The sequence below is a fragment of the Mus caroli genome, unplaced genomic scaffold, assembly GCF_978045245.1.
Source record: "Mus caroli unplaced genomic scaffold, Mus_caroli_1 scaffold_1, whole genome shotgun sequence".
Taxonomy (NCBI): domain Eukaryota; kingdom Metazoa; phylum Chordata; class Mammalia; order Rodentia; family Muridae; genus Mus; species Mus caroli.
In genome coordinates this window covers 172,001,513-172,140,406 of record NW_028227256.1, presented here as the reverse complement: position 1 = coordinate 172,140,406, position 138,894 = coordinate 172,001,513, and the positions used below count along the sequence as shown (strand labels likewise).

Here is a 138,894-nt window from a genome sequence, read left to right as displayed (position 1 = left end):
CTGAAGTCAGACTGTCAGGTTTGGAGGTAAGTGACTATGTTTGCTGAGTCATCTCACCATCCTGGAGACTCTTGTTAAATAAAATATTTACATATAAACATACTGCATGATCTCACATATAGACACTTTTTAAAATATAAAATATAGAAACAGAGAGTGGTTATCAAAGAGAAACCGGAAAGGGAAAAGCTCTGAACAAGGTGTGCAAAATTGCACCACATAAGCTACTAAGACTGCAGACCTGATATATAGAAGAGAAGTACTATCAATACAATGACTACATGGACTAAAGGGGGACTTTTATAAATTCTATATTGTATGTTGAAAGTTTGCAGAGGGAACGGATTGATTTATGGTTCCCACATGTACCCATATAGACCTGTAGGCCCACAGAAGAGCATATATATTGCATATTATCACACACACAATCACAGGGGAAAAGTAGGAAAAATTTATCTCAAACAAAATCTTTCTATGGTTAGTTCAGTTTAAGGAAATAAAGCATGATTCAACAAACCTGAAATCCTAGCATATTGTCCTCCTGGAATCAGAAAGATCAAGAATGTGGCTGCCATTGGCTACACAGCAACATTTTGTTTAAAAATAAATTCTGAATATCCTTCATTTAGAAGATAACATTTTGGTTTTGTAAATGATAGGTAAATGTGTATTGTGGTCATATTTGGCCTAAAGAAGGTTTTATTTTTCCTTAAAACCAAAGGAAAACAGATGAATGTGTAGTGACTGACCCCTGACTTTGCCTAAAGAATAGGTCTATTAGAGTTGAGCCTCACGATTGGATTAACTATTGATGCTACCTTCTTTTCTTGCTAGAAGATGAACTAGAATGGGGGCAGCCATGATACATTGAAGGAGGAGATCCATCAACTGATGCTTTACTTCTTATTCCTTCCCCTCTAAAAAAAGAGCAATAGAGTCTGGAAGGAATCTACTCACTGTCTAACATAATCAGCCCCAAGTTTACTTATAATTAGCCACATTCCACCATCCAGGTAGTATTTTATAATAAGAAGATAAGTGGCACAGAAGCCAGGTGTGAGAGAAACAGAGGACAGATGGGATTCTGCACGCTTTGTTCATTAAACTCAATAAACCAACCATTTTTATGTTCCCACAATTGAGCTGATACACTCAAACAAATATGATAAGATGTTACCTTAAGATACCCTCAATTTCTCTATCATGTGTAAATAGGAGAACACACAAGTGTAAATCCTATGTAAACTCTAGCATATAACATAATAGGACTTTAACATATGGTCAATATAAAGTTGACAGGATAATTTCTTCACCTTATCTCTCTTCTATGGGTATTATTTATGTGTTCTGATTCTAGAGCAATCTTATACAGCAGCCTTACTCATAGTCATGAGTATCTTGTACAACACTGGAACAGAGCAATAAATTCCCTTTATATCCATATAACATTGAAGGACTTGGTATGCATGCTTGGCATAGCCATTGTCAAGCCTATCTAACATATTGTTGCTTCAGTTCCTGTGCACCAGCAGGAGTCAACACTTAGTCCCAGAGAACTAGTTGTTCGAGAGGACTGGGCCAAAAAAGAACTTCAGTTGAGAAGGCCAGGATCACCCTGGGGTAGGAATGGTGCATTTTATAGGCAATATGATGGAGACAAGCTTTTGCTGGGGCAATTTGGAATTAGTCTCAGAGAACCATCACTCTCCTCAAAGGAGACTTCATCACCTATACTGGGAATTTCATCAGACACTAGTGAACTTTCTTGCAATAGTTTTTTGTAGTGTCATTTAAAAATATCTAAGAATGTTATGGGAATAGTACCAAAAAGAAAAAAAAAACAAAACTTCCCTTATGCTGTAATTTTTTGCTGTGGTAAAAACATCTAATATGAAGTTTAGTTTTTAGTTGAAGTTTAAATCAGTGCTGTGAAGTCTATTCACAATGTTGTGTAAGCATCAAGCCCGTTTCCGTGACAATTTGTTCATTAAACGGAAACAGTGTACCTACTAAATGCTAGATCTCTCTTTCTTATTTTGACCCATTCACTTACAATCATTAGATTACTTTATCTTTTTTCTGTGTGTATTTTTCTATTCTTAGATTGCATATAAATGCACCCTAAATTATGTGCTTTTTGGGTGACTGGTTTCACTTAGCATATGGTCTTTAAGTGGTTTTGATTTTAGATATACGTTTTAATATATATCAGATTTCTTTTCTTTTTCAGGATAGCCTTGATTCCACTAAGTCTGTATACCACATTTCCAATTTTTTCTTTTCTTTATAACATATTTGTGTATTTTCATCCCAAATGCTGCCTCCCTCCAGGTCCCCCCTTCTCAGGGTTTCTTTCCCCTCTTCCCTCTCCTCTGAGAGTTTGCCTCCCCCAGGTAAGTCCTATATATACCAGGTGTCTATCCAGTCTTTCACCTGTTGATGGATATTTGGGTTGGTTTTTTAAGAAACAATTATTTATGTTTATGTGTATGTGTATATGGATGTGTGTGTGTGTGTATGTGTGTGTGTAAGAGAGAGAGAGAGAGAGAGAGACAGAGAGACAGAGAGACAGAGAGACAGAGAGATAGAATGACAGAGTTAGTTTTAGTTCTAGGAGGCTTTTTGTGTATTGTAGGTGTTTAATTCAGTGTCAAATATTAATGCTTATGGATATATGCATACAAATATATGTATGCACACATGTCTCAAAGTCATAGGATGTTTTATCATTCCTTCAGGGTCCTCGTATGATGTTTGAGAGGTTTTAATCTTGGTAAAGCCCAAAGTATCTCTTTTCTCTTTCATTGCCTGGACATTTGTTTCACATCCTGAAAATCACTGCCAAACATAGAGTGCTGAAATTTTTTCCTGTGTCCAATTTTAAGGGTCGCGCAGTTTTAGCTTACATTTGGGCCTTTGATGCATTTGGAGTCCGTTTTTAATATGACTATTTAGTCTGCTTTCCATTGATATAATTGGTAATCACGGACTGAATAATCTGTAAGAATAGAAGTTTATTCAACTTGTAGTTCTGAAGGCAAGAAGCCCAAGATCACAGAGTTGGCCTCTGGGAGTCTGGGTATGGAGAGAGCATCGTGTGGCAGGCAGAATGCTGGTTGAAAACATCCATGATTTTGTGTGCTATATGATTTTCACATAAAATCCGTGAATGTTACAATTTGACCACACTTGTTTTAGATGCTTCTCTTTCTGTTCTTTTCTCTCTAATCATCTGTCCTATGCTCCACACATTTCTGTCCATGTTTGAGCTACTAGAGAAAAATGAAGATGAGAGAGATCTATACTCCTGAATATTTCAGTATGCATTTCTTCAAAAGCAGGCCTAGTCTCTTGTACTATGCATTTCAATAGGAGTCATTCCTAAAGGGACAGAAATTGGTTACACAAATGAAAACTCAGTTATTGCAATGACTGTAGCCCTCTAAAGTTCAATACTACCCAATAAAATCTCACTTTAGTACTTAACTTCTCATATACAGAGAAATTAATTTCATCTAATTATCATTTGATTAATTTAACTTATCTCCTTGGAGAAACAATAGTGGATAAAGAGTTGAGAAATACATATAATCATGCCATAATAACCAAAATGAGGAAATTAGTGTTGTTGAAATGGCCTAATACAATGCAAATTTGTTTTTACACTTCACCAATTATTCCACTGTTATTGAATGAAATACAAAATAAAGCCCCCATCTCTTGTTTTGCATGCCATTGCCATGGCTCTTGTATGTTTTTCTTCATCCGGAACGTTTCTTCAGTCTTTCCCTTTATCTCACCACACTGATATTCGACAAGGATCTATTGACCAGTTTTTCCCCCCACAGAATGCCTCTTAATCTAAATTCATCAGATATGTCTCAGGAAAAGAATCAAGACCTGAGCCTTTGGCAAAAATTCTGACTTGAGAAGTGTACATTTTCTATTTCCATTCTAAGTGGAAAGCACTTTTCTAGGCACTGAAAGTTAGCTAAAAACATTCATGATGACAGATACATTAAGTTAACTGTGAGCATTGAAAAAGTTATATTAGATTACCGTGCTTGAGAATGTTATGATGTTGGAAAAATAAGAACCAGTTGACTCTCAGTCTCATCTTTAAAATTGAGGATGAGCATAGTGTGTGTATCCAAGAGTTACCATGAAAACTAATGCGTAATGCATGAAAATTCTCAGCCCAGAGCCTGGTGTTTATAAATATGTTATATCTCTTTTGTCTTTAATAAAATGGTAGTTAATTTTAAAATAGCACTTATTAAATGTGATGGAGCACCTGTCAAGTTAGCTGAGACTCTGTGTCTTAACACCAGCATTACAAAGAAAAAATCAAAAAAGAAGAAAAGGAAGAAGGGAGGCCAAGTTGGGACAATCCCTGTGCTAATAGACGCACTGCAAATGCTAAAAATTTTAAATGGTTATTATGCTTTAAAAACTAATGATCATCAACCTGGAATAAAGAATAGCCCTCTGTGGACATAATAGGGCATCTGAGTGTTCTGGGTTAGGCCAGCTTGGAAGGATGCTTCTTTCTACTATAATTAAGTCTGTGTACCTGGCTGAGCCTCAGATGAACTGGGAAGAGCTTATGGCATTAAGGGTCTGGTTAGACTCAGAGCAGATTTGCTGAGCAGCTAATGAAACTTAAGCTTCTTTCTCATTTGCTCAGACCTCTTGTAAGACACCATCATTTCTTGTTCCAGCTAAACATTCATTTTTCTGGTATTCAAAACCCAAATCCACTCCTTGTCAGCTGCCTTTACAAGAACCAAAGTCAAATTCTCTTCTGCCCATTTTTTTTTTTTTTTTTTTTTTTTTTTTTTTTTGGTTTTTCGAGACAGGGTTTCTCTGTATAGCCCTGGCTGTCTTGGAACTCACTTTGTAGACCAGGCTGGCCTCAAACTCAGAAATCCACCTGCCTCTGCCTCCCGAGTGCTGGGATTAAAGGCGTGTGCCACCACGCCCGGCTCTTCTGCCCATTTTACTTGAGAAAACAAAACAAAACAAAACAAAACAAAACAAAAAAAAACAAAACAAAAAAGCACTCTGGGTTTGGAATCTCATTTCAGGCCCTTGTCTCAGAATTCTTTGATGCGACATACAGCAAATAAAATGTTCTGGAATGAAGACAACGCCATTTAGAGTAACTCTTTTTACTATTTGTCCCTTCAGCTCAAACAAATTGCCTCTCCCATAATAAAAAGTTCTTTTAAGCCATTTTGTTTGGTTGAATGCAACCTGGGTCATTCTTTGGAGAGGGGGAAGTATGCCAAGATATTTCAAATTGTTATGCATGAAAAAAAAAAAAGACAGATTATGATGCCTCTCTGGAAACAGAGAAGAGACAGAGATGGCACCGAGATAAGTAAGGAAATGCCAGCCTATGGAGGTGTGTGGTAGAATGGGCGCTTGCAATAAAATCAGTGATCTCATAATTTGATGAAGAATTGACCAATGCTCATTTGGTCAAGTTTTTCAGGATGAGGCTTCCATATAAGATTCCTCCATCCTTTCTACACATTCTGCTTTTAAAACAAGGATGTGCATGGAAATGTTAATTTAATCATACCCTTTAGTTTATACAGTTAATGCACTCTAATAAAAATAAATAAGAAAACTGCAAGAACGGAAGCTATCCTGCTGACATTCTCCTGTAGCAATCAAGGGAAGTGGGCTGGGTTCCTCTTCTGCACTGATGCAAGATCAAGGAATGACAAACATCCCGGAAGCAGGGGCAGAGGAGAGGAAGGGGAATCACAAAATTAAGACAAAACTCAGGCATAAAAGCAAAAAGTTGTGGTGATTTTGTAAAAATTAGAAGAGAGCTTTAGATCACCCTGTCAGTCAAAGAAAAGCAGATTTCAGTCAGTTTTAAGGAATTACACGTGTATCAAAGCAAAGACTGACCCTGACGTCTGGAATAAAGCTGTGAGAGAATCCTAGGACACCGGACAACCAGTATTTGGCAAAGGTTGGGATAATCTTCCCTAGAATACTGGAGGACACATCAGTGACCAACAGCAGGAGATGTTTTGTAGTCTATCTCCCATGCCCTGCACCCCTCAATCCTCCACCCCCGACACCCTCTATCTCCCCCACCCCCTCGCACACACACTGCTGTCTTGTGTTTGCGTTAATCATTTTTGGGAATAAAAGACCATGCTAACAGCTGGGTGTCTTCCGTTCAGGTACCAGTTCTAAAAGAATTCTAAGTGGCTCTGGGAAGCAATTCATTTTAAATTCTCAACCCACAGACATTCAGAACACTGCCTCTCGATGTTGGCCAGCCTCTTAGGAATGGGCCCTTCATTTTCTTTTTTCTACAGGACACCATTTTTGCTTGGTTTCATTTTGCTTTCTGTAGGTGGACTGTTAGCTCTCAGTCATCAGTGGGTCCTTTTAATCGGATTTATGCCTTACGACCTGCATTTAATGCCCCCACTTCCATCACTGTTCATAAAGTCTCCTTTCTTATCCCTAAAAAGTGTCCTTGTTACTCTTGGTATGAAGTTTGTCCTCTCCCTTTTCATTCCCAGGTTTTTATCCTAATTAAGGCTTAATTAGATAGAGAGAGCTGGTTTTATATTACTGAGAATTTTCTTTTGTTTGTTTATATTGATAAGAAGAGGCAGGTGTTACATACTGGTAGTAAAAGATTACAAGCTTTGCAAATAGGGATCTAACTTTAATAGCATTATAAAAGAGCTTTTTTTTTTTTAGAAATACCCGTTCCCACCAATCTCTCTATCAATGCACTACACTTTGAGGACGATTTCTCTTACAAAAACTATCCAATTCTTTGTTTCCTTCTCACCAGTGGAAGTGGGGATGGGGATAACAAATGTGAGTAAGCATTGGAGAATACCCCAAACGAAGCTGATGCAAGCCAGAAGGCACAATGCTGGTATTTTCCCCCCCTGTAAGAACAAAACTTATAGGACTTGCTGATTAAACAATCATGTCCAATTCAGCTTCATAGTTAAGATAAAGTGGCTCCCATTATTTGAGAGAGCTGGTTTTATATTACTGAGAATTTTCTTTTGTTTGTTTATATTGATAAGAAGAGGCAGGTGTTACATACTGGTAGTAAAAGATTACAAGCTTTGCAAATAGGGATCTAACTTTAATAGCATTATAAAAGAGCTTTTTTTTTGTGATATTGCATGTTTTGTTTTAAAGTTTGGTTCTGTTTTCCAAAACAGAACTCTCTCCCTCCCTCCCTCTCTCCCTCCCCCCTCCATCTCTTCCCTTTTCCCCTTCTTTCCCTCTCCCCTCTCCCCCCTCCCCCCTTCCTCCATATCCACCCCCATCTTGTTTTTTCAAGATAGTGTTTCTCTGTGTATGCCTGGCAGTCCTGGAATTCACTCTATATACCTAGGATCGCTTTGAACTCAGAGACCTATCAACCTCTGTCTTCTGAGTGCTTGCCTCTTGAGTGCTAGGATTAGAGGCATGAATTGTGTTTCTTATGTAACTCCTGACCTAAGAAAAACTTCTAAACAAATGTTAGCAAACTTAATTGGAGTTGTTCTAAGCAAAAGCAATGAAAATTGGCATCTATTCAGCTGATCTTTGAAAATATCGTATCTTAGGGAAAGGTTTTGTTTTTTTCACCAGACAAAACTTCTGGACACTGGAGTCACTTAGAATAATTACTTTTGAGGCTCGGATGGTGCTTTGCTCAAAGCTTGTGTCAGCTATCCAGAACCTCAAAATGAGTCAATTTTATTTATAGAATACTCTAGCAGATATAATTTTGAGAAGGTTCTAACAAAGAGATTTATACTACATTTAGGTGGGGACTAAAGCTATTGATGTAGGACCTCTTACAAGACAGAAAAGAGAGTAAATACACTCAGAAAGAAAAGTGTGTGAACCTGAGGATAGAGATCAATGTATTCACATAGACAGCACATCCTGGACTTTCTGTGGAAGTAGGACCATCCATGCTCACAGATTTCAGCTTCTCACCCGTGGAACCATGAGAGAAAGCATTTCAAGCCATCAAACTGTGGTAACTTGTTATGATCAATTTAGAAAATGAGTCAATTTTCTTTATAGAATACTCTAGTAATAATTTTATATTTAAAGGAATTAAATAAAGCTGACTAAAGGGTCAAGGACTTCATTGATGATTTGAGGTTAGTTAGGGGTGGTTCCAGACATACTGGCTCTTTGGGAGTTTCTTCTTGGTTTACAAGGCATATGTGACAAGTTTAGATGAGACAATCTAATTGTGTCCCCAAGCTTTCCATACTATTTTCAGAACAAGTACAAGACATCAGATCATGTAAAATGTTCTGTGCACAGACTTCTGAGAAAGTCAGGGCCACAAGTTACTATCTATCTATATTTTTTTGAACAAGTTAACTTTGCCTAGTGAATCTGGCCCAGTGTATGCTTCTGTATTTCAACACTTCTCCAAATTCAGCTGGCTAGATTTCTCCTGATCTGAATAGCAAACAAAAATGCCAAGCCTTGAATGGTGGTGATCACCAGAAACTCCCTAGGGATAGCCATATCATAAAGTAATCTCATTTTTTTCTGCCTCGTCTGACTTTTAATTGAACAGTTATATGATTGTGTTTTGCCTTCTCTGATAACCTACGAACTACACTTCTGTTATAAATGTTTTAATGGCTGCCAATAGAATTTGTAACAGGTATGTATACTAGCCTAAGTCCACCTTCAAATGACACTATCCCATTTCACAGCCAGTGTTGTGACTGACAACTTAAATATTGATAATTTCTCTTTTCCATCTCGAGATATTGCTGTCACTTTTGCAGTAATGTGCTATAGCCTCCTAATATGTGTACTATTATTATGTTAAGTTGATCTTTTAGATTGTTCAAAAATAAGGAAAATTTGAATCTCAATTGATAACTCATAATTTCCATTATACCTGAAGAAATGTTTTTAAAATCACTTTCAAGGACAATCTCTTGTTCAGTGTGTGTGTGTGTGTGTATGATATGTATCATTTATGCACATGCATGGAAGTTATAAGCCCTTCTGTACTTCTGAGTCTGCACAGAGGTCAGAGCAGGGTATCTTTTGTCTAATTCTCTTTCTCCACCTTATCTCCTTGAGACAAAGGCTCTCACTGAACCTGGAGCTGAATGGGGTTTTTACATACAGGCTGGCCTGAAAGCTCAGATCTCCCTGTCTCTGTGGTCACAGACATGATGCTATTGTGCCCAGCTTTTACCTGAGTATTAGAACCAACCCCAGGTCCTCATGCTTCTCCTGCTTGCAGAGCAAGCACTCTTACTGAGCCATCTCGCAGTCCCCTGCACATTTGTTTTTTTTGTTTTGTTTTGTTTTTTGATTTATTTGTATCTTTATTTGACCAACATTTTATAGTTTTTACTTCACAGATATTTCATCTCTTTGTCTGAATTTGTTGCTAAGAGTTTTCTTATGTTTTTGAAACATCTATCAACTTCTAGAACAATCTTCACAGTGACAATTCAATTTTTTAAAAATTTTTTATTAGGTATCTTCCTCATTTACATTGTTTTAAGAAATGTTTACTTCTAGTCTTTAAAGTGTTGGAGTCTTGTTGTTGTTCTTTTGTTTGGGAGGGTTGTTGTTCTTGTTTTGCTTGTTTTTGTTTTTTGTTTGTTTGTTTCTTTGTTATAGGTAGGTGTCTTAGTCAGGGTTTCTATTCCTGCACAAACATCATGACCAAGAAGCAAATTGGGGAGGAAAGGGTTTATTCGGCTTACACTTCCATGCTGCTGTTCATCACCAAAGGAAGTCAGGACTGGAACTCAGACAGGTCAGGGAGCAGGAGCTGATACAGAGGCCATGGAGGGATGTTCTTTACTGGCTTGCCTCCCCTGGCTTGCTCAGCCTACTCTCTTATAGAACCCAAGACTACCAGCCCAGGGATGGTCCCACCCACAAGGGGCCTTTCCCCCTTGATCACTAATTGAGAAAATGCCTTACAGTTGGATCTCATGGAGGCATTTCCTCAACTGAAGCTCCTTTCTCTGTGATAACTCCAGCTGTGTCAAGTTGACACACAAAACCAGCCAGTACAATTGACCCCTTGTCAACTTGACACACAAACACATCACTAGTAAGCCTTAACCCTTACATTCTTATTCATCCCCAAGATCTAAATAACTTTAAAAGTCCCACAGTCTTTACATATTCTTAAAATTTCAATCTCTTTAAAATATCCATCTCTTTTAAAATCCAAAGTCTTTTTACAATTAAAAGTCTCTTAACTGTGGGCTCCACTAAAACAGTTTCTTCCTTCAAGAGGGAAAATATCAGGACACAGTCACAATCAAAGCAAAAATCAATCTCCAACTGTCCAAAGTCTGGGATCCAACTCACGATCTTCTGGGCTCCTCCAAGGGCTTGGGTCACTTCTCCAGCCATGCCCTTTGTAGCACACACGTCGTCCTCTGGGCTCCAGATGCCTGTACTCCACTGCTGCTGCTGCTCTTGGTGGTCATCTCATGGTACAGGCATCTCCAAAACACTGCATGACCCCTTCAGTCCTGGGCCTTCAATTACAACTGAGGCTGCACCTTCACCAATGGCCTTCCATGGCCTCTCACAGTGCTTAGCCTCAGCTGCTCTGCATGACCCCTTCATGCCTTAAAAACCAGTACCACCTGGGTGACCCTTACACATTACCAAGTCCCACTGCAGAAGGAGTACAACCTTGCCTATCTCTGGAACACAGCCTCTTTGTGCTTTCAGAAAACACTTCCCAGAAGATGTCACCTCAACGATGCTGGTCTCTTCTTAATCACCGCTAATTTCTTAGCTCCAGCTAACCAGCATCAATAGTCCCAGTAATGCAAAGTTTTTGCTTTAGTAGTTCTGGTATCTTGTTAATCACAGCTGATTCTTCAGTCCCAGCTAACCAGAACTACAAAATCTTCACAATCAAAACAGCAACGGCCCTGAAAAGAGTCTTTAATTTTCCCTCTGAAATTTCACAAACCAGACCTCCATCTTCTGCACTGTTCTCAACATTATCTTCCAAGCTCCTATACAACATCTGACAGAGCTCTTAACAACGAATGGATCTTCAAGCCCAAAGTTCCAAAGTCCTTCCACAGTCCTCCCCAAAACATGGTCAGGTTGTCACAGGAATACCCCACTCTGCTGGTACCAATTTGTCTTAGTCAGGGTTTCTATTCCTGCACAAACATCATGACCAAGAAGCAAATTGGGGAGGAAAGGGTTTATTCGGCTTACACTTCCATGCTGCTGTTCATCACCAAAGGAAGTCAGGACTGGAACTCAGACAGGTCAGGGAGCAGGAGCTGATACAGAGGCCATGGAGGGATGTTCTTTACTGGCTTGCCTCCCCTGGCTTGCTCAGCCTACTCTCTTATAGAACCCAAGACTACCAGCCCAGGGATGGTCCCACCCACAAGGGGCCTTTCCCCCTTGATCACTAATTGAGAAAATGCCTTACAGTTGGATCTCATGGAGGCATTTCCTCAACTGAAGCTCCTTTCTCTGTGATAACTCCACCTGTGTCAAGTTGACACACAAAACCAGCCAGTACAGTAGGTAACTTTCTTCTTTCAGAACTTAAGTATTTTTTCTGACTCTCTTCCTTATATGGTTCCTAACGAGGTCTATTTTAATATCATCTTCCTATATGGGCAAGGTGTTTTCCTTTGCTTTCACTCAAGATTTCTCTTTGTCTTTGAGGTCTTGCAGGTGGAATTACATGCTTGCCTAGTTGTAAACACTTTGGCAGTTGCTGTGCTTGGTGTTCTCTGAGGTTAGTGAATTATGTAGTTTGCAATGAACCTTGTGAAATTCCATTTTATTTCTTCAAATTTCCATTTTGATTTTTCTTCTCCTACTGGTTTTCCAACTATACATATGTTACACCTTTTGAAATTGGCCCACAGATCTCAAATGCTTGTCTTTCTTTCTCTCTCTTTTTGCTTTTGGTTTTTTTTTTTTCCTTTTGCATTTCCATGTGGAAATGTTAGTCTATTTCATGATTAATACTAACTGCTGCTTTTTCTAGTCACATACCGCCTATCCAATGAAATCAATAAGCATTCAGTTTCTACCTCTGGTTATATTCCTATCTATCCTAAAATCAGTAACCTGTAATCCATAATATATACATAGAGGACCTGATGCAGACTTTTCCAGGCCCTGTGCATGCTGCCCCAATCTCTGTGAATACTGCTCCAGTCTCTGAGTTCATATGAAATTTGCATATGCCGATTTAGAGGGCTTCCTTTCCTTGATTTCCTCCATTTCCCCTGGCTCTAACACTTTTTCCACCTCCTTTCCTGCAGGGTTCTGTTCAGGATACTTTAGTGGTCTGGGTATTTTATGCGTCCATGTAAATTGTAAGGTTTTTGTCTTTTAGTTTCTATTTTACTGGAGAATGTCATGGGATCTCAATGAATGGATAAATTACTTTTGATAGAACGTCATTTTCATTAGAACGTATTAAGTATACCACTCCTTGAGAATTAGGGATTTTCCAGATTCTAACATCTTCCTCGGTTTCTTTCATTGGAGATTTAAAGCTTTCACTGTATGAATCTCTACTTGGATATATTTATTCCTAAATGTTTTATTTAATTTTTTGAGTCATTTGGGAGTGGGATTCTTTCCATGATTTCTTTCTTATTGTGTTTGCTATTAGTATATAGACAGGTTTGAGTTAGTAATGAAAAAATTCTAGAGATGGGGATAGTAGAACACAGGTGTTATAAATGGGGAAAAGAAAAACGGGGACAGGAGATTTGCCTGAGGAGGAGGGTGGGAGGGTAAAATGAAGAGAGAGGAAATGAGGACTATATAGCATTATGAATGTTTGAAGAGCCATAAGAAAACCTACTATTTTCTAGCCTTTCTTAAATATACTTAATATACATACTTTTCTCTTTAATATTTTATCCCTTAAGAATTTTATACAATGTATTTTGAGCATATTCACTTACAACAAATTCTTCTCAAATACATTCTCATATCTTTATCACCATGTTCAACTAAACATTTTCTTACAAAGACATTTATTTATGTATTTAGTATATTATGTGTACCCTCATGACTTTATGTTCAATACATCAGTTCACATACCTACAGATGTGAGGTATGAGGGCATCATATCTCCTAGAACTGTAGTTATAGGCACGTGTAAGCTTCCTGATGTGTACTGGGATATGAACTTGAGTCCCCTATAAAACTACCACTGTTTTGTATTATTTAAGTAAATAAGTAGAGGAAACATTACATCCTATGAGTCTATAGCCAGCATCTAAGGAACTTGATCAACACAAATACAAGTTCTGTAAGTTTTCACTTACATGTGGAATTAAAAAAAAATGAATAGAAGCAGAGCAGTGGTTATCAGAGCCTGGGAAACAGAGTCATGGTAAAATGTTGGTCAATAATAATAGTAATTCTTCAGTTAGAAGAAACAGTTGAAAATATTTGAGAGCGTGGACACTTCAATGAGCTCATTTAATTCATATTATACATATCTATCATATCCTCATTTTGTATCCTATAAGTATATACAATTGTACCACACCAACATCCAATGAAAATGAAACTGAGCGATGGATACTCCCTATATTATCAGAATTAACCAAGGGTTTAAGATAAAATACACACAATGTAATATCTCCATTGCAAAGACTTTATAGAAAGAAGTGCCAGTTAAGAGGTAATTACAGAACCACATAGAAATATTTAGTACAGTTTAGGGGAGCCAAGAAAAGTTCTTGTGGCATGTAGTACTCCAACTGACAAGTATATGGAAGGAGGGAATGGATCAGAAGGGCATGTGCAGTGGGTCACTGTTCCATAACAAAGGGCTAACTTGAATGGAATCCCAGAAGGATATAGCAATGTTTGGAAAACAAAGTAGCCTGTGTAGTGTCTTAAGGAGAAATTAGCAGACTGTCTGTCATGCACAGGATGATGAGCTGGGGAAAGGGTCAACATGAATATAGAAGGCCAATGCCTCACAGTGTGCAGAGTCCAGTTTATTAAGACATATTGGTCATGTCAATAAATATGAACTTTATCCTACTTGACTGTGAGAAAAGACACAGGAAGCTTTCAACTGTGGAAATGACACAACACAGCTGGCATTTTGTAAATATCACTCTGGTAACAGTTGGAAAAAGAAGCTTAACCCCTGACATGAAGTGACTAGTTACTGAGCTGTCCCAGTAATCCAAGTAAGAGATGATGGAGCGATAAGATAGAAGAAAAGACAATGGAGAAAGAAATGTTTAGGAAGTGGAATTGCTAGGTCTCAGGACTATGGATAAGGGCTGAGAGGACTAAGTAACATTTAGTGACAAACTTGCATCAGCAAGCCTTCCCTGATTTAATCAAAATAGCTCAGGGTGACAGTATTTGGGAACTGAAATACAGCAGCAGCAATGAGGAAGACCTTCCTTTTTTTTTTTTTTATCACAATTTTATCTAGTGCTTTAATGCTCAAAAATAACTTTCAAGATATGAGCAATATTTAATTAATTTTAAGCTTCCTTTGAAAGTGAAGAAATGAGATTAGAGGTTTTCCTAAAGCTGCAATAAATTTACAACCAAAATGTCTAAATAAGCCTATGGTTTAGTGATGCCATGAAATGTGACCATTGCATTTTCGAGCTCTGAAGGAACCAAGACTCTTCATTTACAGGAAGGGCACTGGAGCTTTCTTATCCCGCTTAGGGGACCATTCCATCTGTACATAAAGAAATGAAATTTTCACTACGTGATGTTTCTTTCAAAACAGAAACTGTATAAGAGATCAGAAGATATTTTGAATTTGAGCATCGTATTCTGAAATGGTAACTATGTGTATTATATTCTTCATTTTTACAATTTATCATTTTGAAGGAGAAGACCTTCCTTAAATGAGAACAAGAGCTGTGACATTCTTAAGCCTTGCATAGAGATCTGGATAGCATCCCAATGTGGGGAGCAACCAGAAGAGTACAGAATATGCACCTACAGTGGGTTCTTTGCACCAAAGAAGGTTCTACACACACAAATAAAAGTTTAATTGAGGATGGAAGTGGAACAGAATAAAGGGATACTCCTCAGTTAGCATTCACTTCTGCTACAGTGGGTATGGATATTCTGGGGAGATCTGATGTTCCACAAGACAACTGTATCTTTGAACAAGGCAACAAATTGAAGCAGTTTATTTCTTCACAGCTCAACCCTAATCTTTAACAGTACCCTAGGGGGAACGAGGAATAGCACTGCTCTCACCGACAAGAGCATCCTAATGCTTAAGTAAACACCCTTCCTCCCATTGGATATTTCCTGTGACTGCATCTATAAAGGCTGGCTTTTGGATCCATGATAGTACTTTCATTTTATTTATGTCTATTCTTTTGCAGAAGAAAAATTTCCTCTAAATACAGTTATGATACTGGTCTAATTTTGTATTAATCTAAATGAATGAATGAATGAATGAATGATCTACCACCATCAGCCATGTTGTTATGCTTAGGTCCTGATGGGTAACAGGCCTATATGCTTGTGGGATTATGAAATTCATTATAGGGAAATAGGGGGACTCATAAAAGAAAGCTACTATTAAAAAGATTAGCTGCCATCAAAAGGGTGGAGAGGGGTAAACTTAAAATAATCTGAGGACTCTACAATCTTTTGTGTCATTAATACTGCTGATCCCTTTTTGAAGTACCATAGTGGGTTGGTTTTGGTTCCATAAAATGGGCGTGTATCCCAGTGTTGGAATGAAGATTAGAGACAATTTTCCTTTGTGCTGAAGAAGAAAGGAGTTAAGAGTTTGCAGACAAGGTGTAGTGGATGTGGGAAAGAAATGGATGAGGAAAAGATAGAGAGAAGCTGGGAAATAAAGGAGCCAATGAGACATTGAGAAATCTGTGCCATACATACAGCAGCCAGAACTCTGAACCTTGGGAATGGGAGAGTGGGTGGAGGAGCACCCTCATAGAGGCAAAGGGGATGGGGAAGAGGGAGGATGGGATGGGAGGCTTGTGGAGGGGTAACCAGGAAGGGGAATATCCCTTGAAATGTAAACTAATAAATGATTAATAATAATAATAATAATAATAATAATAACAACAATAATAAAAGAACATAGTAACAGCAGCTAGAGGCATGGAGACCAGTGTACATTCGGAGGTGAGAATTCCTAAAGAGTCTACTTCTTTAAATCACCAACTCTAACTTTTAGTCAAGTCTCATATGTGCCATATGAGAGAAACAAGACAGAAGAGATGTAGATAGATTGCACAACAACAACAAGAACACAAAATCATAAGCAGGGTATTATATGTGGCATCAGAAGCATCTCTAAATGGAACGCAGCAGGGACCAGAGGCAAGTGTAAGAGCACAGACCCCTGACAACTCAAAGGCGTCATAGAGCAGGACTGGGTTTTCCATTTTCTTTTGAAATGAGATTGAATTTATTGAAAGGAAGATTATCACAGTAAATACTCAGTTACACTAACTGTGCTTGGCTGCCCCTAACAAGTGGGAAATATTAACATATGTTAATGGAGTATGTTTGTACAAATATATGAACATTATGAATTAAATGAAAATGGCAAATAAAATGTGTTCTAAGTCTTACCTAGATAGCTGAATCTTCACAGAAGTAAAGCCACAATTATGTGTATAGTTATTGTTTTAATTTTGTCTTAAGTTTGCAGTATATAATAAATGACTAAAGTTACTGTTGTCTATGTCTAGATCCTTTTAATGGGAACCTATGTTTGGGTAAAAATAAAATAGATATGTATTTCTTAAATTATGTGTTTATTCCAAGAAATTTATATTTTCCTTCCCTTCAGAAAAATCAATAATTATGTTCTTTTAATCAATATTTTCATATAGTATTTATCTTATGGAGAGAAATGCCAAATGACAATTTTGCTTGAGTTACTGTGGTTTTTGTATAAATTTTGTTAATTTCAATTTGCAGAAAATTTGCTTTTCTCAGTCAGTAGAAATTACAACTGACAAGAAAATGTTTAGTGTAGTATTTATTGTTGGAAATGAAGTATAATTTTGGGTGTTATGTACAAACATTGTCACGAGGTCAATACCATCAATTATCTTTATCATGGTGTGTTATAAAATATTTTAGCTCCATGATATAGATTACAATAACATAACATAATTCTTTACTCTCTCCAGAAGTAATTATCCAGATTTAATGTTACTAAACCTCTCTAAAAATTTTAATTCTGGAATATTGTAAAGAAGCAGACACAAGTGAACTGTCCAGGTATCTCTCTGAGACAGTATCAGTATGTCTAAAGGAATTATAAGAGATTGCTACAGAGTTTAATGCTAGATTTTATATAGGAGTTCTTTTCTTTAGAAGTATGGCAGTGCTCTTTAAATGCCTTTCATTCTACAATTTCTTTTATTAATGTTTTACCACTTATGACAAGCTCCACATGAAATTTCTTTTTATTTAAGAGGAACATTATTTTTCTAAAACATTAAGCATTTTTTAAAATCCTGTTAAAGAACATTGATGTAAGCTTGTAGCATTTCTGAACTTTGGCTAACATGAGTGACAGTAAGCACCATTTCTTATTAGATGATGGAGACAGCATAGACGATAAATTAATCTAAAAATGATAATCAATATATTATTTAACCATCATGGCTCACCATTTATTTAATGAGCTAACTTTTCTTTTGTTTAGGCTAAATTTAATTAACATATAATTATTTTTATTTTTATTACTACTGTTGTTGTTGCACATGACAGTGGCTATTTGTTTTGTTGTTAGGAGTAAGATCTGCTTAGCATTTCCATCATGCATCTAGTGGAGGTTTTATGGCTGAATTTGATATGCCTTTTATCAAATTATTCTGTCTATGGTAGACCTCAGAAAATGTACATAACTTTGAATTGCTCCATAGACTGCCATAGGCACTAGTACAATCAGAGATATAAATTCCACTGACACTTCATTTATATTGTGGATCTTCTGAATTTGGGAGTAAAACTCCTACACTGGTACATTGTTTGGACTGAAATCCCAGTTTGCTAAATAATTGTATAATTTCAGAAAGGATATGGTAGCTATTTTTAATGTATTCATTCAATAACACTTGAGAGATTTAGTTTTCCTTAGTCAGAAATCTTTCTGACTTCTGCTAACGTGACTTTTTGAAGCATAAAAAATTAATATGGTATTTTCACATTGAAGATTTGAGTTAAATAATTCCCTATTACATTCTCGCTGTTTTGATTAGCAACTAAATTCTTATTTTAGCAAAGCATAGGAAGTTACAGAGATGTACTTGAATCTAATTAAGGTATAGTTTTAGTAAGAATATTTTTCTTGTTTATATGTATTATTTTTACAAACAACTAAGCCTTTAAAATTAAGTGTACATAATTCCTCTATCACAATTTTTCACAGGTCTTGTGGGTTCAAAGCATGCTTATTTGTATTGTTTATAGTTTTAAATAAAATTAATACTCTCTTTTTGTTATTTTTTAAAGGTGAACTCAAATTTCTTTTAAATTTTTAAAAATTTTATTTTATTTTATTTTAATTTAATTTTACATTTTATTGCATGTATAGCTGTACACCACATGAAGTAATGCCAATATAGGCCACAAGAGGGCAACAGAAGCTCTGGAACTGGAGTTACAGACAGCTGTGAGCTGCCATATTGGGCCTGGGAATTGAACTCAGGACCACTGGAAGAACAGCCAACACACTCAGGACTGAGTTATTTCTCCAGTTTTTTATTTCTCAAATTTCTTATCTTTACGAATGACAATCATGAATTCATCTTCATTACTTATATAGTTTTTAGAAACATTTTCTTTCAATGTATCAAAATTTGAATGCATTGTATTAAAATACAAATTAAAAGAACTATAAAATATTTGGTCAGCAGATTTTCTTTTGTATGCTTAAAAATGGCTATTTTTACTCCAAAATACTTAACTATTTATATTTCAATTACAGAACAAACAAAAGCCACCTTTAATAAATGTCACAGTTAAGTCAAAATTATTTTAAGCTAAAATTTTATTTTTACTATTTTAAAGAGTTACTAATATCACTTCAACTATTTTTAAAGTTCAATTACTTGGACAAATGAGACGGCTCTATAGGTTAAGGCACCTACCACCTTGCCCGAGAACCTGAGTTAATATTCAGAAACTACAAGGAAGGGAGGAACTCACTGCTGAAAGTTGTCCTCCGACCTCTCTCAAATTTCTGTGTTATAAACATTACAAAGTCAAAAACAATGTTAAAAAACATTGTATTGGTAGACTGGAGCACTGTTGCTCTTCTGAAGCACCCAGATTCAACCTGGAGCACTTCGGTGTAGGTTCACAACTGTCTGTAATTCCAGTTTTAGAGGATCTGATGTCCTCTTCTGGCTTTGAGGACCAGGTACTAATGTAATACACAGATGTGCATGCCTGTGGTTCATAGAAGTGTGTGCAGGTAAAACATACATGCATATATAATGGTAAGTAAATTTTAAAATAAAAAATAGTATTAAATTACTCATAATTGAATATTCAATGTGTATGTGTTTGTAAAGAAATAATGTTATCACTTAAAATGATATGTATTTTATATTGGCTACAAATAATTATACTTAACTTATTTATACTTAACTTAATTATACTTAACTTACTTAAATAGTTATACTTATAATTAATATGAGTTGTTTATGATTGCAAAGCAATCTCATCTGCCATGTGCAACCTGTGTGAGTCAGTGTGTCTCTGTGGAATCTCTAGTTGGAATACTAGGGGAGGCAAGGAAATGGACAGTTGACATTACTGGGAAATGACAATCTTCTCTAAAGGAATTAAGTGCAGTCATATTATTGTGAAGACAAATTTGGCAGGTTAATTAATTTGTTTTTTGCTCTTCAGAGCTTCTGCCATTCAAAATTCTCTTCATGCTGGGGAATATCCATCTCACAGAACCATAACCCACCAATTTGATTATACTTGTACACAATTGCCTTTTATTTTGAGAACAAGAACAGGGAATATAAAGAAGCCTGTCTCTGGAGGAGTGAAAGGTGTTATTAGAACAGATGTTAGGGTTTTGCCTCCTTAGGCCAGCACCACTAGATGCTGGATCCCAATGGCAAAGGCATATTTTATGTCCTTTACACATTCAGTTTTAGCTGTTTGTGTTGTGCAGATCCCTCTAAAGAGTAGGACTTATGGGAAGGTTACTTTGCACAATTTAAAGCATGTCCCTGACTCTAGCATTTATTTTTTATGTATCTGTATTGTTTAGGTATATTACTTCTTTTCTGGTCACTGTGAACAAATCTAACAAAAATGGAGCTTAAATTAAGGAAAGATTTGTTTGTTCATGGTCTTTGAAGGTTGAGTCCATCATAGTGAGGAGGGTGTGGTGGACCTGAGGAGTTCAAACTGTAGAAGACAGGAAGGCATATGCTAAGGTGCTGAGATAATTCGTAGATCTCAGCGACACATGCCTAGTGACCTACTTCCTTTACAGGCTCCACTTCTTACTTTATTTTCATTAACTCCTGTGAATACCATCATATTCTGCATCCATCAATGGACCAAAGGAACCATTATGTCAGAGCCCTCTGGATTTAATTATCTCTGGAATCCCTCCTACCCCCACCACCCCCCACAGACCATAGTTAGAAGGGTGCTCTTACTACTCTACAAACGATTTTGTAACTGAGCCAATTGACACACAAGGTTACCTACCATAGAACCTTTGCTGGTTTTAACTCAGCAGAGACCACTAACATTTATTAAGATCATCATGTATCTTGAATTTCATTCTTCTTAATGGGTATGGAAGCTGGTGGGTAATATTTTCTCTTCATTCCCTTCCATTTTTCGTGAACCTTGTTGTTAAAAAGCCTTCCATAATAACTGAAAGGCCCTTCTTTCAGTGCAATGGAATTCTCTGATTGACTCACCTAGATTCTTTACTCCTTCTCCTCCCGACAGAATGGGTCCCAGTACTGTGCTGAGCACATTGCACATGGTACATTTTCAGATTTGTCGTTGCCTAGAAACAATGACTAGTTTAGAAATGGACCTGGAGCCCAACATGGACAGAGTTTTCCAGGGATTGCATAGTTCCTGAGGTTTGTTTACTTTAAAATTGTCGATGCTGAAGACCATGGAGGCCTAGAGATGCCAGAGGCTGCTTTTGCCATTGACTGGAAAGTGCTTGAGGAGAGAACATCATCAGTTGGAATATAAGAGAAAGAGATTAAAGACACCTTATGATGATGTTGGAGTCACAGTACTGACCTCGCCTACTGTGAATTCCCGGACTCCATGAACAAGGGCATTCATTTAGTTTCATCATTTTTCCTATTACTTAGCCCAGGTTACATTTGTGGCATTCACAACAAAAGTACTGCAAACAATATACAGCCTCCCTACCTGTCTTCAGATTTTGTTCTTTTTGTTTTTCAGCTTAGTGTTCTGGCACAACTTCTCCAACCAAGTCCCCATGACAACACATAAAAGACTGAATAAAGATGGCAGTATTTTACTGTTACAAGACACACACACACACACGACCTTACTTGACTCCCCTGTCATTTGTCTCTTGGACTTGTGTACTGTTGTGATCATTGTTACACGTGAGGAAATATTAGTTCATAAAGTTCAGGTGCTTTGCCCAATATTAACAGCTAGAAAGCAGCTGTGGTGAGATTTTCATCCTGGACTGACTGACACCCAAACCTAACTTAGTTACACTGACCAAAGCCTCACTTAAGAAATGAAATTATTATTGGCTCTTGTTTTTAAGTGTTCTTGACTAAGTTTTCTCCCCACTGTCTGTATCTCCACGGCTGCTGAATTCTCTCAGCTACCCAACTGTACTTCCCCCTTCACAGCTCTCAGATGAGATTATTGATCTCCTTTAGTGTCTGAAAATCATTTTAATAATGAGAAATGTTCAGATTGGCATTTCAGACTTTTTGTGCTAAGTTTTAGATCTCTTCTTAGTCCCCCCGCCCCCAGCAGGAGGCATGAACAGAAGCATGGGGTGAGTTACACATGTGTGCTTACATGATGAAGTTACATGGTGGGTTACAGGATTATTTTGAGCCATTATTTACTTGTTCTTTTAATCACTATGTAAAAGTGAGTTGAGTTTGTGTTGAGTTATTTTTCTTTTCTTGAGGAAACTTCCTTAATTCTTTTAGTTCTTCTGGACAAATGTATTTCAGTTGGAGTGTTTAGCATGCTGTCATCTTTACCCATGTGAAATTCTGCCTCCCTATAAGGATTAGTGTGATATTCACTTGCAGAATGGGGAAAGTAGATAGCAAACAGACCAATGCTGTTCTGCTAGAGGAAAAATATATACGTTTATCAAGGCACTTATCAATGTATGGCAATTATTAATTTGCTTATCTCTCCTATTAGACTGTAATCTTCACAAGACAAGATACTCAATTTGTCTTATTCATTAAATTTTATTTTGAAAGCAAGCACAAGACACACAAGTTCACAAACTGATATTATGTAATAGTCTTTCAGGTCAGACTGCTTAGCGTCAAATTCTAGATTAGCCTCATGTAACCTTTATGATCTTAACATGCCACTCAATTCCATATTTCAGTCTACTTCTTTTAAATATGGACAACTTTTCACTTCTCAGTCAGATGGTCACTGTGGCAGTTAAATTATACAGACTGTAGAATGTATTTAGAATGCTGACCTGTGCATATGAAGTACACAAAACTTGCAATATTTGTATAGACATGAGTTCCTCAGTAAATACTTTTAAATGAATTGGTTGTAGGTTCCAGACCTTTCTTCTTTTTGATAAGTCATGCATACATAAACGTACACATAAACATACCACATACACACATATATATATGCTGATAATAATACCCAAACTTAACAAACAGTGCACCTAGGAAGTGACCAATGACACATGACACCAAAGCCACTTCCTTTTGTATGGATAACATACAAAATGCTGCAGACAGACCTCAGTCGGGTCCTTGATCCTCAGGAAAACTCAGGGTTCCGGTTACAGGCAAGCAAGGAATTTGTGCGGATGACAAACAGACAGGGACACAGAGACAGTGTGTATCTGTTAGGTGACACATCGGCAAGGTACAGTGTGCTTACCGGATGCTTAATGACTCTTACACAAAACAGAGGAATGCAAACATAAAGACTGGCAGGAGCTGGGAAATCAAACAACTGAGACAAAGTCAGCTTTATCTAAGGTCAGCTATATTCTTAGAAGCCAGGTATGAGGTCTTTACACTCCCAGGGCAAGGGCTTTCATGCCCAAGTCATAGTTCTAATTAGGGAGTTACACTCTAGCTAACCTTCTCATGAATAATGCAATATTCTAGTTCTTCCTTAAACCACAGCCCGATGTACTTCCTAAACTATTGTAAATTCCTGTATATGGGAGTGACTCGGCTTTTATTCTAAGTGATTGTGTGAGGGGACTTTCTACTAATAAGTAATATAGTCTGCCATACATAACTATAATAATATAATTCTAAACTTATATAATTCTAAACTTACTTTGCTAAGCTTGCCCTGAGATTTCTAACTCTATGTAGTAGATAATAATGCCTGATTTCTTTCACTATCTCTCTTATAATACTAGAGGCAATTCTGAATGTCACTGAATAGATAACATTCTTACTGAATTCCAAACCCAGGGTTGGCTTAAGGACTACCTAGAGCATTGGTGAAAGCAAAGTTCAATTTTGCTTAGGTATTTGGCAAGTCATTGATTGCTTGGAGACACTGTCTTAGTTAGGGTTTTACTGCTGTGAACAGACACCATGACCAACGTTAAGTCTTATAAAAACAACATTTAATTGGGGCTGGCTTATAGGTTCAGAGGTTTAGTTCATTATCATCAAGGTGGGAGCATGGCAGTATCCAGGCAGGCATAGTGCAGGAGGAGCTGAGAGTTCTATGTCTTCATCCAAAGGCTGCTAGTGGAAGACTGACTTCCAGGCAACTAGGGTGAGGATCTTATGCCCACACCCACAGTGACACACCCATTCCAACCAGCTCACACCTATTCCAACAAGGCCACACCTCCAGATGGTGCCACTCCCTGGTCCAAGGATATACATACTATCACAAACACCTATAATAAAACAATAGTGAAAGAATGCAGACAGATTCATACTCTGACTAATGCAAGGACAAAATTGGAGCATTCGTTTTCCAGGATGCCACGGTTCCAGGAGACTAAGTTTCCATGAACTTTTCACCTCAGGACTGCATCCAGGTTTCTAGGCCTGTCACGTGAGTCACTACTGGAGTGGATGTAGTAGATAGCATTCTCACGTAGGAGACCAGTGATACTGTACCTTGTACCCTTTGCATGGATAGCTTTCTCACTTAAGAGTCTAGTAATACTGTACCAGTTGTGCATACTGGAACCTGAGAGCTCTCTTATACACTTTACCAACTCATTAGGGAAATCTTAGGAGTATACATTGTAAATTCACCAGGTTGGAGTCAAGCATTTGCTAGCCTTGACTTCAAATTGAAGTACAGATCTGAGGGCAAACAGAAAAGACACTGCCTCCTCGATGACCCGGGATAGTAAAGAAAATAGCTCTGGAGTTGGAGATGAATGGGAAGAGAATAAAAGTTAAACGTAGGAAGCAGAATGGGGATAATCATACAGATTTACTTTTTGTACCAGCAAATGCCAAGCTGAAATAAAACCGTGCTTAAAATTATTCCCTCAGATAACATTCGCATCCAGAGAACCTTGTCCATTGCAGTAAAGTGACTTTGTCCTCTGCAACCACTGTGGGGAGAAGGGTAGAACTGAAAACATGAAGGGGCAGAAAGCCAGTCCCAGGATATTGCCTTTAGAAGAGTGACTCCCCTCTCCTTATGGAACAGCCCTAGAAATGTGTTCAGTGACAGAAGTGGCCATAGCACCTTCTGTCCTGAAGCTGCCCTGGGCATCTGCAACATCACATGTGTATGGAAATCAGGTAGTTTTACCAGCCCAGATGGACACCACCTGTCCCTGTGCCAGCATCCTAGACTTGAGGGCATGGAACAGTCACCAAAAGCTTCTGTCCTGGGCTGCCACCATGGGCCTGAGCCCTGTCACTGAGCAGCGTGCATCTCTGCATGCCTTTGAGTCTTCTCTCTTGGTGTGACATAGCCCAGCACCCAGGTGCTCAGGAGTAAGCATCACAGCTACCTCTCTGCCACATCCAAGGGGGCTTCTCGTCTAAACAGGAGTCGCGCTCTGCTTCCAAATAAATCCATCTTTGTAATCATGAAAAGGCATAATGAAGATTTGTTTAAAGAGCTGATTTATTGATTACTTAATTAATGAAAAGGTCACTTCTCAAATTAATTGTGGTTGCTGAATGAAAGATTATAGCCAAGGCCTAGTCTAGCCTACCCAAAGAAAAAGTTCTCCCATCTCTTAAAGTCAAAAGGCCTTGGGAAACTAGAACACAATTTACACAATGCCTGGAGCTGATGTATCCAGGATACATTTACAGACACTCTAAAGGCAGGAAAAAAATAATTGCAGTATATATGATCTTTATTGTTTTCCTAAAGTACATTTAAGAAATGCTCATTAAAAAATCCAAAGCATTTCTGGCTCTGATTCAGCCTTCAATAAACAGTACTGTTGCTTATGCTTTGATATTACTTTGAATTTAGCATCAGCCTATTTTATAACCCCTTCTCCAGGGTTCTACCTCTTTAGGGGCTCTGTGCCAGCAGCCTAAATTCCCGTCAAAGCACACATCTTATCTGAATCACACAGAAAGCCACTATCGTCCAGGAAAACAGTTTAAATAATTTTATCAGATTGGTTTCAGCCACTTACAAAAACCAAAGTAACAGCCATAGAATGTCAGCATGAGTTGAGTTTTTTCTGGATGCCAAAATGAAGCACACTTGAAGGGGTATTTTTTAACACACTCAGTGTGCTAAACTGAAAGCAGATAGGTCCATTAAAGGAACAGAGAAAACCAAACCCCGATACAGTGAAATTCATTCTTCTCTCAGAAGTGGCTACTGGATGTTGAGGAGGTAAGAGGTGTGATCATGGATATCCTGAGCCAAGACACAAGTGAGATGATGCACAGCAGAGCAGTGGGATTCCTCTGCTCTCCTGTCTCACCCTGGCTTAGAAAAACCAGGTAATTATTAGGATAATTACATGACATGGGCACTTAGACCAAAAACTGAGCTAACACTTCTAAGTCCTACAATCACAAAACAGTTTTCAGTTATTTTGTTTGTTTGTTTGTTTTTTGTTTGTTTGGTTTTTTGAGACAGGGTTTCTCTGTGTAGCCCTGGCTGTCCTGGAACTCACTTTGTAGACCAGGCTGGCCTTGAACTCAGAAATTCACCTACCTCTGCTTCCCAAGCGCTGGGATTAAAGGCATGCGCCACCACGCCCAGCTTTCAGTTCTTTTCTTTGTAAATCCTGTAGCCTTACTCAGGACACTTCAACTTCCGGGGCATATCTTTAACAGCATGGTGAAAAGTCTACACTCAAGAGTCAATGGTTTTCATATGTGCTGAAAGTTTGTGTATGTGATATCGTTCGTAGTTTTATGTCCTGAGCAACCAGGCAAGAAAAACACCTGGTACAAATTTTGAAGGTGTAGTTGTTGTGTGTCTTTCTTTTTCCCTGTTGCAGCCTCTGGTGATTTTCCCTCTGGGTCAGTAAGGAGCTGCATGAGGGCAGGATTATCATTTACATAAAGCACTGTTGCAGTTTATAAAGGATGCTGGTGTAGAAGAAGGCATCATGATCTGTTAGCATGGGCTCAGAGACCACAGTACTGGGATTTAGTAGACTATCCATTACTTCCCAGCTGTGTAACCTTGGATGATTATTGGCACTCTGGTATTGCCTACTAGTAAAAGGGTGTGCAGGAGGACCTACTACACAGGGTTCCTGTGGATACATGCATCATGCATTTAGACAGTAACACAGCCTGTAGCAAGCACTCAGAGCCAATTATCTATAACACTAATGACAATCATCACGTCCATTGATTTTCAAAAGCTAAACAGGCATTTGAAATGACCCTTCAGATGGGGCACCTGAAGGATAAGATTAGTCATGTCTATTATCAAAAGTCACTACATTAAGAGCCCTGTGCTGAGAAAGAACACTAGGAATTCTAATTTCAAAGTTATAGACCAGCCCACACAGTTACCCTTGCTGAGAAATTTTTGAGATGGGTTGGTGGGCCCATCCCTCCTCTGGGGGCCATTCTATCTACTGAATGTGGTCTCTTCCGGTTCTATATCCCCACTGTTGGGTATTTCGGCTAATGTGATCCCCATTGGGTTCTGGGAGCCTCTCGGTTTCCTGGCCTTGGGGACTGTCTAGTGGTCCCCACTGTGTCCCCACCCCTATGTATTTCTATTCAATTTCCTGGCCCTCTGGGCTTCTGTCCCATCTCCTCCCATACCTGGCCCTGCCCCACATTTTTCCTCTGCCTCCCCTCTCCAACCCAGGTCCCTCCCTCTACCTCCCCTGATTGTTGTGTCACCCATTCTAAGTGGCTAGGAAGCATCCACACTTTAGCCTTCTTTCTCGTTAAGCTTTATATGGTCTGTGAGTTGTGTCATGTGTATTCTGAGCTTTTGGGCTAATATCTGCTTCTCAGTGAATACATACCATGTATGTCCTTTTGGGTCTGGGTAACATCACTCAGGATGATATATTCTAGTTCCATCCATTTGCCTACAAGGTTGGTTAAGGGTTCATTTCTAAGATCTGAGTAGTGCTCCATTGTGTTAATGTATCACATTATCCTGGCAATTATAAATAAGTCTTCTATGAACATAGTGGAACATGTGTCCTTGTTATATGTTGGAACATCTTTGGGGTATATGCCCAGTAGTGGAATAGCTGGATCTTCAGGTACAACTATTTCCAATTTTCTGAGGAACAACCAAATTGATTTCCAGAGTACTTTTTCCAGCTTGCAATCCCACCAGCAATGGAGGAGTGTTCCTCTTTCTCCACATCCTCTCCAGCATTTGCTGTCACCTGAGTTTTTGATCTTAGCCAATCTGGCTGGTACAAGATGGAATCCAAGAGTTGTTTTGATTTGCATTTCCCTGATGACTAAGGATGTTCAGCATTTCTTTAGGTGCTTCTCAGCCATTTGAGAATTCTCTGTCTAGCTCTGTACCCCATTTTTAAATTGAGTTATTTGGTTTTCTGTAGTCTAAGTACTTGAGTTCTTTGTATATTTTGGATAGTAGCCCTCTACCAGATATAGGGTTTGTAAGGATCTTTACCCAATCTGCAGGTTGCAGTTTTTTTGACAGTTGCCTTAGCCTTACAGAAACTTTTCAGTTTCATGAGGTTCCATTTGTCAATTGTTGATCTCAGAGCCTGAGCCATTGGCATTCTGTTTAGGAAAATTTCCCCTTTACTGATGTGTTCAAGGCTCATTCGCACTTTAACTTTGTTGTTGTTGTTAAACGTTTTCTTTATTTACATTTCAAATGTTATCCCTTTTCCTGGTTTACCCTCGAAAAACCCCCATCCCATCCCTCATCTCCCTGCTCATCAACCCACCATTCTTGCTTCCCTGTCCTGGCATTCTCCTACACTGGGGTGTCAAACCTTCACAGGAACAAGGGCCTCTTCTCCTATTGATGTTCAACAAGCCCATTCTCTGCTAAATATGCAGCTGGAGCCATGAGTCCCTCCATGTGTACTCTTTAGTTGATGGTTTAGTTCCTGGGAGCTCTGGGGGTACTGGTTAGTTCATATTGTTTTTCCTCCTAGGGCTGCAAACCCCTTCAGCTACTTGGATCCTTTCTATAGCTCCTCCATTGGGGACCCCCATATTCAGTTCTATGAATGGCTGAGAGCACCCACCTCTGTATTTTTCAGGCACTGGCAGTGCCTCTCAGGAGACAGCTATATCAGGCTCCTGTAAGCAAGCACTTGTTGACATTCACAATAGTGTCTGGGTTTGGTGACTGTATATGGGATGGATCCCCAGGTGGGGCAGTCTCTGTTGGCCTTTCCTTCAGTCTCTGCTTCACACTTGGTCTTTGTATCTCCTCCCATGGGTATTTTGTTCTCCCTGAAGTATCCACACTTTGGTCTGCCTTCTTATCTTTACCAACCCTATATCCAACAGAAGGCTATTATCTAATATATACAAAGAACTCAAGAAGTTAGACTCCAGAGAAGCAAATAACCAAATAACCTTATTAAAAATGGGGTACAGAGCTAAACAATGAATTCTCAACTACGGAATACCGAATGGCTTAGAAGCACCTAAAGAAATGTTCAACATCCTTAGTCATTAGGGAAATACAAATCAAAACAGCCTTGAGATTCCACCTCCCACCAGTCAGAATGGCTAAGATCAAAAACTCAGGTAATAGCAGATACTGGGAGAATGTGGAGAAAGAGGAACACTCTTCCATTGTTGGTAGAATTGCAAGCTGGTACAAACACTCTGGAATCTGTCAGGCAGTTCCCCGGGAAATTGGATATAGCACTTTCTCTTCTATTAGATTCAGAGTATCTGGTTTTATGTGGAAGTTCTTGATCTACTTGAATTTGTGCTTTGTACAGGAGAAAAAAATGGATCAATTTGCATTCTTCTACATGCTGAATGATAGTTGAAACAGCACTATTTTTTGAAAGTGCTGTCATTTTTTTTTCACTGTCTGGTTTTAGCTCTTTTGTCAAAGATCAAGTGACCATAGCTGTGTGGGTTGATTTCTGGGACTTTAATTCTATTCCATTGATCTAGCTGTCTGTCTCTGTACCAATACCTTGCGGCTTTTATCACTATTGCTCTGTAGTATAGCTTGAGGTCAGGGATGGTGATTTTCCCAGAAGTCTTTTTATTGTTGAGAATAGTTTTCACTATCCTGAGATTTTTGATATTCCAGATGAATTTTAGAATTGCTCTTTCTATCTCTGTGATGAACTGAGTTGAAATTTTGATGGGGATTGCATTGAACTTGTAGATTGCTTTTGGCAAGATGAGCAATTTTACTATGTTAATACTGCCAATAGAACCATGAGCATGAGAAATCTTCTGAGAAACCCTGTCTCAGGAAAAAAAAAAAAAAAAAAGGAAATTTTTCTATCTTCTGAGGTCTTCTTCTGTAGAGGTAAATATTTAACCCAAAAAGGACCAGTCAATGAATTCACAACTCCATTAATTGGTATACAAGCTACATGCCAAGATTGGGCAGGTCTACCACTACACTATTCCCATCTATTAGATCCTATATGACTTGTGATTTCTCCAAGTCACGTTCTTCTGCTCCATCTTGTCGTCCTCCTCCATCTTCCCCCCCCCCCCGTCTTCCTTCTCTGTCTCCCCTCCCTCTCCTTCTCCCCTAAAATTTTCAGCTCTGCCTTACATCCTACTGTCAGATCATTGGCTTTAGCCTTTATTTGAAAAGTTAGGGTGGGGAGAAGGTTCATAAGGCACTTCTATACGTGATTCACTTCTTATCTGCAGCCCCTTCCAGGAGAGTAGAATTAACATCAAAATATAAGACCAGGGCTAACCACAACATTCTTCTTCTTCTTCTTTTTTTTTTTCCTTGAGAGACCTGAAGTTCTTGCCATATAGATCTTTCACTTGCTTGATTAGAGTTACACCAAAATATTTTATATTGTGACTATTCTGAAGGGTGTCATTTCCCTAATTTCTCATCCCATTTATCACTTGTGTAGAGGAAGGCTGCAGTTTTGTTTGAGTTAATTTTATACCCAGCCACTTTGCTGAAGTTGTTTATCAGGTGTAGGAGTTCTTTGGTAGAATTTTGGAGGTTGCTTATGTATACTATCATATCAGGCTCTGATAGAGGTACATTGATTCTTCCTTTCCAATTTGTATCCCATTGACCTCCTTTTGTTGTCTAATTGCTCTAGCTAAAACTTTGAGTACTATATTGAAAAAATGGGAAGAGAGGGCAGCCTTGTCTAGTCCCTGACTTTAGTGAGATTGCTTCAAGTTTCCCTCCATTTCATTTGATGTTGGTTGTGGTTTTGCTATATATTGCTTTTATTATATTTAGGTATGTGCCTTGAGCTCCTGATCTTTCTAAGACTTTTAATGGTAAGGGGTGTTGTATTTCTGTCCAAGACTCTATCAGCATCTAATGAGATTATCATGTGATTTTTTTTCTTTGAGTTTTTTAGATAGTGTATTAAGAAGATGGATCTCTATATATTGAACCATCCCTGCATTCCAGGGATGAAGCCTATTTGATCATTCTGAATGATCATTTTTTTTTTGATTAACATGTCTGCTTTTTTTTAATTTTTTATTTATTTTTAATTTATTTTTTCTTAGGTATTTTCCTCGTTTACATTTTCAATGCTATCCCAAAAGTCCCCCATACCCACCCCCCCAATCCCCTACCCACCCACTCCCCCTTTTTGGCCCTAGGGTTCCCCTGTACTGGGGCATATAAAGTTTGCAAGTCCAATGGCCTGTCTTTGCAGTAATGGCCGACTAGGCCATCTTTTGATACATATGCAGTTAGAGACAAGAGCTCCGGGGTACTGGTTAGTTCATATTGTTGTTCCACCTATAGGGTTGCAGTTCCCTTTAGCTCCTTGGGTAATTTCTCTAGCTCCTCCATTGGGGGCCCTGTGATCCATCCAATAGCTGACTGTGATCATCCACTTCTGTGTTTGCTAGGCCCCGGCATAGTCTCACAAGAGACAGCTATATCTGGGTCCTTTCAGCAAAATCTTGCTAGTGTATGCAATGGTGTCAGCGTTTGGAAGCTGATTATGGGATGGATCCCTGCATATGGCAATCACTAGATGGTCCATCCTTTTGTCACAGCTCCAAATTTTGTCTCTGTAACTCCTTCCATGGGTGTTTTGTTCCCATTTCTAAGAAGGGGCAACGTGTCCATACTTGGTCTTCGTTCTTCTTGAATTTAGCAAATTGTATCTTATATCTTGGGTATCCTAAGTTTCTGGGCTAATATCCACTTATCAGTGAGTACATATTGTGCGAGTTCCTTTGTGATTGGGTTACCTCACTCAGGATGATGCCCTCCAGGTCCATCAATTTTCCTAGGAATTTTATAAATTCATTCTTTTTAGTAGCTGAGTAGTACTCCATTGTGTATATGTACCACATTTTCTGTATCCATTCCTCTGTTGAGGGGCATCTGGGTTCTTTCCAGCTTCTGGCTATTATAAATAAGGCTGCTATGAACATAGTGGAGCATGTGTCCTTCTTACCGGTTGGGACATCTTCTGGATATATGCCCAGGAGAGGTATTGCGGGATCCTCCAGGTGTACTATGCCCAATTTTCTGAGGAACCACCAGACTGATTTCCAGAGTGGTTGTACAAGCTTGCAATTCCACCAACAATGGAGGAGTGTTCCTCTTTCTCCACATCCTTGCCAGCATCTGCTGTCACCTGAATTTTTGATTTTAGCCATTCTGACTGGAGTGAAGTGGAATCTCAGGGTTGTTTTGATTTGCATTTCCCTGATGATTAAGGATGTTGAACATTTTTTCAGGTGCTTCTCAGCCATTTGGTATTCCTCAGGTGAGAATTCTTTGTTCAGCTCTGAGCCCCATTTTTTAATGGGTTTATTTGATTTTCTGGAGTCCACCTTCTTGAGTTCTTTATATATATTGGATATTAGTCCCCTATCCGATTTGGGATAGGTAAAGCTGAATGATCATTTTGATGTGTTCTTGGATTCGGTTTGCTAGAATTTTATTGAGAATTTTTGATTCGATATTCATAAGGGAAATTAGTCTGAGTTTTCTCTTTCATTAATGCGTCTTTGGTTGGTTTAGGTATCAGTGATGCTATGACTTCATAGAATGAAATAGGTAGTGTTCCTTCTGTTTCTATATTGTGGAATAGTTTGAGAAGAATTGATATTAGGTCTTCTTCAAAAGTTTGATAGAACTCTGCACTAAAACTATGTGGCCCTGGGCTTTTCGTTTGTTTGTTTGTTTTGTTTGGGAAACTTTTAATGACTGCCTCAATTTCCTTATGGGTTATGGGACTGTTTAGTTTATCTGGTACTGATTTAACTTTGGTATCTGTTATCTGTCTAGAAAAATCATGAAATTCATCTAAATTTTTCCAGTTTTGTTGAGTATAAGCTTTGTAGTTGGATGGGATGATTTTTCATAATTTCCCCAGTTTGTGTTGTTATGTCTCCCATTTACTTTCTGATTTTCTTAATTTGGATACTGTGTTTGTGTCCTTTAGTTTGACTAAGTGTTTATCTATCTTGTAGATTTTCTCAAAAAAGCCAAATAAAACAAAACAAAACAACAAAACCCAGCACTTAGATTTGTTGTTTTTTTTTTTTGTTTAATTCTCTTTCTTTCTGTTTGTCTGACTTCCCCCCTGAATTTGATTATTTCCTATAGTCTATTCCTCTTGGGTGTGTTTGCTTTTTTTGTGTTCTAGACCTTTCAGATGCGCTGTTAAGTTTCTAGTGTAAGATCGCTTCAATTTCTTTATGAAAGAACTCAGTTCTAAGAATTTTCCTCTTAGCATTGCTTTCATTGTGTTCCATAAATTTGGGTATGATATGCCTTCATTTTCATTATATTCTAAAATATCTTTACTTTCTTTCTCCCTTCCTTCCTTCCTTCCTTCCTTCCTTCCTTCCTTCCTTCCTTCCTTCCTTCCAGTCATTCCTTAGTTCGTTCTTTCTTTCTTTCTTTCTTTCTTTCTTTCTTTCTTTCTTTCTTTCTTTCTTTCTTTCTTTCTTTCTTTCTTTCCTTCTTTCAGATATTAACATTGTGTAGAGACTTATTCAGTTTCCATGAGTATGTAGGCTTTCTGTTGTTTTTGTTGTTATTGAAGACCAGTCTTAGTTTTTGGTGATCTGATAAAATGCTTGGGATTATTTCAGTGTTCATGTATCTGTTGAGGCTTGTTTTGTATCTGATTATGTGGCGAAGGTACCATGAAGTGATTAGAAGGAGGAATATTCTTTTATTTTAGGGTGAAATGTTCCATAGATATCTGTTAAATACATTTGATTCATAATTTCTTTTAATTTTACTGTGTCTCTGTAGTTTGTTGTGAGAAAATTGATTTCTTGGTTTTTCTTAGGTGTAGTTTCCCTCCTTGTGTTGGAGTTTTCCTTCTATTATCCTCTGTTGGGCTAGATTAGTTTCAGCTTCCATGATCTGTCCACTTATGAGAGTCTGGTGTTGAGGTCTCCCACTATTATTGTAGGAGCACTGATGTGTCTTCTGTGGTTTATTAATGTTTCTTTTACAAATACTAATGTCTTTGCATTGGGGCATAGATGTTCAGAGTTAAGAGTTCACCTTGGTGGATTTTTCCTTTGCTGAGTATGTAGTTTCCTTCCCCGTCTCTTTTGATAACTTTTGATTGAAAGTTTATTTATTTGATATTAGAATGATTACTGCAGCTTGATTCTTGGGACCATTTGCTCGGAAAAATTTTTTCCCAGCCTTTTAGTCTGAGAAAGTGTCTGTCTTTGTAATTGATATGTGTTTTCTGTATATAACAAAATGATGGGTCCTGTTTACATATCCAGTCTGTCAGCCTATGTCTTTTTATTGGAGGAATTGAGCCCATTAATGTTGAGAGATATTAAAGAACAATGATGTTTGTTTTTTGTTATTTTTGTTGTTAGTGGTAGTATTAAGTTTGTGTGGTTTTCTTCTTTTGGGTTTGTTGTGAGAAGATTAATTTCTTGGTTTTTCTTAGGTGTAATTTCCCTCCTTGTGTTGGAGTTTTCCTTCTATTATCCTCTGTAGGACTGGATTAGTGAAAAGATACTGTTTAAATTTAGTTTTGTCATGGAATACCTTGGTTTTTCTGTATATGGTGATTGAGAGTTTTGATGAGTTTTAGGGTTTTAGTGCTGTTAACAGACACCATGACCAAGCAAGTCTTATAAAGAACATTTCATTGGGGATGACTTACAGGTTCCGAGGTTCAGGCTATTATCATCAAATTGCATGTATGGCAGCATCAAGGCAGGAATGGTTCAGGTAGAGCTGAGAGTTCTACATTTTCATCTGAAAGCTACTTGTGGAAGATGGACTTAAGCTAGGGAGAGGGTCTTAAACCCATACACACAGTGACATACCTACTCCAACAGGGTCACACCTTCTAAGAGTGCTATACCCTGGACTGAGAATATATAAAGCATCACAGCTGGGTACAGTAGCCTGGACTGGCATTTGTGTTCTTTTAAGGTCTGCATCAATGACATCTCTCCAAGATATTCTGGCTTTTAGAGTCTCTGTTGAGAAGTCTGATGGAATCCTGATAGGTCTGCCTTTATATGTTACTTGACCTTTTCCCCTTACCTCTTTTAATATTCTTTGTTCTGTGTATTAGTGATCAGAGTATTATGTGATGGGAGGACTTTCTTTTCTGGTCCAGTCTATTTGGTGTTCTGTGATTTTACTGTATATTTATAACCATCTCTTTCTTTAGGTTAGGGAAATTTTCTTTTATGATTTTGTAGAAGATGAATTCTGGCCCTTTGCATTGGGAATCTTCACTTTCTTCCACTCCTATTATTCTTAGATACAATGTTTTCATTGTGTCCTAAATTTCCTGGTTGTTTTGGGTTATGAGCTTTTTGCTCTTTGGAAAATTTCTTTGACTGCTGTGTCAATACCTTCTATGGAATCTTCTATACCTGAGATTCTCTTTTCTATCTCCTGTATTCTGTTAGTTATGCTTGCACCTGATCTCTTTCTTAGGTTTTCCTTCTATAGGATTGCCACCCTTTGTTATTTCTTTATTATTTCTATTTTCATTTTTAGATCCTGGATGTTTTTGTTCAATTTCTTCACCTGTTTGATTGTATTTTCCTGTATTTCTTTAAGAGATTTATGTGTTTCCTCTTTAAGGGCTTCTACCTGTTCACCTGTGTCCTTCTGTATTTCATTAATGGAGTTATTTATGTCCTCCTTAAGGTCATCTAACATCTTCATGAGATGGGATTTTAGGGCAGAATCTTGCTTTTCATGTGTGTTATGGTATCCAGGGCTTGCTGTGGTGGGAGATCTGGGTTCTGATGTTGCCAAATGGCATTATTTTCTGTTGCTTATATTCTTACACTTGCCTCTCACCATCTGGTTATCTCAAGTGTTAACTGGCCTTGCTGTCTCTGACTGGACTGTGTCCCCGCTGTGAGCCTGGTTATGATGTCTTTCCTTGAGTCAGGTGGTCTCTGCCAGCATAGTTATGATGGACCTCCTGGGAGCTGAGCTGTCTCTGGGATTAGGGGCTGGAGCACCTGATCTGATTCAGTGTGCAGTTGTGGGCTGGAAGGATGATGTGTCTCTGGCAGGGCAGATAGGTTCTGTGTCCACTGGGCCAGGGATGTCTCACCTGTGAGCCTAATTTTGACAGACCTCCTGGGAATCCATCTGTCTCTGGGTGTGCAAGTGGGTCTTAAGCACAGACTTTGCTCCAGGCCCAAGTTTCAGTATTTTAGGCTACTAGAAAAGGGGACAGAGGAGCACAAGGCAGGCGGGAGAATAGTGTATTCACCAGTACACAATGCCTACTGAAGGGGCAGGAAAGATAATAGTTTGATTATGGCTTCTAGAATTCTGTTTCTCCTGTGACATCAGTTTTTTTTATCATAAAGTCATATTTTAGGCATTATGTTTAACTTTTTATTGCCTTAATTATCACTTTTAAAATAGAAGTAATATTAGTAATCCTTAAATGTCATACTAAATCCATAAAATTGATTTAAGCAATTTATCCATATTTACCATTTAATCCATAAAATAAAATTTAATCATTCTTGTGTTGAACTCATATTATCAGGTATTATTATTTTTTCCATTGTATTAGAGACCGGGGCTTTATGCCACAGAAAAACATGCTGAAGAAACATGTATTTTTAAACTGTCAGTCATATGCAATGATTAACCTTCCCTGACTTTGGGGATTTTGGGAAGTTTCATGTTTTCCAAAGGGTGGGATGTGGATGAGAATCTGGAATCAGATGTTTCAGCTTTGTAGGAAAAAGAAAGAAGATGAAAATAGGTGGTGTTACTTTTTGAAAGATGCACATTCAAAAGGGAGAGATTAAGTGAAAAGAATAGAGTGACCTGAGAGAGATCAGGATAATCTTCCCAATGGCTTTGAGACTAGACACACTATGAAAAGAGTTGCAACAAACTCCTCAGTCTACTGAAAAATTCTGTGTTCCTGTTTTCTTATAAGTATATTTTATAAGTTACTCATTTTATCTGTGAATTTGCAAGCATGAATCCCTTGTTATGGGATCTTGAATGTGTGATATCCACTTGATTGGATTCAGTTTCTTTGTCCCAAAAATGTATTTTAACTTTATCTTCCTAGACTCCAGTTTTAAAAGAGATTTTTCATGTAAAACCATGTATTTGTTACATACTAGATACACAAATTATTGCAGCTTGAGTCATGATCTTAACTTCTCTTTGTTCACAATTCCCTTCCCTGTTTTCCCCAGAAGAATATTATCAACTGGTAACAATTAGGTGTTTCCTGAGATAGCACCCATTGGGACAGCCGAATCCTCGGAGAGAGCTCCTCTTTGGAGAGAAGCAGATATGGTTCATCATCTGGGGCTAAAGTGGAGGAAGGGAACTTCCTAGCATCATTTGACATCACTCTGCTAGGAACATGAGCTTCTGAGATGGACCTCAAGTCTTACACTTGCTGAGCAGTATTCTGAGAGCTGCCTATGTGCTACCACAGTGCAGAACTTAGTCCCACTATGATCTTTGGGTAAGTGTAGACTCTTTTTCTCTCTCAACAGTAAATGATTTTACTCATACCTTGGTTCGTAGCAAATCTGGGGTGGGGGATGGTGTTTGAAGGCTAATCATTGGTCTAACAGATATCTGATGTACAACTGTTGCTGTACCCTATTCTTCTTTCAGGGTTCAGCATGTTGGTAACATGAGAAATAATCTAGTTCTCCTCACCCTAATGAATTTGAAAAGGATAGAATGGCTTGAAGGGGGATGATTGTATAGATTCAATCAATTTATATTGAGCAACATACTTAATCTACACTTGTTTAGTATAAATTCCCACAGTTTTTGAAGAGAGTAGTCATTTATGAAGAAGTAATTCTAAATTATAACACAACAAACCTGTTTTCTAATCCTACTTCTATTTGACTTAAAAAAGTTATGACCTTTCTTGACTTAACTGCAAAATGTTCACAAATCTTTCCACTTCACCATACATTTTAAGACAATGTCCTTTAAATGTATATCCTTAGCTATAAAGTTAGGATGAAAAATTACATGATGCACATATTTTTAAACTTCCATATATGTGATTATATATATTTGTTACACAAAAGGTATAACATATCTACAGTGTGGTAATTAATAGAAGATGTATAAGACATATTTGAAGTGTGTAATAGTTATCATTTGTGCCTATATTGTTTACATGTAGATAGGCATATAGGAGTTTATGTAATGATTGTCTATCTATAACATATCTGAATGTAAGGGTAGACCTATAAATACTTGTGTCAAAAGCAGCACACATTCTCTAAAGTTTAATTGCAGACTAAATCAGACATTCTTTGTGTGTGTGTGTGTGTGTGTGTTTTCCAAAAGGTTCAAAGAGAAGAGAACCTGTATTACCTACATCTAAAGAGGATGGACATCAACTGCCATGGTGGAAGGAACCAACAGGATCACGAAGACAATCATTCAGAATGGTAGAGAGCAATGTGACCTGCTGGCGGGGCTTTGTCTTCTTGGGCTTCTCTAGCTTCCGGGAGCTTCAGCTTCTGCTGTTTGTCTTGTTTTTGTCTTTATATCTTGTCACCATCACCAGTAATGTTTTCATCATCATAGTGATCAGACTGGATAGCCATCTGCACACACCCATGTATCTCTTCCTTTCCTTCCTATCCTTCTCTGAGACCTGCTACACATTGGGAATCATCCCAAGGATGCTCTCTGGCCTGGTTATGGGGGGACAGGCCATCTCTTTTATGGGCTGTGCTACACAGATGTTTTTCTCTGCATCATGGGCTTGTACCAACTGCTTCCTCCTGTCTGTCATGGGATTTGATAGATATGTGGCCATCTGTGCCCCACTTCATTATGCCAGCCGTATGAATCCCACTGTCTGTGCCCAGCTAGTTGGCACCTCCTTCCTGAGTGGATACCTTTTTGGACTGGGAATGACTCTAGTCATTTTTCGTCTCTCATTCTGCAGCTCCCATGAAATCCAGCACTTTTTCTGTGATACACCTCCAGTGCTAAGCCTCGCCTGTGGGGATACAAGGCTAAGTGAACTGGGAATCCTCATCCTCAGTCTGCTGGTCCTCTTGGTCTCGTTCTTCTTAATTAGTGTCTCCTATGCCTATATTTTGGTAGCAATCCTGAGAATCCCTTCTGCTGAGGGACGGAGAAAAGCTTTTTCTACTTGTGCCTCACACCTCACAGTGGTCGTGATTCACTATGGCTGTGCCTCCTTCATGTACTTGAGACCCAAAGCTAGCTACTCTCTTGAGAGGGATCAGCTTATTGCTGTCACCTACACTGTGGCAACCCCTCTCCTCAATCCTATTGTTTATAGTCTAAGGAATCGGGCTGTGCAGACAGCTCTGAGAAATGCTTTCCGGGGGAGTTTACTTGGTAAAGGATAAAGGCTAGCCTGAAGATATTTGAATAAGCACATCCTAGACCAGGTTCAATACAATGGACTAGACATTTTACAATTTGGGCAAAACTGCTGTACCAAAACCTCACATCCCTCCTTTGCCTTTCCTCCCATGATGCCTGGAAGGATAAAACAGGAGTTCTTGCTCTGTTTACTGTGTTCAACCCACAGTGAGCTCCAAATCTTAATATTCGCCTTCAGTCTCATAGATGCCACTCCCAATTATCAAAACAAATCGAGAAACAGGAATTTTCTTAATCATTACTGTTTTCCCAGCTGAGCTAAACAAGATGAAAGAATTTCAAGGCTAGGATGCCAAGATCCAGGAGCATTGTAGAGAATTTTAAAGTGATTATACAATGAGACTATTTGATCAATAATGTTCTTCCAAGGCCTGAAACTTGGAATGTAGTCTGGAAGATGCAGGGTAGGCAGAAGCCCTCTTGCTGCTTTTGCTCCTCACCCCTCACTGCATCTCTTATCTTTCTGAGTTTGTTGTAGAGCTATTTACTTTGCCTGTTCTTTCCACCTACAGTGTTTCATACATGCCTCAGGGTGTTGTTAGGGAGAATTAAAAATGAACTTTCTCAGTAGCCTGGCAGGAATGTGAACACAAGCTCTTCAACTAACTAGCTGTGTTAAGCTGGGTAAGTTACTTGACTGTTTTCAGCTTCATTGTCCTCATTTGTAAAATAGTTATCATTACATACTTTTGTGTATGACTAAAGGTTTCATACATATATAAAGAATTTATCAATATACGTGAGTCATAGTCATATTTTAATGAATGTCACTTGCTACTTGTAACAATGTTGTGATGTTGGCATTTAGTCCGTGGATCTGAGACAGCTTCATGCCTAAGTTTGTGTGTGTTCTTGTTCCTAATGAATGGGTGAAACATGTCCTAAACTGACCAGGACACTCAGGAAAAGATAACAGAGGCTGGGTGATGAGAGACTGTGGATATGTTACAGAGACAACTGAGTGGGTCAGAGAAAGTGAAAGTCATACAAATGAGAAATGTGTTAGCATAGGGAGTTTTTGTTGTTCAAGGAAGTCATCAGTTGAATATCTCACTTCAGTATGATCATTTTGTGAAGCAGGAGACAGGGCATAATAAATGGAGCAGAAAGATATCTGTGATTTAGAAAGATCAGCACATGAGTAGGGAGGATAGAGAATTTCAGCAGAGACAAATAAGAATCAAGGAGACAAGGAAGGAATCCTAGTTATTACCTTAGGCTGAAGAAAAATGAAGGCTTTGAAATGCTAAGCTCCAGATCCACCAGGCTTATCAAGGAGATAGAAATATAAATGACCTGAGAAATGTAAACTGATAGCCCAATTTTATTCAGCTCATACTGATTTTTGATGGTCTATTATGTCATAACCACCCAGTTGGAAAGATATTGGTCATTTATAACTAAATTAGACACTGGTAAACATTTTGGGGGTATGTTCTGATTGTTATATTCCACTATAGTTAATGGCTTAAGGTAAATGTTATAAAAAGACTACCTGTCATTTTCAAATATCTTTATTTGTAGCCATAGTATTTTAATTGGATCCTGTGAGAATTTTTTCCCAAAGATTGAGGAGGGGTTAATTTCTACTCAAGCGAAAAAACTGAGACTTAAGATAGTAAATAAGGAGTGATATTCATGAGCAATAGGCTATCTGTATGAAAGGCTAAATTTCACAAAAGGCAACAAAGTTACCTAAGAAACATACCTGTACTGAAAACACCTAGCTTCTTGGATTTTTCCTTAAATTATGAACATTTTACTGACTTCTGAGAAGATAGAAATGAATAAAACATCAGTTGTATCATATTAAAATGTTAGAGAATATTCAGAGATTTAGGGAACATGAGAGGACCCTGACATGCCAAAGTCATTCACTTTAATGGTGAAATATCAAAATAGGACAAGAAGAAAACAGGCATTTTATGTTATCTTTTTCTGACTCTACTTCATAGAATAAGACAAAATTACAAACATTTCAAATTGTAAGGATTTAATCTCTCTTAAAAGCTACTAACAAACTGTGAATCACCTTGTATTTTATTTATCTACTTTATTATTGACCTTTTCCACAGTATAATTAATTGCATATTATATTTAGTAATAATATGGTTCCCAAAATACAAAAGCATAATTTTACCTAAATTTCCCTTTAAAAAATAAATATTTCTGCTATAATCAGAATGCAGTAAAATCTTAAAGGTGTGCAGCACACACATATACACACACACACACACATTAAAATCTTGGCACCCTAGGTAGAGATTAGTTACATAATCCTATAGCTTTTTCTTAGTCCCCGCCCATATACTTGATTATATTTTTAAAAGTCCCACAATAAATGTAACACACACACACACACAGAGCAGCAGGATCTTTTTTTCTTTCACACTTGCTTGTGCCTCTTATCCCCCATTACTTGCTGCCACACTATGATTTTCTATGATGCATAAGAATCTGCATATCAATTGCCAAAGAATGAATTGGTGAAGCCAACATAGTCATAGCCAGCAGGTTGGCTCCGACCCCGTGGATCCATATATTGCTGCATATGTATGGTACAGAATGACACTTGTTCCGGGGTGAGAGCCTGGAAAGAATGAAAGGAGAAAGACAGAGTTACAGAAACCCAACACTTGTTCTCACAGATGGAGAGCCATCAAAAGAAGCTGCTTTCTGCCTATCACTCTGAATTTTCATAAGTTTATTCCATCCAATGAATAAAAAATTCAAATTTCTTCCTGAGTCTTTTTTCATATCCTTTTCTTTAGACGTTTTTGAGAAAAAAAACAAACCCAAAACAAGCACACATCTTATGTCATTATGGCATTTCAAACACAATTTGATTTTGTTGATCTCTCAATCCCCCATTTCTTTTTCACATACTCCCTTCTTGTTCTATATCCCTAGCATTCCTCTGTCCATTTTATATGTCATATGTGCTTTGTTAGTTTCCATGTCCCCTTCAAACCCTCTTTCACTTTTCAATATTCAATGTCAAAAAATTAGGTCTTTCTATTTCTTCAATTTGGCTTATTAAGTAGAAATGGCAACAGACTGCTTAAAAATTGAGTTGCATGTTTTGAACAGACTGTAATAGTCAATAGAGAACAAGTAGATGTTTGGGGCTAGGGCTGGAGTAAGACAAATGATTTACTGAAACAAGTAATACCTTGTGAAAGAGGAGGCCTGAGGTAATACAGTGGGTATTCAAGTGGGAGCTACTTGAGGAGAGCCTAGACCAAGATGACCCAAACCAAGGTTACAGTGTCAGAATAGGAGAAGCAAGAGTGGGAATCCCACCTGTTTCATGTCCTCCTTGGTAATATAGGCCTTGCCTTCTGCCAGAGCTTGGAATGCACTCTCTATGTCATCGCTGGTCTTGATATTCTCTGACTCCTTGTCAATCAGGAATGATGTGTAGTCTTCCAGTGAGACATACCCTTTCCTGTAGGGGAAGCAGAGCAGGAACTGTGCCTTCCGAAGACAAGAAAAGTCTATCCCTCCCATCCTGTATAGCACCTCAGGGGCAGAGGAAAACCAGATCCCCTGAATTTCTCTTTCAAATAGGCTCTCTGACACTTGGGTTTTTGCTATCTATTCTGACCCCCTCCCACTATCTTATAGACAAATATTCAGTCTCTTAGACTCTAGATGTGTCTCCATGGGTTATCATACATGTTTATTTGGAATTTTCCATCAGTGTAAGAGCCCAGATAATGATTCCTTATCTTCCTCCATATTTAGAAAGAATTAGCTCTTTACAGTAACTTGAGCTGTGCATGGCTCTGTCTTACCTACCACAAGCACCCAAGACTCCACTCTTGCCTGTGGCCTTTGAATTATTAATTTCTCCTTAAGGGCTCACAGACAAGCGTAAGAGTGGATTGTTCTTTCAAGTCCCTCCCTCAGAAACAGCTGAAATTCACAGAAGAAACATAGTTGCCAGATGAGAAAACTATAGAGCTTGGGACTAAGTTGGGGACAGTGCCATTTACTTCTGAACCAATCTTAAAATTAGAGCTTGCCAGTTGTCTTATTGCCTGTTTTCAAGTAAGTTAATTTATTTGTTCCATGGACCAAATGCTCTATGCTCATCTCCAGTTAAGCCCCAACCATAACCTCTTTCTCTTACCTCCCTGGATCCACAGCATTCAGGAATTTCTCAAACTTGGGCTCAGGTTCACCTTCCTCTACCATAGGCAGATAGTAATTGAGTCCTCTCAGGCAAGAGCGGAACTCTTTGTGAGTCAATCGCCCTGTCAAGTTCTCATCGAAGTGTCTAAAGGCCAAACACATTTTTATCAAGCTCAAGAGAGAACCAGGTAAACACAGAAAAGATCAAATTCCTAGATCTTCAGTGACATGCTATAATATTATGGGAACACACAGAATCAAGTCTGTTTCTCTGAGTGTTTTTGTTAAACCTAGTAACAGTAGGAATAACACAAAACACTGACAATTCTTCTCTCTCATTCTGTTCTCTAAAGCAGCTGAAATACGCAGAACAAACAATCACCAGTTGGATGGTGATTGAAAGACATGTTTTACTTTTAAAATACAGGGATCTAACAGAAAATTAAATTGGCTAGAAAATCCAATACTGATGCTAATTAACATACATAGACTAGATCGTCACTGAAGATTCTATCAAGGCACATAGAGAGGGAGAGAGAAATTATTATTTGTAAACTTATTCTGAATTTTCCAAAAGGCAAAAGCCCAGCCAACTGTGAAGTTAAACTCACTTGTATGTGGTGCTAAATTCTTTCAGTGTCTCCTCACTCACACCTATGGTGTCTCTGGAAGAAAAAAATATATAAATTAACTCTGGAAACAAAACAGTAAGTGTCAAAAGACATGCCATAGCAAAGGTAGAGGAATTTTAATGCACAATATATCATTTGAGGTATCTAGGTTCAGAGGTTTCCAAGCTATGCTCCAGGAGCCAAATCTAGCCACCTTCTGTTTCTAAACAGCTCCTGTGACAAGAATGGTTTCAACATTTCTTTATTGCTGAAAACAATCAAAATATGTTTTATGAATCATGAAGAATGTGTGAAATTAAAATTCAAAGCCTATGAATAAAGCTTTATTGGAAGAGAGCCATGATCATTCAGTTACAAATTTTCCTTGGCTGCTTTCCAGTACATTAGCAAAATTGCAAAGCTTCAACAGAAATTTAATGGTTTGAAAAGGTTTAATTATTTATAACAAGGAAATTTAGAGAAAACGATTGTCAATTTAGAATGTACAAAAATTGTTTCAAAGACTATTAAGACATAAACTGCTGTGCTAGGTTTAATTTATTTAGGAAAAATTAATTTCTTCCTTTATGCTTTATTAGTCCACAGTTTGAATCTTCCATTTTAGATATTATAGCTTAAATGGAAGTTTATAAAAGTGAATGGTTTCTGAAAAGATCATACGATGTTAAAGGGACCCTGAAATTTGGATGGAGGACTCATGTGTCTTTAAGGAAGATGTGTACACATAGAGGCAGAGACACATTGCTTATTTCACTGTGGACCCTACTATGAAAAAAAGTAGCTCAGTTGTGGAACAGAAAAGAGAGATGGATATGGTAAGCTAACGGACCATCTCTGTAAGTGCTCTTTATCAGGTGCCTGAAGCACAACCTAGTTAAGCTCCAACATCTAACACCATCTACTCCACTCCCTGCCCTGGGTTTAAACCAGTACTTGGCTTGAATCTGTTGCTCCAAATTGTGTTGCATTCGCATCCCTAGTTGGTGCAGCTGATCCCATTGCTGGGCCAGTCCAATGGTGCTGTATTTGATATCAAGGATCAGAGCCTCTTCCATGCTGTCCCCCAGGTCTTCAATCTTGGTCAGATGGCGCTTCATTGCCTGGATCTCCTTCTGCTTCCTCTGGGAAAAGAGGCAGTCAATCAACTCACCAGTTACAACCCTTCTTAATCCTCCCTTTGAAAAACAGCTGTGTGAGATGATGGTTGTCATCCTGGAACTCAGACCCCACCAGCTCCAGTTAGCACACTGTGAATTATCTCCATTCACTAGGAATTAGCTCTCTGACTCATGCAATAGCCTCAGTGTGTTCACTTCCAAGACTTCTTCACCATCAGCGATGACAGGCATCTGTCTAAGCAACAGTATACATGTGTAAAAAACGTCTACATTTTCCCAAAGCATTCCAACAAGGGAAAGTTGTTCATCTCACATCAATGGGCAAAGTGGCTCTGAGGGATGAGTAAACACTTTGATGTTACAGAGTAGATTATTCTGACATCTTATTCTTTTCTCATTAGTGAAAATGTATATTGAACTAAATATCTTTTTATCTTAAAAAGACAATAATGCAAACAAGACTGAGAAATACTCCTCTAAAGCACTGTTTCCCTTAGTTGAAATGAGCAGATCTACATTCTGTTATATTACTTGCCTATATCAAACAATAGAAATTTATTGATACTCTAGGTTATAGGTTAGGAATATGAGTATCTGCCCTTACAATTAAGTACCTTTCATGTATTCATTAGCTTAGATGTATTGTAAAAGCTTATACTCAAAGATTTAAGTAAACTGGGGCCTGTATAATATCAGGATCTGAAGTGAGAATGTAAATTGACATGTGAGTATAACTACATCCTAGGGTAAATTCTACATAAAACATCCCCAGGCTGCCTCTATGTATTTTTCCCTGTGCTTTTTAAATTCCAAGCAGTGTCTTCAGCTAGTGAAAAAAACATTACTTACTTTATTTGCTTCAAGTTGGGATTCCAGAGTTCCTGTTTCCTTGAGCAATGATCTAATTAAGAATCAAAAGAAAACATTATTTGTTGTAACAGAGATCCACATTTCACAGACTTGTTTGCTCAAAGCCTCTGCAGTTGATTGTTTCTGCTTCTCTTAAGCTACGTGGACCCAATAAAATAAGGTTTCATGAAGGCAAATTTTCATGACCAAACCTTCTGTCTGTCAATCTTTCTAGACAGATAAAAAGGAATATAAAGTCAGATCTAGTTCTTCTCTGTCTAGAAGGAGTCACACTTATTCTTTAGTTTTACTCTCAAATGACTATTTGTTGGTGTCCATAGGGGACTTTATGGTTAGTAACATAGTGGAGGTTGCAGTTACAAAACGGATATGTGGCATGTAGTGTGTGCATATAATCTAGGTTGCTTATAATAACCAAAACAATGAAGATAGTTGTTAGGGACTTTAAAGAGAATGATGACAAAAAATGTTTATATATTCAGGAAAAACACAGTTTTTCTGAATATTTTCAGCCCACATTTGGTTGAACATATAGATATACTTTTCATAAATTTCCAGGTTTTATTCTATACATTTAACATGTGAGAGAGGTACCATTCTTTTTTTTTTTTTTTTTTTTTTGAGGAATTGCCAGGGTTTAGTCATTTTTCATGGTGTGAAATTCCTCAAGCTTTCTGTCATTTACTGTCATCACTGGAATGGTTCAGCACATTACAGTCATGACATGCAGGTACAGTGCACTACATACTCAGTAGAATGAGTGCAGGGCTGGGGGAAATATGAATCCTTATTTTTGCCCCACATTATTAATTAGGAACCAGCAGATTTTGATGACATATGATACATCAGCCCTAAAGTATTCTTAACTTGTTATTCTAGGACAATAAAATAAAAACCCATAATTACAGAAAATACTGACCCATCCAGAAAATAGGCCCTGGAAACGATGGACAGGAGCAGCATTCATAAGAAGAAAAAGAAAAGGAAAATATGTGTTAGCATAATAAATGATTGCATTTCTTCTTATTGATGATTGTTTAAGTCTGTTTCGGTCACATAGAAATCTATCCATCCCCATGCTGCTTACAAAGTCTCTTGTACACTGAGAAACTCAGAGTGTGAGGCTTCTCCCTCCAGGACAAAGGGGACCCATACTGATCTGCATGCTAAGTCTCCAACACTCACTATACAACAGGGGAATGTAAAGGAACCAAAGTCTGGGGCAGAGGGGGATGCAGCGATTCATACAACCTCGGCCAGATGTTTGTAGACACAGTGCAATTTTTCTTTTGATTTAGTGGAGAAGCATTAATTATAGACCATTCAGCCACCACTAAATTTTAAAATATCACATTAGTGAGCTACTAATGGGCATAATCTTCATACTTTGACCATTCATACTAACATATTAAACTTTTTATGTGTCCCTTTTTCCAGGTCATTTACTCAGAAGATGTAATACACATTATCTCCACACACATCTTGAATATAATAAATGAAATTAGGCTATATTATACCATTCCATCCTTGTTATGGCTTTATTTGGCAGGCAACATAATAGCTTATTGGGTGCTCAATGCAGGTTATGTTTTTGGTCATGTCAATAAATATGTATGTGACCTTGAGGGAGACAGTTTATCTACTTGAACTTTCCATGGTTAAAAGAAGAGGTACTAAGATCCATTCTGCACGTTTCAAGGTTGCTCTGACAGTTAAGATAATGGGTGTTGAAGTATGAAATGCAACATGGCAATGCAGTCACAGGGCTGTTATTGTTCTCTCTGAAGAGTGAGCATACACAACAGGAGTATAAGTATGCATGTCAGGAAGAAAATAAAAAAATGGTGGGCAAGAATAAAGAACACTGTAAGGGAATTGAGGAAGTAAATACAAGTATAAAGCAGAGCCAAAATAAGATGATGGGGACAGAGTACGTAATACTTCGTTCTGCAGCCTATGTCATCCCTGCTGCAAACAGCATATGTGGGGTTCTAGTTTGAAGAAAGCACAACACACCTGGTCTCCTGGATCCACTGAAGGAAGGCACTGGCATTTTGTTCAAACTCCTGGCACATTTCAAAGTTCTTGATCTGCCTAGCCTCTTCTTTCTGTAGTTCCTGTTCCCTTTCCTACAATGTAACAAAGAGCAGAACTGCTTCACCTAGAAGGACGTTGGCATAAAAGAATCAATTTTGTAGGTATAGGTGCACATTTCTGTTTCCAAGATAACCTATCTTCCACAGATGCACAGCAATGTGCTTGTCTGTCTGTCTGTCTGTCTGTCTGTCTGTCTCTCCATCGATTCATCTGTCTGTCCAACCATTCATATGTCTGTCTGTCTGTCTCCTATCTATATCTTTCTATGTATGTGTGTGTGTATCTATCTATCTCTATCTCTATCTCTATCTCTATCATCTCTATCATCTCTATCATCTCTATCATCTCTATCATCTCTATCATCTCTATCATCTCTATCTCTATCTCTATCTCTATCTCTATCTCTATCTCTATCTCTATCTCTATCTCTATCTATCTTCTTTGCTTCCTTCAATTGTTTAATTGCTACCAAACAACAAGACAACAAACCAGAAGATATTCCATCTCTCTCTCTCTCTCTCTCTCTCTCTCTCTCTCTGTGTGTGTGTGTGTGTGTGTCTGTGTGTGTATGTCTGTGTGTGTATACTTTCTAATTTCCCTTAGTTTTGTTTCTTGACTTCTGCCACAGCTTAATTAAAATAATTAATTAATGAAAAGAATAGCTCTATTCCTTTCTTCAATATCCCTAACTTTGATATAGATCCACTGGTCATGCTTCCTATAGGCAGAAGATGTTGAGTTGTACCTCAAGTTACCTTGATGATGTCAGGCAGGTGGTTCCAGATTCTTCCCAGCACATCCACTGTTAACCAGGTATAAGGACTGGAGGGGACATTTAAGGCTTTAATTTGCTTGTCTAGCTCCAACAAATGGTTGAAATCCTCTTGAGCCCCAGCCAGAGAGGCCAAGAAGGCTTCATGTTCCTTCTGCAGCTGCCGGATCTCATTCAGAGAGACACAATGCACAGGTTCTGACAAGTCCTCTTCAGTGTTCTCACACCAGTTGTTGAAGGCTGAAGCTTTGTGTGCAAATTCCATGAATAGCTCCTCAGCCTGCAGAAAAAAAGACACCCTCATTGCTTCTGATAAAGTCCTTTAGGAGAAGAGAATATTGAGGATAAAAATAGTGTCTTCAAATATTTGCCGAGTAGCAATCTCAACCAATGAGACTAAAATTAGCACTGACCCTGTGATGGGGTGGAATGAGTATGTATTAGAGGAACTGCCAGGGTTTAGGTTTTTTTTATTATTATTATTGTGTGAAATTCCTCAAGCTTTCCACCATTTACAGATGAAGAGAGGGACTGGCTTAAACCGTTATTTTTACCTCCATGATTCTACGGGTGGTGAGGGTAATTTTCAGTTACATTCCTTCTTTTCTTTTTTCTTTGCCTGCTTTCTTTGTTTCTTTCTTTCTTTCTTTCTTTCTTTCTTTCTTTCTTTCTTTCTTTCTTTCTTTCTTTCTCTCTCTCTCTCTCTCTCTCTCTCTCTCTCTCTCTCTCTCTCTTTCTTTCTTTTCTTCTTTTTTTTTTTTTCTGAGACAGGGTTTCTCTGTGTAGCCCTAGCTGTCCTGGAACTCACTCTGTAGACCAGGCTGGCCTTGAACTCGGAAATCTGCCTGCCTCTGCTTCCTAAGTGCTGGGATTAAAGGCATGCGCTACCACCACCCAGCACATTATTTCTTATTCTGAAGTTTGTACTGAAGTTCTACATGGCACAGGAAACACTTAGAAACAAGTGCTAAATGAATATTTGGGAAATTGAAAAAAAAACCCAAGCAACTATGTTCTATCCTTTATACTGTCTCCCTTTCTTTCCTGCAACTTTTGTAGACGGCATACCCTCATAATTCATTGACTACACCAAGTTACCTTCCCACCTTCTTTCTAAACCTTTCTTGTGATCTCATCTGATGCCTCACTCATTAAACCTACACACTGACCTACAGTCTGTGCATGAAACACCTGCTGCTATACTGTTGTCCACAGCCACTCACATGCTCCAAGGACTCTGAACTTACATGACTAGAGGACAGAGAAATCATGGACTGATCCAAACAGTAAATGACAGACTGGTTCCAGATCAAAAATGCGCTGTATTGCTGTATTCTTTTGACTCAACTGAGTGAATTGTCAACATGATTTTTCTGAGAAATTGTGAGAATGAGTTTTTTTTTTTAAATCAACCCAAAGAAAATGAACAAGATGGGAACACAATCTATAGACCATTTCATGCTATATTAAGAGTGTTATAGATTGGTTGATATTTATAATAGAAATTTAAAATAAACGTTTTGCTAATTAAAACTAAAGAAAACAGAATAAGAATGCTAGGTAATTTTCTGTGTAGAATGTATCTATGCACATAAAGATGTCAATCTAATTGCTTTACTTTTTCATTTAAGACTTACTTATCTTGTACGCACATTCTTCAGTAGAGTAGGAATTAACTAAGAGTTGAGACTCATTGTGTGCCTCTCTAACTCTCTGCCTTAAATTATCGTCCAGTATAATTGTTTCCCTGGTCTGGAGGTAGTGACAATACTGACTATTCTGAATCAATTTTTCTATTGGTCCTGAAGGTCAGAGCCAGAGTCTTTTGCATTCTAGGCACGTTCACTTCCACTTCCACTGACGTACACACTGATCTACACTACCAGTCTTTAATTTCTTAGAGTTTTGCTAATGCTAAACTCTCTGGCCTAGAACCCTTTATCCTTTCGTTTCACCCTGAGTCAGAAATCTGGGGTTTCAAGTAAGCCCTGCCACACTCAGCTTGGCTTTCTTTTGTTATTGATACTGTATGGTTGTCACTTAACATGCTTCAGAAGTTAACACTGGAAAGAACTCTTTAGTTTTCTAGATCTACAAGGCCTACTGCATTTCCAGATCTATTATTTTACTTAATAGTGAGAACTTGGAAAAGGAGAAGAGGATGAAAATATTTGATTAAAGGCAGCACACAAGGTTTAGCAATAAGTAACAGACTTGAAGATTCCTTCCCAGGAAAGGAGATACACGGGGAGCATGTTTTATGAAGTCCGTTTTGCCCATAAGAATATTATGTTAGCTGAAGAGACAGCTCAAAAGTTAAGAGTTGCAGATCTTCCAGAGCTCCTGAGTTCTCAGCAACCACATGGTGGCTCACAACCATCTATAATGAATTCTGATGCCCTCTTCTGGCATGCAGGTGTACACGCAGAAAGAACACTCACATACATAACAGTAAATAAATCTTAAAAAAAAAAAAACTCAATTTAAAAAAGAATGATTTGTTGCTCCCTTTCTGTACTAAAGATGTTTATAAAACTTCCTTTTTTTATTTTTATTTTTTTTATTAGGTATTTTCCTCATTTACATTTCCAATGCTATCCCAAAAGTTCCCCATACCCTCCCCCCCACCTCTTACCCACCCACTCCCACTTTTTGACCCTGGCGTACCCCTGTACTGGGGCATATAAAGTTTGCAAGTCCAATGGGCCTCTCTTTCCAGTGATGGCCGACTAGGCCATCTTTTGATACATATGCAGCTAGAGTCAAGAGCTCCGGGGTACTGGTTAGTTCATAATGTTGTTCCACCTACAGCGCTGCAGATCTCTTTAGCTCCTTGGGTATTTTCTCTAGCTCCTCCATTGGGGGCCCTGTGATCCATCCAATAGCTGACTGTGAGCATTCACTTCTGTGTTTGCTAGGCCCTGGCGTAGTCTCACTAGAGACAGCTATATCAGGGTCCTATCAGCACAATCTTGCTAGTGTATGCAACGGTGTCAGCGTTTGGAGGCTGATTATGGGATGGATCCCTGGATATGGCAGTCTCTAGATGGTCCATCCTTTTGTCTCAGCTTCAAACTTTGTCTCTGTAACTCCTTCCAAATGTATTTTCTAGTTACTGTGTTTGGATTCTCCAGCTAATAACCAAATAGTTTTGGGCACCTAACATATTTCAGTGAGATGTACTTTTATGATAATCTGTCCCTCCCCTCTTTCTGTTCCCTCCATCCTGACCTTCTGTAGAGGCAGCTGCTTCTCCAGCAGTTTCTGCCTGTGAACTCTAGATGCCTCCAGCAGTTGTTCCCAGTGCCTCAGCAAAGCTGCGTGCTGCTCCTCAATGGCTTTGGCTTGGCTGTGCTCACCAGCCACAAGCTGGTCCTTCAGCTCAGCGATTTCAGAAAGCCTTCCTTGCTGGAAGCTCTGAAGACTGGCATCCAGTGTGTCCTGAAAAGATCAAAAGAGAAGCAGTGAGTAGGGCCAGGGAGGTATCCAAAGGACCAGTTGTATTTGTGTCCAACCAGACTTTTAATAGTGTCATGGGTAATGTCATTTGCCAACTTTATAGGAAACAGGCTCACTTAGGGAGGCAGACGTTCTGACAGACCTGTGAGGAATTATTCACCCCCTGGTCAAGTATGCGAAAGATGATCACAATCAGATTCATTAAGATGGAGAAACCCAAACACTTTGAATGGCACCATTTCCTGAGATGAAGTCATGGGCCGTATAAAAAGGAGAGAAAATAAGCAGAGCACAAACATTTATTGCTTTCTGTCTCTGCTGATTGTAGACACAATGTAACCAGGTGCTTCACGTTACTACTGCCTGTAGCTATAATTGACTATATTTCAACTGTGAGTCAATACACTCTTCCAAATTGCTTATGTCAGAGTATTTTTATCCCTTTATAGTAAAGGGAAGAAAAAGAATATATAAATATGCATATGTATGTATGCATATATATCATCAAAGATATTCATATATTATATACGTATTATATATGCACATATGTATGTATATATAATACCACATACACAAATATACACGCACACACACACATATGGTTAAAGAAGATGGTCAGAATGTTGTCCTTGGAATTATGTTGAAGTAATAGTGCATGTATATTTTATAGATTGCATACTAAGGATAAAACTGTTAAGGTGATATTGGAACATGACATGGCATCTGTCCTGTAAGACATACTTTCTGAGAATTTCTCAAAATGGCATACTCTGCTTTAATTAGAGGCAGTGCATTGTTAGGGGCTTTGGATACACAAACAAAAGCTTTATAGAAATGAAAACTTTGCAGAAATGTTAAAATCAAAGTCTGGAATTCTATATGAGCTTTAACAATGTGACTTGCATTAAAACAGTTCTGCCTTTGTCCTTCTTCCTCCTCCTCTTCTTTTTCTTATTCTTCCTTCCCTCATTCTTTTAAATATAAGTCCTCACTATATAGCATTCATTGGCCTGGAGCTCACTATGTGGATTAGGTTGGCCTCAAACTCATAAAGATGTGCCTGCATCTGCCTGCCTTTGCCTGTTTCTGCCTCTGCCTCTGCCTTTCAAGTGCTGGGATTAAAGGTTTGTACCAACATATGCAGCACAATAGATTTATTCTCTTTTGAGAACAATTACAAACTGACTTTTGTTTGATGTGCATGGGTGTTTTCTTTGAATATATGTCCATGGAGACCTGAAATTTGGAACTGGATTTCCAGGCCATTGTTACTGCAGTGTGGGTGCTGGCAATCAAACCCAGACCCTCTGGAATGATGATCAGTATGCTCAACTGCTGAGCCATCTCTCCAGCATTTCTAAAAACAATTTTTAAATTATCAAAAATATTTATCATTTTAATGTAATCTGAATTAAATGGAAGAAGCTACAAATCAAGGGTCTACAATGTCTGAGAGACAAAAAACTATTATAGTAACAAAATTATTCACTCCATATTTCCCTTTTAGGAATATGCTGAGCTGGGTAAGATATTCACAGGGATGTACCGCTCAGGATTTGGCAATGACATGTAAGTTAAAGGGACAAAAATAGCCATTGAGAGGAAATGGGGCATCCGATCTTGCAGAGGCTGTAGAAAGAGAACTGCAGGAATGTCCAGCCACTCACCATTCTTCTGTATTTTAAACTCTAGTCACTTTAGAACCCTAAAATGAGCAGGTAGTATCCTAGGAGTCAAGCAGAAATAGCATCAAAAGCCACAGATGCTAGACATTCTTTTTGTGGCATCAGAGTGCTGACTTCAGAACCTACTAAGGAGATGCTCTAGTTCAAGTGCTTAGGAAAAAGAAGAAATGAAGTGTGCGAGTCCTCACACAGGAGGAAATGAGATATTATATTTCTTATCCTTTTAATTCATGACCAAAAATTAGAAGAACAAAGACCCTCTGCTGGACCAAAGGCTATTATAGTTGCCAGAATTTTACTCACCCCCAACTGTGATGGAGACCCCCTGCTGGACAAAAGGTCACAGCAACTGCCAGAAATAAAGACCAAAAAGACCAGAAGAACAAAGAGGAAACAGAAACCAAACAGCAAAAAGTAGGATGTTTGGTGGATCAGATGTTAAAGCTTCAAGCATCATGAATTAATAACTTCAAATTCAAATGGATCCATCTTTCCAACAAAACTTAATAAATTAGAGAGAAGTATGATATCAAAATATATAATATTTATAAATGACACTTATGTGAGAAACTTCATCCTTGGTGCAGTGATAATACTGTGCGCTCTTTAGGAGATAGTGGCAGATAGGAAGTCCTTGAAGCCACACCCCCAGAAGAAATCTGTCTTGTCCCACCCTCTTTCTTATTTCCTATATAATCTCATCCTTTCTCCCATTCTCTTGCATTTTCCAGGACCTTGTCATTTCTTGTATTATTTGGATTAAAAGCATTAAATTATGAAGTTAATAACTCTTTCTATAAACAAGCTACTTATACTCTTATTAAAAGGTTGAAGTATTTTTTAATTGTCTATGTGTGGAATATATATGTATATGTATGTGTATGTGTATGTGTATGTGTATGTGTATGTGTATGTGTATGTGTATGTGTATGTGTATGTGTATGTGTATGTGTATATGTATAGTAGAATTGCAGAGGCTGGAAGAAACTGAAATCAGGTGTCTTCCTCTTTTGTCTATACCTTCCTTTTAGAGACAAGATCCTCTCATTCAGTGGAGAAATATAAATTCCCAAGACACTTCCTTCCATCTCTAACTCCCAGAACTGGTACTGGATCTGAGCTCAATTCTTCATGCATTATCCACTGAGATATTGCATCAGGTCTCAGTTGTTCCATAAAACATTTAATTATAGTAACAAAATGGCCTAATTATAAGAATTAGGATACACAAATGGGGAAAATTAGAAAAGCCAAAAGCTGATACTCTGATAAAATCCAAGATGATAAACACAAACCTCTACTATCAAGGAAGGGGGTGAAGAAGCAGGAAGAGGAAGAGAGAGACAGAGGAGGGAGGAAGAGGGATGGAGGAAGAGGAAGAGAGATAGGGAGAAGTAGGGAGGGGTAAGAGGAGGAAGAGGGAGAAGGAGGGAGTAGTGGGAGGAGGAGGAAGAGGGAGAAGGAAATGGAAGGCAAGAGCACAAATTATAAAAAAATTAAACTATAAATATTGGGCCTGCCTGGCTCCATTTCACATGGCCTCTCTAACTCACATGCTTTGCCAGGAGTGTGAGGAAGGCAGTGAGGTCTGCACCGTTGCTCTTGGTCTTCAGGCTTGCTTCCTTCTCACCTAACAAATAAGAAAAAATAGGATGTAATATTTGATGATTATTTACAGTAGCTAATAAGAAAGCTTCCTGATCCCAGAACAGGTGACTCAGTGCAATACAGAAGCAGTGGGAGGAATGGGTGGCTTTTCTGTCCTTAAAATAAAACTGACTGAGAGTGCTAAGTGCAAAAGAAATGTTGAATCCTGGGAGGTAGGAAAGTTGAAGGTTGAACATGAACTACAAACCAACCAACAAACACTGTAGTTTGTTTTCTAGAATACTTTATGAAGGATTTTCCTTTCTGAATAGCATGATGAAATTTACCAGTTTGGAACAACTATCCTGTGGGTTTATGCCACCTTATTCCCTACCACCTGTGTGCACATTTGTGTGTGTGTGTGTAAGACTGTGCCCAGAAGGAATAAAAATGAGTAGTTCACCCCATTTTCAAAAGTAAAGGAAAAATCTAGAGACATTCTTCAAATGGTACTCTTAGAGTAGCCCTGGCATCGAATACCTATCCAGGATTCCACCACGTCAGCCTTCCAGTTAAACTGCTGAAAGGCATGCACGTCGTCCAGTTGTGACTTCCAAGCAGCTAATGCCTTGGCCAAAGAGGCTGTCTTTTCATTCAGAACTTGGATTTTGGTGGAAATCTTATCCTTGTTCTGAGTTTCTTCCTGTGATTCCTAGGTTGAGAGGAGGAATTAGTCAGCTATGCTGACAAGCTGGAAACACGATTCTCTGACACCATTAAGAAACTTGATATTCTCTTATGGAAAACAACTAAATACCATCCCATAGGTCTATTATAACTCTTCCATTCCTTGTGTATGGTGAAGAACGTTATTTTCATTCTAGAATTTGGGCAATTGTGACACAATTGTTTATTCAAGTGTGATTTTACTTATGAAGCTTCCAAAAGGCATAGAATCATCTCTGTTTAGGGATCAATCAGGCCTTGTAGAGATAATGCAAGCAAAAGAAAGATTCACAAATTATAAAGAGGTTCTTCTCTGCTCCTTCTCACCGCAAGGTATATGAGAAAATGCATTTAAAGCTCTTGGAGTACTCAGGGATGCACTGGCTAATTTTATCTCAACTTGGCACAAGCTAGAGTTGATGAGGACAAAGAAATTTGCATTGAGAAAATGCCACCACTAGACTGACCTATGGATAAGTCTATGGAACCAACTTTATTAATTGATGATTGGTGTGGAAGGGCCTGGATCCCTGTAGGTAGTGCTACCCTTGGGCAAGCAGTTCTCGTATTATAACAGGCTAAGGCAGCCATAGGGAGCAAGCCAGTAAGCGGTATTCTGCTATGGCTTCTACTTTAGTTCCTGCTTCCAGGTTACTGCCCTGCTTGAGTTATTGCCTGGAACTCTTTCAGCAATGGGCTGTTAACTAGAAGCATATAATGAAATAAACTCTTTCCTCATCATGTTGTTTTTGATCATAGTGTTTATCACAGCAATGACTACCATAAGTAATACAATAGCTAAAACTAGTTTCAATATTTATAGAGAATGTCAAAAGGCCAACAATGCATTTTTATGAAAGATGATAGTAAGGCACATAGGACTTAAAAATAATTTTCAGCTGAGTGGGAAAATTTAAATTCTGGGGAAAAATTAAATTCTGCTTTGAAGGGGTTAATAAATTTCTGTATTGTAGCAGAATCTGGGCATACTGGAATATGTTTTCAATCTCAGCACTTGAGCTGGAGGTGGGAGGAAGGTTGGAGGCAGAGGGGTGAGGACAGAGTTGGAGGCAGAGGCAGGCAGGGCTCTGTAGGATTGAGGCGAAACTGGTCCACACAGCAAGTTCTAAGCTTTGCAAGAGCTACACAGCAGGATACTGTATCAAAAGAATCTCTATATAATTCTATTTCACTACTTTCTGTATGTAATTTCATCACTGTTCTTGTTCCTGTGCTTGGGCCAATCACTTGCAGGAATGGACATATCCCCTCCCTGCCCCCCCAAAAAAACTCACCTTACTAAGAATGTCTTCTCCTTGTGCACAAACATCTTGTACCCGGTTCTTGTGCACAGCAAAGTCGTTCTCCAAAGCTTCATGCTTCTTTAGCAAACTCTGCATGATCAAATCAACAAAAGCCAAAAATTTCAAGCAACATCAACCTCCACCCACATGCAAGCTCACAGTGTCTTATTCAACAGGGTTGGTCCAGCCCTATTAGTGGACTGGATGTGGGTGCACATCCTTGTTTCCTATCAAACAGGGTAATATTGCTGGAAAGAGTGACTTTCTCTGTATCTTATGTGTCTCTAAGAACTGTTCTCTTTTTATTCTGGAATCAAATTATTAGGAGTGAATTATAAGGATGTCTCAACACCCAGATTCATGCAATTACTAAAAACACTCCATCTTTGATACAATATTAACTATTAAGGTCATCCTAAACTAGGAGCTGGTCTTTAAGGTAGGAGTTAAGGACGAGGCAGGATGCTATCAAATCTTAATGCAAACCTTTATTTCAGATTGTTTTCTTTTTAAAAAGGCTATTTGTGCAACTTACAGGATGAAAAGGAGTGAAGATGAAGTCTGAAAATTGCTTCTATCTTCATTTGAAATTTCCTCAAAACTATTTATATTAGCTCATACCATCTTCATTACCATTGCTAACACTCTCTCCCTCTTATCATATACTAATACTTATTCTTCCTATATAGCATAGTAACTCAAGGTAAATGAACCAACAGAATGTCTATGCCTTTTCTACAGCCTCATTTGGAAATAAATTTTAACATAGGAGATGAGATCAGAATAGATGCTCATTCCTTTCCAAATACCATGGGATACATTGTGGCTTTTATATTGTTCTTTGGAAAAAATTGTAATGGAAATTTGAAAGGTAATTTATGTTGTAAGACTGAATGCTTTAGTTAACTTTGGATTGTGTGTGTATACCATGTAGAAACTAAAATATAACTGCTGAGAGAGAGAGAGAGAGAGAGAGAGAGAGAGAGAGAGAGAGAGAGAGAGAGAGGATCCCCAGAAATGACTGCGAACAATTAGATAATAATAAAATGTACAACATTGAATACATAGATGTATTCCTAGAAATGTAAACTTAACAGGAGTAAGTCATTAAGAAACACAAACGATGATCAGTAGATAAAAACCAGAAAGTTTCAACACATTAAATCCTGGACCTGATGGCTTCATTGACTAATTCAACCAAATATTTAAATATATAATGCTAACACTTACCAAACTGCTTAACAATTTAAGAAAAGAGGGCATTTCCCAATATCTTTTAAGAGAGGAGCGAAGCAGAGTGGCGCAGCTGAAGCGTGCTGGGCCCATAACCCAGAGGTCGATGGATCGAAACCATGAGCCGGGCGTGGTGGCGCACGCCTTTAATCCCAGCACTCCGGAGGCAGAGGCAGGCGGATTTCTGAGTTCGAGGCCAGCCTGGTCTACAAAGTGAGCTCCAGGACAGCCAGGACTATACAGAGAAACCCTGTCTCGAAAAACCACACACACACACACACACACACACACACACACACACACACACACACACAAAATGAGGAGCATTACAGCTATCAGAGTCAGATGAAGATACTATAAAAATAAAAGGAAGTTATAGGCTAATGTTTTTGATAAAGTAAAGGTTGTAGTCTTCTTCAACATGCCTGCAAATTTCCCCTGTGGGACAATGAAAGAGTATTTACAGGAGGGTAAGTGGATTTTACTCATCAGATGCCAATATGGATCAGCATAACAGATTAGCAAATGTGATATGTGCATGGACAAAGGAAAAGAAAAAACACATCAGATCGTAACCACTGCAGAAAAGGCATTTGGCAAAATTCAGCAATTTTTCATTATAAAAATTCTTGACAAACAAGAAACAAGACCCTACCTCAACATAATAGATTCCGCATATAAAAACTACACAGGTAATGTATCAAATATATATATTTTTAAATCTTCCCTTTAAGAGAAGGGACAAGATAAAAATGTGTACTTGTGGTACTTTTGTTCAAACATAATTATGGGAGTCGCAGCCAATAAAACTAAGTAACAAAAAGAAAAAGATGGTCTAAATAAGAAGGGAACAAGCAAAATAGTCTCTGTTTGAAAATCAAATGTTATAACATGTTAAAAACTTTAGGAGGCACCAGCTTGACTGCTCCACATTCAGTGAGGTTCTTAAAAAACAAAAAGTGGAGGGAAGCAGAAACCGGCCTGAGTAGGGCCACAGGCCTCATCCAGCCTGATCAGTGCCGGGTAGCAGGAGCGCCCAGGGTTGCCTGACACCCGCCAGCTACCCACGACCCCCGCCGCAGGATTTTGGGACTGCTGGTGAGTGGAACACAGCTTCTGCTCCAATCCAATTGCGCGGGACCTGAGACTGCATTAGTTAGGGAAGCAGAAACCGGCCTGAGTAGGGCCACAGGCCTCATCTCAGCGCCGGGGTAGCGGGAGCGCAGGGTTGCCTGACACCCGCCAGCTACCCACGACCCCCGCCGCAGGATTTTGGGACTGCTGGTGAGTGGAACACAGCTTCTGCTCCAGTCCAATCACGCGGGACCTGAGACTGCACTGGTTGGGGAGAGAGAAACCCAGCCTACATAGGGCCACAACCCTCTTCCGGTCAGAAAAGCACCTGGGCAGCTGGGGCGCAGGGTCGGCTGACACTCACCAGCTACCCACAACACCCACCACAGGATCTTAAGACTTCTGGAGAGTGGAACACAGCTTCTGCTCCAATCCAATTGCACGCTGGACCAGAGACTGCATTAGTTAGGGAAGCAGAAAAACGGCCTGAGTAGGACCACAGGCCTCTTCCGGCTGGACCAGCACCGGGGTACCATCAGCTACCCACGACCCCCGCCGCAGGATTTAGAGACTGCTGGTGAGTGGAACACAGCTTCTGCTCCAATCTTTAAACAGTGACAACGATAACAACTAACCCCAGAGATTACCAGATGGCGAAAGGTAAACGTAATAATCTTACTAACAGAAACCAAGACCACCCACCATCATCAGAACCCAGCACCCCCACTTCGCCCAGTCCAGGGCACCCCAACACACCGGAAAAGTTAGACACGGATTTAAAAGCATATCTCCTGATGATGATAGAGGACTTCAAGAAGGACGTTAATAACACACTTAAAGAAACGCAGGAGAACACTGCTAAACAGGCAGAAGACAATAAAGAGGAAGCACAAAAATCCCTTAAAGAATTTCAGGAGAACACTGCTAAAGAGTTACAAATCCTTAAAGAAAAACACGATAACATAATCAAACAGGTAGAAGTCCTTACAGAAAAACAGGAAAACACATCCAAACAGATGATGGAAATGAACAAAACCATACTAGACCTAAAAAGGGAAGTAGACACAATAAAGAAAACCCAAAATGAGGCAACACTGGAGATAGAAACCCTAGGAAAGAAATCTGGAACCATAGATACGAGCATCAGCAACAGAATACAAGAGATGGAAGAGAGAATCTCAGGTGCAGAAGATTCCATAGAGAACATCGGCACAACAATCAAGGAAAATGTAAAATGCAAAAAGATCCTAACTCAAAACATCCAAGAAATACAGGACGCAATGAGAAGACCAAACCTACGGATAATAGGAGTGGATGAGAATGAAGATTTTCAACTCAAAGGACCAGCAAACATCTTCAACAAAATTATAGAAGAAAACTTCCCAAATCTAAAGAAAGAGATGCCCATGAACATACAAGAAGCCTACAGAACTCCAAATAGACTGGACCAGAAAAGAAATACCTCCCGACACATAATAATCAGAGCAACAAATGCTCTAAATAAAGATAGAATACTAAAAGCAGTAAGAGAAAAAGGCCAAGTAACATATAAAGGCAAGCCTATCAGAATTACACCAGATTTTTCACCAGAGACTATGAAAGCCAGAAGATCCTGGACGGATGTTATACAGACACTAAAAAAACACAAATTCCAGCCCAGGCTACTATACCCAGCCAAACTCTCAATTAACATAGATGGAGAAACCAAAGTATTCCACGACAAAACCAAATTCACACATTATCTCTCCACGAATCCAGCCCTTCAAAGGATAATAACAGAAAAAAACCAATACAAGGACAGGAACCACGCCCTAGAAACAACAAGAAGGTAATCCCTCAACAAACCTAAAAGAAGACAGCCACAAGAACAAAATGCCAACTTTAACAACAAAAATAACAGGAAACAACAATTACTTTTCCTTAATATCTCTTAATATCAATGGACTCAACTCCCCGATAAAAAGACATAGACTAACAAACTGGCTACACAAACAAGACCCAACATTTTGCTGCTTACAGGAAACTCATCTCAGAGAAAAGGATAGACACTACCTCAGAATGAAAGGCTGGAAAACAATTTTCCAAGCAAATGGCATGAAGAAACAAGCTGGAGTAGCCATTCTAATATCTGATAAGATTGACTTCCAACCCAAAGTCATTAAAAAAGACAGGGAGGGACACTTCATACTCATCAAAGGTAAAATCCTCCAAGAGGAACTATCAATCCTGAATATCTATGCTCCAAATACAAAGGCAGCCACATTCATTAAAGAAACTTTAGTAAAGCTCAAAGCACACATTGCACCTCATACAATAATAGTGGGAGACTTCAACACACCACTTTCACCAATGGACAGATCATGGAAACAGAAACTAAACAGGGACACAGTGAAACTAAGAGAAATTATGAATCAAATGGATCTGGCAGATATCTACAGAACATTCTATCCTAAAACAAAAGGATATACCTTCTTCTCAGCACCTCATGGTACCTTCTCCAAAATTGACCACATAATTGGTCACAAAGCAGGCCTCAACAGATATAAAAATATTGAAATTGTCCCATGCATCCTATCAGATCACCATGGACTAAGGCTGATCTTCAATAACAGAATAAATAATAGAAAGCCAACCTTCACGTGGAAACTGAACAACACTCTTCTCAATGATACCTTGGTCAAGGAAGGAATAAAGAAAGAAATTAAGGACTTTTTAGAGTTCAATGAAAATGAAGCCACAACATACCCAAACTTATGGGACGCAATGAAAGCATTTCTAAGAGGAAAACTCATAGCTCTGAGTGCCTCCAAAAGGAAACTAGAGAGAGCACACATTAGCAGCTTGACAACACACCTAAAAGCACTAGAACAAAAGGAAGCAAATTCACCCAAGAGGAGTAGACGGCAGGAAATAATCAAACTCAGGGGTGAAATCAACCAAGTGGAAACAAGAAAAACTATTCAAAGAATCAACCAATCAAGGAGCTGGTTCTTTGAGAAAATCAACAAGATAGATAAACCCTTAGCCAGACTCACTAGAGGGCACAGGGAAAGCATCCTAATTAACAAAATCAGAAATGAAAAAGGAGACATAACAACAGATCCTGAAGACATCCAAAACACCATCAGATCCTTCTACCAAAGGCTATACTCAACAAAACTGGAGAACCTGGATGAAATGGAGAAGTTCCTAGACAGATACCAGTTACCAAAGTTGAATCAAGATCAGGTTAATGATCTAAACAGCCCTATATCCCCCAAAGAAATAGAAGCAGTCATTAATAGTCTCCCAACTAAAAAAAGCCCAGGACCAGATGGGTTTAGTGCAGAGTTCTATCAGACCTTCAAAGAAGATCTAATCCCAGTTCTTCACAAACTATTCCACAAAATAGAAACAGAAGGTACTCTACCCAACTCATTCTATGAAGCCACAATTACTCTGATACCTAAACCACAAAAAGACCCAACAAAGATAGAAAACTACAGACCAATATCCCTTATGAATATTGATGCAAAAATCCTCAATAAAGTTCTTGCTAACCGAATCCAAGAACACATCAAAACAATCATCCATCCTGACCAAGTAGGTTTCATCCCAGGGATGCAGGGATGGTTCAATATACGGAAATCCATCAACGTAATCCAGTATATAAACAAACTCAAAGACAAAAACCACATGGTCATCTCGTTAGATGCGGAAAAAGCATTTGACAAGATCCAACACCCATTCATGATAAAAGTCTTGGAAAGATCAGGAATTCAAGGCCCATACCTAAACATGATAAAAGCAATCTACAGCAAACCAGTAGCCAACATCAAAGTAAATGGTCAGAAGCTTGAAGCAATCCCTCTAAAATCAGGGACTAGACAAGGCTGTCCACTTTCTCCATACCTATTCAACATTGTACTTGAAGTCCTAGCCAGAGCAATTCGACAACAAAAGGAGATCAAAGGGATACAAATTGGAAAAGATGAAGTCAAAATATCACTTTTTGCAGATGATATGATAGTATATATAAGGGACCCTAAAAATTCCACCAGAGAACTCCTAAGCCTGATAAACAGCTTCGGTGAAGTAGCTGGATATAAAATTAACTCAAACAAATCAATGGCCTTTCTCTACACAAAGAATAAACAGGCTGAGAAAGAAATTAGGGAAACAACACCCTTCTCAATAGTCACAAATAATATAAAATATCTTGGCGTGACTCTAACTAAGGAAGTGAAAGATCTGTATAATAAAAACTTCAAGTCTCTGAAGAAAGAAATTATAGAAGATCTCAGAAGATGGAAAGATCTCCCATGCTCATGGATTGGCAGGATCAACATTGTAAAAATGGCTATCTTGCCAAAAGCAATCTACAGATTCAATGCAATCCCCATCAAAATTCCAAATCAATTCTTCAACGAATTAGAAAGTGCAATCTGCAAATTCATCTGGAATAACAAAAAACCTAGGATAGCAAAAACTCTTCTCAAGGATAAAAGAACCTCTGGTGGAATCACCATGCCGGACCTAAAGCTCTACTACAGAGCAATTGTGATAAAAACTGCATGGTACTGGTATAGTGACAGACAAATAGACCAATGGAATAGAATTGAAGACCCAGAAATGAACCCACACACCTATGGTCACTTGATCTTCGACAAGGGAGCTAAAAACATCCAGTGGAAGAAAGACAGCATTTTCAACAAATGGTGCTGGTACAACTGGTTGTTAACATGTAGAAGAATGCGAATCGATCCATTCCTATCTCCTTGTACTAAGGTCAAGTCTAAGTGGATCAAGGAACTTCACATAAAACCAGAGACACTGAAACTTATAGAGGAGAAAGTGGGGAAAAGCCTTGAAGATATGGGCACAGGGGAAAAATTCCTGAATAGAACAGTAATGGCTTGTGCTGTAAGATCGAGAATTGACAAGTGGGACCTCATGAAACTACAAAGCTTCTTCAAGGCTAAAGACACCATCAATAAGACAAAAAAACCACCAACAGATTGGGAAAGGATCTTCACCTATCCTAAATCAGATAAGGGACTAATATCCAATATATATAAAGAACTCAAGAAGGTGGACTCCAGAAAGTCAAATAACCCCATTAAAAAATGGGGCTCAGAACTGAACAAAGAATTCTCACCTGAGGAATACCGAATGGCAGAGAAGCACCTGAAAAAATGTTCAACATCCTTAATCATCAGGGAAATGCAACTCAAAACAACCCTGAGATTCCACCTCACACCAGTCAGAATGGCTAAGATCAAAAATTCAGGTGACAGCAGATGCTGGCGAGGATGTGGAGAAAGAGGAACACTCCTCCATTGTTGGTGGGATTGCAAGCTTGTACAACCACTCTGGAAATCAGTCTGGCGGTTCCTCAGAAAATTGGACATAGTACTACCGGAGGATCCAGCAATACCTCTCCTGGGCATATATCCAGAAGATGTCCCAACCGGTAAAAAGGACACATGCTCCACTATGTTCATAGCAGCCCTATTTATAATAGCCAGAAGCTGGAAAGAACCCAGATGTCCCTCAACAGAGGAATGGATACAGAAATTATGGTACATTTACACAATGGAGTACTACTCAGCTATTAAAAAGAATGAATTTATGAAATTCCTAGCCAAATGGATGGACCTGGAGGGCATCATCTTGAGTGAAGTAACACAATCACAAAAGAACTCACACAATATGTATTCATTGATAAGTGGATATTAGCCCAAAACTTAGGATACCCAAGATATAAGATACAATTTGATAAACGCATGAAACTCAAGAAGAATGAAGACCAAAGTGTGGACACTGTGCACCTTCTTAGAATTGGGAACAAAACACCCAGGGAAGGAGTTACAGAGACAAAGTTCGTAGCTGTGATGAAAGGATGGACCATCTAGAGACTGCTGTATCCAGGGATCCGTCCCATAATCAGCTTCTAAACGCTGACACCATTGCATACACTAGCAAGATTTTGCTGAAAGGACCCAAATATAGCTGTCTCTTGTGAGATGATGCCGGGGCCTAGCAAACACAGGAGTGGATGTTCACAGTCAGCTATTGGATGTATCACAGGGCTCCCAATGGAGAAGCTAGAGAAAGTACCCAAGGAGCTAAAGGGATCTGCAACCCTATTGTTGGAACAACATGATGTACTAACCAGAACCCTGGAGCTCTTGTCTCTAGCTGCATATGTATCGAAAGATGGCCTATTCGGCCATCAATGGAAAGAGAGGCCCATTGGACTTGCAAACTTTATATGCCCCAATATAGGGGAATACCAGGGCCAAAAGAATGGGAATGGGTGGGTAGGGAAGTGGGGGGCGCTATGGGGGACTTTTGGGATAGTATTGGAAATGTAATTGAGGAAAATATGTAATAAAAAAAAAAGGAAAAAAAATAAAATAAAAAAAAAAAAGAAAAAAAAAAACTTTAGATTTCATAGAAATCAAGAAATCAACAAAATTCAGAATAGAATGCAACACATGAAAACACTACATTTTTATATATTAATAATAAGCTATATGAAAAATAAATTAGTAAAACTGTCCTATCTCATAAAAAACAATGAAATTGTTAGTTATAAAGTTAAGGAAATTGAAAAGATTTACACAGAAATTTAGAAAACACTAATGCAACTACAAACAAGTAAATCAATCAGCTTCCCTTTCTTTTGGATTGGAAGAATGAAACTTGTTAAATATCTATACTATATGAAAGGATCTAATGATTCTTATCAAAATTCTTATGACAAATTTTACAGGAATAGGAAAATTAATTCTAATAATTAGGTGGAACCAGGAAGTACCATGAATAGCCAAATCATGGCTAACAAGGAGAACAAAACTGGAGATTACACTTCATAATTTCAAAAGCATGTCATAAAGCTATAGTAATAAGAATGATATCATACTAACATAAAGAAAGACAAAAATACATACAACAGAATAGATATTCCGAAATAAAACCATATGCTTGTAGTCAAATGGTCTGTAATATTGTAAAAAATACATCACAGTCTCCTCAACAAATGGTACCAAAAGTCATGTATCTACCCTTGCAGAAGAACTATATCAGTTCATTATCTCAAACAGTATTTAATAAAATCATGTCAAGTAGATTAAAGACTTAAATATAATAGTGGAAATTATTCCCTTCACTCTAGAGAACCATACAGGAAAAATTTTGAGACACTTGTCTTGGCAATAGTTCCAAGAGTTTTACAATAAAAGCACAGACAACAGGAACCCCAACTAGAGAAGTGGGACCACATCAAATTCTAAAACTCTGGACAGCCAAGGGAACAATCAGCAGAGCTCAGTGTCACCTGAAGAATGGTAAATACTCAATTCACTTGTCTGATATAATTTCCAAAATATTCAGGAAACTGATTTAACTCACTAATGAAATAAGTAGAGGAATAAATGTTATAAACATTTTAAGAGAATGCCCAAAGGCTTGATTTAGAAATAGGATAATGGTCTGAGTAAAACATCTTCAGTGAAGATGTGCACAGCTCACTGGTGTATGATATATCTCTTCATGGTGACTGATGAGGAGGAAATGGAAAGTAGAGCACAATGGGGCTTGTTCCTTGAAGGGTGGTGATTGACAAAAGCAAAAGGCAATGCATATCTCCAAGGCTCTGGAGAAATTGGAGCCATGATATGCGGTTGGCTGAAAGTAAATGTAGCAAACCAAACTGTTATGAGCAAGGTTATTGAGATTACTCTACATATTTTAAATACTACTTCTATATGAACCAGAAGTGCAATTACTGCATATCATCATGGTTCTGGCAAGACACTGGCAGTCCTATGTCTAGTGCAGAGCTCATCTTAACACTAAAGGTATGAAAACTACTTGGGTGACTGTAGGCAGATAGAGAAGAGAGTGTAGCGTGCCCCTTTACATATATATTAGATGAAATATTTCAGCCGGGTAAAATTATGAAAGAGAAATATTTATAATATTTAATGACAGAAGATAAACTTTGAGGCATTGTGCCAAGACAATCCAGTTATTTAAAGACATTTTGTATGACTTAATTTGAAGGTGAAAGTTCACAGAGTAGGATGGAAGTTAGCAGGGACTAGGAAAAGGATCTGCTGATGACAATCCATTAAAGCTTCTACCAAACTAGGGACATACGAGTTTCAATATACATTGTTTCTAACATCATCAATAATATCTTGTGCATGTATTCTTTTATTGTGCTAAGAGTGTTAAATGATTAACCTGCTAGAAAACAGCTGAGCTTAATTTATGGTTACTGCAAAAATAAACAGGTGCTAACATCGCCATAGTCCTGCAATCTAAAACCTGAGTATTGGTCCCAGGGAAATATTCACTTACATGTGAACAAAAGAATGTACAAGTGTATTTAAAATAACTCCTTTCAAAATAGACATGAAGTATAAACAAGCAAGGTGAGTGGTTAAGCTGAGGTACCCTCCTACCTTAAAACTGCTCAGGAACAAAAAGAATGAACATTTTCACATACAACAGCCTGAATTAATGACTAAAGTAGGCTGGATGAAATACAAAACTTCTTCAAAAGTTACAAACATCAGGAGATGCTTTCACATTCATTCTTTTGCTGTTGTTTTAAAACAGTGACTCTGCTACCTATAGTTCCATATTCATTTTGTTGTTGCTGTTGTTTCAAAACACCAGCCGGTCGAGCCCAAGACAGACTTGAATTCATAATTATTATCCTGCCTCAGCCTTTCAAGTGCTGGGATTACAGATGTGAACCATAATGCCAAAGCCATTCTTGAAAAACGAATAGAAATGTAAAAAAGGTTCAGGCCTAGTGTCATGAGATGGTAGTTTCAGCTACTTGGGAGGATGAGGTAAGGACTCAGATCTGGGAGGAAAGGCCTTTCACCACAATGTCTTTGATTCAGACGGCTCATGGGTTAAGCTCGAATTCTGTTTTCACTTCTAGTGCTATGACTTGATCTTGCTTTCTCAGACTTAAAATGAATAGAAGCATCCCTATTTCTCTAACCCAGGATACAGGATCCAATTTAATGAATGAAAACAGCCACATTCTGAAGAAAAGATCAAAACCACAACAATGACACAGTTGACCCATCCTGCCTTGCCTTTACCTGAGTAGCGGCCAGTGTGTCTCCAGAATCCCCACGACTGGCCAGAGCATACTTCTCCCCCAGCCATGCTTCCTCTTCCTCTGCATTCTCCATGAACTGCAAGTACTCAAGAGACTCCTCCAAATTCACCCCTCTGTAATGAAGCGGTTAGCGTAACAAGAGTAGAAATGAACAGGTAAGTTGTGGCATAATCCCACCTTGGCAAACCACTGGTTCTCAGGCCAGCCACAGCTTAACTTGGCAAGACAGGACTCTGTTTGCCTCTTGGTCAGTGTTGCTGATCTTCCGTGATACTGGAGAGACTTGTGTCCTCAATGCTTATCATGAAATACCATCGAAACTTCGAGGAATGAAGGAAATCCCACCCAAACAAAAGCCTGAGGAGTGTAGTCTCTGTAGTGAGGCAGTGGCTGCCTATGTCAAGCCCCACCTCTCCTCTTATGTGATGAAAGCACTACAATTCCAGAAGAAATAATTGCTTTAAATATACATTTATTTTTAATTTGTTGGTGTGTTTCTGTGCCTGAGTGCCACCCCTCTGGGCTGGTGGTCCAAGGTGCTGTAAGAAAGTAGGCTGAGTAAGCAATGGGGAGACAGCTAGTAAGCAGCATCCCTCCATGGACTCTACATTGGGTCCTGCCTCTAGTTTCCTGCTTTGTTTGAGTTCCTGTTTAGTAATGGACTGTGATGTGGTAATGTAGGCTAAAATAAACTCTTTCCACTCCAAGTTGATGTTGGTCTTGTTTTATGAGAGTCCTAGAAATCCAAACTAAGACAGTAGAAATGTCCTGCATGTGTATGCTGGTGCCTGGGGAGGCCAGAACATGGCACTGGTCCCCGAGAACTAGAATTAGAGGTGGTTGTCAGGCACCCAATCTGAGCACTTGGGCTTGAACTTGGGTTGTTTGCAAGAGCATCAAGTGTTCTTAATTACTGAGCCACCTTTACAGTGCTAGTAAATTTCTTCTTAGTCCCTAGAAAGAACAGCCAGCCTATGACCACTGGGAGAAAGGTTCATGAAGAACTTGGGTTTTGAGGGGGTGTTAATGAAATAGAAAAGACAGTCAGGGTCTGAAGTCCATGATGAGCTGACACAGAAGCATTTTCCCCTGAACATCAAGCCTAATGCTCCAAAATGCAGGAGCTCCAATGAGATTTCTCTTGTCCAACTCACCGGGTCTTCGCCAACTCTTTGAGCTTTTCCCAGTGTTGGACAAACTGAGCCAGCCGCTCCTGGATCTCCTCTTTCCCTACAGCAGCCTTGTCTCTCAGGCTTTCTGCCGTATCCAGCACATTCTAAAGAACAAATTATATCATTCCACAATCTCATCCTCTCAGTCAGTCATAACCTATGGCAAAGGATGTAAGTGTTTCTTTATGCCAGGTTATTCATAAGCTTTGGGGACTTGAGGTGGTCCCTGGAGACTGGGAATATAAAGAAAGCTATACTAATAATTACCATGCTAAGCTTTCCCAAATACTTTTGACAAACATCCCCCAAACCTAGTAGGATACCCCCTTTGTTCTGCTCTATTGATTACTCATGATCACATGGACAGCACTGCCATATCAGATCCAGAGTTATCTTTTCCAGCAATCTTAACCCACATATCATTTGTCAATGACTGTCTATCAATGTCAGAATTAATCCTTCTAGGAAAGACGTTGGGATTCCCCTCTGGAACCTCCTATTCAGAGGGCACAAAATATGCATGAGAAGAAGTGCCATGAACTGTATGAAGAGTAGCTATCTCTTACCATTGTTTTTGCGTTTTATGGTATTTATTTATCTATTGTGTGAAAACTGCTTAAAGGTGATTTATGTTCCTTTAGGTCTGGCATTCATTCAATACCTACCTGGACAGCAGGTTCGTGTGCCACTAGCTCCCCCTCTAGGCGTTTGTGTTTTTTCAATAAGTTCTGAACACTCTGAAGATCCCTCCCATAGTCCTGGGAGCTCACTCGTAACAACTTCTCCCTGGGACCCAGGACGAAAGTGGGAAAATCAGAGGTTAGATATATCTGAGATGAAACTAGAATAATAGACTTCTATGTGAATGCATGGTGAGAGCTGAAGTTCTGATGAACACTGGGACTGTGCTGGCTAGTTTTATATCAACTTGATACAAACTAGAGTTATTGGGAAGAGGGAAATTCAATTGAGAAAATGTCTTCAAAACAATGGCCTGTGGGCAAGTCTGTGGTGCATTTTCTTAATTGCTGATTGTTGTAGGAGAACTGAGTTCACTATGGGCCATGAGGAACAAGCCAGTAAACCGTACTCATACATGGTCTATGCCATCAGCCCCTACAGCCAGGTTTCTGATCTGTTTCAGTTCCTGCCCTTTCTTCTCTCAGTAAAAGAGTGCTGTTGAATTGTAAGCTGAAATAAATCCTTTGCTCCTCAAGTTGTTTAGGTCAGGGTGTTCTATAACAGCAACAAACCCTTTACTGGTCCAGGCATCGACAACCAAAAGGTAAGCAGTGGAAGAGAATGTTAGAAAACTTGATTTATGTCACCAAAATGAAGATAACATGCCAATGTCCAGCATGTATATAGCAGTAACAGTCTTCCCATTAGTACTCTAGAATATGTATTAGTGTTTTCTTTTTTGAACACTATGAAAATTATGAGTTTCATTATTTTGTGTATTAATATAGATGTCATGTCTGGGGATATAGTTTAGTGGTAGAAAACTGCTCTAGCTTGTACAAAGTCTTGCACTTGATCTTTCGCATTACAAACTACATGAAGTTTTTGAACACCGAAAGGTTATGGTATTTTACGACGACTCAAAGGTCCTATCTGACACCGTATAAAACATGCTTCCTTCTAACTTATGTGCTATCTAAAGAATCTGAAGACCAGCATTTGAGAAACAAAAGGAACAAAGTAACTATGAAACAGGCAAAAACTCCTGCTTTGCTAAGAATTTCCCAGGCATATTTAAAAGGATGGGGTCAGCACTGAAACTATGACAGATGGTGGGACTGCCTACAGTCACATATTATGCAACAAGTATAGAAAGAGTTATGACTGGGGGCTGGAGAGGTGGATTTGTGATTACGAACACTTGCTTCTCTTGCAGAAGATTGCAGTTTGATTCCTGACACTCGTATCAGGAGGCTCAATAGAAACCTGCAGCTCTAGCTCTTGGAGACTCTATGTTTTCTGCTGGCCTCCATAGGCACTCACATGTAAGGACACATATACACTGACATATTCATATGTACATAAATAAAAAATTACATCATCATTAAAAAGAAAATAATAATGACCATGTTGTGGTCTTCTGCATTAGTTGCAAAGAGTCAGCTTTCCATGTACTATATAATTCAATAAACTATTCTTTTCTTTAAAAAAAATATGTATGGTAATTGAATTTTATTCGCAGAATGTGGTTGAAACTGTTTCTTCCTATCTGCTGCTGCACTTGGTTTCCTGTCTGTATCCATTTAGGGTGAAAAGTGAAATCAATGTATATGTTCAGCAGAGGCAGAGGTTTAAAAGTATTATCAACATAAAAATCAATTACAAATTGACTTCAGCATGCACTGAATCTGTTTGGTGAATTACCCAGTGAGCTGGTGATACGTACTCTATCCAGGCTTCCTCATCATCCAGGTCTTGGAAGAACTGGAACAAGGCATAAGTCTCTTTCAGCTTCTCGTGGTGTGCAGCTGCCAAGCTCTGGACATTTTCAAAGCGCTCATTGACACCATTCATTTTCTCTTCTATCTGGTCAATGTTGAAAGTCCCACTGGAGATCAGCTCCTGAGCCAGCTCATTCAGATCTTTGAGAGGGTCCTAGAAAATCCAGTGTGTTTAGTGAATGAAGGAATATGGTGTTACATAGACCTTAGACTTGAGTCTGTAGTGGGTCTCCTTCCTTGACTAGTTTCAATAGATTGCTGTTGAAGAATCTGACTTTGATATACATGACTAAGTGTCTTACACAAATGTGGTTTCATAAGAGGTGCATCATCAATATAGACACCATGCCTATACTACTCCAGATCACATTTATTTGTAAGTAACTCACCCTCTTTCCATGTTCTCTAGTGTTTGCCAGCTCTTACCAACTAGAATAATATTTTGTCCTACACACAACTGTCTTCACAGCACTGCACTTGACACTTACCAACTAACTGATCAAATCCATTGGTATCCTCTTTTGTATCATTCTTGTGCTGACCACAGCCCAATAAGTATGTACAGGGGAATATTACAAAGGTCTGACACATTCAACCCAGAAAGCCTTTGGACTTTTTACTTTTAATATGTATCTTTATTACCAAGTAAAACTAACTTTATATGATTATTTAACATGGAATTAATAGTACTGTCAGAATTTTGTTAGGGTCCCATATTAGGTTTCTACTGGAATCTTCCACAGGACCTACAGATGAACCTACTATATGCTTCAAACTTACTGCATTCTCTCATCTGATTTATTTTTTTTTCTTTCTTTTATAATGCCAACTTCTCTTTTCTTTCAAGGGCCAACTCAATTTTACAGTTTCATAAAGTAGTAACTTTATGCATGTGGAAAATTATAAATAAGATAACTTTCAGAATCCCCTTTCCAGAGTCTTAGAGTCTATGCTTTAGTGGTAATCAGCAATGACTGTCACAATGGCTGTGTGGCCCCTGAAGTTGACCTGGCTAAAATGACTGCTGGTCGGCAATATCAAGGCTATATTCTCAAGTATTCTCCTAAAATATGAGATCAGAAGCATTTCTACCCTATACAGAGGAATGACATTCCACTACTTCTTACCTCTCGGGCCAACATCTCTGCTTCCAATAGCTGATGCTTCTTAAGTAGGTTTCCTGCTGAAGTTAAGTCCCTGGCCTGATCCTTCATGGCCAACAAGCCTTCTGCCTGGGGACAGAGAAACAGGATAGAAAGATTCTATGTGAAAACTACATGTCAGGAGAATGAGATGTAGCACCTACACCCAGATGTTCACCAAGTAGGGTCAAGAAAACCATTGACATATAAAGTTAAATCACTTAACATATATTTAGTAAATCCTGTGCTCTCACTATTGGCAGGTACAGTTACCTCTGAAAGCCAGAACTCAAAGTCCCGGATGCTTGTGTTGAACCTTTGCTGCCGACTGGCCTCGTTGAGCTTCTGTCCTTTGTCAGTAGTTCTCTCTAGGAGATAATCCCAGTTCTCCTTTAGCTTGTCCAGTTGCTCCTAGCTCCAAGAAAGTGAGATTCGTTATGGTCTTATATGGGTGTTATAAGAACTTGAATCAATAATGGGAGAGGGTCTTGACATAAGTGAAGTGGTCACACTCAAAGGCCATATATTTCAAAGTAGTCATGGTGACTCTGGCAAAACAGCAGGTGTGAAGTGAACGAAAGCATTTGAAAACTAAGGTGCTGAGTTACATTCAGTGACTAGTGTCTAAATGATGGAAGGTTCTTGACAGAAAGGATGTCTTAAACAGACCCATCTAAGACAGAAGCATAGTTGGAAGTCCAGGGGATAAGCGTGGCAGTTCTATTTCTATCCATGAAATACTAAAAGATCAGGGGATTTCTCTTTATATGTCTCTTGAGGCCAAACTTGTCTAAGCACAGACTTTACCTGCATGTTCTCTTCATCTCCGTCACACACTCTGCGCTCAATCAGGGAATTCCCAAGGTTGATAACCCCATCCACCTGCTCAGCCCGACCATTGATTTCATTTTCAAAGGCTTGATGCTTCAGATATTTCCTCTGAAAGCAAAGCAAAAAGTATATCATCTCACCATCCAGAGAAGCACAATTAGACTAAAAGAACCACTCTACACAGGGGCCCACAATCAAAGTAAAACAACACCTATAGGGAGTGTTCAGTATCTGGGTGACTGCTCAACCAACAATGAAATAGGTGAAACTTTTCTAAGATTGCTATTTTGAACTTGCCTGAATGTTAGTGGGATCTTTGTAAGATTCATCACAGGCTATAGGAAGCATCTCATTGATCCATTCCTCCAGCTCCTCAAGGTCACGATAGAACTGTTTGAGGTCAGCATAGTCTCCTAGCTTTCCCAGTTCAGTAAGCAGCTGTTCTTTGAGAGCCTTCCACCTAAAGGATGAAGTCGGATCATCTTCTACCCAACACTCCTTTGCTCTGATGATACATACATGATATTTTCTATCCGCCAACCCAGTCCTTTGTCATTTCCATGCTCTCACTATTCTCAGACATACAACACAGTGGTTAAGTGAAATAATTCATAAAGTATCCTTCATGCTTTTCATTCTATAAGTCTAAAGTAGAAGGTTTACTAAGAAATATATGCCAAAATGAAAAGGATTTAGACATATGTTCCTATCCTGATTTTAATAGATAGAGGGGACTTTGCATGCCTGACCTGTCTAGCACACGTTGGAGACGAGCAGCAATCTCTTCCTTGGCATAGTGGTCATTGTCTATGAGCCTTGTGGCAACGTTCTCTAGGTCCGCAATCTTCCCTTCCTGGATAAGAGAAAATAAAAGAACACAGATGCCTTGTGATTAGGTCTTTGATATATTCCAGGCTCTGCCCTAAAGATAAACACACACACACACACACACACACACACACACACACACACACACACACACAGAGTGTGTCTTGAGATGACAGAACCAGAATCAAAAAGTAAATGGTAAATGCCTGCTACACAGAGAAACTTCTACTAACTTATAGAAGAATTCTCCAGTACTAACTTCTTATAGAACAAACATTTCTTAACGGCTATTGTAAAAGTGAATTCTGTATTATGTAAGATGTTGAAATAGATAGTAAGAAGAGGTCACATTTAGTCCTAAAAATTGTGTTTTGTTGTAATGGAGGCCTTAATGTGAGAAAGTTGAATGTCCATATGTAATTTGTCAGCCTCCCCTTCCTGCTCCAATATTGCCTGTAAGAGGCAAAGGTAACTTGGGGATTAATAGCCTATGGCTTATGGGAGCAATGGTATCTATCTACACAGGATATATCTGTTCAAACTATTTAATTTTACCTTTTGATTAGCTAATGGTGTTAAGTTTTCCTATGACTTTTCTACTTGTGTTTAGTTTAGGTTGGCCCTTCTCTGCATCCTCTTCTCTTTCCATATCCCTGTACCTTCTCCATGCCTTTAAGTCTTTCCATGACCAATATTTCTGCTTTACTTTCATATAAGCTATAAACTACATGTGCTTAAAATATCCTTTCCTCTCTGATAGACCACTGTCTATTTTTTGCTTCTATATTATGTTCACTTTTCACACAAACACAAGGGTCCTAATATGAGAAAGGACATTTGTGTTTGTCTTTCTGAGCCTCAGATGGGGCGGATGGAGCCCTCCTTAAGGATTTGAATGCAGCTATATAGGTGGATGAGAGCTATTTGCTTCTGTTGTATAGCCACTGGTAAGGGGCTCTCCTTCCTGTAATGAAACATACACCATGTTCCTGTTAACCTAGCAAAAGTCAAGGGCTATTAAAAACGAAAAGAAAAAAAGATGTGGCAGTAGAATTAGTTAGAGCTAGCTGAGAGGAAAGGGGGAGGGTGGTTAAGGCTGTGTAACAGGAAGTGAATCTGCTCAAAACACTGTACATGTGTGGAAGCATTTTAAGGAACCAATTATTACATATAATTAGCATATGCTAATATCACAACAAGTAAATAGAAGCAAATGAGAATTAAAATGCCTTAAAAAATCAGAAAACTAGGTAAGGATGTAGAGAATCTGTTGTTGTTGCTAATAGTTATTGTAAGTTTTACATCAATTATTACCTGGGCAGTGATTGCTTTGTCCAAATCATCCCGTTTCTTCATCAAAGCTTGCAGACTGTTTAAGTGATCCCTGTCGTCTGACCTCAGGGAATTCTCACGTGCCACCATCCAGCTCTCGACCTGTTCACACTTTCCTCGGAATAACTGTGGGGGGGGGGGTAGGTGAAATGAGAGGCAGGCATGTGGTAAATTCTAGATGGTCGAAGGAACTGATCTTACCCTTCCTCATTGTGATGACACAAAACATCCTGCCAGGGATGTTACATTCTCTCCCACGGCATTCTTTGAATGAATCTCAAGTACATTGTCACTTTACTGTTTGCTTTAAAGATACCATGTGTTCTATGAGCTATAGTAAATGTGATGATACTGCCACTATATGGTATTCATCTAGTCGATACGAACTGGTTTAGTCTCTCTCTCCCTCTCTCTGTCTCGGTCTCGGTCTCTGTCTCTGTCTCTCAAGTCGAGACATAGTTTTGGCTAGCTTATGATGGCAACAAATTCAGTATGCAGCTGAAGAAAACCATGAACTACTGATCTAAGATGTGTCTGATTTTCCGCAGGTAACTTCTTTAGAACTTTGTACAGTATTAGATGTGTGTAATATATCCATATTCTTTCATCACACACTGTGATCACTCCTTTTTTTTATCCTTAGATGATTCATACATTCTATTCTGTTAGTAAAAGTCTCCTATATTAGAGTGATCTGTACTTCTTATATAAAAAACATTGTAATGATATTCATAGAATTGTGACCTACATTGCTATTCTTCATGAAAACAAATCCTTCAGTGAGTTATTTAATAATAATTAATGACAATAATTCCATTCATGTACAAGATGATTACAATCTCGTTTTGTTCTCTCCTTTAAAAAAGCTCTTAATTTTAAAATCAGTATTTATCAGTTTTTTAGTAGTATGCCTGTTTGTGTATGTAAGAAAGGGTATGTGTGTGTGTGAGGGGTATCTGTGGTATGCATGTGAAAGTCAGGGGAAAATTATGTGGGCGTTGTCTCCCTTTTCTCCATGTGTTCTGGGATGAAACTCAGCTCATCATGCTTTTTTTTTTTTCAGCAAATTGTTTTGCCTACTGAGCCATTTCACTGTCACTTGCTGTATCCTTTAACAGGAACAAGATCACAGAACACAAGGATGCTCAGTCTATAACTCAGAGTACAGTGCCAGGCAATCGCAAGGCACCGCTGTTTACAGCTCGCACAGTCTGATACAGTGAATGCTCCCAACCAGCAAATAAAACCACACTCAAGTAACTAACGCTAACCCTGAACTTTCCAGAAGTTGCTATACCTGCAGTTCTAAGCACTGGTCTAACATCTTCTTGCGGTTTTCCCAACTCTTTTCCAAATTGTCTCTCTTTGAATTAATATTCTGGAGAGTATTGTCAATTTCACGTCTGTTACGGTGGCCGCTGTCTATAAGTTCTGTACCAAAGTCTTTTAAGGCCTGGAAGGTGGGGTCCTCTTTCTTTATGTCATCATGATGCTCCTGTGGGGAAAGCAGGAGAGGAGCTAGTGAATACTGTAGTGAGAAGAGAGAGTTTTAAATCAGTGGTCAGTGGCTGTGGAGTTTGGAGCTGTACCTGGTGTCGCTCCAGCAAGATCTCTGTGCCAGTTAAGTCCTCAGCCAGCTCAGGTGATGATATCACACCGCCAATGGTTTTGATCCAATTCTCTAGATCACTGAGAAGTAAATAGATTAGGACCAATCATGGTTATCCTTACTCTTCTCTGCCTCTCCAGCAGAAAGAAAACACCATTCCCCAAACTCCTGATAACACCTTGTGTATAATAAGTACGTCATAGAAGCTTTCTTAGTGGGCTTCCTCATCTTGCATTCCTTAAAACATCTGTACTTTTGGATCGAAGCATAAAGCGTGTGTTTTCTGTGCCTTAATGGACATAATGGTGTCTTTATAATCCAGTAGTAAATAACATTTGATCCAGGATATTTCTAGTGCCTTTACACAGGGCATTGAATAGAAACTGCTTGGTGAATGTCAGCCTTTTGAGCTTTACCTGGCCTTGCTAAGGAAGAGGAAGAATTTATGGGCTTCATTCAGACTCTCCTTCCGATCATTTGTAAGACCTTGTAGTGTGTCCCAGGCCTCATTCAGCTCTGTTCTCTGCTTCTGTAGGTCCTCAGAGGCATCTGGGTGTGATTCACAGAGACGCTCAGCAGTCTCCCCCAGCGTCGTCACCTGGGCAAATGCAAGCATTTTGATAACCATGTGCAATTGCCTTTGCTATTATTGTTTGTTTGTTTGGTTTTTAAAAAGTTATAAGCAAGATGGGATGAGTAGCTCTGCTGCTCAGCAATCCATCAGTCTGGAAACCCCGAGTCTTCATTTTTCCTATGAAGTTATTTGTTGTTCTCTACATAAGGATGCTTAGCTATAGGTTGCATCCAACATTTCTGGAATGTTTTAGTCTTCCCTTTGGGGCTTTGAGGTAGAAATAAGGTTATTTACTTGCTCACTGAGGAAGTACTTCTCAATATCTAGACATAGTCTGACACTTCTTGGTATGTATCGTCATTTCTCCTAGACCTTGACTTCCACAATTGGCCACTAGTCTACTCACTTGACATTATCTAAAGAGGAAAAAGGATATAAAGTCTTCATTCAGATAGTAAAAGCTCAATATAGATTTTCCTATGTTTAATGGTCACTGGGCATGGTATTTTATTGTTTTATTGTTAGGGAGAGAGTACAAAAAACTAATATAATACAAGATTTTTTTAAATAAAGGATATAAGAATAATAGATTCGCCAAGAGAACCAAAGAGGGAAAGGTACATTGCTATAGGCATAAAGATGGAGAAAGTGTTGAAAAAGATTGATAGCGTGTGTCTTACCTTTTCTCCCAGGGGGATGATGTCTCTCTCAAAGACCTCATGCTGCCTCTGGAGGGCCTGGACACTGAGCAGGTCAGAGCCAGGGTCGGCAGCATTGAGAGCCCGGCATTTCTTATCAATCTGTTCCTTGACATCATCCGCTTCCCTGGAACACAGTAGAGTGAAGAACGTAGGGGTAATAAAGCACCTCAGAAGGGTGGCTCACAAGGAAGTCACCGCCACCACTACCTTCAAGATCATTGCCATTCTTTGTGATATACGGGCATTTAGGTGCCTTTCGTTCAGAGGCACAGCTGCTGTTATTACTTTCAACTGTGTATCAGAAAACAGCCATTTCAAGACTTCTCAAGATGCTACTACTGCCAGATGGTCGACCCAGAGTTTGAACCTTGCACACTACTTGCAGAGCCTGATAGTTAACAAATACATTTCACATTTTTGCACTTTAAACTATTCCAAAAAGTCAGACTCATGCATTTCTCTGTTTTCTCCATTCTCCATCCTCAAAACCACATTTATATGCACAAAGGTATCCAGGTTCCTTTTTGTTTGCCTTATTATTTGTTTTTAAGTATATGTTTCTTAGTGTAGATGTAGATTTGAAAATGAAGCAATAAAAGGATTGCCAGAGTAGATTAAGAGTATGATATCTGCTGTTATTTACCTTGTTTCTCAAACATAATAATGTAAGTCCAATTCATATGTTAAATTTGATTCCAATTAATATGAATTATGAAATATCAATATGGATATTAATATGATTCCTATTATGGAATCACATCTAAACTACAAATTATGTGCCAGGCTTAATTGAAAACTGAATTTGGTTATCTTGGAGACAATGTGTCAATGTGTCAAGGGAGGAAACTTTTGCTGAAAGGTAATGTGTTCTACTAGTAAACTATCTTCTTTTGAGGAGGAGGGCTATTTACTCCTAGCTATTGTGATAGCTCCATAGTTCTCCATTGTGATTAGACATAAGTGCCATTGAAGTGTTAAGGTGCTTACCTGTGAAACATCTCAACAGCGTGTGCACTGCTGAGCAGCTGATACTGTTCATCTGCCAGCCTCTTTAGGGAATTCCAGCGGGTGTTCAACTCCTAAAAGATGTAGACATGTGGATTTAGTTAGAGAGCCGTTCAGACAGCTTAGTGCTGTCTATGACTAGCTGACATGTAATTTGCTTTGCTGGTAGCCCTATAGAGTGCACATAGCTTTGCTTCTCTGTTGCGTAGCCCAAGATTAGTCTACTTTTAAGAGTGCCATAGAGAATAGGATTTCTTTTTTTTTTTCCCCCACTGATATTATATATAGGACCATTAATCTTTGGGTTACCATAAATTCCTATTGTCCCAAGGAGTATAATTAGAACCTCTAAAAATGAGTTAAAAGCATTGTCTTGGTAGTTAGATGCTGGCACATTTATTTAGGCAAAAATATAGCTTTATATACTCTAAATTTAATAGAACTACTGGCCTTTCAGTGCCTTGCTTCCTGTAGGGGATAAATACAATATTCTTATACTATTCCTTCCATTTCCAATTCCAGGAAAACAACCTAAAGAAAGGGGAAGTGAAGTCATCCTCACTGGGTTACGGCAACCAAGACTGCAAGACTGGACTTGTAGTAAATGCTCACTAGATCTGTAATGGAACTGTGGCTTTAGACACAATTCTGGGGAAGAAACTCATAACCATCATCTGGACAAACGAGACAGGAGAGACATTTAAGTTCTCCTTTATTATTTCAAAACCAGGCTGTTCTAGTATACTTTCCTTACCAGCCTCCTCCCATAACATCAGTTTCTTGTGTGTACTATCTTCATGTTCTTGAATCTGAGCATTGCATTTCTACTGAGGGGCAATTAGAGGTAGGTGAGTTTGCATTGGATGTCAGTTCAGTTAAATTGTTTCATTTAAAATTTCAATACAAAATATCTAATTTTGGGTAGAGCCAGTAGGTAGGAATTTTATAATCCATTTGATGGGATACAAATACTAATTGAAAGGAAATTTCAAGATTGCTTTATCAACTCTCCAAGATCCTTATAAATGAAGCAAATTTTGCAAAGAACACACAGAGTAAAGCCAAGACGTAAACCTAATTTTTCTGATGCCCAGTGCACTATCTTTTAAACTTCCTTTCTAGATGTGTGTGTATCATATGTGTTGTACTTGATTGTGTGCATATGAGTGTACATGTGCACATGTATATGCATGCATATGCATTTACAGGTCACGTCTTGATGTCAGGTGTCTTCTTCAGTTACTCTCTCCCTTAGTTTTTGAGAATATATCTTTCACTGAGCCCAGAGCTCATCACCTTATCTAGAGTAGCTGGACAAGCAAGCTCTGGGGAGCTTCCTGTGCCTACCCATCCTCTCCCAGTATTGGTACTAAAAACATGTTCTGTGGTACTTGGGGGATTTAAACTTGGGTCTTCATGATTTGGTCAACAGGTTCTTTACCAATGGGACATTGGTAAAGCATTCTAAATCTTATTTTTGAAGCTAAATATGAGTTTATTGTCTCACCCTCCAAAGCTATGTGGAAGAACACAGAAGACATTAGATAAATGCCGCTAAGTAAATCTGCTTCAATAATGTTCTCTCTCTTGAGGTTTTGTCTTTTACTGTCTGTTGTAATGCTAAGTGCTGGCCCTGCCCCCAAGTTACTTCTGATTGGTGAATAAAGATGTTGGCAGCCAATAGCTGGGCAGAAGAGAGATAGGTGGTGTTGAGGTTTTGCAGATTTGCAAGAGCGAGGGACTGGATGAGAGAGGAGAAGTGGCTGCTATGGAATAAAAGAACATGCAGAGGGAGAAGGAGCACTGCCATGGGATAGCTGAGCCATAAAAAGCGGTCATGTGGGCAGGCCAATTGAAGTTAAGAGCAGCCCAGAAGGAAGATAGTAAATAGTAAGTGGTAACTTGGGGTTATCGATAGGAAAGTAGATTAAAACAGCATGGAGGGTAGGCAGCTGCCCAGCTATTGTGCTGCCTAAGGCTATTTAAAAATATAAAGGCTGTGTGTGTGTCTGTCTTTCATCTGGGAACATAAATGGTCTAAGGCAGGAACAAGCTCCAGACAGGGTTCTTTAATACTTATTACTACATCTCTGAAATTATAAAAATGGCTGGACAATTTGGTCTGCTGTCATTGGCCTGTTCTAAAAGTAGTTCACACTGCCTTTACATTCTGACCTTTGGACTATGAAGCTGAATTGGCAAATGTGAAATGAGGGCTCCACAGCCCAGCTTGGTATCGAGGAGGAATAGAGGGAGCCAGTGATTACCTGTCGTATGTGAGCTCCTTCTGGGGTCAGGAGCTCTTCAAAGAGCAGTTCGTCAGCCACTTTATTGATGTCCTTTAGCCGAGGCTCATTACTCTTCAGATCCTGGATAAGAAAATTTATCCAAAGCAGTTTAAGTCTTTTCGCTAGACATTCCATATCTGCCTGAAACCTGGGTGCCCATTTTGTTAAATGTTATTAAAGCAAATAATCTACATCATTTGTGATACACATGCTGCTCTCTCATTGGCCACTACACTGTGCCCTTAAGGACTCTCATACTAAGCAGACATCTAAAACTTGCCAGAAGCATTATTCATTTGCAGTCCTAAGCATATATCTCCTTAAATTATTTTCCACATGTTAATTTATATTATCAGAATACTTCATACTTCAGGTATGTGTATATGTCAATATATATGTATATCTCCACATGGAGAATGAGAAAAGAAAAAGATGGGAAGAAACAAATATTTACTTCCTGCTATTTGAGATAATACAATAAAAACGAGTGAAGAATCCATGATGAAAGTGTTCTCAGGAGGTAAAAAAGTAATTTTCTGGCTGGGAAATCAGGTCAACTTTAGTCCCACATCAACTGTTGCTTCAGTTTTGAGTCCACATGAGTCCTGTGACAATCTCAGTCTGGGATTCAGCAATACAGTATGTCACAGATTAAGTGTTAAAGAATCTTGGTGGTCCCTGCATTTCCTAGTAGATTTTGGAAAAGTTAAATTGACTAGTTAAGTTGCTTCCTAGTTATTAACAGCTATGGGCATATGAACTGTGGATGTCTTGAAACAATGGAAAATATATAATAAATCTAAAATAAACACCGCTAAAACGACATCTAAGCAAAGTCCTCTCACATACCCTCTGGAACTCGTCAAACTTCTTCTGCAGTTCCCAAACATCATCCAGTTCCACCCCAGTGTTTTCTGTCTTTTTCTCTTGGATCCACTCCAACATGTCTCCTGCCTCATAGGCCAGCAGAAACTCATTGTAGCGCTGCAGCAAGCGACGTCTGCGCTCTTCTGCCCGATCTAGGAGGGAGTGGTACCTGAGTGGAGGATTAAAAAAAAGAGAGAGAAAATAATGACTGAGAAAACAGAGAATGCATAAGAATGTAGATGCAGGGTGAGGAAACTAGAAGATGAAGTGGGGGGAAATGAAATAAAGAATAAATCAAAATAAGATCAGTAGAAGATAAGAAGAAGAAAATGGGGATAAAATGAACAATAAAAGCAGAGAGATGGAGAACATTGTATTTAAAAACTGAAGGGGCTTCTGCACCCAAGGCTCGGGGAACATTCTGGAAGAAGGGGCAGAAAGACTGAAAGAACAAGGAGACCAGAAACACTTATCTGTGTGTCTCCTAGAAATAGCTAAACAAGACAATAAACAATGGCAGTATCAACAGACATGCTAACACAGAAGGGGAAAAAAAAATCTCATGAAATCACACCCTTATACAAAGAACTAGAGGAACTTATGACTTCTGAGAGAGGGAGAATTCATCTTTTCTAAGGAAAAGCCTCCTGTTGGCCACACAATGCAAAATGATCATCAATGAAATCATACACAGCAAAACAGATTCAGGAGAAATTATGTGTATGTTTGTTTATTATCTCCTTTCTATCATCTATCTACCTATCTATCTATCATCTATCTATCTATCGATCTATCTATCTATCTATCCATCTATCTAAAATCAAAGAAAACAGACTATCAATTTGAGAGAGAGAAGGGGATGGGAAAACAGGGAGAATGTAGAGGGAGGAGTTGTAGGGGCAAAGAAAGAAAATAAAGTATGTAATTGTATTTTAGTTAAGTATCTTTAAAGTATCAATGGATGACAAGAATGACTCATTTCACTACTTTTTGTGGTAGAAGAGTGAAATTTTACATGCCAGTTATATTCAAAACAATACACAACATTCTTATGGATGTCTGCAGACTTTGAAGAAAGCTGGCCAAGGAGTCAGAAGACGTGGCTGCACGCAGGGTCTGAAACTGAGACAACGTCTCTGGGATATCCTTTCTTCATTATATGGACTAGTGTGTGAAGATTAAAATTTGTGAATTTACATCTCTAAATTGAAAGATTCAGGACCATGAGAGGAAGGCAAGGAGGATATCTGGCCACACCCCTATCAAAGCTTCCATCGTGTGAACTTACTGGGTCTCGACCTGCTGCTGGAGCTGAGGGATGTTGACTGGCTCCTCTCGCCGATGCTGTGGGAAACCTGGTAGCTCATCGGGGGCCAGTTTCCTGACATAAACCGCTGGCACAAAGCCCTGGTGATCATCAGCTTCAACCTTCCACCAGTCCTAAAGGAAAAACAGACTCCTTCATTAATCCTTCGAAAAATTACAAGGCCTAAAAGCTTCAATTCTCACAACAGTCTTCAGGAGCAGGAACAGCTGGCTAATAAGAACTAAGCATCACTCATCGGTGCCGCATAATTGCCTTATCAATGAAGGATTAATAAGGAGTAGCAGGTACTGTAGAAATCAGTTCCTGAAATCAACTAATTTGATATCTGAAGTCAGATGGGGACAGGGCTCAAAAGCCAGTGAGGAATCATTTGGGCTTCTTGGATGTGGTACTAGCATTTATCAATCTCACTGGATTCATTAATGTAAATTCTTTCATTGCTGGTGCATTAATCACTCTGAGATCCAGTTCTTTAGAGAAAATGCTATAAAATGTGATCCAAAGAGGAAGTGGACATGGACTTTACTTAGATTTCTTCTTTCTTTCTTTCTTTCTTTCTTTCTTTCTTTCTTTCTTTCTTTCTTTCTTTCTTTCTTTCTTTCTTTCTTTTTCTTTCTCTCTCTCTCTCTCCCTCTTTCTTTCTCTCTTTCTTTCTTTTTTTTGATAAGAAAAATCTTGCATTCCTAAAGTATTCATGTGTCTTCGAAAAGAGTAACAAGATCAAAATTCTTCTCTTAGTACATTTGGAGATTAAGTATGTATTAAAATATTCTTATAAGGAAAAAATACTATAAAATTCCATTAATTTTCTTAACACTGTCTTTATAAGCATATAAGAAATCAAGTTACCAAAAGATATTTTTTTTTCTTAAAAATGATGTATCTCTGTAGCCCAGGTTAACCTCAAACTTTTGTGCTTAAGTGGTCCTTCTACCTCAGCCTGCCAAGAGAGGCTGGGACTATTCATTGTCTCCCATCAGGTTTCTCCTAATCCTAAAGACTTGTTTCATTCACTACAAATCCTAGCATAGAAGAGCAACAAGCAAAGGATGGGGAAGAAATGGATAATTTACTTCTATAAATTCATTATTAATAGTTTGTCAAATCTTAAATATCTTCAAGTTAACTACCTAAGTATTTTTTATTCATTGCTTTATTCATGCTAAGATTTAGACTAGAACTCAAAAAAAAAAAAAAAATCCAGGTTGGTCCATCTATCTATCCATCCATTCATCTAGCTATCTTTCTGTTCTTGCACTGTATTTTAAGAAAAATGTTACTTAAAAATTATTTAAGAGAACAAGGATTAAATGTTGAGCATTAATAACACTTATCTGAGACTGGGGGTGGTGGAACATACCTTTAATTCTAGCATTTGGAAGACAGAGGCAGATGGACAGATCTCTGTGAGTTCAAGGCCAGTCTGATCTACAAAGTGAAGATTCAAGTATGACTGCCAGGGCTACTTGGAGAAACCTTGTCTCAAAATCCAAAGCAACAAACCAATCAACCAAATAAATACCCAACCCAAAGCAACAACAAAAATGATATACAACACCACCTATCTGGTGGGTCAGGAGAGTGCTGTGGAAGAGCAGTGTTGTGGAAGAGAGTTGTAAGAGAGTTGAAGGAAAAATCACCTTATTGATGGAACTGAGCAGAGTTAAGACATCATTCTTCTTCATGCTGACCTCTCTACGGCTGCGAGCCTCAAAGTCATACAAGGCTATGACCCTAGCTTCTCGACCAGCCTCATCCACTGGTGCTGCCTGCTGTTGCTGGGGGAAAACAAACAAGCCAGATGTCAGTTGCACCCTGGAAGTCTTTCCATGTAGAGCTCACTAGTGATGCGTAGTTTCCAGGGAAGCCTTTGCTGGAGTTCTGATGTGGCTGCAGCCTGACAGTGGTGATCCTTCAGTACATAGTGACAGAAGTACCTATCACAGACCTGGTAGATTTGAAACAATGAACATGGCCAACAGCACATGCACATTCTATCGAAAGCATTGTATGTTCCAGACTACTGTTCTTCAGTGGGAAGGGTAATATACTTCTCTGTGAAGATCCAAATAGACCACACTCAACATTTCAGGAACCTGAGAACACGAGGCTTACCATCTGTCATCACTTTCTCCTTTCTCTGCTTTCTCTTAACCTTTACTAACAAGTTTCCCCATCTGCTTCCTCTTTAATTCATTTTATTAAGGGGTTGTGAAATTTGTACTTTAGAGACTGACAACCTAGAGCACAGAAAAAGCCACAGAATTCGAAAAACTATGAGTATACTACTTAAGATTTCTCTCTCTTTAAAGAAATCACTCTGTTCCAGGATATGCATTCTTTTTTAATTTTTGTGAAGTTTTGTTTTTGTCTCCAAAGCACACACCATTCAGGCTGGTGTAGATGATGAAACCTCCTTTTCTGGCTCTCTGACTTATGTCTGTCACCTGCTGCATTGTCTCATGACCTATAATTCGTCAGTCTGGCTGTATCCAGGGACCCACTGGGCACAGTCTGATACAGGTGCAAACAGATGTGCTGTAAGCCTGTTTTGGCTTGCCATACTCAGTCTATTTTAGACTGAGAGTGTGGTTTCTCAATTGCTCATTAGAATGATTCCTTAAGTAGAAAAAGACACATCTCCTTTGGCTTGTTCCCCTTTATATAAGGTATTTTATCACTTACTTAATTTCAAGTTAATCACTCTTGATCACCCACTTCTTAGCCTTCCAACACTTTCAGCCAAACATGTTTCTGATTTCCCAAATAAGCTTGATGGTTCTGTGCCTTGGTACATCTGTTTCCATGGATTATGAGTTGTAAAAGGACCTTTCTACATCTTGATTATAAAATTGTTTCTCTTCTCTGGCAGTCATTTCAGGAGAACAGAAATTACTTTTTTATGATGGTCCCATTTTCTATGTGCATTATATAAATGTGTAAAAATATTTCCATTCCTGTAACCAGCTAATTTTCTGACATGGTTATTTTAATTCAAACCAGTACCTCTCTATTTGATAATTCTTGATGTTTAAATAATATCCAAGTCATAAAGCAAAGAAATTAAGAGGATAAAATATGAAAGTTATAGACATAAGAGGGGAAAGATAAAAAAAAGAGCAAATGAGAAAGCCAAAAAGTATATCAACAAACCTAATGCTTATTGAAATTTTATTTTGGCTTACATTTATTATAGATGCTACAAAGAGTTTAGCATTCTCACTTTAAAAATAAAAAGTGTTTTCTTGGCCATTGTTTCCTAGTTTATATATAGAGAAAGAAAGAGATGGGAGGGAGAAGAAGAGACAGGAGAGGAGAGGAGAGGAGAGGAGAGGAGAGGAGGGGAGGGGAGGGGACGGGAGGGGAGGGGAGGGGAGGGGAGGGGAGGGGAGGGGAGGGGAGGGGAGGGGAAGGGAGTTTAAGGGAGGAGAGGGGATGGGAGGAAGGGGGAGAGGAGGGAGAAGAGGAGGGAGAGGAGGTGGAAGAGGAGGGGGGAGAAGAGGGAGAGGGGGGAGGAGGGGGAGAGGGACTGGGAGGGAGAGAAGGACAGGGAGAGAGAGAGAGGGAAGGGGAGAGGGAGGGACTGGGAGAGGGAGAGGGAGGGGCAGGAGGAGAGGGAGAGGGACAGGGGGAAAGGGGAGGGGAGAGAGTAGGGGAGAGAGAGTAGGGGAGAGAGGAGGGTAGAGAGGTGAGAGGAGAGAGGGTGAGAGAGAGGGCTGAAGAGGAGGAGGGGAGGGGAGAGGAGGGGAAGGAGAGGGGAGTTTAGGGGAGGGGAGGGGATGGGAGGGGAAAGAGTGGAGAGGGGAGAGGGGAAGAGGGGAGAGGAGGGGAGAGGGAGGAGGAGGAGGAGAGGGACAGGGATAGGAGGAAAGCAGAGGGGGAGAGGGGAGGAGAAAGGAGGAGGGAGAGGGGAAGAGGAGGGAAAGGGGAGGAGAGGAGAGGGGACAGGATGGGAGGTGAGAGAGGAGGGGAGAGAAGAGGGGGGAGAGGGGGAAGAGAGGGGAGGAGAGGGAGAGGGGGAGGAAGAGAGGGTGGGAGAGGGGGAGGGGAAGAGGGAGGGGTAGGGGGAGAGAGGGACATGGAGAGAGGGACGGAGGAGAGGGGCTGGGAGAGAGGGATAGGGAAGAGAGGGATGGGGAGAGAGATGGGGAGAGAGTGGAGGGGGAGAGAGGGAAGGGGGAGAGAGGGAAGGGGGAGAGAGGGATGGGTGAGAGAGAGAGAGAAACTGGGGAGAGAGAGAAGGACAGGGGAGAGGGGGACTGGAGGAGAGGACAGTGGGGGGGGAGGGGGACAGGGGGACAGGGAGAGGGGGACAGGGGGAGAGGGACAGGAGGAGAGGGAGAAGGGAGGAGGAGAGGGGAGAGGGAGAGGGGAAAGAGAAGCCAGTTACAGAACTTTACATCTATACTAAGAAGTGGGATTACTGCCAGAACATGACCCTTCTCACCTGGCAGACTTCTGCCTGATCTCTTAGAGCCTTTATGCTGTTTTCAAATGCATTCAGATCCACCAGGAAGGCTTCATGTTTCTTGAGAAGGGCCTGGAATTATAGATAGGAAGATGGTTAAAGCAAATATCAGAGCCACACCAGGAACACCATGGAGAAGCCTCAGCTACCATTGTTAATGGATTATGTGATTGTGTCAAATGCCTATGAGAGTCATTTACATCTATATAAGAAATTTTCTTTTCATACCACATTTGCAGAACTCAAGGAAATTTCAGTAAACAAATGAATAACAATTTCATTGTATTTTCTCAAATCAAAATAAATGAGCTTTAGACACCTTTTAATCAAGACATGTGAGAGTGTGCTATTGTGGACTATCCTACTTTGTAGCATTGATATCTGAAAAGCTTAAAAGACATACTGTTTCTAAAGCTGATGAAATCTATAAAGGTTTTCCATATTATACAGAATAAAACACAGTAGTGGATGTAAGTGGGATTGAATGTAAATATGGTCCTTAAGGTTCTTTGTATTGCCTACATATCTGTCTCATTTTATTTCAATAAAGGAATTCAGATGCCCATTTTAAAGGCATGGTTGTCTTATGAAAGTTCAGGGCAATTCTGAGAAAGTCAGAATAAGACCAAGAAAGATAGATCTTTGATCACAGACTTTGGAATTTGGTTCTCTTTATAGGATCTATGGAATTCTAAGAGATTAGAAAAAAGCTGAATACTCCATTGGGATCTCTGCTAACATTGAGGCTATCATAGCAGATCACAAGAAAACAACCACTGTTGAAATGATAGATAATCTAGCTTTTGATGGAATTTAGTGAATATTCATAGGACCATGGTCATTACAGCCCACCTTACCCCAGCTGCTTCTTCATCAGCTCCATAGTTTTTGTTGTCTACAATGGGTTCTTTCTCTTTAATCCATGCTTCTGCTTCATGCAGATCTGCCAGGTACTGTTGGAGCTGGACATTGGCCTTAAGATCATTCTCCCGTCTAATAGCTCGAGCATGGAGAGACTCCATATTTTTGTTCAAGCTTTCAACCCTAGATGCTATGTCTTCTGCAGCGAAGTGTCCTATGGAATAGGTATGGGCATGGTGAGTCAGACCCTCATTCATAGCTCTATCATGTTCTAATCTTCACCAAGTCTTGGAGAAAGGCAAGAGGCAAGAATATGATGCTGAATTTAGCCACGATTACAATGTAGGTCTCTGGGAGGTAGACTGTCCTAAATGAGATTAAGCAGCAGTAGATGGGGGGGTAGATGTATGTATGTGATGGTGAATGAGTTGGTATGAGCTAAGAGCTATGGACATGGAAAAAACACCCACAAGTCCTTTAAGACTCAGAGGATGAAAATAATTTCTTTTCTAGATTAACAGAAGGAGCTACAGATCTCCCTTCTTCCTTAAAGGTAGAAATTGGAACAAAATATGAAGAACATGATTTTTCAGAGCTTTAATAAAAGGAAAGGAAAAGAAAAAAAGGTGAGGCCCACCCTAATGTTGGTGCAGCTTATGTTACAGTTTAGAGGCTTTTTGCTAGGAAACTAATCCAAGCTATACCTGAGTCGATGAGAAAGAAAATGGGGAACTTGAGACAACTAGAACTTGCGAAGCAGAGAATGTAAGGGAAAGGTCCTTCATAGATCTGGAGCTTCAGAGATATTCAGTGAGAGTCCCTTAGGGCATCTGACTGGTGAGACATATGTAAACATACAAGGAAATGATGAGAGAATGTGTGCAGGCAGCTATTCTGTCCTTGGGATTCATCTAAATATGCAGATAGTTAAAATTACCGCCCAGTAACAGAAAGAATGCCATTGACCAAAAGTAGAGTCATTGGAAAGGTATCTTAGGACTACACTCATCTCTAAAGTAGTGCAATGATACAGTCTGTTTGAAGAGTCACAGTGAAGGGCCAAGAAACCCTATGGCTGTCACATTGAAGAAATGATATGAATGATAAAAAGACAAGGTTAAGAGTCCTGGAAAAGAAGAGTCATGCCAGACAGTGGAAGGCATCAGATTTCAAATCGCAAACTGTAATGCTGAATATAACATGGCTGCATCTTTAAGGCATAAAGAAGCTACTTTTACATGTAGTAAAATAACATTTGAAAAAAATGAATGTAAAACAAAGGTTTTCAAGTGAACAGAAGCAAAGACATTTATGATTAGCTGATCAGACTACAAGGGCGGTCAGAAGAAGTTCATCAGGTAGGAGGCAAGCAGTGCAGATGACAATCCTGAATAGCACAAAGGAGCAAAGAATAGCAGAAGAGGTCAATAAATGGAGAGATCTTTTTATTTCTTAATATTACTCAAAGCAAATTGAAAACTAAAGTCAAAATCATGCTAAAGCTTTCATAATGCAACAAAATTAAAATGAGCAGCAGCAGAAAATACGGGAAAAATGAAAAAATATCCTTAAAGTTGTTACATTACACACAAAAAATGTTATACTACTTGTGTTTAAATAGTCATAAATCAATATATCTACTTTAAATCATAGAACAATAGCTCCCAGTGTTTTGTTCTCAGATACCCTATACAAACTTAAACAATGTTTGGTACACCTATTAAGCTGCCATACATATGATTATATTCATCAATAATTCCCATATAAGAAGTTAAATATGAAAATTTGTCACAAACCTAATTAAAGGACAACCCAAATTAGTATAATAAAAAACACTGAGTAGGGACACTGACTGCTCTTCCAGAGGTCCTGAGTTCAATTACCAGTAACCACATGGTGGCTGATAGCCATCTGTAAAGGGTTCCCATGCCCTCTTCTGGTTTGTCTGAAGAGAGGAACAGCGTACTCACATACATAAAATAAATAAATAAATCTTAAAATAATATTGAACAGATTTTAGACAAAGGAATATTTCCAGAAACAATGGTGGATATTTTGGGTAGAAATAGACACACACACACACACACACACACACACACACACACACCACATATATATATATACACATATACACATATATGTGATAAATAGAATATATGTTTGTATATATATATATATATATATATGTATAATAAGCCTTTTAGATACAAATTGGTGAGAATATAATAAGAACATGACAAGGTGGAATTAAAAAACAAAGAAAGGTTAAAGCAACAATAATAAAGGAGAATAATTCATTGGTTTATATAACTTTCTCAGCAAACTTTATTTTGGCCTATACTTTTGAAAACTGGATAGTAATTATTGAGTATTGAGTAGTTAACAGAAGAAAATTGTTTGTAACTTATGTTGCTTGTTTATTTCTGAGATCTGATGCTGAAATTTAGCGAATAGGAGTTGCTCAGGATGAATGACCAATATGTGAATAGTCACTGAAACTGTACAAAATGGGAAATTTAAAGGAATGATCTTGTTACTTTATTACTTTGTTTCCATAAAAAGGAAAGGCTTTAGATTATTGGGAAGGTCTTACATAGGAAAACATTTTATGTTTTACAAGGCTTTGGAACTTAGATTTGAGTTCTGCAATGTTTACAAAAAAGTATATTGATAAATAGACTACAATTATTTTATTTTTAATGATTGGGGTTTGATGTGTAGAGGATTTAATGATGTGTTTGGTACAAACATTAAAGGTACTTTTCTATGGCTGAATTATAGAAACACAAATCTATATACTGCTCTATTAGAAACACTTAAAGGGAGTTTTCAGTAAATCAGCAAGTTAATGCCACCTATTTCTAAACTCCCATTAAGTACTAAGATTATCTAAATTTCTCCCCCAAAGTCTGTTATGGTGATGTTTCAGCCAAATTCGTAAGTGTCACACCTACCTTCCTCCACCATTTTGTTTCCCCTCTCTGTTATAACTTGAATCCGTGGTTCATGACTGGCAATGTCTGCCAAGATGACTTCATGTCTGTTTAGAAGATTCTTGGCTGCAACCAAGTCCTTTCCTTCAGAGAAAAAGATTCAAGGTTTGGGATTATCCTTATGGAACGTGCTTATTAAATATGCTTTACTTGTTGCCTAATATTAATGTCACACAAATAATAGCCACTGAGAACTTCATCCATCTTTATTCTCCCTGCATCTTCATCATTCTACCCTCTCTAACTTTCAGATTTTCGTTCCCTGTATTTTGCACTGCAGTATCTCTCCAGACACTCTCCATGCAACTTCAACAAGAATCAGAGTTTTGTATCATGTTTTTGTAGAGTAGTCTCTCTACCGTCTCTCATATATGGTCCTAGTACATCTGGATAAAGTTGGACAATATTCATATGTGATTTTCCTGTACGTTAAGACAATACCACTGTCCTGGAAGTTATACTTATGGACTAATAAGCTCTAAAGTACAAGAAATTATATGTCCTCACCTCACTTTTGAATTGTTGTGGTAAGTCCTATATTTATCCAAGGATCACCAATAATCCAGACATATATACTTGACATTGTAAGTATTCAGCATTGCTTCTCAGTGAAGAAGCTTTAGGAAAATAAATTGTAGCTGAATCCCCCAAAAGCTAAGCACTCCATATCTTCCTAGAGGCATGACTTCATGCCATTGTCCATGTCTATTTTATAAAGCAAATCTGATGGCACAATTTTGAAATATGTAAATATTTATGGGGGTCGGAATAAAATTTCATGGGTCTGGAGTGGAGAAGCTGAGAGTCAATGTTTTCCCCTCACTGTTGCATCCTGGTTCTCTTGATCTGGAGAGCTTGGTCCCCTCCTGACTGCTCAGTGTGATTGTGCTTCACTAACCAAGATGAGTGGAAGCTGCTGAGGGTTCAGTCTCCTGGATCCAGGCCTCCTCATCTTCTGAGTCTCTGCAAATCTGCTGTAACTTGAGTAGGTCAATGAGCTTCTTCTTCCGAATGGCCAGTGGCTCCTTCAGAGCCTCAAAACGGGAAAGCAAGGATTCCTGCCTTGCACGGATGTCCCCAGAGTCCGGATGGCCTATCTCTTCAAAGTGCACAGCCATGTCAGTGAGGGTGTCCACCTGATTCTGAGGCAGAAAGACAATGTGCATTAGGAAATTATATAATTTATTAGAAATAGATGAGATTTTTCTTATGCTGAAAAGTGGATGTCCTGTTATTTTTACTCTGTGATTCTTTATAAATATGTATTTTAAATATAACATAAAGTCACTTTATGTTTATGAATTTTAATATTTTAAAAGGGTTGAAAATATAATATGTATGCAAATACCAGAACAGGAAGCTCTTATGCTATAGGTGATTGTATTGAGACAAACTAATGTGAAATGAGTTACAAATGATAACTAAGGAATACATGGCAAAACTGTCTATAAAGGCCTAGGATTTCAGACTCAGAGAATGGCATGGTACTCAGAAGAGTCAACCAGTTCTTCCACTAGTCATCAGTTTCCACATAAATGTGCTTCGGAGAATGAGAGGACTTGGGAAATATTGTGAAGAGGCTGTTTGCTAATTAAATGTACCTTTGCATTCCTGATCACTTAAGAGGAATACTACTAATGACAGATTGTGTGTATGCACACTGTTATGTCTAGTTTCATACAATCAGCAAAATGTTGAAAACAAACCTGACGAGCAGTCACATCTGACTCTAGAAGGCCATGTTTTCTTAGTAGATTCTGCACATCAGCCAGACCTTTCCCATAATCCTCAGAGGTAACCTGCCACTCCACCTCCTCTAGCCAGCGCTTCAGGTCTTCTGCATTGTTCTCAAACTGTAACAGCTGGTTAGCTTCATACAGCTGAGTCCCTGGAGTGGGGGAGGTTGGAATATTGGATAGAAGATATTGAGAGTTAGTTATGGTGGTTCTCTTCACATTGTAATATCCTGTTTCTCAACTTAAGGAGGAATATGTTTTTATATTCCTAAGAGAAAAACAAGAGAATCATTCTAGAAGAAGCCATCTTAAGTTAGTAGAATTTTGGTAGCATTTGGTTTTAAATACAGAGATGTTACCAAAACAAATACTAAATTGCATTTTTCTGGTGAAATGTATTTTCCTTGTTAGTTGTCAGTTCTTTTGGATATTTTCAATGCCATTTGGTATGTATGCTTCAACTTCTATTTTGAATGAGATTCAAATACAAACATCACATTTGCTAAATGTTGGAGCTCGGTAAGTGTGAAATTTTTAGGTGGTTTCAGATATAGTCAGCTTCACTACTAGTGACCATCTATAATCATAAACCATGACTCATTATTTTATCTTAGAATTGCCTTGATAATTCCTATTATATTTGTCTAACTCTTTATTCTATAACTTTGTAGCTATTTCCATTATTATACTTTAAAATAATTACTATGTCTCCTGCTATGAAAAATAGTCGTGACATCTTACTGTTAAAGTAAGACTATATTTCTCCCTTAAGCCCTAAATCAGAGTGATATCTAAAAACCTCAATGTGACGTCTGTTATTTTATACTCAGGTCAAAATAACATCTACAGATGAGAATCATAACAGAGTAGATACCAAAACAGAAAATATCATTTGTAATAATTACTGACAAACAAGTGATTAATTTCTAAATGTAAGAGACAAGATAAAACATAAATGCGGGCATATATATTTGAAAACTTACAACATATTCTGATCACTTTCTAGATAGGCAAAAACAGCACCTTATCAAACCTTATAAGAACAAAATTCATAGGATCATCATGTGTGATACCAACCATCTTTTCATTTCTAAACTCCTTTTTAAAAAAGATTTATTTATTTTATTTATGTGAGTACACTGTAGCTGACTTCAGACACACCAGGAGAGGGCACTGGATTCCATTACAGATGGGTTGTGTTTGTTAAGAGTTGAACTTAGAACATCTGAAAGAGCAGTCAGTGCATTTTAACCACTGAGTCATCTTTTCAGTCACCATTTATAAACTCTCACTGCCAATTTTAATGCTTATTATTATAACCCATTTATATATCTAGTTAATTTAACCAAAATATGTAATAAAGTAACTCAAGTATATTAGGTGTGGGTACAAAGAAAATATTGAATTTGTAGCCTTCAATACTTCAATATTTATTTAAGAAAAGAAATATCTAGGAGAAAATTGAAGGAAAAAAAAGAAGCTTCAATGAAAAACCCAATGTAAATAAAGAAATTATTTAAAGGATTAAATACATAATGTGTTATATTTAGACTGGATTTTAAAAGTTGATAATCAGATGACACAGGGAGGCAAACATATAGGGTCACCTTGCAAACAGTTCACCAAATGACATGATGATGGAGACAGAAAAAGTAGATTGATGAAGTTGTAAATCAAAACCTCTGCTTTACCCTTTTGTGCTGTTGCCTCCAGCAACTCCTTCCAGAGATTGGCAACCTCACTCAGGCGAGCAGCCACAGCCTCGGAGGCGTAGTGACCATCCTCAATCATCTCCTGGCCTGTTTTCTCCAAGTTATTGAGCATAATCTCATTTACTGCCAATTCCTCTTCAAAGTCCTGCTGCTTCTGAACCCGGCTCTTCAAGTTCTGCACATCCTGAGAGAGGATGAAAAAATCAAGGAAATTATTGTTAGAAGAAGGAAGGGCAGACATTTCAAGGGCAACCAGGACCAAATGATGAGAATCTATGTAGAAAAATCAAACTGGAACTGAGCTGAAAGCATCTCTCCATGCTGGCTATCTTTTATACTCCTAGAAAGTAATAATCAGGCTAGTAGAGAGGAGACATCAAGAATCCTACTCAGCTATGAATTAAACTATCTCTAAAAATATACTGCAAGGTAAAATGTGCCTTCTGCTGAAATAGTGGTTGGACTGCCATTGGAATCAACAACCACTCTCTACTTAGATTTGAGCTTGTTCTCTGAGAGGAAGCTCACATTTGATATTGTAGAGCTAGTCAAAAGTCTGTGGTTGAAGAGGTCTCAGTCCCTAGTGGTAAATGCGCTACTCTTATAAAAATGTTCTTGGTGTCATGGTGCCTTGTTAATATTTATATTTATTCCCAGAGACAAATGTTACTCCCAGATTTAATCAGAGAAGCATTTCTTGGCAATGAATGATGGTGAATGCAGAGGTGCATGGCTGCTGAAGGAGACAAGAGAAAAAGATCAAAAACTTAGTGCTGAATAGCATATAAGGAGTAGGGACCATCACAAAAGGGAGCGTAGAAAGATTGTAAAACCCAAAGGATAGGGAGGTGGGATATGAAATGCTGGACTTGACACAGCCAATGCAGTCACAATCTCATGGCAGATGTGATTGCTTGCAATGAGTTGCATTAGAGTGGACACCTGCAGTACCCATGTAAGAAAGTCTCAAAATAAAATAAACACAATGAAGGGAATACTAAAATGAGATTATTTCCCATTACGGGAAATTCATGGGGCAATTTCTGCTATATTTAGGGCAGAATGGTTAAGCCCTTCAGCATGAGTTCAGGAAGATTATTTGAAAATAACCCCCATTAAAGCATAAAACATCAGTCAAGGCTGCTATGAGACACAAAAATTATTTTCCATTTCATTTATTTAGATTTATTTTATGTATATGAGTACACTGTTGCTCTGTTCAGACACACGAGAAGAGGGCATCTGATCCCATTACAGATGATCCGCCATTTGGTTGCTGGGAATTGAATTCAGGATTTTGGAAGAATAGCTAGTGCTCTTAACAACTAAGCCATCTATCCAGCCCCTATTTTCCATTTCTTTCTCAGTACATACACAACCCACCCATTTGCAACTTAGAGTTCTTTTTGTTGTGGATACACTAAAACTGTTATTCCTACAGAAAATGCAAATGTGTGCTCTATACTTCTGTAGAGGGAAACATAATGTAAAATATTCATAACTCTCAAATGTAGGAACAAAAATGTCATAAGTATACATTTATGGATAAAGAATATATATAAAAAGGGATACTTTGAATATTAGCCTATAAATTGAAAGACTATTTTGATCTTTGACTGGTAATGTGAATAGTTAGAAACTGTATACGTGTGTGCATACAGTATTCATTGGTACATTGTTAAAAGAGAAGTTAGTGATCCCCAACAACTTTCACATTCAGAAACTAAAAAGGGGTAGGGCAAAGATTCTAGCCCAGGTTTGCACTTTAGGCTTGATGTGCTTTTACCCTGTGTTGGTAACATGATCTAAACAATTCAGTAACTGGACACATTCCAACTCAGAAGCTAGCTCTTCGTTCATAAAATAGATTTGGTCCCTTCAATCCATAATGCTGAGGTAATAGATCTACATAATCCAAATGATTAAGTTACTTTTAAACTTACTTAAGCTCTAAAATTTTGAATGTACCATTTGAATTATACAGACTCTTAACAATTACAAAGGCATAGAGGAGAACAAGGTATGGTGTTGTCACATGCCTTTAATTCCAAATACTCAAAAGCTGAGGTAGGGTGATTTTGTGTTTGAGGCATGGTAGGAGAACATAAAATGTATGTCTTAAGGTAAGACAAATTAAAGTGGCACGTAGAGAAGCAGAAGGAATACTAGAAGAACAAAAATAATCAAATAAAAAGAAATCTCTGTCTCCCCATTCTGTTTAGGACAGTGAAAGTAGTCCAGCTGAGTGGGGACAAAGAATTAGGCATTGGAAAGCCAACTGCCAATGAATATTAACAGGTTGAACAAAGTTCCATACCTTGTAATCGTCATCATCAGCCAACTTTTTCTTCTTATTGATCCAGGTCTTTAGGTCATCTGAGTCTTGATACAGTTGTTGGAGAAGTTGTGAATCTACCAACAATTTTCTTCTAGTGGCAGCCCTTTCACGCAGGGCATCACGTCTGGCCAAAAGCTGTAAAGCACGCGCACATAAACACACACACACACACATCCATTAAACTGTAAATAAACTCATGGCCATCAAAAGCAAATATAGACAGTTGAGATCACTGCCCACCCTGACTGTCTTTCCCCAGTGCTTTTCCTGATACTGGTCCACAGGTCATGACTTGACTTGTAAATACTAGAGTCATCTGGGAGGATCAAACTTCAATTCAAGAACTGCTTCCATAAGATTGACCTGTGGGGATGTTTGTGGGAACATTTTCTCGATTAATGACTGATGTAAGACGGAGCACGGTGGGCAATGTCAGGTGGTGCAAGCCATGAGGATCAGGTTAGTAAGCATGATTCCTCTTTGGTCTCTGCTTCAGTTCCTGACACCAGGTTCCTGACTTGGCTTTCCTTTATAATAGATTGTAAACCCAAAAGATAAATAATCCCTTTACTCCCCCAAGTTGCTTCTCATCAGTGTTTTATCACAGCAACCGAGAAGGACGGACAGGTAGAGAGAGGCTCTGGCCCTTGGCATACCCCATCACGGATAGCAGCGATATTCTCAGAGTCATAGTGGTCATTGTCAATAAGCTTGCTCGCAGTCTCATCCAAAGTCTGAAAAAAATAACATTTTTTCCCTCAGCAACAGATGAATGAGTGGCCCCAGTTTGAATATCTCTTTACAACAAACAATATCAATGTACAAGTTCAACACCTTGAAGGTTAGATGGCCTAGATCCTACTTATGGGTTCAGATATACCTGAACTTTAAAATATATACTCTTGGCTACATGATTGCCTTTTCTGCACTATAATTTTTTTCAATCTAGGTCACAGTAGAAGAATTCAGATGTCACTATGAGTAAATGCAAGAGAAACACTATCAAGGATTAAAGCAAATGTCACTTTCTTACAGCTCTTCTGTCCATCCCATCTACCTGCAGCTACATCTCTGTCTCCAGTGTATCTCCAAATACATTGAGTGTGATATAGAAGTGAATTTTTAGCCATATTCACTCATCAGTCCCTCAAATTGCTAAGTATCTCAATGTATTTATTAGTTGGGATAGGTAAATTATACAAAATATGTAAAAAAAATAAAATAAGTTACTCTAATTTCAACTTTTTGCCAGTATGAATCTAACATGAGTATATGAATTAATAAGGCTTCACCTTATGTTTGATATTAATTAATAGGGGAGATTTAAAATCAACTATATTGTTTTCTACAACTAGTGTTAGTGATGATGTATATGCTTGTGTGTGAGTGAGTGAGTGTGTGTTTGTGTGTGTATGTGCTTGCATGTGTCTGTGTTTTCTACCCTAGGAGACAACCAAAGACAGACAGTGAGTTGCATCCCTGATGTACCATTTTCTTAGAGTCCTCATATGGTGAAAAATTTTATAGTATGTTATAACTTAAATTTCAAAGTAAAGCTCCATAATTGCGTTAGATAGAAAAATAAAAAATAAAAATACAGATATATTATAAAGGAAATGATCCTTCATAAAAATAATTATGATTGAACATGTAAATTTTTAGAGAGGAATATGCATTAAAGTATTACTGAAAAGGAGAAATATATTTCAAATATTTACATGATGATTCTTTATTAAATATAGGATCTTATTTATAATTTAAAACACATAATATAAAGTACTTATAAAAAGAAAGTACTTAGTTAAAAGAAATTATGTCCTACCACCTTCCTAAATATATTTTCTAGATCAAGGAGTTTATTGTTAAAATATATATTTTTTATTGCTGTGAATATTTTCCCTTTTATCCCCAAAGGATGAATCTTTTTTTTTTTTCAGGACAGAATCCAAAAGACTTTATTAACACAGAGGCGAGCTAAGTCATGTATATGCTAAGATTTGTGAACTACAGATATTAGGTATCATTTTTATTTAATTTTTCTTGTAAGCAATTGTCACCTTGCTACCTGTTCAAGTGGCTTTTTTTTTCTTTTTTTTTCCCTTAGGTATTTTTCTTCATTTACATTTCAAATGCTATCCCAAAAGTCCCCTATACCCCCCACCACTCCCCCACTCCCTCACTCTCACTTCTTGGCCCTGGTGTTCCCCTGTACTGAGGGATATAAAGTTTGCAAGAACAAGGGGCCTCTCTTCCCAATGATGGCTGACTAGGCCATCTTCTGCTACATATGCAGCTAGAGACACGAGCTCCAGGGGTACTGGTTAGTTCATATTGTTGTTCAACCTATAGGGTTGCAGATCCCAAAGGATGAATCTTGATTTGGTTTTCACTTTCACACTATATAAATATTCTATATGGTCACAGAATCAAAGCACAGTGTTTTAAGACGTGTAGCTAAACATTATCAACAACAAATCAAGCACTGGCAATTTAGAAGGAACTGTCCTCATGTTAGGTCTCGTAGTCACAGGGTGAGTCACTTTAGTGGGATGTATGGAGACAGTGCATACAATTTGGAAATAAATGTCCAACCAGAGCCATTACTCACTATGATCTTTTCTTCCTGGGCAGTGAATGCTTCTTCAAAGTCATCATGCTTCTGAAGTAGGGCTTCCACGCTGCCCACTGAGTTCCCCAGGTCTTCATTTTCCAGGAAAGCCTGCAGAAGACAAAAAAGCACACCCCAGGTTTCCTCATTGGCAAAACATTTTCCTCTTGGAACATCTCTGAGACAAGAACAAAAGAAGGAGCCTAGAAAATGAAGAGCCAGGTGAGCATTTGCACCAATAAAGATGTTATGTAGAAATTAACTTCAAATACCATGAGCTTAGACCCCCAGCTTTTAATGCTTGCACACAACTTCCTTGCCTGTATCTCTGGGTCTATCTACATAAAATTCTCCCAACTAATTACCACTTAAGAGTTCTCAAAACTACCTCAAGAGGACTACTTTATCCTTCGAAATCTTTCATTAACCCTGGCTTTTTATTTTTTTCTTCCTGAGCTCTCACCAATTTGATACTCATTTGATTATTCTTTAACTGTAGTCAAAATCTCTGTGCCACACAGGTAAACATAGTTTTGGAGATAATGTCACTAGGTAGACCAGATGGTTTCAAACTTCTGAGCCTTATGCATACTCAGCACCCTGCGTATTGAAATCACAGGTGTACTTAAACATTTTTCTATGACTTTACACAGGAGAGAGTTTATCAAGCTCATCTTTCCTATTTGCCATGGATCATCCTCCAGCTTCTGACATGCTTCGCATAATGGAGTGGTGTCGAGGCTACTGATAGTAGTCAACATAGTGAAGACTCAATATCTGAAGGCTGGCCTTGTGACTCCTGTTACCTCTTGTCTGCTCATCCAACTATCCACTTGTTCACTGTCTCGGTAGAAGAGGTGGAAATCCAGACATTGGCGGTATTGGTGCTGACACTTGTCCCACAGTTCCAGCAGAGCAGCCCAGTCATTGGCAAGTATTGTCATCTTAGGAAAGGAAGGGACATTGTATCAGAAAAAAAATTAATAAATAAATTTTATCCTACATGTATCTAGCAGCTAGTAAATGAAATGACATTTGAGAGATCAAAAGTGAATAAGGAATGAGCTATTCTCTGAAGGTCTCAAAATTCAAGCAAATAAGTGCAGTATAGGAAAAAATAGGATAAATGCCAAAAAAGAGACATAGCATGTTTTCTATGTATTAGAAAAGAAGAGATTAATTTCAGACTGGAAGAGCCAGGGAATGAAATACAGGAATTATAAGCACCAAGAAATGTATAGAGCTAGTGAAGAGCATCAGAAATGAAGAATAACATCAGACCATAAGTCAATTATATTGCCAGGGCATGAGCACATAGGTTATATGTTGCAATTTGGAGAAAAATCTAGTGTCTAAAATTGGGTTGGTATTTGATGATTTCCTCATCAGTGGTGAAAAAGTCAGCTTCATGTGAGGTTGTATAGAAGAGAGCAGAAATGATACAGATGCATCTCATTGGACTAGGCACTGTATGGGACCCAAAGCTTATCAAAGCACAGGTATCAATGAATTTGTCATATAGAGGTAAGTATGAGGATGTGATAAAGTAAAGCAATGCGGCAAGAGGGTATAAAGGTTTCACATTAGATGGGAGTCAGAGAATTGATGAAGCAAGGTTCAACACAGAGCAATTGCTCATCTTGGGAAGATTTCAAGTGTCTTAGTATAACCGATATATATCTATATATCTCGATTTACATCTATCTATCTATCTATCTATCTATCTATCTATCTATCTATCTATCTATCTATCTATCTATCTGCATATCTACATATCTACATATCTACATATCTACATATCTACATATCTATATATATGTACTGGCTAATTTTGTGCCAACTTGACACAGCTGGAGTTATCACAGAGAAAGGAGCTTCAGTTGAGGAAATGCCTCCATGAGATCCAGCTGTGGGGCATTTTCTCAATTAGTGATCAAGGGGGAGGGCCCCTTGTGGGTGGGACCATCTCTGGGCTGGTAGTCTTGGTTCTATAAGAGAGCAGGCTGAGGAAGCCAGGGGAAGCAAGTCAGTAAAGAACATCCCTCCATGGCTTCTGCTTCAGCTCCTGCTTTCTGACCTGCTTGAGTTCCAGTCTTGACATCCTTTGGTGATTAACAGCAATGTGGAAAATGTAAGCTGAATAAACCCTTTCCACCCCAACTTGATTCTTGGTCATGATGTTTGTGCAGAAATAGAAACCCTGACTAAGACAAATTGGTACCAGCATAGTGGGGTATTCCTGTGACAACCTGACCATGTTTTTGGGAAGACTGTGGAAGGACTTTGGAACTTTGGACCAGAAGATCCATTCAATGTTAAGAGCTCTGTCGAATGTTGAGTAGGAGCTTGGAAGATAATGTTGAGAAGAGTGCAGAGGATGGAGACCTGACTTGTAAAATTTCAGAGGGAATATTAAAGACTCTTTTCAGAGCCATTGGTATTTTGGATTGTGAAGATTATATGGTTCTGGTTAGCTGCGGCTGAAGAAACAGCTGTGATTAACAAGATACCAGAACTACTAAAGCAAAACCTTTGCATTACTGGGACTATTGATGCTGGGTAGCTGGAGCTAAGAAATTAGCGGTGATTAAGAAGAGACCAGTATCGTTGAGGTGAGATCTTCTGGGAAGTGTTTTCGCGTGTGCTACAAAGGGCATGGGTGGAGAAGTGACCCAAGCCCTTGGAGGAGCCCAAAAGATCGTGAGTTGGACCCCAGACATTGGATGGTTGGAGATTGATTTTTGCTTTTGATTGTGACTGTGCCCTGATATTTTTCCCTCTTGAAGGAAGAAACTATTTTAGTGGAGCCCACAGTTAAGAGACTTTTTATTGTAAATTAAGAATATGTAAAGACTGTGGGATGTTTAAAGCTATTTAGACCTTGGGAATGAATAAGAATGTAAGGGTTGAGGCTTAATAGTGATGTGTTTGTGTGTCAAGTTGACAAGGGGTCAATTGTACTGGCTAGTTTTGTGTCAACTTGACACAGCTGGAGTTATCACAGAGAAAGGAGCTTTAGTTGAGGAAATGCCTCCATGAGATCCAGCTGTGGGGCATTTTCTCAATTAGTGATCAAGGGGGAAAGGCCCCTTGTGGGTGGGACCATCTCTGGGCTGGTAGTCTTGGTTCTATAAGAGAGCAGGTTGAGCAAGCCAGGGGAAGCAAGCCAGTAAAGAACATCCCTCCATGGCTTCTGCTTCAGTTCCTGCTTTCTGACCTGCTTGAGTTCCAGTCTTGACATCCTTTGATGATTAACAGCAATGTGGAAAATGTAAGCTGAATAAACCCTTTCCTCCCCAACTTGCTTCTTGGTCATGATGTTTGTGCAGGAATAGAAACCCTGACTAAGACATTATATATCTATATTTCTATCTATATTCAATAAAGAGGATATGGATACCAGACACACCATTAACATGTTTAGTTGTCTCTTGACCCCCTTCCAAAGAAAGATTGCCTCATGAGCACAAGATGGATGAGAGCTGGATATCTTGTTGAAAGTTCACATGTTGTGTGAAAGCACCATACCTTCTCTCGAATTTCCTCAGAGGCTTCGTGATTGCCATCCAGGAGTTCTTGACCAGTTGCATCAGCAGATTGAAATCGATCATCATAAGAGTCAATCTCATGCTGTGATCACAAAACAGAATGTCTCAAATGCAGCAAGAAAACCTCCTCAATTGGTCAACATTGAACAAAATCCCTCTTCCCTTCCTTTTGTTTTCAGTCAATTTATAAATAATTTTTTATTTTTTTCTTAAAGAAGAATTGTTATTGTCATATTTGACCTTAGATCATACTTACATATAACAATATATTCAGCATTATATTTTACAGATGCTTACAAAAGTTGGAAAATTAATGCTGGACCATTTTCTTTTTGAATCTTTCAAATTTTCCCACAGTTGAAGAGTCACTTTACATTTCTATAATTCATTTTTTTCTACTTACCCTTTCTATTCTTGTTTTTATATAGAAACATTAATTCAAAATATTAAATTGTCTAAAATATTAAACCTCGCCCTCTAACCTATTAATATGAAACCATTCATTTATTTAAGTTAATTTTATTTATTATACTTTGTATTTCAGGCATAATTTATTTAAACAGATTAGTAAGATCATGATCTAATTTTGTTGATTCAGTGAGATCTAATGCCAAAATCGTAGAGCTACATGAATGCCAGTTGAATCAGAAATGTCATGTGATTGATTTTCAGTATATCAAAACCTTTAAAAGTATGAATTTCAATGTTTCCATGATCACTACAATCTCCTCAGTGAAAACATTGGAAGAGTGGTTTGTATTTTTTTTTTTACAGTGACTTTTTTTTATTAGATATTTTCTTTTTTATATTTTTTTAAATTTTTTATTGGCTATTTTCTTTATTTACATTTCAAATGTTACTCCCTTTCCTAGTTTCCCCTCCGAAAATTCCCTATCCCTTCCTTCCCCCTCCTACTCCCCAACCCACCCACTCCTGCTTCCTGGCCCTGGCCTTCCCCTATACTGGGGCATAGAAACCTTCACAGGACCAAGGGCCTCCCTCTCCTGCCACTGATGACCAACTAGGCCATCCTCTGCTACATATGCAGCTAGAGCCATGAATCCCACCATGTGTTTTCTTTGATGGGTGGTTTAGTCCCAGGGAGCTCTGGGGGTACTGGTTAGTTCATATTGTTGTTCCTCCTATGAGGCTGCAAACCCCTCCAGCTTCTTTGGTACTTAGCCCAAGATACTTTGATCTTTCTTAGAAGGGGGAACAAAATACCAATGGAAGGAGTTACAGAGACGAAATTCAGAGCAGAGACTGAAGGAATGACTATCCAGAGAATAGCCCCCCACCCCCACCCCCCGGGAATCTATCCTATAAACAACCACCAAACCCAGACAGTATTGCAGATTCCAACAAGGTTTTGATGATAGGAACCTGATAAAGCTGTCTCCTGAGAGGCTCTGCCAGAGCCTGACAAATACAGAAGTGGATGTTCATAGCCATCCATTAGACAGAGCACAGGGTCCTCAGTGAAGTACCTTCTTCCCTTCTTTATTCTGCTAGGGAAGCCTTTGCTCCTTACTTTATGCTGCTGGTGCCTGGCTAGCAGGGCTTCTCCACTGGCCACATCTGTTGGCAGCTCATCAGCATTGATCAGAGCAGTCTTTTCCTTCATCCAGCCTGAGAGCTCATCATAGTCAGATAAGAACCGATGGTACCTGTGGGACAAATAAGGTAAAAGACAGGAATAAGATACCCTGTTTGAAAGGACTATGAACAAAGGGTTATGAGTGGGATAAGCTGTGAAATGCAAGGTTTAGCTTTTCCTAATTCCTTCCCGCCGCTTCCTCTTCAGAGGAATAGGTTATAAAGCCTTTCTAAACAGAGTTATATGTCCTAGAGTAGGTCTATCAATGTGTATGTGTGTGTGTGTGTGTGCGCGCAAGCGAGTTTGTGCGTGTTATATTTCTATTACCTTAAGGTCACACCTATCTCAGAGTTAACTGTCATGATGCAGTCTGAAAATAGATACATGCCATGCAACTGTCAGAGTAGAGGTAGTGTTGAAATTTCCCTAAATATCTTGGTTAATATTTACTCTACTATTCAAGAATGCTGTTAATCTATTCGAGAAGTTAAATATTCATCATTTGGTTGTAAATCATAACAGCAAGATGAGTACTATCTTCTATCTCTGGATGATAGGATTACTGACTCTAAGAATTACTGACTCCAAAACAACTCCTGTTGTCACAGATTTTGTATAACTTTTAACAAGACAGAATTCTGGGCCTATTTTGACTCTCCTTTGCTTGAACTTTATTTACAACTTTTGCTGGAGTCAAGAGCTTGCCAATTTTATAGGCTACAATATAATATTTAACAACTACCTAGACAGGTAAGATAAAGGGGTGTGGCTGAGGTGTGTGTGACACTGGGTATTATACCAGTCTGCAAAAGAACTTCATTTGGCAAATTAAAATTTCATTTGCTTCTAAAGGACAGACAGGAGAGCTTCATTCTTTCTATTTTTATTCTGCGTTGAGGACCCTTGAAAGAGATGGAACAATATGCACATGTTCTGACCCATAAGAAGCCTTCAGCTTTGCATATCTGTTAGTGGCCAAGGCACGGATGCGTTCCCAGTTGGAGACTAGATCCAATTTCATCTGTTGAATATGAGGTGCATCTGCAGGATGGGAAATCATCAGCTTGTCTGCTTTGGCACACAACTCCTTCACCTTTGGAATAAGAAAGAAACCTACTAAAAATTCAAGCATTCTGACTCATGGCAGATTTATGGGAGAGATTGCAATAAAAAACCATATGGATAATAATAATAAGTATATTTATATTAACACACTTGACTAAGACAAAATATTCTGTGTTAATGACATCTTAAAATCCTTATTATCCATAACTATGTTTAGTATTTTATAGGCATTTTCTTATTTTATGTTGTTCATTTAACGATATCATGAGAAACTCTTCTTTTCCTTCTTTTCTTTAAGAAGCAATGGTTCTTATTCCTGTCTTAGATGAATGACAGCAGAGAAGTACTGTTTAACTTAGTCAGTCAGCTCTTGTCTGAAACAGGATTTGGAACAGTTTTTCCTGCACCATTTCTCTAACTCTCTGTAGTCACCGTATGGGACATATTTTCCATAACAGGAAAAACCACATGACTCCTTTAGAGCTTCATGCCAGAGATGATACAGTAAAATGCAGACATGGGTGACTCTCCACAGCCACCATCCTTTCTTTCATTATTCTCAAACATACTCAGATAGTGTTGAGAGTTTTCTATTATAATATATTGAACCCTATAATTTTAGCATGTACTATTAGAGGAGAAAAAAAAAACCAAGAACAAATCAATCAATGAAGAAGAATGAAAGTGGAATGGTGGAAACGGTCACAGGGACAAGGCTTTATTCAAAACAGGCATGTGTGATCTTTTTCTATTCTGCCTCCTCATTGGAATCATACAACTATCCATCTTCATTATAGGTAAAGTTGTGAACTGAAGTATTATGGTATGTTTTGATTACAAAAATGATTGGGTTAATACATTCATAGCTTAGTAAAGCACCTCTTTGGGTATTTATGGGTATCATTATAACAAGGTGAGCACTATCTTCTATCTTCAGATGGTAGGATTATTGACTCTAAGAATTACTGGCTTCAAAACAACCCCTTGTTATCACAGCAGGATACAGTGAGAACTGTACCAGTGGAAACAGACTGTTGCTAGAGACAGAGCTCTAATTAATCAGTAAATGAATCTCTTGATGGATTCATAATCTGGTATTTCGGGGTTGGTGGGTAGCAGGTAAGAGGCTGGGTTTAGTTGCAGGAAGCAGGTCAATGGGGACATATTCTTTGGAATTCGATTTTACTGTATACCTTTCTTATATTAATCTCTCTGCTTCGTTGTCAGCCATGAAGAGAATAGCTATCCTCCACCCACCTTTTCATTATCATGATACTCTTCCAAAGTTCACGAGACCAAGAAATGATGAACCTAAATCTCTAAAATTGCTAGACAAAACAAGTGTGTCTACCCTTAAATAGTTTCTGCTGGGTGTTGTGGCAGAAATGGCAGTAACAGCAGAAGAAATAAAACATGGGAATTGTCCAAAAATATGGGATTGCTCTGAAGTTTATGGTGTCTTTGTCTATCCCTATAGACATAAAATGAAGAGCTTTTTAGCTTTTTAGGAGGGAGCTAAAAGCTATGTTTACATTATAAAGTCTGGCAGTTTATTAGAAAAGAAAATTCTTCCCTGATTTTGGTGTGAAAGGCAAAAACCAGGATCCATCTGCAACAACAACCACAACAACAAATGTGCTCAGAGGGAAAACTCTAGTTCCAAGGTGTTTTTCTGAGAGAGGTAATTGAATCATCCTCGGATGTATTTTTTTGTAGTTCCAAAGTAGCATACAAAACATTCACATTTTATAAATAATTTGAGTTATAAGAACTGTGCAGCATCAGTGAACAAATACAAATTAGAATGAGTAGTCATATTACAGTGGCACAGAAGAATCCATCCTTTATTGAAAGCCATGAATCCACTGCATCTTCTTGAAGATGTGCTAGGCAGGAAGATGCCCACATACCTTTTATGTGCCTAGGGCTAATTATTTCTCTAGCAGAAGCTTACCTTGTCATCCATGACAGCGAGATTCCTCTCGAGCCTCTTGTGATTGTGAAACAATGCCTCAGAACTAACAAGATCTTTGCCATAGTCCTCAGAGGTGAGCTGCGGCTCCTTCTCCTCCATCCACTGGATAGCTTCATTGACATCCCTAGCAGACAATGTCATGAGCATCAACAAACCAAGATGGCAGGCATTACAGAGCCAACAGACCCACAGATCTCACAATAGGACCAGCTTGGTACCCTCAAGTAGCAACTACTCCCCCTTTCAAGAAACTAGCACAGAGTAACTGAAAACGTTCTTGCTTGTCAGATTTTTTTCCACTGAGATATTCTAGTACAAAGGTCCTTGACTTTTGATCTCACAGAGATACTGAAAGAAAGATGAAATTTCAAGACCTATAAGTCAGAAATTGCTGGTTGTTTGTGAGCCTAGAGGCTGCCTGGGGCTGAGAACAAAGAAAAACAAACCTGGGTATGCCCTGTAGTTAAAACATTCCTGGGAACAGCTTGACCATAAAGATAAAGAGGAATGTGAGGACATAACAGGGCTATCTGAACTGAGTCAACAACTCACAGAACTCTGACACCCTGCACGTACATGTAATTTTTCTGCTGATGTTTGAATAAGCCAATAGTGTGTTGCTATGCTGAATTCCACACCCCTAAGCCCCTTACCCCATCAAAACCCCTAGCTTTCGAGCCTCGAGGCTGACATCCGTTATCTCCTGTGTGGGATGCATGCCGGTCCAGAGCTCCGTAATTAAACAACCTCATGTAACTACATCAAGATGGTCCTTCGTGATTTTTTTGGGTGCATGCCGAATCGGGAATTGAGAGGGGGTTTCCCCACTAGGTTCTATCAATATTTCTCCTGTCAGCCATGTGAGAATTTACTCATGAAGGCTTCCCCTCTGGCTTATGTAATTCTTACACTCCCTTTGCTTCTTTAGAACCAATTCAGCAGTGCTATACATTATTTCTTTTCTTTTCTTTTCTTTTCTTTTCTTTTCTTTTCTTTTCTTTTCTTTTCTTTTCTTTTCTTTTCTTTTCTTTTCTTTTCTTTTCATCAACAGAACCCTATGAACAGTGGCCAAATCCACACATTTTGTAGTCCTCACCCACCAGCTTCTACTTCTGGAATGGCTAGGATTATAGTCTCTTTGCCTCTACTTTCCTACTTTAGGTGGTGATGTGGATCAGAGCTCAGGCCTCTGGTATCCTAGGCCAGCCCTCTACACACTGTGCTATAATTTCAGCACCATACCTTTTAAATCGCTGGAGGTCTGCTGCATTAGACAGACTTTCTCGTCTCTTGAGAGCCAGGCTCCAGAGACGATCCCAGGCAGCGTTGACTTCATCCTGTTTTGCCTTTATCTCTGGTAACTTAGGATGCTTCTCCTAAGAAAGGAAACCAACAAAGATGACATCATACCAAAAGACACCTTAACTCTGAACTTTATACATCATACTTTGTCACATGGCAGATAATGAAGCATGAATTCTCAAGCAATGGCAAATGACATAAATAAAGCCTTCCCTGTCTTCACAAGGCTCCAAATAAGAGGGAAGTTGTCTTATTCCATTTGGCCAAACTAAGCCACCAAATAACTGCAACTATGTAGAAAACCAGGTGACATCAGAACAGCCCAGCCAAACATCTCCATAGCTGAATCAGAGTCATGCACAAAACTATACTTATTCTAAGTTTTGTGGTAGTTGTATTTTTAGAAAGTTTAAATAGATGAGTGCCTTTTAGGACAATAAAAATGTGTTAAAGACGAAAAATGTAGGAACTGTTGAACAAACAGCTTTGAAAATGTTGGCCAACAGTGATCTCTTTAGTCTTTCTCTAGTTCCCATTTATCCTGAATCTTTGCTGCTACTATCATGGCACTATAGATCCACTATAGAGCTGAGAGCACAATAAGACCTAAATAGGATGCACAATAAAGGCACCTGTTAGACTTTATGTTTTTCATGTATATATAGTATATTAGTCTATATTACACATACATGTGATTCATGAATATTCTATAATTCTGATTGCAAATACATATATACACAATTAACTTCCAATTTTCTCTTGCATATTAGGGTATTGAGTCCCAGTAAATCCTTGTTAATTCAGACATTGAAAATGTATGTAACCACTGTTTTAAGTAAATGATAGTGTCTCTATTTTTCTCTTAGTCTCTTATAAAATGTTATATAATAATACTATATATAATATATACATGTATATATATATATATATGCACATAGATATATATTGATTGTCAAACATTATAAGTTCTATGCTACTTTATTCCTGTTTCTTTCATGAGGAATGCTTAAAAGGAGCCATCAATAAAATTTATGGGTACAGCAATTGTCTATGCTACTTGTGGATTTAATTTTCTCTGTCTATCAATCTCTCTTTTTAAACACACACACACACACACACATACACATACACACACACACACACACACACACACACAGAGAGAGAGAGAGAGAGAGAGAGAGAGAGAGAGAGAGAGAGAGAGAGAGAGAGATCCTTTGTGTCCCCCTCACCTGGGCACATTCATTAGCATATTGGTTCACTCTGTCCACTTTTCCCTTCCGAGCGGTCAGTTCTTCCTGGAATTCTTCAAACTTCTTATGCAGGACCTCAGTTCGCTCCCAGTCATCGCCCAACTCCACTAATGTCACTATAGCTTCCTGTAATGGTGGGCAGGTTCACAGAATCACCAGTAAAAAAAATATTAATTTTTGCAAGTCAAAATCCCCATGATCTCATTATAATCTCAGGATAACTCAGGGGACCCTTTGAGAGAAAAGCAAGAAGCAGGAGTGTGTTTTGGGATGGCATCTTGGTCTGGGAACCAATGTCTTTTGGGATAATTCTTTGGTGAAATGGGGGGGCTTGCTGGGAGAGCCTCTGGATGTTCCTTCTATGTTTTAGAAGATGAAGATCAATTCCTAGTACTCTGTCTGCCTCCTTTTGAATCAAGCATTTCTTAAAAGTATTGCACTGAGCTCTTGTGTGTATATGACATCAGCCCTGACTGTGGAACTATTCTTGATTTAGAGAAAATTTAAAAAGTCTTAGCTGTATGTACTGAGAAACAAGAGTTGGAAGTTATTTCAGACAAGACCCAGAGTTTAAAGACAAACAGCATGGGAAGTGAAGGGAATTGAGCCTAGATCATAATTAAAGTGTGGTGTTAGTCTTTTCTTTACCATGACCACAGCCATAGATTTAGCCTTATTCTCTACAACACTCTTCAGAGTACTCTCAAGTCTTTGCAAAATTCATCTTTTCCCCAAAGAATGTCAAGGAACAGATTTCTCAACTACTCAAGACTACCTGAGTAGGTTGTAGAGAGTTTCTAAGGCCTGCTTGGGACAGAGTCATCAGAATACCCATAAGTATGTGTGCCTGTACCTTCTCTTTGACCCACTCTAGGATGTCTTCACACTCCTGAGAGTATTGATAGAACTTCAGTGCCCGCAGCAGCACATCACTTTTCTCTTGGGTCAACTCCAAGAGCAGATCCCACAGCAGGCGAAGTTGCTTAAGATGGGTCTTTAAGGGAGAGAAACAAAATGGTTGGGTTAGCAAGTAATTCAGTGGGCAAAAGCATTTGCTTTCCCAACCTGACAACCAGAGTTTGATTCCTTAAAACTATGGTGGTAGGAGAGGACCCTCTGACCTCTATAAGCACACTATACTACAGATCATAAACATGCACATGCACATGCACACGCACACGCACGCACACACACACACACACACAAACACGTGTGCACATGTGAACGTGCGCAAGCACATGAATGCACACACACATATGCACCCATATGTGTACACAAAACACACAAAATACATACATACAATGATAAAAAAATATAATTTAAAAACAATTGATGAAACATAGAAACATGAACTAGGTATAGAATCAGAAACATGTACAAAACACCTACAGAATTAACTACCCTGAGCCTATAGGGTCCCACAGAGACTGAACTGCCAACCAATGAGCATGGTTGGGACTGACCTAGACCCTCTGAACATATATAACAGTTGTTCAGTTTGGTCTTCATGTGGGGCTCCTAACAGCTGGAGCAGCGGCTGTCTCTGACTCAGTTGCCTGCTTTTGGGACATTTTCACCCTACTGGGTTGCCTTCTCTAGCTTCAGTAGGAGAACATGTGCCTAGTCTTACCAGCATGGCATGCCATGGCTGGTTGGTACTCATGAGAGGCCCCCCTCTTTCAGAAGAGAAAGGGAGGAGGAGTGGACGGCGTGGGGAGGTATGGGGGTGCTGGGAGGAGAGGACAGAGCAGAAACTGTGGGCAGAATGAAAAATAAATTATGTAATTAATTAATAAAAATCAGTCCTCCCATTCATTCCTGTACTAACTGCTCAACAAGTTTCTACTGAGAGAAAAAAACTTATGAAAATAGTTACTAAGCCAAACCAAATGTAATCTTCCATGACAGAAAATTTTGTTAAAATGTCTTGCTATTTTAGAGAATTGAAAAATACAAGTTATTTAATGGCAAAGGGGGAGAAAATAAGACATTGGGGGAAGTTTTCATGGGAGAGTATTCATTTTGACGGAGCTTTAAGAACAGAAAGCTTCCTGATGGGTAGATGATAGGCAGAGGATGTTCTAAGTATGTCATACCCCCAAACAACTTTGCTCAGTAACTGGAAAACACATCAAAACTCTAAGAATATTTTGGTGCTGCATAGTTTGACAACATGTAGATGCAATTGAGTGCCAGAGTAGACCAGAATTTCATGTTTCACCAGTCATGTGAAACTGGTTAGCACTTTAAAAATCTTTAAAAATCTTTCATCTTCAACACCTAGCTATCATTTCTCTGAACTTTTCTATGGTATCCAGGATAGCCTCACTGGTGGTAATAGTTGTTTTAAATACTTCCCAGATATTCCAATTTTGTTTTACATTATAAGGTTTAGAAAACAACATTTAACTATGCAGCTGTGGTGGTTTGAATAGGAATGTCCCCTGTAGATTCACGTGTTTGAATGCTTGGCTTATAGGGAGTGGCACTGTTAGGTGTGGCCTTGTTAGAATAGTTGTAGTCTTGTTGAAGTATGTCACCATGGGGGCAGGCTTTGAGGTTTACTGTGCTCAAGCTATGCCCAATATGGCATACAGTCTTGTGCCACATGTGGATCAAGATATAGAACTCTTGGCTCTTCCAGGACCATGTCTGCCTTCACACTACCATGCTTCCTGCTATTATGATTGACTAAATCCCTTAACTCTAAACCAGGCCTCATTAAATGTTTCCTTTAAAAGAGTTGCCTTGAGCATGGTGTCTCCTCACAGGAACAAAACCCTGAGACAGTAGCTCAGATTAGATTGGACTTAGTACTCTTGTGTATCCATCTTTCCACTTTGGGATTATAGGTATACATCATCATATATAGTTTCAAATAATTTAATTAATTTAAGGGTTTACACATGGCACTATAATATAAAAAATCTTTCAATATTAAACAAGTGAAAAAACTTAAGCATTTCTTGTTAATACCTTTTTTCTAATTCTATTATTTTTCTAGTTAAAACTATTTCTTTCCTGATCATATTTTGTTACCATTAACATGTGCTAGAATATTTATGCTGTATATAGAAAGACAAGCCTCAATTGTAAGATATGTAATATAAATTGTTTTTGTAATTTAAGCCTACATACACTGAAATTTTTACTAATATAACAGGAAGAAAATAAGAATTAGAAAGTAGCTGTGACATTACGAATAGATATACAGTGGTAAATGGTTGTTGAAATAACTGTGACCTTCAAGTCTAGACATCCAAGGACATTTTTCTGAAGTTGTTAGATTTTAGTGTTTTTTCTTTGTCTATTTTTTGTAAGTAGAAATGACAGTATGGAAAAGTATGCTATCAGAAATGGGGAGAATTGTGGGAAAAAACAGACCCCCAAACTTCACTGCCAAAGGGGAAGATTTCAAAGAAGATTGAAATGGATAAACATCACTTGGAAGTCAGAATTAATAATTAATATAAGATTCTTTAGAAAAATTTCATCTGAGAAACATGGGATAGGCTGAAGATAGCTTGATCATGACATAAGGACACATATAAGGACGGCCCAGTGCTTTCTATACCATGGTTCTTCTCCACCCATGAAATACAAAGGTGTGCCATCATTTTGTCTGCCTCAATTTCAATAGAGAACAAGAGCTTTCAGCCCTTGTTGTAAGGCAGCTACATTGAGGTGTACCTGGCATAATCCATGCAAATCCTGATAACACAGTCAGTAACTGGAACTGAGATGCTACCATCCTTTACCTTGGTGGCTTCATGGGCAAAATGATCTTCTGCAAATCGAGCTTCCCTGATTTCCTCCAGCTCGGGAAGCACCCTTGATTTGGCTTGCACCTCTGATACAAAGGATTCGTGCTTCTGATATTTCCCCTGCAGATTAGGAAGCAGAGTTTATGAATAATAAAATGCAGTCTTATGGGGAAACCAGGAACTGTTTTTGTTCTTCCTCCCAATTCTAAGCAGACTCCCTGCTCTTCTGCATTTACACAGGGATTTCCCTTGGCCGTAGAAGAAACAATCCTATCCTGAAACAAGCAAGTCGTTACTCAAGAAAAACAACTGAAAGTGACTTCTTGAGTCAAAAGTCATAAAGGAAGTCTTTTCTGTTGGTGCTTTCTTTGGGAAACTATCTATAACATTCCACTTAAGGCTCCTCGGGCTTCTCTGTGAATAAAACCATGTAATACATAGTGTCCTTTAAAGTGCTAATGCTGAGTTCTCTTGTAAGAGGTACAATGAGGAAAATGAAATTATTTTTCTAAAGTTCATAAAGAGCTCTGGCTCTTGTTTTATGTGAACTATGACACATACATAATATATCACCCAGATCTTGCTCCATTCTTGCCGGCTCAACATCAAGATCATTCTTTATGACCTTGCTATGCAACATGCCAATAGATATAGAACTTTCCACCAAATTTCTCGCCCTACATCCTTTTATTTGAATTTAACAACAGCTATAAATAATAATTTTAAGAAAGGCTTAAAAAATATCCCCAGCTGAAGAGAATAGACAGTGCTTTAGAAGGCCTGATAAGTTTTACTGTTTATTTTTTAAAAATTAATTGTTAATATCACAATATAGAAGGCACAAGGTATGTCAGTTTCTTGAACTTTTAGACACTATTTTGTCTAATAAGCTACAATGAAGTAATGACTCCAAAGAGTTTTATTTGCAGATAAGACTCTGAAAGTTAAGAAATGGAAGGCATAGGACATTTAGAGGCACAACTTTCATCTCTATTAGATAGTCTAATCTTTCTGTGACATCTATGTATTAATTACAAGAATGTGAGTTCTGAACGAAACTTCAATATGATGCAGTATGTTTCTGTATTATCAACAACTGATATATTGTCAGTTTTTTTTTCTAGCTCACTTTTCTAATGTTGTAAAGAAGAAATAATGCCAGCCTTTTTCTTAACTGAATTTTTAAAAGTTCCCATTCTACCATTTTGGCTTTGTTTTGTACACAAAATCAGGGCGTGCTTACATCCACCCCCTCAACATTAACATAAGGAAAAGGCCATTTCAGTCTCTCGAGAACTCAGGGTGAGTTCTGCAGACATTTGTGGCACTGAGTTACCTGTATATTTGTGGGTTCATATGTCTTATCTTTTGCAATTTCAAGCTTTTCCATGATCCACTTCTCCAGGTCATCTGCATCTCTTCTGAACACTTGATAGTGGTAAGACTCCTCGAGCTTCTGACCCCTCTCAGCAACACGTTCCTTGAACCTCTGGTACTGGTTTAACACCTCCTCTCTCCGGTGCTGGATTTCTTCTGCTGTTTCTAGGACCTTTGGTCCGCTGCTCTCGACAGCCTATAAGTGAAAAAGTCTCTTCACGTTTTGAAATATTATTCTATATCCTCAAATACACATTATGTTAATTAAAACTATACAAAGAAAAATAAATAATGCCTGCAGCTGTTGCATGTTTAGAATGCAATCCCTCTTGCATATCCCAAGGCTTTCATCCACATTGAATCTATGTTCACAAATTATTAAGCCTATTAATTCATATGGTTATTGGGTGCTGTAATATACCTGTATAATTTTAAACTATAAATAGCTATTTTTAGATTAATAGTTCTTAATCATTCAAAATATTCTATAGAGAGAAGAAATTTGGACTGCTGAAGCAATGCCACAGAATGTCATATATATATATATATATATATATATATATATATATATATATATGCCCCAGTACAGGGGAATGCCAGGGCCAAGAATTAGGAGTGAGTGGGTAGGGGAGCAGGGCAGGGAGAGTGTATAGGGGACTTGTGGGATAGCATTTGAAATGTAAATGAAGAAAATATTTAATAAAAAATTAAAAAAAAAAACTTGGTGCCACAGCATTCACGATAAAAAAAAAAAAAAGGAGGAATGGTATTTTATACCTTTCAAAGGCTAAAGAACATTGATAAGTGCTGGTTATCTTGTAAGTTTAAGGAACAGTCAGACGATTTATAATTGCTTTAGTGAATCACACACAGAAACCTGAGTACTTTTCCTTTTTAATTAAAAGTCTAGATCATGTATTATGTACTCTTCTAATTTGATTTACTAAAAAAAAAAGTTACTTAAAAGAAAATCTAAATTTAATCTGTCTTTTCACTTGTCACAAAGTATAAATCATTAATGTTTTAATAATTGAATTTTGGAATATAAAATATTTATTATTAGTCAACACAAAATTATGCTTTAATATAAAGAAATCCAGTTTTTGTGTAACAATATTCAGAAAAAAATTCCATAGAGACATTTCTATAGTGCATTGCTCTCCTTACATCTTCTGTCCAAAATATGCAATACTGTTTATATTTTGATGTTACTTTATTTTCTAAAAATAGGTTTTTTTATAGACAGTAATTCTTGAGATGACTCTAAAATTAAGTCATTCCACAACAACACAATTTTTAGTGGGATTATTTGGTTTCAGATTACCTAGTAGTTTTCTGAATATCTGACTTGAGCAAGTAATTATTAAAATTATTATTATTAATTATTATTATTATTATTATATAGTTGTAAAGTTCAAGGTTATTTTTAGAAGTGAAACCTTCATAAAAGAATTAAAATCAAAACTCGTTGCTACGTTAAAATCAAATAAGTATAATTTTTAACGACCCTTTGAGGATGGAATGGAAGGTTCAGAGGAGACAAGCTTTCCTAACATCATTAGGAATGAGAATTCGTCTGTACTCACAGTTTCCTTTGGAGTTTCCATCTCTGCTCAGCTCAGTCTAAGGCTTTGCAAGATGAAATGTAACTAAGAGAGAAAAATAGTTCTTTGAATGTCCAGTCCACTTCAAATAGGAATGTCAGAAATGTGAATGTGGCAAAGGCCCAGAGGAAAAGAGTTTTAGAGTCCCGCCAAGCGTAGACAATCTGCATTATCTCCAGGGGACATATTCAGTTGGGGCAGCTGCTGACTTCCACAGACAAGGTGACTCAGCAGTTTTGGGGGCTGTGGCTCTCTGGACCTCAGTAGGTATTTTACAAAGGAAAGGAAACAAAGTTTTCAGATGCAAAAGTTTGGAGGAAAACCAGTGACATATGAAAGGCAAAGTGCCTGTGCTGGGCTGTGTTTTACTCAGTCACAGAGCTTATAAGGTAAGAGAATTTAAAAATCAGGAAGAAATTCCAGGTTTCTCTTTCTTCTGATTCCACACTGGAGAACTGAGGGAATCAGAGGAGACATTCTTTCTTTTTTCCTTTCTTCCTTCCTTCTTTTCTTTCTTCCTTTCTTCTTCCTTCCTTCCTTCCTTCCTTCCTTCCTTCCTTCCTTCCTTCCTTCCTTCCTTCCTTTCTTCCTTCTTTCCTTCTTTCCTTCTTTCCTTCTTTCCTTCTTTCTTTCTTTCTTTCTTTCTTTCTTTCTTTCTTTCTTTCTTTCTTTCTTTCTTTGTTATTTTTTTAAATTATTTAACCTTTTTTTTTTTCCACTCCAGATTTTATCCCCCTCCAGGTCCACCTTCTGACTGTTCCACATTCCATAACTCTTTGCCAACCCATCCACCAGTCATCCTATTTGCTTCTGCCTTTGTGCCTGTGTCTCAGAAATCAATGGCAAGACCTATGTCTTGAAGCTTTGCTCCAGGTTTCCTTCTAACAGTCTTACATTACACTTAAGTCTTTTGTATGATGAAGACAAAATTTTGTTCCACAACATCCAGTCCTGCCAATTAAGCTACTGTGGGGTGTGTGTGTGTGTGTGTGTGTGATTATAAGGAATTTAGGGTTTTGTAATTATTATGAGATGGCATCAGAAAGTAGAGACCAGAACCATAAATTTTGATGGCCTAAGAGAAGACTGGTTAAAAGGAGGAGGGAAATCATGAAATAAATGGTTTTTACAAGAGGAGTCTTCTGTGCGTGGGTGGGGTGATTTGGAGGGCTGTCTTTCTGGGCCTTGTTTATCAGCTCTGGGCAGAGCTGTACTCATAAGGCAAATCAGCTCTGAGCAGCCTGGCTCACAGGTCAGGACAAAGTGAGGCATTTGATGTCCTGCTCTTGGGCTCAGGGAATCCAAGAGCTTCAGAAACAAAAATGTACAGTTTCTACACTGTAAACTTATTTTGGAGTCAATAAAGACAGATACAATAAATTTAATGCAAAATTAATATTTCCCACAGAATAAACTCTATCATCAATCTAGTCTTGAACGATTTTGCCTTTGTTTTGCTGGGGCTACTTCATATTTAAATTTTTCTTTGGTTTTTGACTACTACATGAGTCAAGATAGTAGAACACATTGTTCAGAAAATGAAAAAGGTATTTTGTTGGGGTGGGGCGCATAGGGTTTCCATATAGAGCTCAAGCTGGTCTCTAACTCTTGTCTGTCCTACTTTAGCTTTTTAACTGCTGGAATTATAGGCAGGCATTACTACATAAGCAAAGTCGTTCTGTACTTAATATCTACTTTTACCATTACCAGCTGATGGTCTCTAAAGTTGCTTACTCCTTAACTCTAGTTGAATATTTATACCTTCTTTCTGTTTTTTCTTTCCTGTTTATACATATGCTTTCATTGCAGTAATAAAATGTGTAAGTCATATTTCCTCTCAACAGTATGCTATACATTTGTGATTAGAAGACAACTTAGAACAGTGGAGGGAATGTTGCAGTGGATTGGAAGCTCAAATTCTTTCGAGCAAATGCTCAAATCTACCACTTAAGATAAGAGGGCTGTTGGAAATTGACTTAAATTTTATTAAGCATGCTAGGGAGTAGCTATGACTAATGTGCCTACTTGAACGTTGGCATCTGGCCCAATTTAAAAATGTAGAGTTACTTTGTGCTGGGTGGATTGTCAGTTTTAGTTGGATGTGAATGATATCAGTATTATATTTTGACTGTGCCAAATCATCCACTTCATTCTGAGTCATAAATTTTTCAAAAATTGGAATGTAAAAGGAAACTCTTCAATAGAAGATCACTTCCCGCTGAGAATGCTTCCCATTCTATCATAGGAATCACTGAAATTTATGTCAAGTTCCCTCCTGCTCTTATCCACTAATGATTGTTTCTCAATATAGTAATGTGGATGACAGCAGTAGGCAGATCAATCTTCAGAAGCCTTGTAAGGACAGCATGTTTGTGACATGGTCCCTTTCAGGGAAGCATAAAGCACTCAATTGAAAACTGTCATTTTTCATCAGAGCAGACGCGAGTAGGAACCAGTCAAGAGCTGCAACTCTACAGACCACCTCCTTCAGACACTCAACCCAGTCTGGAGTTTAACGACTGTGTTTAAGGAATACAAATGAAAGTCCTAGCCATACATTTAAACATATGCCCAGAGTAGCATTGAGTTGGGTTATTGGCTTGTGCCTTCGGGTTATGACTAAAATTTCTATCCACTAATATATTTTTCCATTTGCTTTTCTCCCTATTCTGTTTTAGAATTGAGAATACTCTGATGTTTTGCTCTCCTTCAACCTCAAGAAATAAAGGTGTCTTCTAGTAACTCATTTAGTCTTTCAGTAAACCATCATTCAATGTTTTGGTAGATTAAAAGCTCTCTCAGACATTGTGGATATGGAGATAATTGAAACGGGTATCTACTTTAAAATAACATTGTTAATTAGAAGGCACACAAGTCCAGATTCACTGTAACATAAGAGAACAAAGTGGTTTAAGCAATGGTCATTGGAGAAAAGAGAAAGGCAAGGTTGCTTCTGTTTCAGTGTGTTAGAAGAGTAGATGTCAGAGCAGAGACAGCATCTTGCAGGACTTCCTCTGAGTTCAAAATTAACCAGTTGGACAGTGTTAGGTCTTACAACCTCCTGTACATCTGTAGCCAGTCAACCTCTGAAAATATTTAGTATTAACACCCAGAGTATGAGCTGCTAAACACTTCACTCTCACTGTCCATGTACTGAATCAACTCAGCTACAACAACAACTGAAAACCTGATTGTATATCTTTTACAGATGCAGTGATCTGCATTTGGTCCTATTTGACCTCTGGAGCAGTACATTAGAATGGCATGCATGCTTTTTATAAGCTTTTTTGATAGCTTTCTTTCTTTTCCTTTTGGAGGGTAGATAATTTAGTTCATACAGCAAACTCTGCAAACGTCAAGCTAACAGCTGTGTCTCAGGAAAAGCAAAATCCAGCAGAGTCAGTACCTCAGGACCAGATTCTGAGCCAATATTCAGAAAAGGGTAAAGTGGGAGGCTGAGGTTTAAAGGGGCCTTTCTGTGTGTCTGTCACCTGGGTTGATGCTTAGGATTAATGCAGGGAAGCATACTGTGCTAGGCAAGTTTGACTGTCAACTTGATTCCATCTCGGATTTGACTAAGAGGCACTTCCTTGACTAGCTCGGTGAATCTGTCTACTAGGAGGATTACCTGAAGTAAGTACAGGGGAAGACTCTCCCCAGAGAAGGTTTATTTATTAAGAATACATGTTGCATTATGAAATAACCAGTACCCTGGAGCTCTTGTCTCTAGCTGCATATGTCTCAAAAGATGGCCTAGTCGGCCATCACTGGAAAGAGAGGCCCATTGGACTTGCAAACTTTATATGCCCCAGTACAGGGGAACGCCAGGGCCAAAAAGGGGGAGTGGGTGGGTAGGGGAGTGGGGTGGGTGGGTATGGGGGACTTTTGGGATAGCATTGGAAATGTAAATGAGGAAAATACCTAATTAAAAAAAAAAGAATACATGTTGCATCCTTTTGTGCCATATCCGGGGATCCATCCCATAATCAGCTTCCAAACGCTGACACCATTGCATACACTAGCAAGATTTTGCTGAAAGGACCCAGATATAGCTGTCTCTTGTGAGATTATGCCGGGGCCTGGCAAACACAGAAGTGGATGCTCACAGTTATTGGTTGGATCACAGGGCCCCCAATGGAGGAGCTAGAGAAAGTCCCCAAGGAGTTGAAGGGATCTGCAATCCTATAGGTGGAACAACAATATGAACTAACCAATACCCCCTGGAGCTCGTGTCTCTAGCTGCATATGAATCAGAAGATGGCCTAGTTGGCCATCAGTGGAAAGAGAGGCCCATTGGTCGTGCAAACTTTATATGCCTTAATACAGGGGAACACCAGGGCCAAGAAGTGGGAGTGGGTGGGTAGGGGAGTGGGTGGTGGAGCGTGTGGAGGACTTTAGGGATAGCATTGGAAATGTAAATGAAATAAATACCCAATTTAAAAAAAAATACATGTTGCTCTTGCAAAGTAGCAGTGCCTCCTGGTGGCAGCCAAGATACAATAAGGGTGATTTTACCTGCTTTTCTTGCATCCTTCTTGGTGAGTGCGTCTAAACAATGGCTGTTCCTGCTAGCCTTTGTTGACATAGAAACTAAGCCTTGTAAGATTTCCAGTATGGATTGAACAGCTCTTTGGCAATTCTCTAGGTCTTCAGTGTCAGATAGAGATTGCTGAGACATTTAATGTTGTTGACCAAGTGGTTACCAAGTTCTTAGCCTCTTAAGTGTGCAGACAACTTTTGCTATTCTATTGAGCTGACAGCATGGAAGCGAAGCTTATACACCCCCTTTATAGTGTATATCAATTGTCAGGTCTGTTCCTGTAGAGAAACGCGACTAATACACAAACAAACAAAACCCAAAGTCACAAACTTTGCAGTTGCAGTGATCTCCACAGCATGTACAAGGTCCAAACTTTGATCAATGTCCTTATATTCATGTCCACACACATCAGATTCTCAATGAGATCAATGTCACAGAAGATATTCTGAACTTGATCTGAACCATAAAATGATAGTGCAATCATAAAGAATAATGGGCAATCATAATGAGTAGTCAGGTGAGTATAGAACTGGAATACACTTTCTGAGTATTAGGAGTTACATACAGTCAGAAATCTGTTTGTAGCCATATTGATGAGCAGGGTATCCTGATACTAAGACAGCAAATGCAGTGCATCTGAAAGATGCAAGCAGCAGAAAAGATGCTCTCTTGATCATTGACTAGGTCATTCTGGGCATGGTAGGTGTTGTAAACCGGATCTCCAGGAAGGGGCAGTCACTAATGAAGAAATACATAAGGCTGTCTAAGTATAGACATAATTTGATGCAAAGAATACCATAATGTTCCATGAGCTGATGGTCAGTATACAAGGAGCAAGGGAATAGCAAAAGCCCATTGTCCTACCAAGGAAAACACCCAGTGACTACAAATTCAACCGTTACTATCTACTGCATGCTTGTCTTCTCAGCTGTGGGCAAAAAAGATTATGTTCTTGGACATCTAGTTTTGATCAGTAGTTAATGGTTCAATTTATTATTCCTTATGTTTCTTGTTTTTATTCAAAATTCATTGAGTACTTTTCATTCCATGTACTGTGTATTATGTCAAAATGAAAATGTTCATCAAGACAAGCATAAAGCCCCCAAATCCATTAATTACTAGATTCTCCTAGCCATACATTTAAAGAGATTCACCTTGAATAATTAATTAACTCTGCTAAAAACACACTTCTATAATTAGCAGGATACATCCCTGACATCTCTTTTTTGTTGTTGAGAAATCATGCATATCCTCGCCTTCTTTCTTCTATCACGGTGAATCTGCTCAGAAAATGGATAAGAGAAGTCAAAGGTATGAATTAACTCCTCATGTTATGAAACAAATTTTGTGCCCCTCCTTTAACCAAAAATGTAAGCTGAAATCACACTAATTACTATTATATTAATATAGACAATATACAGTCTAGTACAGCCTGTGAATATGTGATAAAAATCTGGGACTTGAGGGATGGCCTCAGCCCTGAGAAGGACCTAGGTTTGGTTTACAGCACCTACATCACACAGTTTATAACTGCTTGTAACTACATTCCTGTGGAATCTGACACAGTCTTCCTTTGGCTTTTTTAGGAACTGGCACTCATGTGATACACACACAGGGGCACATATAGACATAGATACACACACGTGCATTCACACACAATATACATACAAAAACATTTAAAAATTTTAAAAGAATAGTTTTTCTTAGAAAAAGACATTGGTTCTTCTCCTTCCCCCCCTCACCCCCTCTTTCACACCTGCTTCTTTCTCTAACTCCTATGTGAGGAAATACACAAAGGTAGGTATCTGTAATCCTGAAAGAGTGCCTTCACCAAGAAGTAGATTAACTCTTATCTGGATCTTAGACTCACTAGCATCTTGAACTATAAGAAATAAATGGTTTAACCTATCCTCATCCTCAAAGAATGATCGTTCTTGCCTCAGAAACTATCAACCATAAACCTCCTTAGTATGGGGTGGGGTCTGGAGATTACTAACCAATCTACACAGCCATATTGGCTGGCTTGGTCTTGTGTAGTTCTTAGACAAGTAAGCACAGCTACTGTGAATCCATGAGTGTGATAGATTCCATATCATGCCCAGAAGGCATATTTTCCAGTGCCCCTCATCATTCTCTGGCTCTTACATCCTTTCCACCTCTTTGTATTCTATGTTCCTTGAGCCTCGGTGGGGTGGGAGTTAATATAAATGGTTCATTTAGCTGTGAGTACTCACTATTTTATGTTTAGCACATCGATCACTTAGCTGTCTCTCTGCTGCCTGCCATCAGTGTAAATAGAAACTTATCTGAGCAAGGTTGACTATATCCCAAGCAGACTCTGTGCTACTCTAGAGATACCTGCCCATCCATGTTGATTGATGACTATTCACAATAGTCAGGAAATGGATACAACTCAAGTTTCTGTCAACTGGTGAATAGATAATGAAAATGTGGTGCTTTTACACAGTGTAATATTATCTATCTGTAAAGAGAAGGGAAATTATGAAAGGTGGAGTGTCTTAGTCAGGGTTTCTATTCCTGCATAAACATCATGACTAAGAAGCAAATTGGGGAGGAAAGGGTTTATTCAGCTTACACTTCCACATTGCTGTTCATCACCAAGGAAGTCAGGACTGGAACTCAAGCAGGTCAGGAAGCAGGAGCTGATATAGAGGCCATGGAGGGATGTTCCTTATTGGTTTGCTTCCTCTGACTTGCTCAGCCTGCTCTCTTATAGAACCCAAGACTACCAGCCCAGAGTTGATCCCACCCACAAGGGGTCTTTCCCCCTTGATCACTAATTGAGAAAATGCCTTACAGCTGGATCTCCGTGGAGGCATTTCCCCAACCGAAGCTCCTTTCTCTGTGATAACTCCAGCTGTGTCAAGTTGACACAAAACTAGCCAGTAAAGTGGAGTAAATAGAAACAATCATTCTGAGTGAGCTAATCAGACCCACAATAAGGGGATGCTTTCCTTCATTTGAAGGCATTAGCTTTGAATCTTAACACATCCATGTTCTGGTTGGTTGATATTGTTGTTTTTCTAATGGGGTTGCAAACCCCTTCAACTCCTTCAGTCCTTTCTCTAACTCCTACCGTGCTCAGTCCAATGGTTGGTGGAGAGAGTTTGCATCTGTATTTGTCAGGCTCTGGCAGAGCCTCTCAGGAGACAGCTATATCAGGTTTCTGTCAGCAAGCACTTCTTGGCATCTGCATTAGTGTCTGAGTTTGGGGTCTATATGTGGGATGCATCCTCTTAGAGCTCCCAGGGACTAAACCACCAACCAAAGAGTACACATGGAGCAACCTATGACCTCAGCAGCATGTGTAGCAGAGGATGGCCTTTTCATGCATCAATGGAAGGAGAAGCCCTTGGTCCTGTAAAGGCTCAATGCCCCATTATAGTGGAGGAATGCCAGGGCAGGTAGACAGGAATGAGTGAGTGGGTGAGAAGCACCCTCATAGAAGCAGGGGGAGGGGGTATGGGATAGGGGATAACATTTGAAGTGTAAATAAATAAAATAGCCAATAAAAAAAAAAAAGACATCCATGTTCCATCTCTGCTGGAGTTGGGAAACTAGTACAGGGCCATAGGAATGAGGACTTTTCAAGTGAGGAGAGAAAGAATGCTGTGGCATAAAGAGTTAATGGGGATTAGAGAAGCAGGAAGGGTTAAATTGGGGTAGGAAATGGCAAGGTATGAGAAGGATAAGGAGGAAAAACAACACTTAATTGTCTGAGTCATTTGGAAACATCACTATAGAAGCTTCATAAAATACATAGGTACACATGTACTTTAAATAAAGGTAATCCATTATGGGGGGTTGGTGACAAAGGCCCTGCTAGATACCACAGGCCAACAAATAAAATATCTAGTGCCAAGATTTGGTTTCCTTTTTTGGTGTTTGTGATGCTTTAAATGAAATGTCTTCCCTAGTCTTTAATCCCTAGTTGGTACTGCTATATGGGAAGTTTAGGAGACGTGGTCTCACTGGAGAAAGTATGTCATTGGAAGCAGGCTTTGAGAATTTAAAGACTCATGCCATTTTGCTTTCTTTTTCTCTGCTTCATGTGTGTGGTTTAAGATATGAATTCCCTGCTACTGCTCCAGCTGCCATGCCTGGCAACTACTGCCTCTGCTTCTTCATCATGGACTCTAACCCTTTGGAACTATAAACTACAAACTCTCTCATCTAGAAATTGTTTTAGTCATGGTATTTTGTCACAGCAGTAGAATTATTGCTGTGACATATTAGAATATAATTAATACTGTTTGGTTGTGAGCCCCAGACATCCCAGGCTAGTGCAACTGCTTCTCTGGGACATCCTTACGAGAATTTAGAGGGCACAACCATTCTTACGTGTATTTTATTAGCAGTTAAGTACAGTTACATAACAGTGAGAATGCTAACATTAATGGTAGGAATTCCATGCCAGACATTTTATAAAACTAAATCCTGGAGGCTAGGCTGAATGGAAGGAACCTTTGATTGACAATTTTTAGAATTTTTATATGCCTGACTACTTTAAGCAAGCAGAAAATAGTTAACTGAGATATTTCCTTGTTGCCTGTACAGGTGTCATTATAACAATCTCACTGCTTTGAATATTTCATGGACAGCTAGCTTGAGGAGCTACACTCCAGATGCAGTGAATACGATAGCCACAACCTGTTTTAGAAGACCTTGCTCGAGTCATGATCTCTCTCTCTCTCTCTCTCTAAACTATAACTAATGCATAGATCCTAAACAGAAGAACTGAAATAAAGAGAAATCTCTGAAAACCCAGGTGACTCTGAAGCAATTATCACTTAAGGAAAATACCTCCCCAGCAACTCAGTAGGAAGCCAGTGATTGGTGAAATGTGTAGGACTGTTTAAAAGGCTATGATTTGTCCCTATGCAGGAGCTATGACTAGTGAAAATAGAAGCCTTGTTAATTGATATAAATACAGTTTTCTATACAACCAGGACTTCTGGTTCTTTTGTTGAGTCAGTCAGAGAGCACCGCCTTGTGTTGGTGTGGTGAAGTTCAACTCAGTAGAAGGCCTTTTCCCTGCTTTGGTGTGATCTATGTAATTGGTAGAGCATGCTAAGCTGGTAACACAAAGAGGAGGCAGCAATAAGAGCAGCTGATAATTAGTTACAGTAACAGAAATAAGGCATTGGAAGAGCTCCAGCAAGCAAGTGGGAGGAGAAGTATTAGGAAGCAGAGACCATGGAGACAAAAATGGCTGAAGACAGGAGCAGAGGAAAAAGCAAAGAGTGTGAGAGATAAAAAGCCATAAAGTGCTGAAGATGAGAGAGTAAAGGTGTTGGTCCCTGGAAGAGTTCCAGAATGTTCAGAGATATGTCAACCCAGGTCTTGACACTCAAGACCTAAAAACTGTAATGCTAGCCCAATAGCTGAGGGTTTTGACCTATAATATTTGAAATCTATTTCACTGGCCATCACTAACTGCTAATGAGCTATGGGTCATTGTTCAGTGAGTGCAGTTCATTGCCAGTCAAGGACTAGTGCAGACAGCCTCTGACTTGAATTGCACAGAGTTGTAAATTTCTGAACACTGAAGCTTGTATCTACAAGTTTCTAGTTCTTAAGATCCAGAACTGTAAGTGTTGGAGTCTGGCAGTCTCTATCCTGGGTGCCTGGATAAGCCTCTGGAAGTCATGCCGTGAATCCCATCAGAGTAGAGCAAGTAGAACCTCAGTTACCTGACTAATATCCCAGGTATTATAGTACCTTCTGCTTTCAAAAGCAACAGTATTAGAAAATATTTCTTCTCTCTTTCTCTCTTTTTTTTTTTTGAGACGGAGACAGGGTTTCTCTGTATAGTCCTGGCTGTCCTGGAACTCACTTTGTAGACCAGGCTGGCCTGGAACTCAGAAATCCGCCTGTTTCTGCCTCCAAAGTGCTGGGATTAATGGTGTGAGCCACCACTGCTCGACTTTCTTCTTCTTCTTCTTCTTCTTCTTCTTCTTCTTCTTCTTCTTCTTCTTCTTCTTCTTCTTCTTCTTCTTCTTCTTCTTCTTCTTCTTCTTCTTCTCTCTCTCTCTCTCTCTCTCTCTCTCTCTCTCTCTCTCTCTCTCTCTCTCTCTCAAATATTTCATGATAGTTAAAACAAAGCTTTTGGAGGTTAGAACTGAGTTTGAATTATAGCTTAGCATTTTGTAAAACATCTATACTTAGACAAGTCACTTAAATACTCTTAGCCAATTTTCTTTCTTTTGTAACAAATGATAACAATGAATGTTACAGATTACTCTTCTTTTTCTATAGTTTATTTTTTTTTATTCAATTTACATCCTAATATCCCTCCTCTTCTCCAGTCCCACTGTTCAGATCCAGGCAGTCTAAGTATGGAGAAGGGGATCCAGCTGCAGAGAACAAAGACCAAGACGGGGCCATGTACTACTTCTTAGGGGTACTGCATGATCACCAAGCTGCATATGTACTACAGATAGTAGGGGGTCTAGGTCCAGCTCCTGCATGTTCCCTGGTTGGTGACCCCCACGGGCCCATTTTAGTTGAATTTTGAGATCTTCTTGTGGTGCCCTTGGCCCCCCAGCTTGCTCACTTCTATCTCCCACTCTTCCACAAGACTCACAGAGCTATGTCTTATGTTTGGCTGTGTCTGTTTCCATTTATTGCTGGATAAAGCATCCCAGGAGACAGATATGCTAGGTTCCTGTCTGGGAACACAGCTGAGTAGCCAGGTGTGGTGGCACACACCTTTAATCCCAGCAGTTGGGAGGCAGAAGCAGGCAGCTTTCTGAGTTCGAGGCCAGCCTAGTCTACAAAGTGAGTTCCAGGACAGCCAGGGCTATACAGAGAAACCTTGTCAAAACAAAACAAAACAAAACAAAACAAAACAAAACAAAACAAAACAAAACAAAACAAAACAAAACAAACAAACAAACAAAAACCCCAAAACCACAGCTGAGTATTATTAATAGTGTCAAGCATTGGCTTTCTCACCTGGGATGGAAGAGGCTCCCAGGAGCCCACAGAGGTGACCCATGTTGAGATTCCTACCAGTGGGGGGTAGAGAGATTAAGTGGCCACCTCCTATAATCAGGTGGGTTATCCAGTGGAGGGAGGGGGACATCTGCCTACACACAAATATTCAACCCAAAATTTCAACCTATAAAATGATAGGTGTAAAGATGGAGCAAGTTAAGGAAATAGTCATCCTTTATTTCTTTTGATATAGGAGACAGTGCAGTGTCTTAAAATATGAATGTGTAATAAGTAGAAAGTTGCACTGTTAGTATCACAAAATACAAATACAAGCATGAATTTATAGTTATTTTATTTTTACAAGAATATTGTGTTAATAAATTCAGTGAAAACTTTTGTTAAATAAGTATGCTTACAGTGAACAGAGAATGTGTTAGTAGCTCTCACTATCTCCAAGATAGAAACCATGTGTCCTGAATTCTGTGTACCTATGAAGGTTGTAGTTACAAAGTTCCATTAATGTCACCACACCACAAGTTTTAACTCCTTCATTTCCTATATTTTTCTTCTGAGGAAAGTATACAGATAAGAATTAGCTAAATCAATTTCTAAAGTTGTTGTTGCAATATAAAAGTTAAAAATGTGGTGGTCAGAGAAGGATATGAAATAATTTTTTTATGCAACAGTGAGTCGTAAGTATCACTTTAATAACAATACTGCAACAAAGGATGGCAAGGTGTTTGTTAAGTACTTAAGGAGAATTAAAGACCCAATGTTTCCCTGAAGATTTTGTGAAATCACAAATTTCAAGCGAACACACAGACTTAGGATGTGTAATAATAAGTAAAATCACACATTTTCAGAAAGAAATGATGACACATATAGTTCAAGACTATTGCCTGAATCCCTGTGTTGTTTTACTCTCATTCCAATAACAGAGAATGCTGTGGAGTCTTGTTTGACCTCTTCGACCCACAGCATAAAACTTTTCTCATTTTCATCCCTTTCCTTTGCATATAAATGGCATTAGCTGTTGAAATGTAAAACTTTCCTTTTTACTTTTGCCTTTCTATAAAAATGTAAGAATTCAGGTGGAAGATTGATGTACAGAAACAAGAATAGTGGGCTGACAACTACAGGGTTTGCGTTGGTGGAAGGAAAAGAGGTAAGAGTTTGTCGGTATAAAAGAATAATGAGCTTCATCCCACCCACATTGACGTGTATGTCCCAGACAAAATTATTCCTTATGAAACATGTATGGCAAGGTTTGTAAGCAAAGGAAGTCCACCACACTGTACCATAAAGAATATGGAATTTTTAAAGCCAAGGAAAGAAAGGGCTTGTATATACATTTCTTGTTCATTATGTTGGCCTGTTAGCTACAACAATCAAAACTTAGTGTGATGATGTTGGTTTATTAGTTCAATAGATATTTATTATATGCATTGCTCAATATGCATGGCATATGAGAGTATACTAAAAACAAAGATTAAATTTTAATTCATTATAAAAAACTGATAATTGTTGTATAAGCTAACTCAGTGGTTATTGATCAAAATACAAATAACTAATTTATAGGTTAGGGTTGTTTAATTCTATACATAGTGGCACAATAGAGAGAATTTTGTCTTATGAAGATTTTATACTTAGCATATTCTCAAGAAGCAACTTTTGTTTTGTTTGTTTTTTTTTCACTTTTGAGACAGGATCTCTCTATGCAGCCTGGCTATCTTGGAACTCTCTAAATAGACCTGGTTGGCCTTGAACTCACAGAGATGTCCCTGCCTCTGCCTCTCAAGTTCTGGGATTCAAGGTGTGAGCCTCTACAGCAGCTTTGTTGACATCCCTGTTTGTTGTTCATTTGAGCTGAGAGTCAATCGCTTAGTCTCATGTATTCTAGATCAGCACTCTAACAACTGAATTTCAGTCCAAGTATTCAAATAACTGTTTAGGCTATGTTAAAAGTAAAGTGTTTGCCAGGGTAACTTGAGCAAAATTAAGTTACTGAACATAACTTGAATGGCATAACATTCAACTGATGAAATGACACTCAAAAATATGTTGGATTGGATAAAGACTAAAAAGAAGCTATTAAGTTTAGGGACTGGGGAGATGGGTCAGTTACCTAAAATGTTTGCCATTAAACAAGAGCTGGTCCAGCACCTGGGGTGTGGAAACAAATGAATCCTTAGGCTTGCAGCTAGTCAATTCAGCTAATGGGGGAACTCCTGATTCAGTGAGAGACCTTGTCTCAAAAATTAAGGTGGAGAAGAATACATCTAATGTTTACTTCTGAACTCATCACACATGAACACATGCATTCTCCATACATATACACAATAATCTAATTTAGTTATTTATAAATTTTGTGTATTAGGGATATTTAGGAATCAAGGTTCAGTAAAAGGCTGATAAAAAAAAATTCTGAGAAGTGAGAATGAAAGAGAACCAACATGTCCCTCTGAAGAAGAGATGTTAAGGGAGGTTTCTGCTCTTGCCAATTAAGATGCCAGCTTGACCTATGTGCTTTTTTATGGCTTCTTTTATTTCTTTGTTTCTAAGGCTATAGATGATGGGGTTGAAGAAGGGGGATAGAACTGCAAAGGCCAGAGCAATGGCAGTGTCCCAGAACAAGGAGTAGGTAGCAGAGAAGCGAAGATACATGAGAGCCACGCTACCAAAGAAGAGCAAAAAGACAGTAAGGTGCGAGACGCATGTGGAAAATGCTTTACGGCGGCCTTCAGCTGAACGGATGCGCAGAATCACAGCCACAATACCAACATAGGACATGAAAATGAGCATCACTGCCGTAATTATCTCCACAGCATGGACAATATCTACCACCTGAATCATGACGATGGTGTGGGTATCTGTGCAGGCCAGGCGCAGCACCGGGAGGAAGTCACAGAAGATATGCTCAAGGTGATTAGAGCCACAAAAAGGCAGTGTGGAGATCCAGGCAATCTCAGGGAGGGGTGTGAGAAAGCCACAGACACAGCAACCGAGGGTCAGCTGGGCACACAGTCTGGAAGTCATAATGGTAGGATAATGAAGAGGGCTGCAGATAGCCAGGTATCGATCAAAGGCCATAGCCGTCAAGAGACAAACCTCACTGATGCCTGTGGAATGGAAGAAATACATCTGCAGGACACAACCATTCAAGGTAATACTCCTTCGTTCACTAAGCAGGCTAGAGAGCATCTTTGGGATGGTGGCTGTGGTGTACCATATCTCCAGGAAGGAAAGGGCACTGATGAAGAAATACATGGGTGTGTGGAGGTGTGCATTGAGCTGGACCACTGTGATGATAACCAGGTTCCCAACGATAATGAAAGCATAGATGAAGAGCAGTGGGATGAAGCAGATGACAGAATCTCCCCAGGAGCAAGGGAAAGCAGAAAAAATGAACTCCTGAGCAGTGGTCCAATTGGAGAACTCCATCTCCAAGTGAGAAATGAAAGTGTCAACAACTCCCAGAGCACTCAAGCTTTTCAGGAAGTGTCCACTATAGTTCTGTGGTAAAACACACTTACCAAAAGCCAGGCTTTGAGAAGACACTTGCACTGTGGATGTAGAGGAAGAGAAATGAATAATAACATCATATGTACTCCATAATGGCGTTCAATCAAATATGTTATAAGGGAAAAAATAGATTATACAACTTGTGTTTAGACATTTTCAAATACTAGCATGAATCAGAATTAGTGGGTTGTCAAAGCTCAGACTCTTGGTGCTGTTACTAAAAGTTTTTTTCAGGAGGTCTGAGGTAGAAACTGAAGATTTGCAGGCAATGATCAGAAATCCTGATGCTCAGAAAAATCATATTTTAAAACCATCATGCTTAGACATCTGGAGGGAAACCTGAAGAAATGGGAATTTTAAAAATGATGCTCATTCTGAATTCAAATCTTATGGATTCCCCAATAGAATTCTTGCTTTCAGATCAGTGAATCTGACTCTTAACACGTGATCTGGAATGGTTTTTTTCCCCTTTCATCAAAAGTAGATTATTTTCATACAGTATATTCTGATTATGGTTTTTCCTCTTCTTAATTCTCTCAGTTCCTTCCTTCTTCCCCACCCATCTTAATCTTTTTGTCTCTTGTTAGAAAACAAACAGGTATCTAAGGGACAATAATAAGCCATCACTGGGGATTTCTACCCATCTTTCTTCCCTTTCTTCTAATTATCTCACCTCCTTATATGTATTATGCTTAATATGGTTCATAAGATAAACTACACTGGTGTCTTTATGTTGTTTGTTATTTAAAGGACGCACCACTCTTTTTACTCCTATCTCATTTTTGTCTTATGTAGGAGAGACTTGAAGGTGCTTTAAGTTGGAAGTCTTTGATAAAAATGACAGTTTGTGAGAATTGAATATGTTAAGCTGTCAGTATAGGGTTGCCTTTATAATTTTGTGGGGCAGCTTAGTGGGAAGGGAGAGCTGTAGACTGGTTTTGATTAGAACACTCTATAGTACAAAGCATTGTCCTGGTAACTGACTCTCTTCTCACAATAATTTATTTCACCTCTATGGTTTATTTTTCTGTTAGTATCAAATATGTTCATTTGGAGGACACTGCATTTCTACTTAAGACTATTTCTTTCTTCACATAAAGATTTTTCTAGTGTCATAAGTAATCATCCTCTCTATTTTCCCAATCACTTTAAATAAATTACCTATTTTCAGCTTCTTATATTAGTTTCCACTCATTTCCATAGGCCAGGTATTTTAATTTTTTTTATCCCCCAAGTATATAAATAACTCAAAATTCTGCTCTCATTTTATTTTCTCATCTCTATTCCTTTCCATTCAGAAGAGTCATTTTAATTCAACATTTCATTTCTTCAAGATTCCCAGTATCCTTTGGCCTTTGTTCTTTTATATTAACAATAATTAATCTCTGGTCTGACTCTCTATCTTGGTCTCACATTGACTCTCCAGTGTTTAAGCACCACGATTGTGTCACAAAACCACCCCCTGAAAAATCACACCAAGTTTCTAAACCTCAGGACCTCAGAGTGTAACTGCATTTCACACACAGCATCTAAATGGACTTGAGTTAAAATAAGGCCATTAGGGTTGATGCTACTCTGCATAGACTAGTGTGTCTATGAGAAAATACTTGGACACGTGTGTGTGTGTGTGTGTGTGTGTGTGTGTAAAAGTTGAGGAAGACTCCAGGAAAGATGGGCATTTATTACCCAAGCAGACGGGCCTCAGAGAAGAAAAGCCTTAAGTGCAACCTTCTAGTTCTACTTTCTAAACATCTGTAAGAGGAGACTCTCTTTCCAGAAATATCTGTTTCTTATTTCCTTTCAACATCTGTTTGTTTCCTAACCAAGTTCAAGTGTTCCTTGTAGCCTTTGCATCTCTGCTTACTCTATTACTTATGAAATATGTATGTATATGGTAGGAGAATCTGAGTTATTATCTTATCTGTGCTTATCTGTATCTATCCTCTATCCTATCTATTTATCCACCATTTCTCTTTCTCCCTCTCTCTCCCTCTCCCTCCCTCTCTCTCTCTCTCTCTCTCTCTCTCTCACACACACACACACACACACACACACACACACATATCTATCTGCTTATCATACATGTTAATTATTTAAAATGTTTTCCAATTTTCCTGATTTTTTTTAAAAAATGCAAATAACTGTATTTTTAAATATAAGTATTGATGTCCTCAACAGTAACTATCATGTCTTCTAACTCTGGCCTTCAGAGCATGGTTCTAAAATGTGGATTTGACACTTGCTCAAGAATGCAGCTTCCAAGTAGACCCAGACCTTTCTGAAATCTCTAAATTCTAAATTCATGCTGTTATGCCACAGAAAGCATGGGGAGAACCTGACCAAAAGCAGCAATTTTCATCTTTACCCACTGAATCTATACCTGTACAAATTTCCCTTGTGGTGAGTCTAGTACAGCTGTCAGTGACATCAACTTTCTAAACCTAGAGTAACATTTCTGAAACATGTCAGAAATCCAAACCAGTTCCTGTGAATGGTCCAGGTCTGTGTAAAAGTTAAAGCAGCCCTTTGTATAGAGAAACCTCCTAACCGAACCTTTTTATGTTGTACTGGCTCATCCCAGAATATTCTTTCACATCTTTCAAAAGCCATCTCAAAGGTTATTCACAGTACCTAGAGACCCAGCGGTACCACCATCTGCTTTAGTGTGTGTGTATTGCTGTTGTTTTGTTTTGATTTTTCCCTATGTGTCTTCCATCTCCCCTCCAAATAGTTAATCCACTAACCTTGCTGCCATTGGAGTCCAAAATCAGAATAAACATGAATGAAGAAGACTCTACCTTTGCTACACTGTTGTTTGTGAAGTCTCTAACTGCCATGAGAGAACCAACTTCCTTCACGATGCTTCCACTTAAGTCCTCTATCTAAGCTCAATTTCTTTCATAAAGTCAGTGATAGACAATCTGAATCTCCTTTGTGGATCTTCTCCCCCTTTCTTCCCTTCTTTTGTTCCTTAAATGAGTAAAATGATTGACTCTCTTGGGAATTGTACATAAATGATTCAAGATTAGAAGAAAACAATCGTACCCATAATGGCTTCAGTTGGGAAAAAAAAAGAGTTCAGGCTAGTAATTAGGAGAATTTCAGGCCTAAGGATCCCTGGCTCATTTCAAATGGGCTTGGGAGCTTGAGACATGAGAATAAGTTTACTCTTTGGTTTTCATTTACTCCTCCCTTTTCTGTGACTTTCCTAACAGTGTTGATGTTTTAGTGAATCAAAATGAGGAAGGTCTAGGACTCAGATTTGCATGGTGTTGGTACTGTCAGGGAGATGCATGGAACAATGAAAAGAGGAGTAATTATATACTTAAATATTGGTGGCCTCTCATTTATACATAATGACAAATCTGGTAAATATACAAGTTGCATTGCATTGTAAATTTACTGAAAACCCCCTAAATTGTGATATTTAACATTTATAAATTATAATATACCATGGTACACTATTCTTTTAGATTTTAAAACATTATAAGATCAATTAAATATATAGACACTTTTCCCCCTCCAGGGAAAATGGTAATAATGATTTACACTGATTTTTTAAATTGATTTTGAAAAAACCAATGTTCAAAGATTCAGGATCCTCACAAAATATACAATATCCTCTAGAGTACACAAATATGAAGATTATGACAGCACTCTTCTAAAGGGTGCATTTCACAAACCAAGTCCCATTCACAAAATTACATTGCTATATTTATTTTGAATCTCAGGGCACTCATGGGGATCTCAGACATTGCTCTAACTAAAAGTTGTTCTCATCTGCTACAACTAAATGAGATTTCCTTTCCATGCAGGAAAGCTACTACTAAAGTTATGTATGAAGGAAAAATATATTTCCTACATAAGAATAGATTACTTTGGAGACAGTTAAGTTAAGTTAGCATGAAGTTAAAAATTCATGCTACATCGTTGTCATAAAGATGCATCAAAATAAAAACCATAGAGTTGTCAAAACTAAAATAAAAAGTTTCAGA

The 138,894-nt window shown here is 38.6% G+C and overlaps 3 protein-coding genes across 3 annotated transcripts; 1 reads left to right on the top strand and 2 right to left on the bottom strand.

Moving 5' to 3' along the window:
* Positions 1–38,738: 38,738 nt before the first annotated feature.
* Positions 38,739–39,680, top strand: Or10z1 (olfactory receptor family 10 subfamily Z member 1). The gene has a single exon (XM_021176876.2). The coding sequence runs from the start codon at positions 38,739–38,741 to the stop codon at positions 39,678–39,680; it is 942 nt and encodes a 313-aa protein (XP_021032535.1).
* Positions 39,681–41,262: 1,582 nt separating this feature from the next.
* Spta1 (spectrin alpha, erythrocytic 1) lies at positions 41,263–120,055 on the bottom strand. Its single transcript, XM_021155742.2, has 52 exons — positions 119,860–120,055; positions 118,233–118,469; positions 116,891–117,016; positions 113,986–114,126; positions 113,112–113,258; positions 111,823–111,956; positions 110,560–110,704; positions 108,479–108,633; positions 107,475–107,610; positions 105,924–106,025; positions 103,202–103,339; positions 102,396–102,506; positions 100,444–100,521; positions 99,767–99,922; positions 97,429–97,633; positions 95,708–95,889; positions 94,900–95,143; positions 93,963–94,085; positions 91,005–91,222; positions 90,127–90,219; positions 87,320–87,457; positions 85,641–85,792; positions 84,335–84,521; positions 83,465–83,566; positions 81,180–81,271; positions 80,172–80,316; positions 79,334–79,515; positions 78,898–78,997; positions 78,606–78,803; positions 77,291–77,434; positions 75,898–76,001; positions 75,446–75,608; positions 75,125–75,256; positions 74,591–74,728; positions 74,303–74,407; positions 73,121–73,329; positions 71,379–71,499; positions 70,696–70,817; positions 69,522–69,654; positions 58,096–58,194; positions 56,615–56,786; positions 56,041–56,117; positions 52,575–52,784; positions 49,327–49,623; positions 48,491–48,603; positions 47,394–47,411; positions 46,454–46,505; positions 45,420–45,607; positions 44,466–44,519; positions 43,853–43,999; positions 43,021–43,165; positions 41,263–42,307 (listed from the first exon to the last, which is right to left on the bottom strand). The coding sequence occupies exons 1-52, from the start codon at positions 119,878–119,880 to the stop codon at positions 42,182–42,184; spliced, it is 7,257 nt and encodes a 2,418-aa protein (XP_021011401.1). The 5' UTR covers positions 119,881–120,055; the 3' UTR covers positions 41,263–42,181.
* Positions 120,056–133,852: 13,797 nt separating this feature from the next.
* Positions 133,853–134,818, bottom strand: LOC110302191 (olfactory receptor 6K2-like). Its single transcript, XM_021173006.2, has one exon. The coding sequence runs from the start codon at positions 134,816–134,818 to the stop codon at positions 133,853–133,855; it is 966 nt and encodes a 321-aa protein (XP_021028665.1).
* Between the last annotated feature and the right edge of the window lie 4,076 nt (positions 134,819–138,894).

What these genes read in the sequence shown, in the direction of transcription:
- Or10z1 (XM_021176876.2), top strand. Translation starts at nt 38,739, where the DNA reads ATGGTAGAGAGCAATGTGACCTGCTGGCGGGGCTTTGTCTTCTTGGGC.
- Spta1 (XM_021155742.2), bottom strand. Translation starts at nt 119,880, where the DNA reads ATGGAAACTCCAAAGGAAACT. An exon ending in TGGAAACTCCAAAGGAAACT is followed by an intron (nt 118,470 to 119,859) that starts GTGAGTACAGAC and finishes TTTCACTTATAG; the next exon opens with GCTGTCGAGAGCAGCGGACC. An exon ending in AAGGAGCTCACATACGACAG is followed by an intron (nt 81,272 to 83,464) that starts GTAATCACTGGC and finishes TACATCTTTTAG; the next exon opens with GAGTTGAACACCCGCTGGAA.
- LOC110302191 (XM_021173006.2), bottom strand. Translation starts at nt 134,818, where the DNA reads ATGGAGTTCTCCAATTGGACCACTGCTCAGGAGTTCATTTTTTCTGCT.